Here is a 144,179-nt window from a genome sequence, read left to right as displayed (position 1 = left end):
AGCAATGATAATGGGAAGATGGTGGCAAAGGAGATAAAACATTTGGTTGAAGACAAAAATGGCAAGAGTACAGACTGGCCATAAAAGAGCCATGATTTCAGGAAAACAAAATAAGAAGATAATGAGAAAATTTCTCCTAAATGTGTCTTTATTTCTCCATTAAGGAAAGTGGTCTCACAGCAGATGCTCTATCCTCTTTTACCTGAACACATGTTCATTTCTCCCAAACCAGTGAGGTTACCATACACGATCCTTGAGGTAGCAGGCATTAGAAGAACAGGTTGTAAAATCATTGACCAGAGTTCAATAATTGAGGAAAAGAGAGGAGCATTCCTACTGATACACTGAAAATTTTTACTGTAATTAATAAAGTACAGAGGAATAGAGAAAGACCATAATAACTGAAAGAGGTTCAAATCTACCAGTAAAACTATCTATTGGTTGGAACAGAACTCTATCAAGCCACACACACACACACACACACACACACACACACACACACCACATGCACACACACATACACACATGCACACAAGCATGCACACCACAAAGTTTTCAATAAAAGGGAAACACTAAACTTGAAACTATAATGTCAGAGTTCTCTCTACTTTCTCAAGCTGTCTGATAATAGAGTACCCCAAGGCTCCTTCCTGCCTCTGCTTCTCTTCTGGATTTATATTCCTGCCCTAGATGAGCTTATCCAGTCTCCTGGCTTTAAATTCATTTCCTCAATGTATATCTCATTCAGAATTCTCTCCCAAACTCCACACTTGTATACATAAGTGTATAAAATAGATATCTCCAATTTAGGATATCCACAACTGAATTCATCTCCTCTAAAATCTGCTCTATATGCAGCCTTTTTCATCCCAGCTAATGGAAATGCTATCGTTTTTCTTTTCATTTAAAGTAATTTTAGGCTCAAAGAGAATTTGCAAAAATAGTGTAGAGTTCCTGAGAACCCTTTCCCAGCTTGCCCCCAAAATAACATCTTACATAACCATAGTATAATTACAACAACCAGGGAATTACGATCAGTGTGATACTATTAAATACAAGTAAGTACAGACTTAGTTGTATTTCACCAGTTTTAACATGCATGCTTCTTCCTCTTTGGTACATTGTTCTGTGAGATGTTATCACATGTTTAGATTTTTGTAATCAGCAGTAGATACAATCAGTATTTACAGCTGTTCCATTACCCCAAAGAAATTCCCTCATGCTACCCATTTATAGCTATGCCCTCCTCATTCCATCCCTAACCCCTGGCAACCATGGATACCTTCCCCTTGCTATAATTTTATCACATCAAGAATATTATATAAATGGAATCCTATCTTGTGTAACCTTTTGAGATTGGCTGTCTCACTTAGCATAATAGAACACCCTTGACATCATCCCTCCAAGTTGTCACATGCATCTTCCTCTTTTCCTTTTTTCTGCAGAGCAACACTCACTTATATAGAAATGCTACAGCTTGTTTACTCATTCACTTATTGAAGGACAAGACATTTGGATTATTTGCAATTTTTTCTCATTACAAATAAATTGCTGTGGATATCCATGTACAGGTTTCAATCAAGGTTAAGTTTTCATTTCTCTAGGACAAACATCTAGATGTGGGATTACTAGGTTACATGATAAGTGGATACTTAACTTCAGAAGAAACTAAACTGTTCTCCACAGGGCCATGCCATCTTGTACTCCTGCGAATGACGTGTGAGACCCAGCTGCTTCACATCCTCACCAGCATGTGCCATTGTCTGTATTTTTTATTTTAGGCATTCTAAGAGATGCATTGGTGGCTTTAAGGTACATTTCCCTAGTGGTTAATGATGTTAAGCATCTTACCATGTGCTTATTTGCCATTTTTATGGGAGTATCTGTTCACATCTTTTTCTCATTTTCAAACTTGTTTTCCTATTGTTAACTTTAAATTGTGTGTGTGTGTGTGTGTGTGTATACACATAAATATATATCCCATGGGATATGTAATTTACAAATAATTTCCCCATACTGTCACTTTATTTTTATTCTCTAGATGGTGTCTTTCACAGAGCAAAATTTTTAATTTTGATGAAGTCCAATATATTTAAATTTTATATTACGAATCATGCCTTTGGTGTCATGAACTCTCTGCCTACCCATAGGTCATGAAGATTTTCTCCTATGTTTTCTTCTAAAAGTTTATCATTTTATACTTAGATCCATGGTAAATTTTGAGTTAATTTCCATATATGAGATACATTATCTTTACAGTTACTCAGACCAAACATTTTGAAGTTCCCTTTGACTTCTCTCTCTGACACTCCATATCAGAACCAAGTTCCGTGGATTCCCTCTTCTCGCCAGTTCCACATCTGGCCCAACCGTCTGTTATCTTTCATCAGATTACTGCACAAGTCTCTTAATTAATTTCCATTTTCTTTCCTTGTCCTGTATAGTCTATCCTCAATACAGCAACAAAAATGACCTTTTTAAAGCATAAGAGAAGTCAAGTCCCTCTTCTGCTAAAACTCCTCCAGCAGTTACTATTTCTCTACATGATCTGTTCCCTCCCTTCCTTCACTGACCACATATCCCAAAACTTCACCATTCGATACCTCCACTCCTTTCTCATTGGCTTCCTTATGCTATTTTGACCGTGTCACGCATACTCCCATATTTATACGGCCGTTCCCTTGTTTGAAATGCTCCATTATTAGCTAGCCACAAGCTTGCTTGGGATTCTCGCTCCCCTCTCTCTCTGCCCCTCCTCTGTGCTCTTTCTCTCTCAAAATAAATAAATAAACATTAAAAAAAGAAGATGTGGTATATACATACAATGGAATAATATTCAGCCATAAAAAAGAATGAAATCTTGCCATTTGCAATGACATGGATGGAGCTAAAGAATATTAAGCTAAGTGAAGCAAGTCAGTCAGAGAAAGACAAATACCATATTATTTCACTCTTTGTGGAATTTAAGAAACAAATGAGCAAAGGGAGGGGCAGGGGGGAAGGGAGAGAAAAAGACACCAACCAAGAAAAAGACTCTTAACAAAAAGAACAAACTGATGGTTACCAGAGGGGAGATGGGTGAGGAATGGGTGAAATAGGTGAAGGGAATTAAGGAGTGTACTCGTAATGTACACTGAGTGATATAGGATTGGTGAATCACTATATTGTACACCTGAAACCAATATATCACTGTATGTTAACTATATTGGGATTCAAATTTAAAAAAAAAAAAAAAACTTTATCAATATCACCTTTGCAATGAGGTCTATCCTGACCAGTCTAAAATTTCCACCTGCTACTGGACACCTCGAGCACTCCCAATCGCCCTTACCTTGCTGTACTTCTGTACATTTCCACAGCACTTATCATCTCCTAATGTATCTCCTAACTTACCTATTTATAATATCTATTGTCTGATTGTCTATCACTACCCTGCTAGAAAACAGCCTCTGTGCAGACAGAGCTCCTTGTTTTGTTCAGACACACCCCATACACTTAGAACTGCCTAGCAATAATATGCACTCAAGAAGGCTTTCTGTTTTTAAGTGATAGAATAATAGCATTTCTTAAATCAGTGATTCTCAAAGTATGGTCTGCTATCCCTTGGCGGTTCCCAATTCCTTTCAAGGAATCCACAAGGTCAAATTATTTTCATAATAATATTAAGATGATAAGTGCATTTTCCACTGGATTGACCTTTGTGTTGGTGGCACAAAAGCAATGTGGGTCAAACTGCTGGCACCTTAGCACCAATCAAAGCAGTGGCACCAAACTATTCTTTTAGTCATTGAATTCTTCACTGCCATGTGCTTGCAGTTAAAAAATAAGCCAGTGTCACATAAAGAACGCCCTGATAAAGCACTAAAAATTGTTAGTTCTCAACTCCTGAGTACACTCCTTTTTAGTGTACTTTTTAACGTTTTTAACATTTATTCATTTTTGAGAGAGAGAGAGAGAGCGTGTGAGTGAGTGGGGGAGGGGCAGAGAAAGGGAAACACACAATCTGAAGCAGACTCCAGGCTCTGAGCTGTCAGCAGAGAGATTGACATGGGACTCGAACTCATGGACTGTGAGATCACGACCTGAGCCGAAGTCGGACGCTCAGCTGACTGAGGAACCCAGGCGCCCCTGGACTAGACACTTTTCTGAGAGAACACCATGCGGTCTTAAAAAAAACACTGGCAAAATATGGTTATTCATATTTGGGTATTAATGGACATCGTCACTTCACATTCTAGTTACTTTAGGAAAAGAACACAGTAATTGTTGCCAATTACAAACTCTAACCTTTCAATATAAATTAGAATACTGGAAACTCATAACCTGCACCATGTGAATGTAAGCTTCCCAATACTTAGATTTTCCTGATCTAACTTCTAATATGGTGAATGTAAAGAGATATAACCCAAATAAACAAAAGCTTTTTTAATTTTTCAATAATTTTTAAGAGTTTGAGTGGTCCTGAAAACAAATTTTGAGAAGAGATGATTTGTCTCAATCACTGCGTGACCCTCCTTGCTTTTCACAACCCTAGCTGCTTCCATGAATATGTTACATGGCAGAACTCACACAGCTCTGAACTTCTGAATGAAGAAGCCTCATAAGAATTATAAATTATTCATTTTTGCTGTACAGCTATGGGTCGCTTTTTTGGCAAGCCACCTATAGCTAAGATCATTGCTTGGTGGCAATGAGAAATCTTGGTGACTAGGAGAGAACAAGGATTTGCCACAAGACTCCCCATCCCATAATGAACCTTTGAGGTTTCCAAGGCCAGACATCAACTGAAATCTCATGGTTTTCCTACAAATTCTCAAAGGAATTACAAGTACTATTTGATTTACTGGATAGTGTAAATATTGCACACGAAGAAATGCTTTTTGTGTTTGGGATTCACTTCACAATATAATCACCTAACCCTGGAAATAAAGTTGGACATAGGAACTGAATTATAAAAGAATAGATACATTTACTCACCAGCTTTCACAAACTTATTGGAACTGGTTGCTAGGAGAACAAAATATTCAGGAGAAATTTTCTCTTCTGCAAGTGAACATAAATATTAGCTATTTTTTTTTTCCTGAGGGGTGTTGTAATCCAAGAGCCATTGAAAACTTCTGTCATAATTTCACACAAATTCTGGTTTCAAAAAACATTTTGCTAATTGATATTATATCAGTTTGTATTGTATTTTAGGAGATTTTTCATCATCAAGCTAATTTCTCAAAAATTTTTCCTGATGCATTTTCTCATTTTCATTTTCTTGCCAGTTCTGAGTCAGTGTTTTAGTCAGAACTCCTTCTACAGCACGTGCTAGAAACCTATGTCAAACTAAACTGAAGAGGAAGAGAGAGAAGAGGAAAAGGAATTAGCTCACAGAAAAACAGAAGGCCCAGAGTTAAGATCGCTGAGAAGAAGGGGGATCCTGGGCTTTCCTCATCTCTCAAACACAGCTGTACTGAGTTCAGATTACTTGGAACCCCCAGGAAATAGATCTGTGGAGAGACAGAAGGATCTCCACAGATGGAGGGAGATAGCTTGGCAGGTGGGAAGTGCATGGATGTGAATTGGGGGAGAGAAAAATGGCCAAGCCACAGAGGGGAAGGGAATCCTTCCTGTGGAGAGACAACAGGGAGAGAAAGAGAAGAGCTGAGAAGGTGCAGCATCAAGTTAGCACAAGAGGAAAACCTCTCTGGACCACGGATTGGGGCGTGAGAAGTACTGAATGTCCCAGTTATTTTTTGCAAACAGCTTCTGGAGCTCAAACTCTGAGGTTTTGGAAGTGTGTGACTTTCTCTGGAGTGGAGTTGTTGCCTATGCTCCTGGGGAGGAGAGAGCTGGCCCAGAGTGCAGAGCATGATGTAGAGATCTCCAGGGTGCACTGGTCCCCTTCCTGGAATACTTTTGGGAGAGTGCTTATTGCCTCCCCAGGGACAAAAGACGCTGCAGGTACCAGTCAAAGGCCTTTCATCACCAGGGTAGAGAGGCTCTACTCCAGAGGAGGGGAGCAGGTCTGTGCCATGCAGCGTCCTTTAATACTTTGCGTTTTGAATCCCAGCTGTGTGCGCAAGATGGTTGTGGTGCAGGATAAGCTGACTGCCCTCACTATACCGTGAGGGCTGCTTGTGAATAACGGGGATTGGGATCCCCAGCCAGGACAAGAGATTGGAGTGGCGCCATTTTCCCCCCAACACCAACAAGGTGTTCAGAGAGCAACACAGGACTTCATAGAGCAACACAGAAGCCCCCAGTGGAGGTGGGACCCACTTAGACCAAATCCCACCACTCTGTGCCCAGCAACTGCTTATTTACTGAGGCAAGAATGAGTCAGTGCCAATGCAGCTGGCCTTTCTCCAGACTAGCACAGCCACTACCCGCCAAGCAACCAACAGACAACTTTTTTTTTCCTGCTTCTTCTTTTTTAATTTCGAAATGAGGCTCATAGTTTCTGATTTGTTTTTTGTCATTTCCATATAAACATATATATATATATATATATGCATATATACACCTATATATATACATACATATGCATTTTATTCTTTTCTTTTTCCTTCTTTTTTCTTCTGCTTTTTGTATCCTTTTTCTTTTCTTTTTCTTTGGAATCGGCCTTATAGTTTTTTTGATTCTCTGTGTGTTTGCTTTTTGTTCCCTTTCCTTTTCTGTTTTTACAGGATCAGGCTTCCTCCACCCCCACTTTTTTTTTTCTCAGAGTTACTTCAACAAACAAATCAAAGCATACCTAGTTAAAGGTCCAAACATTCCACCACTGTAAGCAAGGGGAAGCTCCGCAGAGGACTGACAAATGGGAAAGAGCAACCAAAACGCAACAGCAGAGTGCACACAGCATACCCCAGAAACAATTCCTGGAGTCCCAGGCCCTGGACAGTGTATGACCCCTTTTTAATATAGTAGTACTCTCAGGCACAGGACACATAACAAGCTTTTAAAACACACAAAAGACAGAAACTTAGCCAAAAAAGACATGATGGAGGAATTCTCTCCAAAGGAAAGGTCAAGAAGAAATTACATCCAGGGATTATACCTGCTCAAAACAGATATAAGCAATATATCTGAAAAAGAATTTAGAACAACAGTCATAAGATTACTAGTTGGAATTGAAGAAAGCATAGAAGACACCAGAGAAACCCTTGTTGCAGGGATTAAAGACCTAAGAACCAGTCAGAATGAATTTAAAAATGCTACCATTGAGATGCAAAATAAACTAGATACAGTGACAATGAGGACTGAAGAAGCAGAGCAGAGAATAGGTGAAATAGAAGACAAAATCATGGAGAATAATGAAGCTGAAAAAGAGAGGGAAAGGAAGTTACTAGATCATGAAGGGAGACTTAGAGAACTAAGCGATTCCATGAAACTAAACAATACCCATATGATAGAAGTCCCAGCAGAAGAGCAAGAAAAATGGGTGGAAGGTTTATTTGAACCAATTATAGCTAAGAACTTCCCTAATCGGAGGGAGGAAACAGACATCCAAGTCCAAGAGGCACAGGGAACTCTCTTCAAAATCAACAAAAACAGGTCAACACCATGACATATCACAGTGAAACTTGTGAAATACAAAGATAAAGAGAGAATTCTGAAAGCAACTAGACCAGAGGTCTTTAACCTACAACGGTAGACACATATGGGTAGTAGCAGACCTGTCCACTGAAACTTGGCAGGCCAGAAGGGAGTGGCAGGAAATATTCAATGTGTTGAAGAGGAAAAATATGCAGTCAAGAATCCTTTATCCAGCAAGGCTGCCATTCAGAATAGAAGGAGAGCTAAGGACTTTCCCAGACAAACAAAAACTAAAGGAGTTTGTGACCACTAAACCAGCCCTGCAAACAATTTTAAGGGGGACTCTCTGAGTGGAGGGGAAAAAAAAAAGACCAAAGACTTCAAAGACTACAAAGGACCAGAAAACATCACCATAAACACCAAATCTACAACTAACACAATGGCAGTAAAGTCATATCTTTTGATAATTGCTCTGAATGTAAATAGACTAAATGCCCCAAGCAAAGGACATAGGATATCAGAATGGATTAAAAAAAAACAACAACAAGATTCATCTATAGGCTGCCTACAAGAGACTCATTTTAGGCCTCAGGACACCTGCAGATTGAAAGTGAGGGGATGGAGAACCATCTATCATGCTAACGAAGGTCAAAAGAAAGAGAGAGTACCATACTTACATTAAACAAACTAGATTTTAAAATAAGAGCGTAATAAGAGATAAAGAAGGGCATTATATCCTATCCACTAAGAAGATCTAACAATTGTAAATATTTATGCACCCAACTTGAAAGAACTCAAATATACAAAGCAATTGATCACAAACATAAAGAAACTCATTGATAATAATACCATAATAGTAGGAGACTTTAGTACTCCACTTACAACAATGGACACATCATCTAAACATAAAATCAACAAGGAAACAATGGCTTTGAGTGACACATTGGACCATATAGACTTAACAGCTATATTTAGAACACTTCATCTTAAAACAGCAGAATACACATTCTCCTCAAGTGCACATGAAACATTCTCCAGAATAGATCACATACTGGGTCACAAATCAGCCTTCAACAGGTCAAGATCATACCATGCATATATTCAGATCACAATACTATAAAACTTGAAATCAACCACCAGAAAAAATTTGGAAAGCCTTCAAATACATGTAAGTTAAATAACATCCTACTAAAGAATGAATGGGTTAGCCAGAAAATTAAAGAAGAAATTAAAAAATACATGAAAGTAAATGAATAGAAAACACGACAGTCCAAACCCTTTGGGATGCAGCAGAAAATCCCAAGAGGAAAGTACATTGCAATTCAGGCCTATCTCAAGAAGCAAGAAAGGCCCCAATACACAACCTAAACTTACTCCTAAGAGAGTGAAAAAAGGAGAAGCAAATAAAGCCTAAAACCAAGCAAAAGAAGAGAAATAATAAAGATTAGAGCAGAAATACACAATATAGAAAAAAACAGTGGAAAAGATCAATGAAACTAAAAGCTACTTTTTGAGAGAATAAAAAAAAATTGACAAATACCTAACCAGACTCCTCAAAAAGACAAGAGAGAGGACCCGAATAGATAAAATCAGGAATGAAAGAGGAGAGATCACAATCAACACCACAGAAATACAAACAATTACTAGAGAATACTATGAAAAATTATATGCCAACAAACTGGACAATCTAGAAGAAATGGACAAATTCCTAGATACACACTATCAAAACTCAAACAGAACGAAATAGAAAATTTGAACAGGCCCATAACCAGCAAAGAAATTGAATCAGTTATCAAAAATCTCCCAACGAACAAGAGTCCTGAGCCAATTGGCTTCCCAGGGGAATTATACCAGACACTTAAAGAACAGTTAATACCTATTCTTCTCAAATGGTTCCAAAAAACAGAAGCGGAAGGAAAGCTTCCAAACTCATTCTATGAAGCCAGCATTACCTTGATTCCAAAATCAGACAAATATCCCACCAGAAAAGAGAATTAAAGGCCAATATCCTTGATGCAACTGGATGCAAAAATTCTCAACAAAACACTAGCAAATCGAATTCAACAGGACATTGAAAGAATTATTCACCATGATCAAGTGAGATTTACTCCTGGGCTGCAGAGTTGGTTCAATATTCACAAATCAGTCAATATGATACACCACATTAATAAAATAAAGGATAAGAACCATATGATCCTTTCAATATACACAGAAAAGCATTTGACAAAATACAGCATCCTTTCTTGATAAAAACCCTCAAGAAAGTAGGGATGAGAAAGAACATATCTCAACATGATAAAAGTCATATATGAAAGGCCCACAGCTAATAACATCCTCAATGGGGAAAAACTGAGAGCTATCCCCTTTAAGGTCAGTAACACAACAGAGATGTGCATTCTCACCACTGTTGTTCAACATAGTGTTGGAAGTCCTAGCTCAGAAATCAAACAACAAAACGAAATAAAACCCATCCAAATTGGCAAAGAAGAAGTCAAACTTTCACTCTTTGCAGATGACATGATACTCAACATGGAAAACCTGAAAGACTCCACCAAAAAACTGCTAGAACTAATACATGAATTCAGCAAAGTCATGGGATATAAAATCACTATACAGAAATAGGTTGCATTTCTATACACCAATAATGAAGCAACAGAAAGAGAAATCAAGGAATCGATCCCATTTATAATTGCACCAAAACCCATAAAATATCTAGGAATAAACCTAACCAAAAAGGTAAAAGATCTCTATGCTGAAAACTATGGAAAGCTTATGAAAGAAATTGAAGAAGACACAAAGAGATGGAAAAACATTCCATGCTCATTGATTGGAAGAACAAATATTATTAAAATGTTGATACAACCCAAAGCAATTTACGTATTCCATGCAATTCCTAAGAAAACAACACCAGCATTCCTCACAGAGCTAGAACAAACAATCCTAAAATTTGTATGGAACCAGAAAAGACCTGGAATAACCAAAGTAATTTTGAAAAAAGAAAATCAAAGCTGAAGGCATCACAATTCCAGACTTCAAGCTGCATTACAAAGCATAATCATTGAGACAATCTGGTACTAACACAAAAATAGACACATAGATCCATGAAATAGAATAGCAAACCCAGAAATGGACCCACAAACGTATGGCCAACTGATCTTCAACAAAGCAGGAAAGAGTATCCAATGGAAAAAAGACAGTCTTTTCAGCAAATGGTGCTGGGGAATCTGAACAGCAACATGCAGAAAAATGAACCTGGATCACTTTCTCACACCATACACAAAAATAAATTCAAAATGGATAAAAGACCTAAATGTGGGACAGGAAACCATCAAAATCCTAGAGGAGAACACAGGCAACAACCTCTTTAACCTTGGCTGCAGCAGTTTCTTATTAAACATGTCTCAGAAGGCAAGGGAAACAAAAGCAAAAATGAACAATTGGGGCATCATCAAAATAAAAAGCTTTTGCACGGCAAAGGAAACAATCAACAAAACTAAAAGTCAACTATCAGAATGGGAAAAGATATTTGCAAATGACATATCGGATAAAGGTTTAGTACTGAAAATCTATAAAGAACTTCTCAAACTCAACACCGAAAAAACAAATAATCCAGTGAAGAAATGAGCAAAAGACATGACTACGCTTTTCCAAAGAAGACATCCAGATGGTTAACAGACACATGAAAAGATGCTTAGCATCACTCATCATCAGGGAAATACAAATCAAAACCACAATGAGATATTACTTCACACCTGTAAGAATGGCTAAGATTAACAACACAAGAAACTACAGATGTTGAGGAAGATGTAGAGAAAGGGGAACCCTACTGCACTGTTGATGGGAATGTAAACTGGTGCAGCCACTCCTCAAAAAGTTAAAAACAGAACTACCCTATAACCCAGCAATTGTACTACTAGGTATTTACTCCAAGGATACAAAAGCGCTAATTTGAAGGGGCACATGCACTCCAATGTTTACAGCAGCCCTATTGACAATAGCCAAAGTATGGAAAGAGCCCAAATGTCCATTGGCTGATGAATAAATAAATAAGATGTGGTGTATATATATATGTATATATATATATATATACACATATATATACATATATATATACATATATATATATAGGAATACTACTTAGTGATAAAAAAAATCATGAAATTTTGCCATTTACAATAACATGGATGGAGCTAGAGTGTATGATGATAAGTGAAATAATTTGCCAGATAAATAATTTGTCAGAGATAATAAAACAATTTGTCAGAAAAAGACAAATATCATATGATTTCACCCATATGTGGAATTTAAGAAACACAACAGATGAACATAGGGGAAGGGAAGGAAAAATAAGAGAAAAACAGACAGGGAGGCAAACCCTAAGAGACTCTTAAATATACAGAACAAACTGAGCGTGGCTGGAGGGAAAGTGGATGGAAGGATGGGCTAAATGGGCAATGGGCATTAAGGACGGCACTTGTTGGATTGAGCACTGGGTGTTATATGTTAAGTGATGAATAACTGGGTTCTACTCCTGAAGCCAAGACTACACCGTATGTTAACTAATGTGAATTTAAAAAAAAAAAAAAAAACAAACAAACCCAGAAGGCCCTGATGCTGAGCTCAAGAACAGCCAGATGTAGGGACTAAAGTCTCCGGAACTTTTTGTCCCCACTACTTGCCTCTACTTGGCTGCATTCTGCATGGAATCTCTCTCTACCTAAGGGAGCCAAGATAGTGACTTACAACCATGCATAGTCTTATGCTATCAGATTAGCAAATGAGGCAGAAAGAGAATTTCATTCTCCCAGCATCCATAATATCTATGTCCCCACACAACACATACATAGGTTGGCCATGATTGGATCATGTTTCCACTCTGTGTGCTCAATCAAATACTGTACTAAGATTGGCCCAGCCCTAGCCACATGGTGCCTTAATCAGGGTTCTCCAGAGAAAGAGAACCACTAGAATATGATATATATTATGGAATATATATGTGGAGATTCACTTTGAGGAATTACTTCACATGTCTACAGAGGCTGAGAAGTCCCATGACCTACTGTCTACAAGATGGACACCCAAGAAAGCTGATGGTGTTGTTCCAGCCTCAGCTCACAGACCTAAGAACCATGGGAGTTGATTTCTCACCCAGAAATACCCTCAGAGACATACCTAGAAGTAGTGTTTAATCTGCGCACCTCTTGGCTCAGTCAAGTAGACACATAACATCGACACATATGCCAACCCTGTAAGAGTATGTGGATGTGTGAGACCCCATTACAGACACACCCCCAGGGCCAAACGGAGGTGGAGAGAAATGGATCCACACACAAAAATGATACTGGCCAATAAAAGGAGCTCTCTGCTACAACATACAGAATCCCTATTTATTTGTACTCACTGCTCCCACAGCTGAGCATCTTACAAAGAGAGTATAAAGTTTTCATAAATAAGCAGTGCTTGACATAATATTTTCCAGAATCATTACTCTGTAATTTTAAAAGCTGTCTGATTTGAGGAAGTGGAGTAAACTGACACTAGAAAATCAATCACCTCTCAGTCATCTCACTACAGCTGACTGTTCAAGACAGAAGAAATTCAAATTGGCAGTAGTTAGATAATTATAAAAGCAGGGGGCTGAGTTAGACAATTTGCTGGGTAACTTATTCAGGAAATCAAGCAGAAAAGACAGGCAGTGTGGACCTACTTAATAGGAATTGAGTTTTTCTTCCAGAAACATTATAGATCAATGTCTCCAGATGCTAGTATGTTTAAAGGAAACTCACAACTATCTTTTAGTTTTGTGAAAGGACTTCAATCTAAGATGGAACCACAGGAAGTGAAACAGAGACTCTCATGTATGTGTCTTTGGAAAAATGAAACTTGAAGAACTGAGAGACTGATTTCCCATAAATGCCTAATTTATACAAGACTGAAATGTATCTCATAAGCAATGAATATCCATCAAGAACCTCCCTGTCTTCAGGCTAGTGAGCTTACTGGCCAGACTCCTCCTTCCATGCACACCTTGCCCCTGCAAATCCTCAAGGGACTCACCTGTAGCTTGCTACAAGTGTGTGCTTCTCAAATTGCTCAGTTTCTGGTCATTTGAGATTCCCTCAATTTACCTCTTTATTTAGGTTGCTAATTTGTTCTCAAAATGCAAGTCTACAAATCATGGGGGTCATTCTCATGTCAACGTCTACAGCTACAGTGGACACTACTGATGCCACACCTGTAGCCCCCCAGCCCCCTCCATGGTCACTTTAGGGCAAGCAGCCTGTTAAATTAATTAAACAAGGGGGCCATGAGATTGAGGTGGCTTCAATGTTGTGGTGGCCTTCCTAAGCAAACCAAAATCTAAGTTTGTAAATGCCCGAAGGTGACAAAATGGAAACCTAAGGACAACCAATCACAAACAGCCAACTGGGCTTGAAGCTATAGCCCATCAACAGTTTCCTTACCTTGCTCCCACCTTTTCTCTATAAAAGTCTCTCCCCGGCTCCTGACTACTTGTGGGTTGGCACTGCCCAATTCCTATTGATTTATGCTCAAATGAACTCTTAAACTGTCCAGTGTGTGTCAGTTTATCTTTTACCATGCCTCACGTCCATCTCAACCGACCCTGTATCTCTTCACCTGAGGGCCCTCTTTGGTGTCAGACACACCCCTGCCCATGCCTGCTGCGCTGGGCATGGACACATGCAGGACGACGACACGTGAACACCCTTTGTGGACTGGCTGGATGCGGAGGGTGGGCTCAGTGACTGCGCAGCGCGCCCTCTGCTGTCTGCCCAGTGCACAGTCCGTGAAACTCCAGTTGCCCACAGGGGTACCTGGCTGCATCATACACTCTTTGTGCTGCCTTCACTGCCTTCTCTCAAACCCCTACCACCTGTGTTTCCTTCACCCGTCAAATGAACTACTCTTACTTGAATCTGTGTCCCAAGACCTGCTTCTAAGGAAAGACACAAACAGAAAAAAATTTAAAAAGCTATGTCTGGGTGGGCCATCCATGCTTTTCTTATACTTTAAAAGTACACAGGACTTGGATGGCACTTGGGTTAAGCGTCCAACTTGGGCTCAGGGCATATCTCACGGTTCGTGAGTTGGAGCCCCTAATCAGGCTCTGTGCTGACAGCTCAGAGCCTGGAGCCTGCTTCAGATTCTGCGTCTCCCTCTCTCTGTCCCTCCCCCACTTGTTCTCTATCTCTCTGTCTCTGAAACATTTAAAAAAGTTTTTTTTTAAATAAATAAAGTACACAGGACTTTCCGCACTCCCAGCAGCTCTACTGAGATATAATTGACAAAGAAGAATTGTATATATTTGATGTGTACAACGTGATGATTTAATATATGTGTACATTGTGAAATGATTACCACAATCAAAATGGTTATACATCCATCACCTCACATAGTTACCATGTGTGTGTGTGGGGGGGGGGGGGCTATCTACTCTTGTAGCAAATTTCAAATATATAAAACAGTAGTATTAACTATAGTCACCATGCTGTGCATTAGATCCCCAGAACACATTAGATCCCCAGAAGCTTGTAACTGAACGCTTGTAAAGTACACAAACCTTAGTCCAGTCATGTGTCATGTCTCCAGCACTCTTTGGCTAACTTCACTAAACAGGAAGGCCTGCGGCATGAAAATGAGAGGAAAAGGCCTATGAACGTATGCACTTGACACCTGCATGAAAGCGTTGAGAGTCACCCTTGGGTCCCCTCTAAAACAACAGTGTAAAAGAATATAAAATAAAGATCGTGCAAGAATAACCAAGGTGATCTGGTTCCCTCAATCTTCCTGAGTTTCAATGAATAGATTGGAAGCCAATGGATATGGGGGAGGGGAACAGGAAGAGAGAGGAGGCACATTTAACAGATGGCCCCATCATTTACTCTATGGCCCTAGACTGCTGTGCTGCTTTAGTTTCTGACCCCCTCCTTTGGTCTAAGCACTTAAATAAACCTCAAGGGCAACACCCCATAGTGAACTAACATGCATAATTATCATCTGTAGAAGGGGTAGACTACATTATATTTGTTCTGCTTAAGATGGGAGGAAATCAAGCCATGCATTTTGAAAGAATATTATTTAATTGGTTAAAAGAAAAAAAGACAGCTCTTGAAGGTATAAGTTTTAGGTGTTCAGAAAAATTACTCTAAAAGATAATTCCCCACAAAGTCATATAAGCTATTTATATTGTGCTCCTAGATGCTTTCCCCTTCATTTCTTAATTAAATATTTTAAAGCTAAGTCATAAAGCACTTGAGTTTCACATCTAATAAGTATTCATTCAAGTGATGTGTGGCAAGCACTATACAAATGAGCAATTTAAAAACAGAAGGTATTTTACTCACAGTTGTTCATAGATATTCAGTATAAATACAAATATACAAACAAAAGCCTACAAGTATTGTACTCCTGTCACAAATAATCATAGACTTTAAAATATCAATTTTCTTTAATAGTCCAAGCAGCTCATAAAAATTCATTGTCAGGGAGGAACCAATATGAGTCAAGAGAACAATGTGTTCTTTGTGTTTTACCTCAATCATCTTTACATAATTTCTAATTTTGTGATGATACATTCTGGAATATTGATTGCTTTCTTAAAAATCTACTGATTGCCTTCAGTACATGCCAAAGATTCAGTCAGGTGTTTAAGAAGTATGCAGGAAAGAGAAGTTGCAGTGAATTCACTATAAATCTTAACTTGCAAATAAAATTATTTACTCTGGAATGAGTAACCTTTACTTTTGGGGAATCTGACAGATATCAAAGCAGTAACACTCACAGGCTACTTCACACTTATGAAAGAGGACATTGAATGGGGCGCCTGGGTGGCTCAGTTGGTTAAGTGACCGACTTCAGCTCAGGTCATGATATTGCAGTTTGTGGGTTCGAGCCCCACATCAGACTCTGTGCTGACATCTCAGAGCCTGGGGCCTGCTTCTGTGTCCCCCTGTCTCTTTCTGCCTCTCCCCTGCTTGTACTCTATCTCTCTCTCAAAAATAAACATTTAAAACTTTTTTAAAAAACAAGAAAGAAAGAGGACATTTGATCCAGAGTCAATATCTGTAAGTCCATGGATTCAGAGTGACTGTACCTTCTCTGAGCCCACCTTCGGATGCAGGGGTACACTGGCTAGACTGCCACAGCTGAAAACGATCTGCCTCATGATGACAGTTCAAATTATACCAATGGCCTCCCAAAAATGTACAGTTTCTCTCTAGGGAATCTCTGATGGTCTTTCCATCAGAAGATCATCAGTTTATGGATTAGTTGCCTAAGAATATAGAGGCACATAGGGTACATATATGTCCCTCAAAAACAGAGATTGGGAAGAATATAGAGCAAGTTTACTTAGTTATGAAGTTGGAGACTTGTGGCCTCTGAATTTCCACATTGCTTTCATTGCTATGGCCCTATTATGCATTTTTTAAGCCTTTCTTTCCATGGTGGTGGATGATTCCATCTGGTTTGTATGTATTCTGGTTCCAATGACCATTGCTTAGGATTAAGGGACTGTTGCTATGATGGCTTCAACACAGGTAAAGAGCCAAAGGGTTAGTTTTGCCTCAACCATCCAGAAAAGGACCAAATGTTTACCTCTTTGAAAGGTAGTTACTGTAACTTCCCTTGGCCTTATGAATACAGAGACAAAAGCCCTAAAAAAAGTCAGCAAATTAAATCCAACAATATGTAAAAACAGTTAATGCACAGCAGCAAATACAGTCTTAGGTATTTACCGAAGAGAATGAAAATATATGCCCATAAAAATGCATATAGGAATGTCAATAACAGCCCAAACTGGAAACAGCCCAAATGTCTACCCACGGTTGCATAAACACATCATTGGACACTTATATGATGGAACAGCACTTAGCAATAAAAAGGAACAAGTTATACTGATAATCACAATAACATGGATGAATTTCACAAACATTACACTGGGTAAGAGTGGCCAGGGGGAAGGTGCATACTCTATGATTCCACTTACTTGACCTTCAAGAATAAGTCAAAATTCATCTCCAATGATTTTTAAAAAATCAGACCTGTGTTTCATTGAGGTGAGGTGAGGGCTGGGGGAATGTTTAGTCCATTAGGGCTACTATAACAAAAACACAATAGACTGGTGACTTCAACAGTAAACATTTATTTTTCACACGTCTGGAGGCGGGAAGCCCAAGATCAAGGTGCTGGCAGATTCAGTATCTGGTAAGAGCCTGGTTCCTGGTTCATAAATTTGGGGATAAGTTGTAAAAATTTTATCATGTTATAACCTGCTGCTCCACTCTTGTCAATAATTATTTCTTATCCTCTCAAGGGTTCCCAAGAATAAAGAGAGATTCTGTAACTAGAAGGGAAACAGGGTTCTAACCAGACAAAAACAACAGTTTTCTATTCAGCTTTTCTAAAGATTGTACTTTGCTAAATGACTCTTTGATATCAAATTTGTTTTCTGGTATGAAATTCAAATTCCTAGTTCTGAACATTAAAATTACTCTCCCTTATTTATAGAAAGCATGCCACTTATAAATATTAAAATGACTTTATTTTTATTCATTTGTGGTTGCTTTAACTCATTTATTGGCTCTTTAATCAGGTCCAGATTACAAGTATTATATTGTATTCTTTCTTTCTTCTTTTCTTGTTTTCATTAAAAAAAAAATCCCTAGATTCATAACACGATATAATCTGTACAAGTTATCCCAAAATGTATGTCTAAAAAACAAGGAGTATGTCCTCCCATTCCTTGTTTCTATCAGAGTTTAAGTGGCAAACAACAAAATCTACCTTGGCTGGCCTAAGTGGAAAAAGAATTAATTAAAGGCTAATAAGTAGTTCACAGAAGCTGAGAGGGCTTGAGACCAGGCTTGGATGTTGAGCAGCAGGGACAACGTCCAATGCTCTGCAGGAGCCACTATAGCTCAAACACCCTTGCTGTCACTGGTTGGCCCCTCCACCGTCGCTTGCATGGACGCTGCCCAGCTCATGCTGCGTGATGCTCAGGAGTGGACGCCAGAAACTCTGGTGGCAACGCCCCTAAAGAGCCCAACACGTTTGTTGCTGTGCTTGCCAAATAACAAAATCTGCACACCTCCTTTCTCCCCTTGCTCACTTCCCAATCAAAGTCATATGCAAGTGCATCTGATTGATGGAATCCAGGCCTCACACCTGTACCCTTGCTGCAAGGGAATCTGGGAAAGCCAGTTTTCAGCTTCAACCTGGGGAAGAGGGGGACTCATAAGACAGGATGTTTTGCAAACACTGGAAGAGTGTTCAAAGGGTGCTGGGCAATCAGAAGTGCCCACAATGACAAATGTCCACGAAAAGCCCTAAAGGATAGATTTCTCTCTATTAGTAAGTGCTTTCCCTATCTTACAGTTCCAATAAGTACTCAGCAACTGAAATGTGGACGTGATGATACAAGTACCACACAGTGTGCTACTTCGTAGAGAAGTAAGGTACTGATACCAGAATAATGCAATTGTCCCTTGTTGCACCATATTTCAAATTCAGTGGGACTTCACTGAAATCCCAACTTTGAGGCAATAATGATATTTATATGCATGGAAATGAAATTGCACAAATCATTCACTTGCTCCCAAATTCAACCATTTTGTAACTCCCAAAATACTGTACATTGAGAATCAGATTAACCTCTTAATTGATAGGTAAGATGTTCTGACCATTTGAATTCCAAATAATAATTGTGACTTTTGTAGCTAGTCTCATCTTTACAAAAGAGTATAACAACATGAACTTTAACATGATCACTCCTAGGGGTGCCTGGCTGGCTCAGTCTGTTAAGTGTCTGACTCTTGGTCTCAGCTCAGGTCATGATCTCACAGTTTGTGAGTTTGAGCCCCGAGTCATGCTCTTCACTGACAGTGGGGAGCCTGCTCGGGGGATTCTCTCTCTCTCTTTCTCTCTGTCCCTCCCCCCCCCCCCACTCTCTCTCTCTCTCTCTCTCTCTCTCAAAATAAATTAAAAAACTTAAAAAAATTTTTTAATATGATCACTTCTAGTCCTTTATATAAATGCAAAGATCAACTCTTGTCTGCCCAAATACGTATCTCTTTCTGTGTTCGTGTTGACAGCAGAAATAATAAAACTATTTTTTACTTTTCCCTGTTAGCAGCAGTATATATAAATCATTCCAGTCTTGGGATGTCTGATTAAGCTACAGAAAATTAAGTTCATTTATCCTTTTTGTGCTAAACTATTTTCCAAATGTTTTCTTTGCAGAATCACTGCGTTGTTTTTCCCCGCTTACCTGCCTTGATGGCCATGCAGACGTGTGTCACACTGCCCCCTGGTGTGGCTGAAACAAACTTCCTTCCATCCTGTAGAAGCTACCAGAGCCAGGAATGCACGCAGACCCTGTATTGCTGAGTCATGCCGCAGGCTGAGCTTTGTTCTGGAGGGATTTTGCAGGCCTTCGAAAGTGAGCAAAGAGGTTTGGATCAACAGCAGACACAAATTATTGTATAAAGGACTGGGAAAACCAGAAATACTTAACATTTTTAATTCAGCAAATGTTTATTTAGGGCCCACTGCATATAGGTCTGTGCTTGGTCCCACAGGTGACACTGAAAGGAAAAAGGCACAGTCCCTGTCCCAGAGGACCTAGCCATATGCAGCATACACATAGCACAATACAATGTGAGTTAAGCATATACAGTGTATGAGGTGAGAAGAGATCACAAGAAATAATATTAAAACAAAAAACAAAACCAGGCTTCTTAGGAGGAAGACTATTTGAGATAGGCCTTGAATAAGATTTGGGATTTTATGGGCAGCAGTGGGGAACTGAGGAGGAAGGGGAAAAATAAATGCCAAAAAGAATAAAATAATAAATTAAAGACTCTAATTTCAAAAAGAGTCTTACTTTATTTTTATCTTATTATTTTTCATCAGCAAATTTACAAGAGAAAGTTTACAGTTTCCACAGTCACCTATCAGTAGAATTTTATTATTAGAAGGGTAAAAGATACTTAGTTAGCAATACAATTAAATTTATTTTCCTTGAAAAATAATTTCTAAATGATAGTGTCAGAGAGCAATGGTTCCATTAAGTTTCTTCAAATCCCTTTTGTCTCAAAAACAACAACAACAACAACAACAAAACACTCCCATATAGATTTTCCATAATTTTATTAAGGTAGGATTATTTATAATTTAAAATAATTTAGACTACATATTTATATTATCATGTTCATATCATATTAATATATATTATATATTCACTGGCCATAAGTGAATTAACATCTGTTCACTTTTAAAGCTCTTTTTAAAGAAATGTGAGGGGCGCCTGGGTGGCACAGTCAGTTAAGCATCCGACTTCAGCCAGGTCACGATCTCGCGGTCCGGGAGTTCGAGCCCCGCATCGGGCTCTGGGCTGATGGCTCAGAGCCTAGAGCCTGTTTCCGATTCTGTGTCTCCCTCTCTCTCTGCCCCTCCCCTGTTCATGCTCTGTCTCTCTCTGTCCCAAAAATAAATAAACGTTGAAAAAAAAAATGTGAGTAATCTATGTGACTTGATTCTTAGAATTCAGCAAATCAACTACATCCTCTCATTGATTCTCATGGTAAACTTAGTGCTCTTATGCTATGCATGTGACTGTCAACATCTTCAATTGTAATTTCAATTATTTGAATTGTAGGCAATTGAGGGTTATCATGGTATTTCGTGAGCTTATTTTAAATTTAGATTTTACAAAAGAGCATGTTTTGGCATATGTTTTTCTTAGAATTCTGGGTCTTTACATACATTTGCTGAGTGTACAATGTAATAGAAAATAAACCAATGCCTTTTAAATTTTTATTAAAATGGTTTCAAATATATGCCCACTCATCTTGGGAATATAATGATCCATGTATGTTGAATGATAACCAACACAACATTCTTTTTAAATATAAAATTGTATCAACCCATAACTTTAAAAAGGACCTTTCATTTTTTCATATTAACAGAATCGATATATATTTTACAAGGTATACGATAGAGCTTGCTTCACATAGTATCAGGATTATGTATCTTCTATATCTTAGTGGGTAAAGATGACACTCAAAATCTCCCTTTGTAAAGTCATTCCCTTCTGGTGTTTCTAGAATATAAATAACTTTTAGTTGACCCAGTTTTATATATTTGCCTTTTTCTTATTAATAAAAACTCTAAAATTCTAAAAGATAACTCTAACGCTATGGAGGTAAATATATAATACAGTATTGTATTTATAATAATGGTTAATATTATATCAAAATTTCCCATATATTACCCAGGTAGAATTTATTGTGAATGTATTTCTGGTCTCCTGATTTAATTATGTAGATTTCCATAATAACTAATAGCAAAATATATGTGAAATGGCCTAGGATGTTGCTTGATCATCAAGTACTTTTGTACTCAAGTACTCAAGTACTTTTGGAGTTGAGCTGCTCAAAATGTATGGATATGCCTTTTCTCCCAGACTGCAAATCACTTCCGTTATTAATATGGCATTTTACTATTTTGTAGGAAGAAGCTCAGCTCAAATTTAAATTGTTTACCCAAGATTCACCCATCTGTGACTAGAGGGGCTGTGAGGTACACTATCAACAGTGTAACAGTGATGTGTACTTTAGGCAGTGTAGATGTGTACTCTACATCTTATGACTCATTGAATCCTCACAGGAACTTCTGGAGGGAAGTAATATTATTGTCCCATTTTGCAGTTAAGACAATTGATACACACAGAGGCTAAGTAACTTGCCCAACCTTCCATAGCTCATGAAGGGCAGAGGTGAGGTTAAAACTCAGGAAACCTGTCTTTGGGGGTCTGTGAACTTAACCACTACTCTATAATAATGAGACTCTGTTTCTAAAAAGGTCTTTTTTTTTTTTAAGTTTATTTATTGATTGATTGATTGATTGATTGAGAGAAAGAGAGAGTGTGTACAAGTGGGGGAAAGGGGGCGGATGCAGGGGTTAGACAGAAAGGGAGAGAATCCCAAGCATGCTGTCAGCACAGAGCCTGACATGGGGCTTGAATTCATGAGCCATGACATCATGACCTAAGCTGAAACCAAGAGTTGGATGAGCCACCCAGGTGCCCCACTAGAAAGGTCTTTAAAGGAGTATTAAGGGTGGCACAAAAACAGACACTCAGCTCAATGGAACAGAATAGAGAACCCAGAAATGGATCTACAAACATATGGCCAACTAATCTTTGACAAAGCAGGAAAGAATATCCAGTGGAATAAAGACAGTCTCTTCAGCAAGTGGTGCTGGGAAAACTGGACAGCGACATGCAGAAGAATGAACCTTGACTACTTTGTTACACCATACACAAAAATAAACTCAAAATAGATGAAAGACCTAAATGTAAGACAGGAAGCCATCAAAATCCTTGAGCAGAAAGCAGGCAAAAACCTCTTTGACCTTGGCCGTAGCAACTTCTTACTCAATACGTCTCCAGAGGCAAGGGAAACAAAAGCAAAAATGAACTATTGGGACCTCATCGAAGTAAAAAGCTTCTACACAGCAAAGGAAGCAATCAGCAAAACTAAAAGGCAACCGATAGAATGGGAGAAGATATTTGCAAACGACATATCAGATGAAGGGTTAGTATCCAAAATCTATAAAGAATTTCTCAAACTCAACAACCGAAAAACAAATAATCCAGTGAAGAAATGGGCAAAAGACATGAATAGACACTTCTCCAAAGAAGACATCCAGATGGCCAACCGACACATGAAAAAATGCTCAATATCACTCATCATTAGGGGAATACAAACCAAAACCACAATGAGGTATCACCTCACACCTGTCACAATGGCTAACATTAACAACTCAGGCAACAACAGATGTTGGCAAGGATGCAGAGAAAGAGGATCCCTTTTGCATTGTTTGTGGGAATGCAAGCTGGTGCAGTCACTCTAGAAAACAGTACAGAGGTTCCTGAAAAAATTAAAAATAGAACTAACCTATGACCCAGCAATTGCACTATTAGGTATTTATCCAAGGGATACAGGTATGCTGTTTCGAAGGGGCACATGCACCGCCATGTTTATAGAAGCACTATCAACAACAGCCAAAGTATGGAAGGAGCCCAAATGTCCATCAGTGGATGAATGGATAAACAAGATGTGGTATATCGATGGAGTATTACTCGGCAAGCAAAAAGAATGAGACATCATTTGCACCTACGTGGATGGAACTGAAGGGTATTATGCTACGCTAAATTAGTCAGAGAAAGACAAATATCATATGACTTCACTCATATGAGGACTTTAAGACACAGAACAGATGAACACAAGGGAAGGGAAACAAAAATAATAAAAAAATAGGGAGGGGGACAAAACATAAGAGATTCTTAAATATGGAGAACAAAAAGAGGGTTACTGTAGGGGTTGTGAGAGGGGGGATGAGCTAAATGGGTAAGGGGCATTAAGGAATCTACTGAAATCATTGTTGCACCATATGCTAACTAATTTGGATGTAAATTAAAAAAATAAAATTAAAAAAAAAAAAGTATTAAGGGAGTCCAGGTACAGAAAGACTTGCCAACAACAAAGGGCCAATGTGAAAAGAGAAAAGGGATTTTGAGTGTTGCTTCTACTGCACTCTGTGTGTGACCTGAAACAAGGTTCCAGGACAAGGAACCCTAAATGAGAACAAATTTAAGAAGATGTGAATTAATTAGGGTAACGTTAAGATGCTGTACAAAAAAACCTCAAACTTTTAGGAACTAAGAATATTAGATGTATTTTTTTTAGTTGCGGTAGATTATACTTAAGAGTTGAATTATTTTTAAGTGAGCAGAAAATGTTATTTTTTTGCTTATAGAACAAACAGTCCACGTTGTCCTGGTTCCTTCCATCCTATATGTGGATGTTCCCTGAGGTCTTAGAGCCAGCTGAAGGGAAAAGAAAGGAAAAAGGAGGTACATCTACTTCCTTTTTTTTTTTAAGTTCATTTATTATTGAGAGACAGAGAGACACAGAGTGTGAGCAGGGGAGGGGTAGAGAGAGGGAGACACAGAATCTAAAGAAGGCTCCAGGGTCTGAGCTGTCAGCACAGAGCCTGATGCAGGGCTCAAACTCACAAACTGCGAAATCATGACCTGAGCCGAAGTCAGTCGCCCAACCAACTGAGCCACCCAGGCGCCCCTAGGTACTTCTACTTCTTAAACTCCTTGGTCTGGAAATGATACATATCAACTCTGTGAAATTGTGAATGTGAAATTGTAGTGAACTAGTCCCATAAATCCACTGAATGCAAAGGGTGCAGGTGGGGGGAGGGAAGGTGGGCTCAGAAATTTTTTTAACTGCTTGGGCAGATACTTCTTGGTACTAATACTACATTTTAGAATTCTGGTAAACAGCTGGCCATCTTTGCCAAAGGCTCTATCACTAGATTGTCTCTAGTCACTGGTAACACCAGGAGCACTACTTTGGAACTCAGGAAAAAACACATACAATAAAGGCAAAAGGATCCTTCCCACACTAGAAAAGAACCTACTGGTGCCATGAAGTCTTGATCAGATCAGGACCACTATCAGGGTCTGTATCAACAGGGCAGAACATTAGCAACCTTGCCAACAACAGGTGCCTGTCTCAGTAGAAACATTAAGCATACTTGACAGAGCAGGATGGCCAGCTATAGTGCCTCTGGCAGATGACTGAGAGAGCAGAGCCACCTTTGGTGGCTGTGGGAGATGAAGGCACCTTAGGCAGGCACCAACGAAGTCTCTGGGGGTATTTGAGGTCCCAGCAGCAGGTGACTTGGGGAAGGAAGACATTCCTGGGTGATAGAGGAAGAAAATGGCAAGCACATCATGGTACCTGAGAAGATCCTCTTTGCGATTGTGTGTGAGCTGGCCCCTCACAATGATTTCTAGAAACCAACCAAGAGGAAGGCTTTGTTGTAAGGTTGTTGGTAGGGACCAAACAAAAGAAATGTTACAGAGACTTTGGCTTTATTCCAAGGCTACTGTGGGCTTGAAACTGCAATTCTGAAAAATCATCACAATTTCCTGTGTATTATCAAACCAGATTTTATTATGAATGTAGCCCTGGTCCTATGGCTTAATTATCTAGAATATTGTAACAACTAATAGCAAACTATGTTTCCCTAGGAGAAAGGTCAACATCTGAGTTAGTACCTGGGAAGAATCCAAACTCACAGATCAGGTGGCCAAATCTTTGGGAATGGATCTGAGGAAGCCACTTTGAGTTTTGAGGTGGGGAACAGAATTCTGCTAAAAGCTATTGGATGCGACACAAATTGGCTTTCAGGATCAGACACCCACGGCAAAGACGATGAATGAGGACCTGGTGCTACTCAGAGGAGGAGGGGAAAAGCTGAGCTTCAGGGAGTGGATCTGCTGGGGGGGGGGGGGATTATGTTGCAGCCAACTGAAAAGAACAGAGGGAAATTGGGTGAAGAGAGAAGGAGACTGCCAAGCCCCAGAATCCCAGAGGTCTCCAAGGTGGACAGCTGTCAGAACGAGTTTCCATAGTCTTTAGTCTTGAAAAGTATCTTTGGGGCTTAGGAAGAAAATGGACTTCAATCTCCAGAGCACCAGATAGGAGCTTGGAGTGTCCTGGGAAGAGCCTTAGAGATGTCTGATTGTGACAGGGTAGAGAAGGCTAAAGCTTAGAGCCAGAGTCACTGCTCACAATCAGGAGGAGGACCCGGATTGACACAGGGTGAAGTGTGGCCCCAGGACCAGAGCATCAATATCACCTGGGAACTTGCTTGCAACGTAAATTCTTGGGCCCCACCCCAAGTGTCCTTAATCAGAAACCTTAAGGGTAGAGCCCAGAAACCTGTGTTTCAGTAAACCATTCAGGTTGATTTTGATGCAGGCTAGGGGGGCCCAGAAGACTCGAAGGATTGGATGAGGCGGTATATAATGGGGATTAATATTTGACTGAAGTTAGACCCCAAGTAGTAAGCAACACAATGGAGGCTATGATCTGTGCATCCCAATCTCCTTTTATCTATCTTCCAACAGATTTGGAAATGGGAGCTCCATTAAGACACAGACATAAAGTAAGACCAACATTTCAACTCACAGGGGAAACTTGTGTGAGATCAGCAGGCACAGATGCTCACAAGGGGCTGATATCTTAAAATAGTAAACAGAGATGTGTCTCACACTAACCTTGCATATCTACTCATCTCCTGCCATCAGCCCATCACTTCCCCGGGCATTCAGTACACTTTGACTACCTCCTCTGTGCGCACAGCATAACTCTCCTCCCATAAGCATGTTACCCTTTGTCTTTTTCATCAGCACTCAAGATATAAACACACACTAAAATTTTTCTATTCACTGTTATTTCTCCTCTTTACCAAACCCACTAATGTTGCAAGAGTATTATTTTCTACTTTATTTTTATTGCTTTTATTTCAACCCCAGTATAGAATCACAACTGAGCTGACCTTGGGGTTACAACATTTTCATTTTTCTGTAGAAAAATGCATTTCCACAATACATTTACAACTGAACTTTGGAACGTGTTCATAGATGGGAGGCGGACTGATCGGCATGACTCCTCATACACAAACTGGAACAGAAAAAAAATCTAAACAAATGGTGCTACCAAGGAGAAGAAACAAGTTCTACCACAACATTCCACATCTGCTTTCAAATGATGGATTTAGCTTCTCTGGCCTTCCCTCCACTAAAAAAAGAGGGAAGACGGGGCGCCTGGGTGGCGCAGTCGGTTAAGCGTCCGACTTCAGCCAGGTCACGATCTCGCGGTCCGTGAGTTCGAGCCCCGCGTCGGGCTCTGGGCTGATGGCTCAGAGCCTGGAGCCTGTTTCCGATTCTGTGTCTCCCTCTCTCTCTTCCCCTCCCCCGTTCATGCTCTGTCTCTCTCTGTCCCAAAAATAAATAAACGTTGAAAAAAAAATTTAAAAAAGAGGGAAGAAAAAAAGAAAGGAAAGAAGGAATGGTGGGAGGGGAGAGCAATAATTTAGAAATGCGTAACTTCTTTTTCTCTTTGATACATGGATAAACTTTTATTTTACCTACCAAAGGGAAAAATAATATTCACTAAAAGCTGCCTAACCTATATTTCCAATAGTGAAGGTGTTTAATTTACTATCTATCTTTAAAAGGCTTCAAATAAAATATAGCTAGGAAAGTACATAAAGAATTCACATTATAAAATTCTCCACATAATTAATGTTCATGATAATGTTAGGACTATAGCTAAAAAAAGTAATTTTCCGTAGTTTAGTCGGAAGTACAGATAATCAGCACCAAATGTAGACATTAGGTTGTAATAGGCAATTGTAAGCAAACAGTATCAAACTGTATAACTTTTTTTTTTTTAAGTTTACTTATTTTGAGAGAGAGCATGAGCAGGGGCAGGGTAGAACGAGAGGGAGAGAGAGAATCCAAAGCAGGCTCTGTGCTGACAGTGCAGAGCCCAATGTGGGGCTCAATCTAACAGACCATGAGATCATGACCTCAGCTGAAATCGGGTCAGACACCTAACCAACTAAGCACCCAGGTGCCCCTAAACTGTATAACTTTTAAAAAATATTTTTTTAATGTTTATTCATTTTTGAGAGAGAGAGATAGAGTGTGTGTGTGAGTGTGTGAGTGGGGGAAGAGCAGAGAGAAAGGGAGACACAGAATCCGAAGCAGGCTCCAGGCTCTGAGCTGTCAGCACAGAGCCGGATGCAGGGCTCAAACTCAGGAAATGCAAGATCATGACCCAAGCCAAAGTTGGATGCTTAACCAACTGAATCACCCAGAGGCCCCTAAACTGTATAGCTAACTGTAAAGTAACTGTAAACTAATTAAAATAACTGTAAATTAACCAGAAGTTGTTACAAACTGTATAAAAATTGATATTATTTTCCCAGTTCTCCCAAAAGCTCTATAAAATCAGTGATGTACTATTCCGTGTTGTCTTTTACTTGTTGTCTGATCACATTTCCTCTAAATCCAATGAAAAACATCAGCAGGACAATAGGCTTCCATGTCTGTGGCTCCAACTCTAATCATGACTATTTTCTTAAAATGAAATTTTTCCTTTAAAAGTTTAGTAACTTTTCCTTCCCCCCCCCCCCCCACAGATTGGGCTGTTGGTTGCATCTCATCAAAACCTGCACATTCACCATTAAACTAGAATTTCAGCCTATTAGCAAATACAATGGTTAATGGGATATTGAGCCTTGAAGCAACATGGTCTACAATGCTCCTAAAGCTACCATATATTAAGAAAAGCTGAACATTTCACTCTTGCGGGTGACTTACTAGCTCCTTTATGCCAGGGGTCAGGTGTGGGGGGTGCTCTACCATGAGCCTTTGCACCTGTTCCCTGGAGGGCTGGACCAGAGCTAAGCGCTCTGTGAGGTCAGCCTTGAAAGGCACTGCCCCACCCACGGCTCCCCAGATCATTTCTGACACAGCATCCTCACCTCCACAGAATCTGGCTAGCTCATCAATTCCTTCTTCTCTGATGACTGTGGCATCAACATCAAAGCATACTGCATCAGCTGAACAGAAAAGCTTTCTCAACTCTGAATGGGAGACCCTCCTTGGAAGAATTTTCCTCATTTCTCCAGATTCCTAGGAAATGACACTCTTCTCTTCCTGCTTCTTTCCTGAATAAAAATGCAGCATGAAGTTCTGACTACTAACTTCTTTATGAGAGATTTCATGAGTTTTGCAAGATCAAGAGCCCGCTCTCTGCTGCTCTTTCCTGGGCTGCCATCCCCATCTCCTGGGCGTCTGCAGTTGTATCCTCCTGACTGTAGGTGGGGGCTGGGGGGGTGCTGGCTCTGATGGAGTTTGGAGAGGGGGGGTGACCTGTACAGACCCACAGAGCTTTTACTGAACAATCATACGAAACCTGCTGATAAATGCGGTGGCTTCTGGTAGGTTTTGCATGTGCTTTTTTAAACTTGAATTGCATAGGTTTTATCCCTGGGTGGAATTATCCTAATGTGCAAACCCATATCAGGTGCTCTGAAGACCCAAAAATACAGCATCTGTATAGTACTCAAAACATCAGTGGGACTCAGTAACGTTGTTCTCTGAAAAACTAATTAATCTTGCCTCTCGCAGTTAGACCTAGATAGTTTTATCCAGAGAAAGAAATGCTAAGGGTAAGGAAATTTTTACATGGCTAGAGGATGCTAATGGAGAGGGTCCATGATGAGTCTTTATAATTAGGAAGAACAGAAGGCTGATGAAGCGAGGAAATGAACTCCTTCTGCCAATAAAAGGACAAATCTAACTGTGGAATCTGGGGAATCAAAATATCCTGAACAAGCTCTTACTCGGCAGCAAATACTTGTCTCTGCACAGCACTGGCATGGTGCCATATCTGTAGACTACAGTGCCCAGGATGCTCCTCACCACTGTGTGTCCTCGCTTAGTGACAGTCTTTCTCCCTCTGTTATGCCTCAGTTAAATATGTTCTAAGAGTCCATGTTTTTGGCTCTCAGTGTGTGGAGAAATTCTACATAGACTGTGTGGTCCAGCTACAGAAGTTCTATTTGAGGACATGCACGCTGAGCCACTTGCCCAAAATCTGCCATGTTCTGTGCACACCTTCCTGCAGAAATTCATATTCCACCATCAAGTCATTTTTCTGATTTAGAAAAACCAGAACATTGTTTCTGGAAGGCTGGTGTTCATATCTCACAGGGAGAGGAGCACTCTGGAGGCTCGTGCCTCTCTCACTGCGGAGATTCAATTATTATGTCAGCCCCTTGTGACCAGGAGAAACAAAGTCCAGCCTTAGGGGCTGTGGCAAAGGCAGGTACACTTGAAATGAGAAGGAGATGGGATGAAAAGGGAGGGAAGACAATCTGTGAGCCTGGCAGTCTGGTGGAAAAACAGCCATAGGATGAGCCATAATGAAGCAAGTCCTTTGGGGAGATCATGGCAGCCTCTTCACGGATAGAGGCCCTGGCAAGCGCTCTGACTCTGAAATCTCCCCATCTGCACCCCTATTCCTTTCCTTTCCTCTGGACTTGCCTTTCTTTCTCTCGTTCGCTCGCTCACTCTTGCTCTCTCCAGATTTGCAACTCAAGAAAAGTAAATCTATTTCTCTCTAGATGTAATTTATTCCTCCATAATATCAAAGTGATGGACTAACTTCTGGTTTCTCTTCTATGGCAAAGTCATCACTGTTAAAGATTCCCAGGTTGAGGAATCTTCCCTGAAAGTCCCAGCTAAACAAGTAATAGGGTGAGGAGACAGAAGGCTCTTCAGATGAGTCAGGGATGACCTGAAAAAGAAACAGGTTTCAGATCAGTCCCCTAGCCCAGGACTAGCAAAAATAACATGGTTGTCAACTCTTGCCACCAATAATGGTAATTGTTCCCAACAGGTACCGAGAGCCTTGTTAGCTTCATGCCTACTTCTTGGAAAAGCTTAAGCACCAGATCTTATGAATCCAAACCCTATGTTCATTTTCTTTGCTTTTAAAAAATTTCAAAATACTTCCACAGGCATTGCCTTCCAAAAACATCATAGATACATCTATATACACCCTGAAGTGATATTAGAGTGATGGCTGCAACAGATTGACCCCAAATATACCATGACTTAAAGGGAAGGAACAATTTGTGGGTTTTGGTTTTGTTTTTTTGTTTTTTGCTTTATATGTTACAGAACTGGCAAAGGAGTTCTATTCCACTTCATCATTCAACACAGTGGGGAAGAAGAAGGCTTGGAAAAAAACACACCTACAGTCTTAAATCCCAGTTCAGGGAGTGGTACATTTCACTTCCACATGTACTCTCTTGCCTCATTTAACTGCAAAGTAGACTAGGACGTGTAATCTAACTAGGCAGGCATCTCCCCAGTTTTAAGAGGGAATAGATTTTCATATGTAGATAGGTTGATTTAGGTTCAGGTTCAGGTTCAGATTTAAATTTAAATTTGGTAGGTTCTATTATTTTCTCAACTTTAAAAAGATGAGGCTTAGGGGCTCTTGGGTGGCTCAGTCGGTTAAATGTCCTGCTTCAGCTCAGGTCATGATTCACAGTTTGTGGGTTCAAGCCCCACATCAGGCTCTGTGAGGACAGCTCAGTATCTGGAGCCTGCTTTGGATTCTGTGTCTCCCTCTCTCTCTGTCCCTCCCTAACTAGCACTCTGTGTCTCTCTCTCTCAAAATTAAATAAACAGTAAAAAAAAATTAAAAAACAATAAATAAATATTAATTTTTTTTTTAAAGATGAGGCTTAGGCTCAGAAAAGAGAACACAGCTTCCCTAAAAGTGGTACACCTAGTACAAGGAAAATATAATGAATCCAGCCTAGATCTTCTGGGTTTAGGAGGGCTTTGAATGCCATGTACCACCAAGGAAGGTGTTTGAGGAAGAAGTTAGGCAATGCAATGTTATTTTAAGAATAATTTATCAGCAATGCGAAGGGTGGGACTTCAGCAAGAAGAAATGAAGACACAGGACTACGAAAACAATACAAGCCAATTTCAACAACTGCCTAATCTAAAACAGCGGTGATTAAAAGAAGACGAAAGATTATTAGAGCAGAGGTTCCGAATTTAGAGCCTGTGGAAAGGCCTCCATATTGTCAGACTCTACTTCCCTGGCATTTCACTGAGGCCTCTCCAGTTCTCCTCCTACTTCTCAGGCCCATCCTTCTCAGTCTTGGCTGCCCCTCCACCAACGCCCAATCCCTAAACATTCTCAACTCAGCTCACTCCCTTCCCCCTTCTCCCAACCGCGCCCCACCCCCCCCCAGGCAGTTTCACCTAGTTCCTCAGCTTTAAATTGCATCTAATTAGTTATCTCTTACATAGTAAATCTACATAACAAACCACCCAAAACATAGTGGCTTTATTGTTTAATTTATTTAAAAAAAATTTTTTTAAGTTTTTATTTATTTAAATTAAGTTGGTTAGTATATACTGTCATATCAGTTTCAGGGGAACTTAGTGATTCATCAATTACATACAGCACCCAGTGCTCATCACAAGTGCCTTCCTTAATATCCATCACCCATTTAACACATCCCCGTCCTCCCTCCATCTCCCCTTCAGCAACCCTGTTTGCTCTCTACAGTTAAGACTCTGTTTTATGGTTTTCCTTCTCTCTTTTTTTCCCCATGTCCATCTGTTTTGTTTCTTAAATTCCTCATATGAGTGAAAGCATATGAAGTCTTTACCCATTCATCAGTTGATGGACATTTGGGCTCTTTCCATAATTTGGCTATTGTTGATAATGCTCTACAGACATTAGAGTGCAAGTGTCCCCTTGAATCAGTATTTTTGTATCTTTCGGGTAAATACCTAGTAGTGCAATTGCTGGATCGTAGGGTAGTTCTATTTTTAACTTTTTGAGGAAGCTCCATACTGTCTTCCACAGTGGCTACACCAGTCTGCATTCCTACCAACAGTATAAGAGGGCTCCCCTACGCAGTGGCTTTAAGCAACCGACATTCACTGAGCTCATGACTCTGCAGGTTGGCCTGGTGGTCTTGCCATCTTTGATTGGACTTACACACCAATCTGGGTGTCAGCCGGCTACAGACTGACCTAGGATGGCCTCTGCTGGGATGACCCAGGCACCTTGTCTAATAGACATGTTTTTTATCTTTCAGCTGGCTACTCCCGGCATGTTCCCATGATCATAAAAGAGGGTTAGAGCAAGCCAGGCCAATCACACAAGTGCCTTTAAAGCCTCTGCTTCCATCATGTTTGTTAACATCCCATTGGCCATTAATGAGAGCGTGTGACAAAGGACACTGATACAGGGAGAGATGAAGAATTGCAGCCATTTCTGGAGTCCTCCACATATCTATACACAAAGCCTCCTCAACTTATTTATCTGGGTCCTGACCTCTTTTCTGAGCTCTAGACATGTATGTCAAATGGCCTAATGGACACGCACTTGGGTATCTCCAGGCATTTCAAACAGCATATTTAAAATTGAACTTTTGATCCTCTGTCAAAACCTGCTCCTCTTTCCACCATTCATTCTGCTTCTTAGTATATGAGGTTGCCATCTACCCAGTGCTCAGTCCACACACCTTTTCTCCTTCATCTCGAATACAATCCATGAAATCCTATCATTTCTACTTCTAAAATACATCTAGTATCTGTCGTCTTCTCTCCTCCCTTGTCATCCCTTTAGTGCATGTTGTTTCCACCTCTTTCCTGAACATGTAAAAAGATCCCAATGAACTTTAAAATCTCAAAACTCCATCTGCAGCCCCATGCTGTAGCCACTCTGTCCTCACTAAGATCACTGGCTTTTATTCATTATCCAGACACAGTAAGCACTTTTTAATCTCAAGGCCTTAGCCATTTTATCATTTTCCCAGGACTGCCATAACAAAACACCACAAACTGTGTGGCTTGAAACAACTGAAATTTACTCATTCACAGTTCTCGAGGCAGAGGTCCAAAATCAAAGGAATGACACAGACATGCTCTCTCCGGAAGCTTTAGAGAAAGCTCCTTCCTCTCCTCTTCTAGCTTGTGGCAGTGCCAGGAATCCTCAGTGTTTCTTAGCTTATAAATGCATAGTTTAATCTGTGCCACTGTTAGGCAGGAAGGTAGGCATGAGCGACAAGAGGATGGACCTTACTCGTCCTGATGGAGATCCCAACCAAGGACCGCCCAGGAACCACCCCTTTCCACTCATCCAGCAGCTAGTTTGTGATTACAGCATCCCAGCAGAAGAAGACTTAAGTCTGTTGTGCTTGTTACCGTTGTGCAGAAAGCAGTTAGTTTTCCTCACCTTCCCTATGCCTCTAGAATGGAAATAATGTTGCAGTTTCCTACCACCCAGGCAGGCATTTCCAAGGCATCATGGGAAAGGACTTGTGTAGTTGGCTAATTATTATATAATCCAGGCCTCTCACTCAAATGTTGTGACCCTAGGACCCACCGAAAATAAAAAAATGGATATGAGACCACACGTCCTGGTTTCCCTCTGGGTTTCCCAGGCCATTGTCCCTTGACTGGCCAGCCAGCTCCTCCCTTGGAATGTACTTTAATAAAACTTTTCTCTGCTTTACTTTAGTTTTGCTGTCCTGGATGTAATTCTTTACTGTGACACCAAAAAGAACTGAGGCTTCTTTCTTTTTCCATTTAACTCTCAGTAACCCTTCCATCTTCTCTTCTGTATCACTAGTATCACTTCTCTCCTGTATCACTAGTTATAGGATAGGGCCTACCCCCATCCAGAATGACCTCTTTTAAACTTGATTACATTTGCAAAGACCCTATTTCCAAGTAAGATCATATTCACAAGTACTAGGGGTTAGGACTTGACTATTTTTCTTGGAGGACACCATCCAATTCATAACTGCCATGCTGTTCCCAACAGAAATACTGAGTGATGAGAACATGGACTTTGGACTATGGACTGCTTCAATTTTTAAAGTTTTTTTTAAGTTTATTTATTTATTTGGAGAGAGGCTGAGAGTGTGTGTGTTCACACATGCACGTGAGTAGCAGAGGGGCAGAGAGAGAGAGCGAAAGAGAGATAATCCCAAGCAGGCTCCACACTCTCAGTGCAGAACCCGATGCGGGGCTCAAACCCACACACTGTGAGATCATGACCTGAGCCTAAGTCAAGAGTCAGACACTTAACCGATCAAGCCACCCAGGTGTCTCAAGGACTGCTTCAATTTGAACACCAATTCTGTTCTTATTAGCTGTGTGATCCTAGGCAAGCTACATAAACCCTCTGAGCTTCAGTTTTCATACCTGTAAAGTGAGGATGGTTGTATAGCATCTACATCACTGAGATAATCTGAGAATTTAATAAGTTAATGAGTACAGTGCCCAGAATATAGTAAGCACTACATGTGTGTTTATTAGATAAAGTAAATTCTTCACTGTGCATACTCAGATCTTAGCTGAGATGTACTTTCTCAGACAGGCATTTCCTAATTTCCCCTCACTTCAAACATAAGCCACACAGGTGTGGGATTTTTGTTGCTGTTTGATGTCTGCTTTTTCCAATTGAACTCTAAGTTCCATGAGAGCAGGTTGTGTCTATTTTGTTCACCACTCTATTCCTAGCATGAACAGAATGTTTTGCATATGATGAATATTAGATAAATATTTACGAATGAGTAATTATGAAGGGTTAGAGATGGCAATTTCATTATCATGAGTTTGCAGGTGTTTTATTCTCTATCTCTTCCCCTCTCCCCTTCTCTAGGAATCTTGTAAGAATAAGTTTTAAATTCATAACATCCAGATTATGTTTGGCCTCTTTCTTTCTGCAGCTTCACAGAAGAATGGAGATGTCTTACCCAATTGTTTTCTATGAAAATCTATGCCTCAAAAGAGAGAAAACCAAGAAGAGCAACATGGACCCAGGTGGCAGGAGGGCAAAGGGACAGCGCAGCAGTTACAATTACAGTGTATGGGGTCACTAGGTGGCAATTCAATTCAAAAACAGATACCTGAACCACGTATGAATTCATACGCATTAGTAGGAACTTGTTGTTTATAACAGCCATGGGAAAGGGGAGTTTGGGGGGAGGGACACAAGCATAGCTTGTGGCAAAGAAGCTGCTGGCTCTTCTTACTTCATTGTATAAGTAGAAGTCTGGCTCTGCCAACAGGTAGGTAGATGAAACCCAGCTTATGCCATTTCTATCTACAGAAGAACAAAAACAACCTTCCTACCTCATCCTCCCAGTAACAAAAGGAATCTGAAAACTCACCCAGACCTCATTACTCGGTCTCCAAATTGGGGTGCTCCCTTTGCAACCTGGATCCTAATGCACCTTTAAACATACGTGTTGCCAATACAAATCAAAAGACTAGCATTTTTGATGTTATGTGATAGGTATTTTAGATATATTAACTCATTTAATCTCCCTACAACCCTATTATGTGGGTAGCATTATCCAAGCGGACAGGAAATAGGTGAAAGAACCAGGGTATAATTATTCTAAGGTTCATAGTCATTTCACCAGAAGGGCATGACTTGCAGTCTGACACCTTTGAAGTCATTAGTAAAACCTAGTCCAGCAGTTTCTTAAAGCGAAGTCCGCTGGCCCCTCCGTCAGAATCATTGGTGGTCTTTGTTGAAAATTCAGATTCCCTGGCTCTGCCCAACACTGAAGGAATCAAGTAGAGGGTTGTCCGGAAACTGAACTTTTAAAAAGCACCTCCAAGTGGCTCTGCTGGAGGGCACTATGGACGCAGATGATTCTTATGCATTAGGACCACACGCACAGACTTCGGGCATTATCGAAAGATGGCAACATACCGCCCTGGGTGACTTCAGCCCGGCTCAGCATCCTCTAACCAAATCCGGTCCCTGAACCGCCTCAGGATGCAGCCGCACAACGAAACTAAGCACGCGCGGTACTTACTTCCCAAGCTGGGCGGGGCTCGCTAAGACCCCGCCCCCTCGGTACCGGCCGGAATCAGGGGCCGGACTCTCCCTAAGTAACCTAATTCCGGCTTCTCCCCGCAGCGGCCCAGAGCTCCGCCCCTGGCTCTTCGACCAATCATATGGAAGGTTGCTGAAGCTCCGGGCCAATGCACAGGGCCGTCCTTTATTCTTCTGTGCAGTTTGAAACTGTCAGGCTGCTGCCAAGGTAGCGGCGGTACCACTGTTATTTTAGCGGCGACGCGGCGAGGAGACGCGGAGGGAGGCGTCCGGGTTTGTGAAGAGTCGCAACGGTGAGTAGCGGCGCCCCGGCGAGTTCCGCGCCCCGGTCGGAGGCAGTGGAGTGGGGTTTAAAGTGTCTTAGCTCGAGTTTCCGCCCCGGGGGCTCCTATACCACGCCCCGAGGCGTGGGCTGTGTGCTGTTCTGCGGGGCAACGAGGTACTGAAGTTTTCCTTCCAAGGCGTCCGGGAAGAGAGGGCAGGAGTGGGGGATACTTGAAGTATAACGATTACTGTCGCCGTGGGTTCTGATCATTTAAAACGAGAAAGTAACCATGTCTAACGTGTTTTTCTTTTGTTGTTTGTTTTTAAGAGTTCGATTCAAACAAGGGTGGGTAAGAAGGTGAATGAAGAGAACCTCTACCCTTTGCTTACTCACAACTGCTGTCCCCTTAGGCTGCTAGTCCCTTATGAGGGGAGGAGCTGGCGCGCCCCTTCTCCTTTCCTGCAGCTAAGTTGTGTGAAGAGCACAGGGACGTCACCCAGCTGCCAGCTCGCACATTAATTCCCTCTTCCTCTGTCTCTTGGGGTTGCATTTGAATTCCCAGACCCCTTTTTCCTTATCAGCCAGGTATTTACCAAGAGGTAATTTGATTTCTTTGGCTATCAAAAAGCACCCAGAACTTTTCTCTTGGTTTCTGGTATCTTGGGTTAGAGAGTACTGGTAATTTAGTGAACTGATTCACATCCGCCACCCATTAAAGCAAGCTTCATTTTTCTTCTTTGTTTCTGAACCTAGAAACAGTAAGAAAATGCTAGTGTGGTAGGGTTTCAAAGAAATTGTCCTACCTTGCTGGCCTCATAGCAGCGCTGATGGCAGATTTATAGCGTATTTTCCAAAAATACAGTAGTTGCTTTATGGCTGCAGTATCTCTATTCAGAAACTCTTTTTGAAGTCTCACCTTACTTTTCAGCTTACTTGTTTTTTGAATAGTCAGCACCAGCCCACCTCCACTCCTCTATTATCTACGCAGTATGCAAATACAGCCTAAAAGAAGTAAATGAAAACAGAAATGAACCAGGTTACCACAGTGGTGGATTTGAAGTCCATGAAGCAGTCCTTCCTTGCTGGGGATGTGTGTGCTTATTTTATCCTCCCTAATTGGCTTAACTAAAGACAGTCATGCTGAGATTTAGTTTACTTATGTGTATAGCCGGTAATACTCATCGAATAAAGCTAAGTTTCCATCAACAAGTCCCAACCTATGTTTCCATTCTAATATTGTACTTTTCTCTGTGTTGGCCCTGTATACTTCAGTTTCCTTATTTCTCATTTATTTTTCAGGCCAGTGTGACTGAGACCTGTTGCACCTTCCACTGAAATTGTTTAGGTAAATGTCAGCAACTTCCTTACTGCCATGTTCAAGCGACCCCAACTTTCATCTTTCTTTGGCATCTGACTCTACACTCTGTTCCTCAAGTTTTTATGATGCTTTTTTCCCTGATAGTTCTCCCATTCTGACTTTCCTGTTTTTGCTCGCTCTTCTCTTCCCCTTTAAACGTTAGTGTTTCTACTTTTAACCCTCTTCTCACTACAGTAGCAGGCCTTTAACTTTATTAGAGGTATAGTCCCCTCTGAACACATATTAGAAGCTAGGGATCCTCTTACTAGAAAAATACACATGTATTTACACTAAAAATGTTGCATATAATTTGGGTGTATGGACCTCAGAATAAGAACTCTAACACTCGTTTTCATAGGTCATCTGACCCTCTCCCTTTTTCAGCATTTCCCATTATGCTGATGATTCCTCAAACTATCTCTAGCCTGTACCTCCAGTGCTCATTGCTTAACTTCAGGAAGCACCATTTTCATTGTAGCCATTGTGAACGGCAATCCTTGCTGTGCAGTATAATGGATGTGGCCATATCCTGCATACATGCAGCTTCACTGCAGTGCCTCATAGGTACCTCACACCCAACTCATCTGATATTGAACCCACTCTCCTTCTTCCCGACCTGCTTACCTTACTACATTTCTTGTCTTGGTTAGTGGCACTATATTATCCATCTAATTACCCAAGTCAGAAATTGGAAAGCCATCAACATTCCAAGACCAGCCTGATCGTGTTATCACTTGTTTAAATACTATAATAATATATCTAGAATAAAGACTACATTTTTTTTGACATAACGTAATCACGATCTTCCATGTTCTGGCTGCTTCCTACCTTGCCTGTTCCATCCTTAGCCAAGCCTTGCTTTGCACCCTTTGCTTCAGTGTTACGAACTACTTACATTCCTGGCATACATGCCCATGCCTCTGTGTCTTTGCTTCTGCTCTAATGCCTAGCATAGCCTTACATCTTTTATCTGCCTTTGTCTTTCAGGTCTCAATACCATTTTATCTTCTCAATTAACACGTACTCTGGCTCCGTTCCCGCTTTGTCAGTCTCATGATCCTACCCCATGAAAAATAGCTACTCCTGGCCTCCCTGCTTTGTACCTCTTTTGTTTTAGGGCCTACTAGCATATATACATCTGGCTGTCTCTACAGATTGTAAAGTCCATAAGGACCAGGACTTCGTCATCTTACGTTCCTCGCCACTGTTTTCCATGCAGCTGGTGTTCAGATACTTTGAATAGTCCCTACTTGTCCTTTAAATAACTTATTTACTTGTTACTAAAAATACTTTTATTTTTTGGGACAAGACTTTTGACAGGTTTTCTATGGTATATAAGAATCTCTTGTTCTGTATAGGCTTGCTTTTCTTAAAATAATATTCCCAAAACATATGTTTCTTGGGCAAAGAATGTGCACAAATTGTTTATTCTCTCTTGGCTCAGTAAAATGCACAGCACGCAGGTTGCCACCCATTGTGGAAGAACAGTGATCACACTCTATTAATCTCAACAGGTCCATTGTGGATTTGTCCAAGGAGTTTCCATTTCTCTTTAACCTTTCATACATTTGTGTCATCTCCTTGACTGCATGAAAAACTCACTAATGTTGGGAACGAGCCTCCTGCTATTCTTTTCTTGCCTAGTTATTTTATCTGTGGGTGCTCATTGTGTTGAATATTTAAACATACCACATGATTATTGTTTACAGGTTAGGATGTATATACATAGAAAACATGTTATGTTAGTTTAAATATCACCGGAAAAAAACTAGTTTCCATTGCTTGTAGTATTTGTACAGAATGTCATCAGATGAGGAGAAATGCTCACTGCCAGTTATGAAGAATGACTCTGACCGAGGCAGTTCTGTCTCTTCAGATCTTCAGGTAGGAAGACGTGCCTAAATTTATTGTGACTTTTATTTTAAACAAGTGACAATATGAGGGAAAACTAGGAATACATTTTTCATGTATTCATGCCATTTACATTTATAATTATGTATATGGTGTATGATGTATATACATACTGTATATATATGTATATTGTATATATATGTGTATATGTATATGGTGTATAATGTATATCAAGTCATAATAATATGATTGAGCATTGAGAATTATTTCACAGACTTTGGGACATACCTTACATTGTTTGAACCTTTCAGAAAATATTCATGAACTCTTCAAACCCTCTGTGCAAAGGCTTCAAACAGCACAATGAGAGAAGCTGGAAATATCAAGAAACATTTTTTTCTTGAGATTTTCTCAACTATCTCTTCTGAATGCTGCTTTCACTTTAATGCAAATTAATACACTATCAAACCACCCACAGTTCTGCGACCTTAGATGCCCTGGTGTTCTACTCCAGGTTCTAGTCCCTGTTGCTACAACGTTCAACACATTCTGCTGCCCAGGACCTGGACAGTGACAGATAAATTAACTACAGAAGGTGTGGTTTTTACGTGAACTGTTTTAAATTTCTTTTATTTATAAAAAAATTTTTTTCACGTTTATTTATTTTTGAGTGACACACAGACAGAGCACGAGCAGGGGAAGGGCAGAGAGAGAAGGAAACACAGAATCCGAACCAGGCTCCTGGCTCTGAGCCGTCTGCACAGAGCCCGACGTGGGGCTCAAACTCACAGACTGTGAGATCATGACCTGAGCTGAAGTTGGACACTTAACCAACTGAGCCACCCAGGCACCCCTGTTTTATTTCTAAATGTTTTATTATCAGAAATATGGACTCTGACTTCTAGAGTAGATTTTATTTTTTATTTTTTTATTTTTTTTAATGTTTATTTCTGAGACAGAGCATGAGCAGGGGAGGGGCAGAGAGAGAGGGAGACAGAATCCAAAGCAGGCTCCAGGCTCTGAGCTGTCAGCACAGAGCCCGACCCGGGGCTCGAACTCACAAACTGTGAGATCATGACCTGAGTGAAAGTTGGTCGCTCAACCGACTGAGCCACCCAGGCACCCCGAGAGTAGATTTTAAATGAGAGATCACTGATACGGTACATCTTGAGTCTTATAGTCCTCTGAAGTATCACTTAAGAGGGGGAAAAGCTGGACATTATATTTATGCCTAAATAGAGTTAAGTTGTTACTGACACTGTGTAATAGGAGAAAAGTTTTAGGAAGATATTTTATGAAACATATATGATTCTTTAATTGAAATTACTGATTTAGAAGTTGGAAAGCTATTGGAAAAATATCTGTGAATATTTACTAGGATAAAAGTAGTCTGGAGTTGTGACATTGATATTTCATCCTTGTCTTCCCTTTGGATGTACTTTTACCTAGTGCTGTCTTTTAAGGTGACAGTGCTTTCCTGCACTCTTTATCCCTGCCTTTTTCAGACTTCCTTCAGGAGAGTACTGATTAACTCATTTATACTTGTGATATTGTGATTTATAATAAGAAATATATTTTGGTCTTTATCCCGTGTTTTGCACATTTTCAGAAAACTTTGAAATTTCCTAAATGATAGTGATAAATGTGTTTGTTATGCTAATGAGGTGACTTTTGGACCCCGCTTAAGGATTGGGGCTGGTTGCAGGGAGCGGACCACATGCTTACAGATTTGGAACTTTTAGTAGTGCCACCCACCGTGAACTCCAGGAAGCAGGGAGAGGCTGCAGGTTGAGTTCGGTCACCAGTGGCCAATGATTTCATCAATCATACCTGTGTGATGAATCCTCCATAAAATCCCAATGGGAGAGGGTTCAGAGAGCTTTCAGCTCGGTGAATGTCTGGAGGCTCTGGATGACTGCCATTCTAGGAAGGTGCGGAAGCTTTGCCCCCCTTCCCCATACCTTGTGCTTTGTCTCTTCCATCTGGCTGTTTCTGAGTTCTGTCCATCTATAATAAACTGATAATCTAATGAGTAAAATGTTTCTCTGAGTTCAGGAAATGTAAGTTTAAATCTCAGACATGTGTTGTTGTTTTGTTTTGTTTTTGTTTTTAATGTTTATTATTTACTTTTTGAGAGAGAGAGAGAGAGACAGAGCATAAGTGAGGGAGGGGCAGGGAGAGAGGGAGACACAGAATCCAAAGCAGGCTCCAGCCTCTGAGCTGTCAGCACAGAGCCTGATTCAGTTCTCAAATTTCACGAACTACAGGATCATGACTTGAGCTGAAGTCGGATGCTGAACTGACTGAGCCACCCAGGCACCCCCAAAACTAGACGTGTTTATTGTCATGAAGGGGACATCTCCAACAAAGGAGTTGACTATAGCAACATGAAGATCATTCTGATGATTGACATTTCTTTTCATGATTCTCTCTTTGGAGTGTCTCTGTTTCTCTTTTGCCATTAGCCTTAACATGTAAAAATCTGTATTTGCTATAACTTTTACTGCATATGGGTAATCCATGTTAACTATGCAAAACAAGGCTGAAACTGACACCACCTCACTTCTTTACATTTAATTACCCTAAAGACTTGTAATTTTTAAACATCTACCAGCATAAACCCTTTTTTCAAACAATTTTACTTCAAATTCCGATATAAAAAGGTTAAAGTAGAAGTATAATTGCATAGATTTATATTATGAATTCAAATCTGTGACATTTCCATCTCACAAAGTCAGTAAAAACAATGAAGCTGCCTTAAATGTACATTTGACATTGGTGGATAATAGAAGACCTAGTGTAGTTTGATAAGCCTAAGTGACCATTTTGCTTCTATATTTTATTTGGGCTATAAAATATCAAGAAAATTCTGATTCTTAACATAAGTAGTTGAGAATGATGGCTTGTTTGTTTTAATATAGTTGACACACACTGTTAGATGAGTTTCACATGTACAGCATAGCAATTCGACTTCTCTATGCATTATGAAAAAATGGTAGCTGTTTAAAAACCTATCTCATCTGCAAGTAAACTGACCCAAAACATAAAAAAAGGATTGATAGAAAAGTTTTGATTCATTGTTGAATCACCAACAAAGTCTGTCACTTCTTCAAACTTTTTATAATCTACAAATCACCCAAGAAGCACCCAGGAGACTCAAATTTGGAATACGTGCTAAAACCCTTTTTATTATGATAAGCATGTAACAAAGGTATGAAGTCATTTGCTACCCTGCACAGCTCATCACTCTCCTGAGGAGGGACTGGCACCAGCAGATGTGCTTGAGCTTGAGTTTGTAATTGATGGGCCCCCATGTGTTAGAGTTGTGTGTTCACCTGCACAGGTGTGATTCCTAAAACAAAAATCAAACCTGTGCAGAGCCACAACCTGACATGTTTACAGCAGCTTGACATGTACATCGATGGCACGAACAGCTTTATTCCAACCAACAAAAAAAAAAAAAATTGAGAATTTATAGTTTGGGGCCAGTTAAAATTTAGCACATGTGGTGTATTTGATAGTGCTTGCTCCTTTTACTACTGTTTGTAAAAGAGTTAAATAGCTTAAAAAATGAAATTTGAATAAAACAGCGTGGATCCCCTGAAACACCTTCTTGGAAACTAGCTAGAAATGCAGTGATATTGACTACCGACTCAGGATACAAGGTAGTTCTGACTGCAAAAGTCTGAAGGCAATTATGTCTGTTCCCTTGGAAAGCACCAAGATACTTACTTCGGTCATCTGTGATGTAACGATGGCTGGAAACTTGGGTGTGGTGGGCAGTTAAATATTCTTACTCAAAGAAAACCATAGGGAAAGAGTAAGGATTGCTGATTTTCACATACCTACTGAAAATCGTTCTTTCTTTGATTTAGACAGAATTTTTCTGAATTCACTTGAGCACATACTGTGCCACTTCACAGAGGCAGTTTCAAGCATCAGTTATCTTCATACTGAAGATGAATCCAAATAACAAGACAGTTATGACTAATGAAATGATGACAGTTCTACATTGGAACTAAACTACTTATGGGGAAAAATTAACACAAAAGAATCCTTTAGAATAATAACATTTAATGTTCTTGAAAACCTTCCCCCCAGTTTTTTTTAATGCAAAGACATTCTCTGAGTCCGTGAATACGACTCTTAGAAATTACTCTTTTTTTTTTTTTTAATGTTTTAATTTATTTTCGAGAGACAGCAGGGGAGGGGCAAAGAGAGAGGGAAACAGTAGATCCACAGCAGGCTCTGTGCTGACAGCAGAGAGCCCAAGGTGGGACACAAACTCACAAACCATGAGATCATAGACTGAGCTGAAGTCAGATGGTTAACTGAGGCATCAGGTGTCCCATGAAATGACTTCTTGTAGGACTATTTGGTACATCATGACCAATCGCTTGTGAATGTCAACTAAATTCCAGTATATTTTTTTACTTCGCAGATACCATTTTTTGATATGGCTAAAGAAATAACTGTCTATGTGAGGAAATTCCAATTTTGTTTTAAACTTGAGGAATATTACTGTAAGGTCTACACTTTGTGACCTGTATTTTTTATCGCTTCTCAGGTGCCTTGCAGTTGCCACTAGGTAGAATAGAACAAACAGGCTGCATTTGTGTTCTCTTTTTATCGTCAGTATTTCTTTTTCTCTTCCAATATTTCCCTTACGCTCTTTCCATGCTATGAAAAGACCCTCCAGGTTGTTGCTGCGTTGGATGGTAGCTGTCAGTAAAAAGAGCCAAAACCACTTTTCATCGCTAGACCACCCTATTGTGGAGTCTTTGGAAGCAATACCTTCAAACTAAATTTCAGAAAAGCAGAGAAATGTCTATGTCTATGCCCACCTGCAGGGTGGGCATTTCTGCTTTGTAGATGTTAACTGGTCTCAGGCAACTACACTAGGTAATCTTTGTGTCACGATTGCTAAATTGGCATCTGAAGGAATCTATCTGGCTAGAAGAAATTTGGGTAGGTCTATTTGTTGGGTTTCTGTTTTTAAGAAATTACACCTTCCTTACTACATCGAAGTACTGTTTTGAGAACTGAAGTAAAGAGTAGCTTCGACTATGCCTTTATCGTTCTTTGCCTGAATGTCCATTGTGACCGTTTATGATACATTATTTGTTTTTGGCTTCTCATAGGAAGAGTATGAAGAACTGCTTCGTTATGCTATTGTGACTCCAAACGTTGAGTCAAGAGCTTCACAGCCGTGTCATTCTAAAGGAGAAGTGGTGCCAGATGTTAGGATTCCTACTGTAGTAGATGATATTCTTCATAATCAAGGTTATGTATATTTTGAAAGATATTTCTTAATTTGTTATTGAGCTTATTAATGCCGTTGACTTAGAGTTCCAGAAATGCTTCTCCAGTGATTCTTCTCAATCACTCATGTGTATCACTATCATCTGGGAAGTGTTTTCCATTTTAATATGTTACTCTTGGCTCTTGTGCGACAGCTGGATATTTATATGAACTTTGTTTAAACTATTACATGAAAAATAAAATAAAACCAAAAAAAATAAAATAAAATGAAAGCAACACTATAGCCATAGCATGCCTGTCAGTGGAGTAAATTGCATCTAATTGTTCTAGTAATTATATACTAGGATTATCTTGGAAACTAAATGCCCAAGGCCCCAAATTAAAGATGCTCCATAGGTAGCCCTCAGAACCACTTAAGTTTGTGAACCATGTCCTAGGACTTTGTCGGCAGCATTTCTGTTAACGTGGAAGACTGTTTAAATTATCACCACAAGGGTGAACCCATTTTGGACTACGTCATTGACAGAATTGAGAGTTAATACAAGACAGGATGTATGTTGATAGGTGAATGAAAGGTGGAGAAAGGAAGATAAAGCTCCTTTCACCTATCCATTCTTTATTCGGTAAAGTACAGGATCCCAAACAACTCGCTGTAAAAAAGTATTCCTTCAAAGGGCACAGAAAACCCTCCAAAGATAGGCCTGGTGATGGGTAGTTATCAACAGTAGGCGTAACTCCAGGGATGTCTCCTTGAAGGCACATGAAACAGCCTACTCAGAATCAACAGGCTCCTGGGGTTCCAATAAGTTACAGCCCTAGTATTTTGTTCCTGTCTCTTGGTAGACATGGACTGTCCATTGCTAGACTTCAGCATACTGCACTCGATCATCAAATAGAGCCAGAACCATAAAATGCATATATTTACTTTACCACCACAATATTTTACCCCGAAACATTTTCTGCCCAAATTTTAATTGATATTCAAGAGGCAGGGCCCCAGGGTTCATACATTGTACATCAGTGATCTTGACCATGTCTTTATTACCCTGGGTACCTGAGCCTGTAGTTCCTGTTGAACACACCCAAAGGGCTGCATACTCTCTTAGAAAATATGTAACTAGTCAATCCATGTGTTCACCCTGTATGTCCCTCCCTTAAGGGGGTCACCAGACACTTGCTTCCTTGCTGTACTGTTGTTCCCAGTGACACAACATTGGAGTCCTCTCCTTGCCGTGGCTCTCCAACCTTTTAAGGTCATCACTTGGGATTTAAGACCCCTGTTCTTCTCTAGCATGGAAGATAGTATTTATTTGTTTATACTCTGCCTTTTCGAAAAAGGATTTGAGATCTAAGTATACAACATGCAGTGAATTTAGATATCTTGATTCACATGAAGATTGATAAGAATATGTAAGTTCATCATCCCATTCTTTCCTCTTGGTATTGCTGTTGCTTGATGTAAGTGAGGTATTGAAGTTGCCAAAGTATATATAAGCCTTCCACACAGCCATTCTTGTGAGGTTTTCCCCCATTTTATTTCCACCGTGTATTGACCAGTGGTTCCTGAGCTGCAAGTGAGGGAACCAGTGTCACTTTAGCTTGATGGCAGCAGGCCCCTGGAAATACCCAATGTAAGATTGCATAGCTTCTAAGTTCTAATGTCATTCATCCACTCAATCTCTTAGTGTGAACTGAATGCTACAGTAGGCTGAATTCTCTTCCATCTATATTTGGTGGGTAAAATTGAGCTTTTTAATGATATAGTTAAGACTTTGTTCTCTCAGTTTTGTCCTTCTCTTTGTTCTTTGGCTTAGTGTTCCTCTATCCCCGGCATGTTGTATTTTGCTGTTCTAAAATCCTATGTACTGCTACCCTCTTAAATTAAGTATGTGTGATTAGGCATTTGATATGAGTGGTTTGGTTTAATAAAAAAATTATTTTATTTTATTTTCAGCAGGAAATAGCCCTGTAGTAAAAGAAACAAGGATGGAAGTTGGAAAAGGATGTGATTTGAATATTTCAAGTCATTCAAAGACAGATGGTATGACTTTTCCTCCGTTTGTTTTTATTAACATACAACATTTTGTGGTTTGATGAATTTTATTTGTGTAGTAAGAGGAATTATTTCAGCATATTACTCATTGGCATGATTTTAAAATGCTGCTGTTGCTGATTTATTAACTAATACTATTTAAAATAATTTCCCAAAATTCTAAAATAGTACAATTAAGACAGGTTAATGTATTACAGTGTGTGGCATCCTTTCTTAAAACTGCTAGATTAGAGGGCAGTACTTTAAAAGATTTCATGGGAGTCTGCTAATTTGGCCAATTTCAATGTTTTCATGAACCAGTGCATTCTTTCCCAACATTCAGGCATTTGTGTACCAACTTAGTGATTTTTGTCCTATCTTTATACCCCTTGTTCTGTCATTTTTTTCTTTAGATATATTCATTTTTAGCTTAAATTCATTAGAAGAAAAATTTGTGTCATTACTGATTATAGAATAAAACTCATATACCCTTTATAAATAGAAAGCAATGGTAAAAATAAATGCAACTAACAATTAGTAAGTTTTGATTGAATACTGCTGGTGATGTGTTCAGCCTGAAATCTGCTTTTCCTTGGTTGAAAGGAGAGATGAGCAAGTGTTACAGAGGTTATAAAAGCACACTAGCACCAGATTGAAGTGATTAAATAATTAAAATAGAACAGTCTTCTTGCTCTGTGATATAATGTTATTTAATGTACGGGCCATGTAAGCCACCCTACAAGAAATGCCTCTAACCTTTGGTTTGCTCACTTGTACATAAAAGGCTTGGGCGGTATAATACTTGGGGACCTTTCAAGTTCTTCAGTTATGTGATTCTCTTTTTCAAAAGGTGGATATATGTTTAAAAATTAAAAGTCAGAGGAGTGCCTGGGTGGCTTAGTCGGTTAAGTGTCCAACTTTGGCTCAGGTCATGATCTCACGGTTCATGAGTTCGAGCCCCATGTCACGCTCTGTGCTGACAGCTCAGAGCCTTGAGCCTGCTTTGGATTCTGTGTCTCCCTCTCTCTCTCTCTGCCCCTCCCCTGCTCACATTCTGTCTGTCTCAAAAATAAATAAATATTAAAACAATTTTTTTTTAATAAGTAAAAATAAAAAATCAGAGCCTATTGCTTTTCCCGTGGGTACAGATATTGTTGGTGAAATCTAGTGAAAGAGAACATTCATGTACTTTGTCCCTCTGCTTTATTCTCTGGGTTTATTCTTCAGAGTATAGAGGCAGTGTTTCATAGTTGACTAGCCTGAACCATTTACTGAATAAATTTTTTATGTAAAACATATATATTAGAGTGTGATTTTCCCTTTTGCAAAGAGTTCTTGACTTAACTTTCAGGTAACAAGTTCTACAGTAGATTTATCTGTTTGACTCATCTCATTGACCAAGGAAAAGAAGAAGGCCTTTCAGTCTTGGTTATTAGGACCCTTGTAACAAAAGTGAGATATGTGAGAAATGATAAACCGTCTCTAATTCCAGCATACATGTGTGATAAAATAGTAATCTTTTCTGTTTTGTGCTTTTGAAAGGTAGATGCCTGTTCTGGCACTGGCTTTCACCCCTACATCTATCCTCCACCCCAGCCCACTACCCTCTACCATGTATATGGGCAGAGGATGGAAATTATATACATATATGTGTATACATATATAGACGTGTATGTTTTCACCTGTATGTTGAAGGCTAACAGTGTGCCTTACAATTGAGTATCTGTTAAAACTAAACTACTCTTTGTACTTACAGTGTTGAATTTTACTGGTGTTAAAACCCTCACCAGTGTGTTACATAAAGTAATAATGACCTATAGACAACCACTGGGACCTTGGTCCATTACTTAACCCTTTCTCTCTCTCTCTCTCTCTCTCTCTCTCTCTCTCTCTCTCTCTTTTTCTGAGAGAGAAAGAGAAGGGGATGGGTTGGAGAGGGGCAAAGGGAGAGAGAGAGAGAATCCCAAAAGGCTCCATGCTCAGTGCAGAGCCTAACATGGGACTTGATCCCACACCTCAGGATCATGACCTGAGCCAAAATCAAAAGTCAGGTGCTCAACTTGTAAAGTTGACAAGAGTCATGTGCTCTCTTTCTCTCAAAATAAATAAATAAACACTAAAAAAAAAAAAAGTAAATTGAAAGGTTATTTCTCTGCATTTTCCTCTACTTTTGAAGGTCACTGACGTCTCCCCTTCCACTGGAATTTCTTACCATTTGGGTTATTCTCAATCTGGCCTGACCACAACAACTTTCCTCTATTCCAGGGTCATCACCAGTGTTGTCGCCGAGGAAGCCTTCTCACCCAGTCATGGACTTTTTCAGTTCCAACCTCTTAGGTGACTCTTCCTCACCAGCATCTGTTTCTAGTCATGCAGATGCCCATGAAATCGTTGTGAGCGATTTTCTTATTTCTGATGAAAACCTTCAGAAGATGGAAAATGTACTTGATCTTTGGAGTTCAGGACTTAAGGTATTACAGTTGTTCAGTTACAGTTGTTTCATATGTAGTATAACAGTTTTGCTCTTGATTCCACTATTTCCTGTTCTTTTCTTTGAATCAAAAGATTTTGTGAAAAAAATCTTTAGTTTCCTTAGAAGATTAGTCCAGTGTTTTAAGTCTGTACTTCTCAGTCTTTAATATCTGTACGCATCATCTGGGAATCCTGTTAAACCAGCTTGTCAGTTGGTCTTGACCAGGGCCCAAGATTATGCACTTCTAACAAGCTCCCAGGTGATGCTACTAGATCAGAAACCATGTTTTGAATTAGCAAGGTTTTCAGTAGTTGCTGAACAGCTCTGTAGGTTCCACTGAACTTCTCGGGTGTTTTTAAAGACTCAGTCTACGTGTGACAAAGATACCTATTGAATCCTTACCATCTCATAGCTGCGACGAATGAAGATGTCTCCTTTTTTTCTTTTTTTTTTCTAACGTTTATTTATTTTTGGGACAGAGAGAGACAGAGCATGAACGGGGGAGGGGCAGAGAGAGAGGGAGACACAGAATCGGAAACAGGCTCCAGGCTCCGAGCCATCAGCCCAGAGCCCGACGCAGGGCTCGAACTCACGGACCGCGAGATGGTGACCTGGCTGAAGTCGGACGCTTAACTGACTGCGCCACCCAGGCGCCCCAAGATGTCTCCTTTTATATGTAACACAGCATCCAGTTTTAGCAACGTATATTCATTTTGTAGCTGCTTACAGCAACCACCTTGTGTAACTGTAAGTCTATAAAAGCTGACTATTTTAGTGGTGGTATTGGCTTCTAAATAAAATAAGGTATTACAGAAATGGCAAATTTTTTTCTATTTAAAATATACTGGAAGGGTGCCAGGGTGGCTCAGTGTTAAGCCTCTGACTCTCGGTTTTGGCTCAGGTCATGATCTTGTGTTTTGTGAGTTCAAGCCCCGCATTGGGCTCTGCGCTGGTAGTGTGGAGCCTGCCTTGGTTCTCTCTCTCTCTCTCTCTCTCTCTCTCTCTCTCTCTCTCTCTCTCCCCCCCTCCCTCCCTCCCCCTTTCTCTCTGCCCCTCCCCTGCTCATGCTCTCTCTCTCTCTCAAAAGAAATAAACTTTAAAAAATATATATACATATATATAATGGAGAAAATGACAGGTTTTCTGAAACATGGTTTGAGAAAACTGAATATTCACATATGTGGTGAAATTACAGTCCTGAGGGTTTTATGGCATTTTTATCTCTATTATTGGGAACCATAAATTCTAGAAATAATCTTTTAGTATAGTTTTTACCATTTTCCCCCTTGGAACAGGTTTCATATCTGTATGTAATGCTACATATCTGATGTAAGTGCTACCGCTAATCCTGTAATTTGTTCTCTGTTCAGTTAAGCATATTGTTAGGCAGTTGTTTTGATAACATGATTATTTGGTATTTTTACTTATGCCATTCAGTAGGGGGAAAAGGGATCAGACTTAGCAATTTGTGGTAAGATGGCCTCTGTGATAAACGATTTGGGGAAAGAAAGCATCAACCCCCCTGGTTTCTGTTATCCACCTCTATCTAAATAACTTCCCAGTCCCGTGGCTGAGCCAAGGCCATACTCTGACTTTTGCCCTCCTTGATCTATCTTAATATGGACATTAAAGTCCTTGAATAAATCACGGAAGGACCAGAATTTTTTTCAAAGGACAACAAGGTTTCATACAAAGTGACTTAAAGTAGGAAAAAAAAATCCATTTCCTTAGTATGGTGAATGAGACCTGAGAAGAGCCACAACTGTTGAACTTGCAAACGTTTTCATTAGTGGTTTTTATAAATAGCTCTTATGTTGATTGCTTGTACCGATTAGTTTTAATGTTTCTTAATTTCAGTGTAATTTTAAGAAGCAGTACTAAACACACTGCGTAATTGCTGGCATATTTATTTTTCAGACAAACATCATATCTGAACTAAGTAAATGGAGACTTAATTTTATTGACTGGCACCGAATGGAAATGAAAAAAGAGAAAGAAAAACACGAAGCACATTTAAAACAACTGTGCAACCAGATCAACAGTTTGAAGGAGCTGCAAAAAGCCTATGAAATCTCTATTGGGAGAAAAGATGAGGTCTTCACTTTTGTATTTCTTTTTAAGTGAGATGCGGTAAAAATCTTGCTAGGCAATAAATGCCAGGAACTGATTATTTAGGTCATACAAGATACAAAGGGAAGATTGCTTCAGAAACTGAAAAAATAGATACATAGGAATAAGATATATTCTTTCTCTTAAACATGCCAGCGTCTTGTCATTTAATCTTTGTCATCAGCTTCAGTGTGCTCGAAGTTTTAGAAGTGTGTGCTGAATGTGGGAACACTAATTTCTTTTCCCCGGTCTTTTTTTCCTAACTGCTCTTAAGAGAACATTGGGGAACCAGCATTACCCACATTTTAGACCATCTTTTTAGGGGTCATTTTAAGTATCTCACATTTTATCGATGCTATATCTTTCTTCATTGATGATGTCTTTTTCGTTTTATTGATAGACATAGAGAACACTTTTTTTAAAGCTTTTTTTTTTTTTTTAATTTTTTTTTCAATGTTTATTTATTTTTGGGACAGAGAGAGACAGAGCATGAACGGGGGAGGGGCAGAGAGAGAGGGAGACACAGAATTGGAGGTAGGCTCCAGGCTCTGAGCCATCAGCCCAGAGCCTGACGCGGGGCTCGAACTCACGGACCGCAAGATCGTAACCTGGCTGAAGTCGGACGCTTAACCAACTGCGCCACCCAGGCGCCCCTAAAGCTTTTTTTTTTGATCTGTGATTTTGTTTTTAATTATCTTAAGCCTTATCACATAATTTACAAATTGGTGCTGATGATATTTCTCCTCTACTTTAACCCTTCTAACAAGTTGGCAAAAGCACCAATCATACATATATGGTAATTCCACAGTTGTATTTCTGAATAGCTGTTTAGAAGACATTCCTGAATTATAACTTAGTAAAGAATTCACAAGCCAAATCTGCTACTATACCTTATCACACTCAATTTTAAAAGCATCTGACCTTACAGCTCATCTATAAAATGTGAGAACTGTTAATAATTTTTAATACTATACATAAACCACACTAAAATGCCTTTCATTAAGCAAAAGGCAACATTTTAAATGGAGGGAATTTTAATTAAATCGGCATAGTTAAGACTAAAAAGATAAAGTGGACATTGCCAGCTTATCTTCAGCCCTTGCCTTTAACAGGCTAATAAACACAACTTGAATCACAGCTGAGTCTTGCTGTTCTGATACAGTGAAGGGATTTCCTCAGTATTTAAATATATTGATAAAATCAGCCATATAAATCTAAATAAGTTTAAGTTTAGAGATGGCATTTACCATCTCTGTGAAAAGCTGAACATGTAATCAATTCCAATCATATTTTTGAAAGGGGAAAACAATGACAGCACTTGCTGAACCAGAATTACTATCAAAGTTCAAAAAGCAAATCGTACTCATTTAACCACAAGCTAATCTTATTTAATTTTTTTTTTTTTACTGTTTATTTTTGAGAGAGACAGAGACATAATGCAAGTGGTTAGGGGCAGAGGGAGAGGGAGACACAGAATCCAAAGCGGGCTCCAGGCTCCGAGTTGTCAGCGCAGAGCCTGACGCGGGGCTCGAACTCACAAGCTGTGAGATCATGACCTGAGCTGAAGTCGGACGCTCAGCTGACTGAGCCACCCAGGCGCCCCACAAGCTAATCTTATTTAAATCAGGACTGTCCAAAAGAAATATTCTATCAGCCACTCATGATCTGAATTCTGGTGTATAAGATTTATTTAAATACGGGACACATAAAAAAAGTCATGAGACATTTTTGTTTTGTAATAAATAAGGCAACGGCCAACTATTGTTCCTTAGTAGCTTTTTAGAGATAAGCTGTCAAGTCTGCTCTTTCCCCTGGCTTCTTAATGCCAGCGAAGGTCATTTTTGTTCCAGGGATGTACTTCCTGGGATTCTCCAAATAGTCCATCAGTGTCTCCTCTCCCCAGGTGATGTCTTTGTTCTTGTTGGCATCCCTATAAGAAAATCCAGGGGCTTGACCTTTCCCCCAAATAAACCATGGCGATTTGGCCCAGTCTTGTGCTTGCCTCCCTTTTCCATGGTATGGCACTGGGTGCACTTCTGAACAAAATCTTCTTGCTCTTCTCAATATCACCCATTTTTAAATCGCTCTTAGGTCGCACGTGAAATGAAGGTACCCACTCACAAGCCGGATGTCCAACCCTCTCTAAAGCTTATTTATTTATTTTGAGAGGGGCGGGGCGGGCAGAGAGAGAATCCCAAGCAGTCTCCTTGCTGTCAATGCGGAGCCCTGCTCTGGGCTTGAACTCATGAACTGTGAGATCATGACCTGAGCAGAAACTTAAGAGTCAGACACTTAACTGACTGAGCCACCCAAGTGCCCTGAGAATACTTTTTATTTCACTTTACATTAGCCTCTTAAGAACGAGAGAGTAAGGTTCACGTCTGTGCTAATTCCACACAGCAGACTGTGCAGTAAATCCATGGTCAGCTCCTGGTCTGCAGATGCAGCACTGTTTTAATGAACTAGATAAAGACTATATATTTTTTTAAATATACATTTCTTTTGATGTTTGGGGTATGATATAAAAGCAAACATTTTATATAGTTTACTTTTTTGAAACCCTAGATACTAATGTCACTCATTTTCTCTCTTGCCCTCAAAACTCTATCCTGAGGTTTTAAAATATTTGAAACTTATTTTTTTTTAATTTCAAAGTATCACACATAAAAGAGTATACATATGTGTCCAGTTTTTGAAAATGAATAAGATGAACGGTCTGTGCCTTTTAACAGAAATGTGTGCCCTTTTCCACTTTTGAAAATTATTTAAAGAAGGACCAGAATAAATGCCTCTCAATAAATATGCCTAATTTACTAAATCTCACTTTAATGTGGCCAATTTAAAATATATATTTCAATCACTCATTTCTTTATAAGAAAGAGTAACATCTTAGGTTTTAAAAGTGTTCGTAGATTTATTTAAAAAAGAACGAGAATAGCATCACTGAAGAAGTACATTATGGTATAACTCTTGTTTGCTTTTACGAGTTTGTTGAATCCAGAAAATCCTTAAACAGTTAGTGAGCAACTTCTAACCCAAGGTATTAAAGGTACTTAGGGGACCAGAAAGATGTTTAAAACCTGGTCCCTACCCTCAAGTGTAGTGCACAAAGCCTTTCTGTGTATGTGGCAATATTTTCAAATGTGTAGTCATCTTTCTTGAATTAAATGTCAGTGACTATTAATTTTATATACATAAACTTTTTTTGTGATTATCCAGATACAAATAATAAAGACTTTTCTTTCTTTCCTCTTTTGCTCTCCTTCGTTCATTGATATGTAGTGCATTCAGGTGGACAAGCTTTTTGGTGTTTTTAAAGATAATAATGAGGTTAATTAGATGAATGTAGTAGTGCTCCACAGGTATTCTTTTGAGCACTTTTTGATATATGTGAAAGTCACTTTACCAATTATTGTTATTGTAACATTACAATAATTGTGTTAATTGCTATTTACAGGTGATTTCTAGCTTGTCTCATGCCATAGGCAAGCAAAAGGAAAGGATAGAGCTGATGAGAACATTCTTCCACTGGCGAATTGGCCATGTTAAATCCAGACAGGATGTAAGTATAAAAACAAAACAATAACTGACAGATACTAGACTTCTGAACTCAAAAGGGTTTAGGATCACATTTTGGAGCTCCTGTTAAAGTCAAAGAAAGATTTGTTTTCTAATAAATCAAAATGAATTTACAATTTAATGTTGCCTAGATTTTAAAGGAATTTGATTTTGGTGTATTTTGGAAAAAAATACCTCATATTTTATAGACCTATTGATCTATCATCTCCTACTTCATAGTAAGTAAGGATCATAACAGACTTACAAATGCCCTTGTCACAGAACCCTTTTAACAAATTTAAACTCAGATGTAATTGTGTGGAGAAGGAATTGATAATGTCTAACATATCATATGCTTCTTATATTGTTTCTGCTTCACACATGCCTGAATGTATCCATATAGTCTCTTCATAAAGAGGGAGTACTGTATTGATACATTATAAAATTGTGTGATCATTTGTTTTGTAGACTTGACTTAGAGTGAGAATCAAAGAAAGCCATATCTGTGTAGCTTTTGAAAAATTATCTTTAGTTTGTTTACAATTTAACTGTGATTGTCTTTATTTTAATTAAGTAAGAGTTGAATCAGTATAGCAGAGTAAATATAAACTGAGAGAGAGTAATAAATTATTGTATCAGAAGTGGAAAAGATGAGAGGATATGTATATCCCACAAGAAGACAGTATAGAGACTCAAGAGTATAGGGGATAGATGTGTTGTGTGTGTGTGTGTGTGTGTGTGTGTGTGTGTGTGTGTGTGTGTATTTGATGTTTATGTGAGCCATGAAATGATCTCTCTGCATTTAGTTCTGAATACTTTAAGAAAAGGCTATTACAATGGTGGAACAGGATTTCTCCTTGAAGAATAATTCCTAGTGCTTTCATTTTTTTATGAATCCCAATAGATTGAATCTACATTAATCATAGAGAAAAGAGCTATTTAATGAGTATGCCGTATTTTGAAAGTTATTTACCAACTGACATAATCAGAATATATTATGTTTAAATGTTAGTGGACATAGTGGAGGCTGCCGTCAGTTTTTTTTTTTTTTTTTTTATATATGAAATTTATTGTCAGATTGGTTTCCATACAACACCCAGTGCTCATCCCAAAAGATGCCCTCTTCAATACCCATCAGCTACCCTCCCCTCCCTCCCATCCCCCATCAACCCTCAGTTTGTTCTCAGTTTTTAAGAGTCTCCTATGCTTTGGCTCTCTCCCACTCTAACCTCTTTTTTTTTTTTTTTTCCTTCCCCTCCTCCATGGGTTTCTGTTAAGTTTCTCAGGATCCACATAAGAGTGAAAACATGTGGTATCTGTCTTTCTCTGTATGGCTTATTTCACTTAGCATCACACTCTCCAGTTCCATCCACGTTGCTACAAAGGGCCATATTTCATTCTTTCTCATGGCCACGTAGTACTCCATTGTGTATATAAACCACAATTTCTTTATCCATTCATCAGTTGATGGACATTTAGGCTCTTTCCATAATTTGGCTATTGTTGAGAGTGCTGCTATGAACATTGGGGTACAAGTGGCCCTATGGATCAATGCTCCTGTATCCCTTGGATAAATTCCTAGCAGTGCTATTGCTGGGTCATAGGGTAGGTCTATTTTTAATTTTCTGAGGAACCTCCACACTGCTTTCCAGAGCAGCTGCGCCAGTTTGCATTCCCACCAACAGTGCAAGAGGGTTCCCATTTCCCCACATCCTCTCCAGCATCTATCGTCTCCTGATTTGTTCATTTTGGCCACTCTGACTGGCGTGAGGTGATACCTGAGTGTGGTTTTGATTTGTATTTCCCTGATGAGGAGCGAGGTTGAGCGTCTTTTCATGTGCCTGTTGGCCATCTGGATGTCTTCTTTAGAGAAGTGTCTATTCATGTTTTCTGCCCATTTCTTCACTGGGTTATTTGTTTTTTGGGTGTGGAGTTTGGTGAGCTCTTTATAGATTTTGGATACTAGCCCTTTGTCCGATATGTCATTTGCAAATATTTTTTCCCATTCCGTTGGTTGCCTTTTAGTTTCATTGGTTGTTTCCTTTGCTGTGCAGAAGCTTTTTATCTTCATGAGGCCCCAATAGTTCATTTTTGCTTTTAATCCCCTTGCCTTTGGGGATGTGTCAAGTAAGAAATTGCTACGGCTGAGGTCAGAGAGGTCTTTTCCTGCTTTCTCCTCTAGGGTTTTGATGGTTTCCTGTCTCACATTCAGGTCCTTTATCCATTTTGAGTTTATTTTTGTGAATGGTGTATGAAAGTGGTCTAGTTTCATCCTTCTGCATGTTGCTGTCCAGTTCTCCCAGCACCATTTGTTAAAGAGACTGTCTTTTTTCCATTGGATGTTCTTTCCTGCTTTGTCAAAGATGAGTTGGCCATACTTTTGTGGGTCTAGTTCTGGGGTTTCTATTCTATTCCATTGGTCTATGTGTCTGTTTCTGTGCCAATACCATGCTGTCTTGATGATGACAGCTTTGTAGTAGAGGCTAAAGTCTGGGATTGTGATGCCTCCTGCTTTGGTCGTCTTCTTCAAAATTACTTTGGCTATTCGGGGTCTTTTGTGGTTCCATATGAATTTTAGGATTGCTTGTTGTAGCTTCGAGAAGAATGCTGGTGCAATTTTGATTAGGATTGCATTGAATGTGTAGATAGCTTTGGGTAGTATTGACATTTTAACAATATTTATTTTTCCAACCCATGAGCATGGAATGTTTTTCCATTTCTTTATATCTTCTTCAATTTCCTTCATAAGCTTTCTATAGTTTTCAGCATACAGATCTTTTATATCTTTGGTTAGATTTATTCCTAGGTATTTTATGCTTCTTGGTGCAATTGTGAATGGGATCAGTTTCTTTATTTGTCTTTGTGTTGCTTCATTATTAGTGTATAAGAATGCAACTGATTTCTGTACATTGATTTTGTATCCTACAACTTTGCTGAAGTCATGTATCAGTTCTAGCAGACTTTTGGTGGAGTCTATCGGATTTTCCATGTATAAGATCATGTCATCTGCAAAAAGTGAAAGCTTGACTTCATCTTTGCCAATTTTGATGCCTTTGATTTCCGTTTTTTGTCTGATTGCTGATGCTAGCACTTCCAACACTATGTTAAACAACAGCAGTGAGAGTGGACATCCTTGTCATGTTCCTGATCTCAGGGGGAAAGCTCTCAGTTTTTTCCCATTGAGGATGATATTAGCTGTGGGCTTTTCATAAATGGCTTTTATGATGTTTAAGTATGTTCCTTCTATCCCGCCTTTCTCGAGGGTTTTTATTAAGAAAGGATGCTGAATTTTGTCAAATGCTTTTTCTGCATCGATTGACAGGATCATATGGTTCTTATCTTTTCTTTTATTAATGTGATGTATCACGTTGATTGATTTGCGAATGTTGAACCCGCCCTGCATCCCAGGAATGAATCCCACTTGATCATGGTGAATAATTCTTTTTATAAGCTGTTGAATTCGATTTGCTAGTATCTTATTGAGAATTTTTGCATCCATATTCATCAGGGATATTGGCCTGTAGTTCTCTTTTTTTGCTGGGTCTCTGTCTGGTTTGGGAATCAAAGTAATACTGGCTTCATGGAATGAGTCTGGAAGTTTTCCTTCCTTTTCTATTTTTTGGGATAGCTTGAGAAGGATAGGTATCATCTCTGCTTTAAATGTCTGGTAGAATTCCCCAGGGAAGCCATCTGGTCCTGGACTCTTATTTGTTGGGAGATTTTTGATGACTGATTCAATTTCTTCGCTGGCTATGGGTCTGTTCAAGCTTTCTGTTTCCTCCTGATTGAGTTTTGGAAGTGTGTGGGTGTTTAGGAATTTGTCCATTTCTTCCAGGTTGTCCAGTTTGTTGGCATATAATTTTTCATAGTATTCCCTGATAATTGTTTGTATTTCTGAGGGATTGGTTGTAATAATTCCATTTTCATTCATGATTTTATCTATTTGGGTCTCTCCCTTTTCTTTTGAGAAGCCTGGTTAGAGGTTTATCAATTTTGTTTATGTTTTCAAAAAACCAACTCTTGGTTCCATTGATCTGCTCTACGGTTTTTTTAGATTCTATATTGTTTATTTCTGCTCTGATCTTTATTATTTCTCTTCTTCTGCTGGGTTTGGGGTGTCTTTGCTGCTTTGCTTCTGTTTCCTTTAGGTGTGCTGTTAGATTTTGTATTTCGTATTTTTCTTGTTTCTTGAGATAGGCCTGGATTGTCATGTATTTTCCTCTCAGGACTGCCTTCGCTGCATCCCAAAGCGTTTGGATTGTTGTATTTTCATTTTCGTTTGTTTCCATTTATTTTCTGCCGTCAGTTTTTGAGCAGCTTTTTCAATTTAAGAAAATTGAAAATTGGAACTATTTCTTCAAAAGAATTTAAATTAGTTGATGCAGGAAGAATGGTATATGTTTCTATTTAGATCTGCTTGGCCCTGTGTATGATGGCAAAGGGTGTAAATTAAATTAGTCTTGCTTCTGGTAGTGGCCACCAGGCTAAAGAGAGAGCAGTGGCACCTGAAATCACAGCCATCACCCTTTCTGTCTTGCAGCCACTCTCTGTTCTTCTCTTAGGCCTACTTTCCGCTAAATGGTCCTGCAGATTCATAACTCTGATAATGGCAGATTATTCCTTTTCTTTCATTTGCGCTTTATTTATTTATTTTTTTCCTCCTAACTTGATTAGTTGTATAAAGCATTGATACAAGGGTTGGAGGTTAGGTTCTGAAATGAGGCGAGGCTGGTTTTTCCCTTTCTATGAAAGCTGTGTGACATGGGCCGGTTCCTTAACCTCTCTCAGCCTGTTCTCCTGCCTGCAGATGAGAAAAATATGATTACACAGGATTAAATGATAACATGTACACTGCTTACCACTGTGTTACATTATGTTTTTAATATCATCGCCTATATATTTACCAGCCTACCGTGTTTTTGAGGTTGTATATTACTTTCATTTAGGTCTATGAAGGCAAACTAGCTGACCAATACTTCCAGAGAACTTTACTGAAGAAAGTCTGGAAAGGTTGGCGATCCATAGTACAGAAGCAATGGAAAGATGTGGTGGAACGAGCTTGTCAAGCAAGAGCAGAAGAAGTTTGCGTCCAGATTTCCAACGATTATGAAACCAGAGTTGCTGCGGTAAACTTTTTTGTGTATACCTTCACTTTCTTTCAGTAAAAATAAAAAAGATGGATAGCATCACTCACTATTAGTTTATAGTTAGGCAGAGTGACCCGTTTCTCCAGTTCCATTTAGTGTCACTCAAATGGACTCAAATGGGCTCAAATGACACTCCTGGGAAAGAACAACACTATTAAGTCAGACCTACAGATTTATTTACTCTGATCTAGGAACTCCTGTTTGATCTCATGTATGTACATTTCCCTTGGAAACGTAAATCACCCATAGACCCTTACATTTCTAAGAACGCATACTTTCTTAGGCTTCTTCATTTGGCCTTTTTGAGCTGAAAATAAAGACTCAAAACAAAAATGTTTATCCTTGTGCTAATTTAAGCAAATTGTGTTCCTATAAGGTTGATATAAAGCTGTTGTATATAAACTAAAGTTATTTTCCCATTGACTTTTATTTATAAAATAAACATCATTTCCAAGGGAAAATATTTGAGACCCAAAATGAAGTTAATCCATAGTGAAGAATGCAGTAGACCTCTTGAAATCACATAGTCACAGAAAAACCTTTTTTCATCATCATAGTACTAAGTTCTTAACGTTAAAAATAAGTATCATTGTACCAATAATTTTCTGCAATTCAAAATGACATACAAAAAAAAAAATGCAGTCCCTTCAGATTTGGTCGATGGGAAAGAGTGTTTTACCTAATGTCACTTTGCACTTTAAGTTCTCTAAGTGACATTTAGAGAAAGGAAGGAAGGAAGGGTGGAAATTCTGTTAATACTGCATTTAGGTATTTTTTTCTGAAGAGGTGAGAGCTTATGGCTCTTCATGTATTTTGGGTATTATTCTGCATGAATGTTTTATGGTAAGAAATGACATATCTTTATAAGTAAAACACGTCAGCACCCTTTGGTGGGACTGGTATGAAATTTTCCTTGTTTGAACCTCCATCTTACAGTTAGGAATGAGGTAAGATGCACCTTTTAAAATAAATTGAGATGCATAGCGGAAGAGGTGTGCGGTAAAGTGTTTTTAGTGTTTGACACAAAAGTGACTTCACAGCTCAACAAGATGGCCACACCGGCAGCGCCAGCCCCAGCCCCCGCCCCCACCCCCACCCCAGCCCCACAGCCTCAGCGCCACTTCTGGCTCCAACACCAGCTCTAGCCTCCTCCTCATACCTGGCAGCTGCATTGGCTAGAACCACAGGCTCTGGGCCACACCACAGCACAGACCCAGTGTGGTCACTGCCTGGTCCTGCCCTCTCAGGCCCCCGCCCCAGCAGCCGTGCGGTCAGGCTCCACCTGGTCATTTGGCCTCTGTTGCGGACAGCCACAAGACACTCAGTGAAGGTGCTGCCCAAGTTTTTGGGACCCTGCTGAGACCTGTTGACTAGCATTCAGTGGAAGTCACAAACTGCCTTTTAGTGCTGCACAGTGAGTCAGAAGATGAGGTGGCTGTTGACATGGCATTCACTAAGCACGTGTGTGAATTACCAAGAAAGTCACTCCAGATGAGCTCATCCTGGGCTGGTATGCCACAGGCCGTGACTTCATAGAGAATTCTGTGCCGATTCAGGAATACTACAGCCCTGAAGCCCCCAACCCCATTCACCTCAGGAACGGCTACCTATGTCGGCACTTTAATGGGTGTCCCTGGGGGGATGTCCACACCTCTGACAGTGCACTATGCATATTCTGACACCGAACACATCGCAGTTGACCAGATCACGAAGACCTGTTTTAGCCCCAACCCAGTGATCAGACTGTCAAGCAACTTGCAGCAAGTAGGAGGGGCATCGGCTGGCATCTAGGATGCCCTGAGCACAGTGTTGTGGCATGCAGAGGACGTGCTGTGTGGAAAGCCGTCAGCTGACGATACTGTGGGCCGCTTCTTAATGAATCTGGTTAACCAAGTACCCAAGATAGTTCCTGATAACTTTGAGACCATGCTCAACAGCAACATCAGTGACCTGCTAATGGTGACCTGCCTGGCCAATCTCACACAGTCACAGATTGCCGTCAGTGAGAAACCTTTAAACCTGTCAGCGGGCCCCAAGCAGCACTCCTGCCAGTCTGGGCCTCCCTAGGACTCAGAATGGAATGAAGTAGAATGGTTTCCTTGTAGTCTGAGTCATACGGAGTCCGTCAACTGCTTGTGACTTTAAATAAACATAGCTTACTCTTTTGTAAAAAAAAACCAAACAAACAAACAAACAAAAAAACACTTCACAGTATAAGGCTGTTTTTTGAACAGTAAATAATATCCTTCCTTGTATCTCAAATCTTTTTCTTCTTTTTAAAAATTCCCCTTAATTAGTTATCTGGAGCTTTGGAAAATGCAAAAGTTGAGATCCAAAGAATGCAGCATGAAAAAGAGCATTTTGAAGATTCCATGAAGAAAGCTTTCATGAGGGGGGTGTGTGCATTAAATCTCGAAGCTATGACTATATTTCAAAACAAAGGCGATACAGGTTAGTATTTAAGGTTCTCTGTCTACTTTGAAAAGGATTTGAGGATATTTCAGTGATTGGTGTGGTCTGTAATACTAATTTTCTGCAAAGAATAGGCCTTGACCAGGTACTGGTATTTTTTTTAATTGTTTTTATTTTTTAGATTTTTTAAATAAATTTTTTAAAGTTTATTTATTTTGAGAGAGAGAGTGAGCATGAGTGGGGTAGGGGCAGAGAGAGAGAGAATCCCAAGCAGGCTCTGCACGGTCAGCGTGGAGCCCCATGTGGGGCTCGAACTCATGAACTTTGACATTATGACCTGAGCCGAAATCAAGAGTTGGACACTTAACCGACTGAGCCACCCAGGTGCCCCCAGGTATGGGTAGTTTTAACTTCATGGTATCATAATCTGCCATAAAAAATCACTTAGTCTTGGCTACTTATGGTATCTTAGATATGATCAAGTAAACAGTCAACTCTTAAGTGTTTAGGGTCAATATTAAAATGATGTTTTGAATGTATAACATTCAAATGTAATGAATGTAACATTATTTTAAGGCTCTTTTAACTAATAATTGCAGTACCTTTAAGTACAAAATTTGTATTTGTTGATCAAATAGCCAAATTCTTTGGACTATTTTGTTGATGAAATATTTATCTAGTCATGGTGTCCCATTTTAAATATTGCTTGTCTTTGGGGTGCCTGAGTGGCTTAGGAGGTTGAGTGTCTGACTTCAGCTCAGGTCACGATCTCATGGCTTGTGAGTTCGAGCCCCCATCGGACTTTGTGCTGACTGCTCAGAGCCTGGAGCCTGCTTTGGATTCTGTGTCTCTGTCTCTGCCCCTTCCCTGCTCATGCTCTGTCTCTGTCTCTGTCTGTCTGTCTCTCTCTGTCTCTCAAAAATAAACATTAAAAAAAATTTTTTTTAAATGCTTGTCTTCAATTTAAGAGATGCCTCAACTGAAACTGAAATATAAATATAGGCCTATCTACAGAAGTCAAGTAAAATAATTTTATTTTAAGAAAAGTCCATGTGTTGGCTGGAATCTGTGTGGATCGTGTCATTGTTTTTCAGCATGGCTTAGAAAAGCAATCACACGAATCCTTTGTCACCAATTTGCACTGAGGCCTATTTTCCTTATTGGGTTTTAGTTTTCTTCTCTGAACAAAGAAGATAATATAAATCTTCCCTACCTGTTCACAAAGGATTCTTGAGGAAATGCAGTGAAATATAATTGAAAGCTCTTTAAAAGACAAAAAATACTTTGACATGTAAGATGATAAGTAATGGCATAATTATTGCAGTCTGAAGTCAGCCTGTTTTATGTAAGTACATGAACATTTTTTGCAGTATTTCCTCACATTAAATCCTATTTGAGACTCACACTTTATGAGACAGTTTCATTTTGTAACACCATTAATATTCCAGTCCATTGAATAACTTTTCTATGGCTGTCATAACCATAACCTTTTAAGGCATCATCAGACATTTATTATTCAACTTGTTCATGTTGTGGATGCTAGGAAGTTAAGGCAGATAACTTTTTTCTGAAGCAGTCCTGGTGTGTGTGGCCCACATGCAGGTTCAAAACTTACAATTCTAGAATCTCAAGGCTGACTAGTTTATCTTGCTAATATCCAAAGGAATTCTTGATTTTTCCAGTATGGTCTTTCAATTCAGTGTCAACACTAAAAACAAACTCACCACCACCACCAGTTGTCATTATTAGTAAGTTGTATGTATTAAATTGAAGAACTTAATTACCTACTTATAACAGATCCTAGGTTTCACAAGTGACAGATTTTATCATTAGAACTTCCTACATTCAGGGGCACCTGGGTGGCTCAGTCGGTGAAGCGTCCAACTTCAATGCATGTCATGATCTCACGGTTTATGAGTTCAAGCCCCACATCAGGCTCTGTGCTGACAGCTCAGAGCCTGGAGCCCACTTCGGATTCTGTGTCTCCTCTCTCTGCCCCTCCCCCACTCATGCTCTGTCTCTCTTTGTCTCTGAAAATAATAAACATTTTTAAAAAATGAAAAAAAAATAAGAACTTCCTACATTCAATTATAAGAGACCTCTTTCTCATAACCTATGTAAGCAGGTTATGAATTGACTAGGACAGTGTTTTACCACCTTTAATAAATTTACCATCTTAAATTTTAAATTCAAATATAGCTATGTCTCCTATAGGCAAATATCCACAACAGGATTTGGAGAAAATGTATTCTGATAATTACAGAACATGATTTGTTTTGCCCCTGTTGCTTTTAAATCTCCTTTTATCCACAACTAATGCCAAGTTCTGGGATCTCAACTGTTTTGAGTGGCCTGGTGCTTTGTTGATCATCACAATGGGGGATAAAATTGACAGGAATAGTGAGATATACACTAGCAATAGTGTTGGTGGAGCTCCCAAAGGCAGAAGTAACCTCATGCTGGATTTGCTCTGTGATGTGTAATTTTCTGGCATTTTATTAACAGGTTTAAAAAATTTTTAATTCTCACTAGGGAAAAAAATACTTTTGGCCCCATTTCTTCCCCTAAAACAACTGTTGTTTATAATGCATTGTTCCTGAGGCATCTGGGTCGCTCAGTCAGTTGAGTATACAACTCTTGATTTCAGCTCAGGTCATGATCCCACAGGCCTGGGATCGATTCCCGCATCAGCTCCACGCTGAGCATGGAGCCTGCTTGGGATCCTCTCTCTTCTCCACTCTCTCTGCCCCTACCCCGCCCGTGTGCACCCTCTGTCTCTCAAAATAAGTAGACATTAAAGAAAATAATGCAATATTCCTGACGTACCTATCTTGTCATAGCAAAATACTGTTTTTTTTTTTTTTATGTCTCTTGACTCTGCTGTCCATGATCTAAGTGCATCTCATGCTGTGCAGTATCCTATATCTTAAAGGTTGGAAATTAGAAGTTTTATGAAGAAGGCAAAATATGACAGCAAAAATGACCTTTAAAATGATACCGGCCAAATATTAAAGCAATTTTGGGAACAGGAAAAAAATCCTTTACAGATGAAAAAACTTACCCCAGTTAAAGCGACAATAATTATTAAACTTACAGCGATTGACCAAAATGGAACTGCATAAATCAGCCCACATTAACAAGTTAGTCAGCTACCTCTATTCCAGGGAATCTCATTGTGAGACCTGACCTTTGTACTGGTTCCACAGATGAGAAGTCTTCCACCCACCTAAAAAGACACAGTGTGAATTACTGTCAAAAACATGTTAAAACTATGTTTTGTTTTTAAAACAAAATGGTGCTTTTACACTGAGTTAGTCTCTCTCATCAGAGGATTTCAAAGGACATGTCCCTTAGAATCCTAATTAAACTTCGTTAATGAGGTGCTATTACTCTGTTTTATATAAAGATAGCCTAAGAGAAGGACTTACACAGAGAAGTCTCTGGATGGAAAGTGGACATCGAAAACCGTTTAAACATAGGGGTCTAGAGGTTTAGAGTCTGAGTGGCTCATTCTGAGTGGCTCGGACGCCTGAGTGGCTAGGCGTCCGACTTCAGCTCGGGTCATGGTCTCACAGTTTGTGAGTTGGAACCCCACATCGGGCGCTTGGGTGGCTCAGTCAGTTATTTGGCTCATGTCATGATTTCATGGTTCGTGGGTTCAAGCCCTGTGTAGGGCTCTGTGCTGACAGTGCAGAGCCTCCTTGGGATTCTCTCTCCCTCTCTCTGTCCCTCCCTCTCTCTCTCTTTCAAAAAAAAAAAAAAAAAAAAAGCGGGCACCTTGATGGCTCAGTCAGTTGAGTGTACAGATTTGGTTCAGGTCATGATCTCATGGTTCCTGGGTTCAAGCCCCACGTCTGACTCTGTGGTGACAGCTCAGAGCCTGGAGCCTGCTTCTGATTCTGTCTCCTTCTCTCTCTGCCCTCCCCGGCTCAAGCTCTGTCTCTCTCTCTCTAAAACATTAAAAAACAAACAAACAAACAAAAAACACATGGGCGTCTATAATGCCCTGTGTTCACACATTCTCAATTGTCTCAGTGAATGAATTTCCAAACCCTCAACCCTGGTGTTAGATGCCACATACATACAGTCTTTACTGGAAATGTTAACTAAATTCTAATACTGGGGAGAAAAATATAAAATTTGAAGAAACCCTTTGCCCTAGCTTCTGGAAGCTGATGTTACTCACTCCTTTGATTTAAGGGTAAGGTTCATTTTTGAGAAATCATTATGTAGAATATCAGTAAAATTAGTTAAGTGTACAAATATATTTTTAACTCATGATTTATATAAATCTCTTTGGAAGAATCAATTTTGTTTACAATGTTAAAAGTAAAAATTTTAGTGTTGCTTATTGATTATTTTTTGCTGAAAAATCAAATTTAAAGCATTGAATTTTAGGGTACTTGGGTAGCTCTGGTTGAGCGACTGACTCTTGATTTCGGCTCAGGTCATGATCTCACAGTCTGTGAGTTTGAGCCCCACATGGGGCTCCACACTGACCGTGCAGAGCCTGCTTGGGATTCTCTCTCTCCAAATAAATAAATAAACTTAAAAAAAAAAAAAAACACATTGATTTTGTTTGGATAGTAGCAATAAATGGAAATAAAAGGGTATAGTGTTATCAGAAAACAATTCTGAAGATCTAAATAGGAGGCCATTTATCAGGACAGTTGTATGAAATAATGCAGAAGGACATAAATAATATGGTCACATACTATTATGATGGCTGTTTTGGCAATATACTTTACTCAGCTGACATCATAGCAGAGTACATATTTTTATCTTTGACATAAGAGCAAATCTTTAGCTTTCACATATTGAAGGAAATGGTCTGAAGTCTTTAGTGGTTAATGCTGACACGAACCAGTTAATAATGATAAACTGTGTTAGTTAAACATTGTATGCAATACATGACAAATTTCTACATCTTCTCTAGAACTAAGTTTTAGCTACTATGTATTTTCATTGTTGGGGGCATAAAGGTCATCTTAACTTGTAAGAAGTTTAATGGAATTAATTTGTGATTGATAGGGACAGACTTCACAAATAAAAAAGAAGAGTATGGTCCTGGCGTTCAAGGAAAAGAACATTCTGCTCATTTGGATCCTTTGGCCCCTCCGATGCCCTCACTGATTGTGCCGCCACCATCCCCACCAGCAGCCGCCGTGGGAGCAGCCTGTGCTGCCACATTTCCCTCTGCTGCTTCCATCACTTCTGTCGGGGCTGCTTCTGCTTCTTCTGCTCACCTTCCTGTTACCTCAACTCTGGGTACTGGATCTGCAGCCACTGCTGGACCAGAAGAAATGGTTAGTACAGTTAATGCAGGTGCCCGAGTGAGAAAAGAGCTGAAAACCTGACTGTATATTGGATATTTTTAACTTAGAACATGTTTTCCCATGGAGGAAGAGTCTGTATGGTATTTAGGCCAAGCCACAGAAAATATTTAATATACTAAGTGGCTAAAACAATTTATAATGAAGGGGCCCCTGGGTGGCTCAGTTAGTTGAGCATCCAGCTTCGGCTCAGGTCATGATCTCACAGTTCATGAGTTTGAACCCCACGTTGGTCTCTGTGCTGACAGCCCAGAGCCTGGAGGCTGCCTCCTATTCTGTGTCTCCCTCTCTCTTTGTCCCTCCTCCACTCGCATTCTGTCTCTCTCTTTCTCTCAAAATAAACATTAAAAAAGTTTTTTTAAACAATTTATAATGAAAATAATAGCTGAAACTTCTATTATAGTAGTGATAATTAAAAATAACTTTGTCATTTCACGTTTTTTCAAGAACTGTTCAGGAAAAATAGATTTGAAAAAGAGAAGATGACAGGCTTTTTCATCTATTTTGAAGGGAACTCTCCTGGGTATTTTTCAAGGGCTTAGAGATTACTGGCTCTTTTGTATATTTTGTATTCAGCTATACCTTTCCCTTTTCCTCGATGCACATATATCATTAACACTACTCTGTAGTTACTCCATCTTGATTGGATTAGGTTCTCATTTTTAATTCAAGTCTCCTTGAATAATTTCTCCTAGTCACTTAGCTACTTTTAAGAGAAGTACATACAGTGTGGAACTACTGAATGGGGATGGGATATTTGTGTGAGAACTTGCCTGAAGGGGAATTGATCAAGCTAATTAATATAGAAGAGTTAACACAAAGTACATCAGGGTTCTGACTCCTCACCTTCTTCTTATTAAACCTGTGTTATTCAAAGAGTGATTCTCCATAGTGAGGGGAGTAGGGATACAACTGGACTTACTTCTATAGGGCTTTTTAAAAACACTATGTCCTTCTTCCCTACTCTGGCTTGGCTTAGGCACAAAGGCATGTCTAGTATGATAAAGTTCCTGAGAGGATTCTGATTTGCTTGTGTCCTCCTCCTCCCTGGCCCTTACTGTTTTCCTGAGAGGACAGAAGATTGCAGAATAGGTTTTATGTTGTATAGTTCCCCATCCGAAGGTGCCATTACCCTGGACAGCGCTCTGTAGCTAAGGGAGGCATTCAGTCAGCCAGACAATTGGTCATCTTGAATATTGCAGCTGACTTGAATTTCTGCCTTGTGGAAGCTACTGACTGTGGGGAAAAATATGTTGAGATCTGCTATTATGTCTGCTCTTGATTCAAAGAGGTGAAAAAAATATAGTTGTTAAGAAAATTTTGAATGTGTGAGGGAGTTTTGACTTAGAAATAAGACACTAAAATTCAACTCTGACTTATGTTCAGCTGTGTTTATTTTTCATGATTACACATTTTGAAGTGTGATCCTATACAGATGATCTCATTTAAGTAAACACAGTGAGTGTCTATTTAAATTTCTGGTTTGTCATTCATGTTGCATATTCAGATAACCCACAGAGCTAGATTTTTCAAAATTCCCTTCAAATATGACTACACCATTTGTATATTTGCATTTATATATAAACCTGGATATATATGGGAAGAACTGAATGAATGAGTATGCTTACCACCTTTTTTGTTACTTTGTGAAACAGTGTGGTCACCTGAGATAATTTTGAAGTCTTTGCAACCTGAAAACACAATATAGTGTAGACAGCCCTTGCAACTACATCCTCCTTGATAAACAGATACACATTCAATTTTGTTCACATAAATATAGCCTTTAGGGTTGGAGGAGAGGAAAATCAGAAGCAAATCAGTCTGTAAGTATACTGCTAGTTTTCTTCCTTGCTTATGTAATTATAATACTCAGATTCAGATTCCCCTCAAATGTGTCCTCTTGTTTTTGAAAAGAACCATAATAAACAAAACTAGGAACAAGTATATTAGTTGGGTAACTTATCTAATGCGAACCCATCATTGTTGGGACTGGGAAAGGAGAGACCTATGATCCAGGCCTGGTTATCTTTCTTTTCATTTTAATCACAGAGGCTTCCTATGAACATTCAAAACTTTTTCCCAATCTTCTTGGTATTTCCAGTAGCTAAAAGGAGGTGTGTAACAGAGAACAAACTGCAGAGAACTGGGAAACAGACAACTGGAAAAAGAAAGATTATCATCCTACTAAAATAACACCTTCATCTGTAAAATTCTTTCCTTTCTGCAGACATCCTCAGTATGTTAAATAAAATACCAGAATTTCCTGCTGGTAAGCACTTTTCAAGAAATAACAATTAGGCAGTTATATGAGCACGTATATTGCAGTTCACGAGTTTGAACAATAGGTGACCCTTTTTTCTTTTTCTGACTCACCGTTGGAATAGTTGAGGGGTTTTAGTTGGATTTTTAAACTCTTTAGTAAATGTTCTCTTTTAACTTTCCTCTTCATCTGAATGGAAAGTGAAAGGATATCATTAGACACTTGGCACTGCCCTCGTCATTCTATAAATGAGGAAACTGAGGTTTGGAGGGTGAGTGAGTTGCCTGTGGACACAATCAGTGACAGAATTCAGACTTTGGCCACAGAGCCTTGTTTCTTAACCAACCATTGTCTCCATGTCAAATATTAAGATACAAATATTAAGTTTTAAAAATAGGTCATTTCTCTTTTCTTTCTTAATCCTTTTGATTTTGTTGCTTTTATTGATAGGGCACAAAATGCTAGCATTTCCATTTTTATAGCATTTTTTAAGTCAGCTAAGCTCTTAGATAGATTTAATGAGATCCATCCTGACTGGGACCAGTAAGTTTGGTCATGGAGTCAAAAAGTCAGTTAAAAAAAGGTGTGTGTGGTGGGTGGGGGGGAGACACCTGGGTGGCTCAGTCAGTTGAGCGTCCGACTTTGGCCTCAGGTCATCATGATTTAGTGGTTTGTGAATTCAGGCCCCACATTGTGCTCACTGCTGTCAGACTGTCAGTGCAGAGCCCGCTTTGGATCCTCTGTGCCCGTCCCCAGCTTGCGCTGTCCCCCAAATAAATAAATATATATATATTTTAAAGTCAGTTGGGGCGCCTGGGTGGCTCAGTCGGATAAGCATATGACTCTTGGTTTTAGCTCAGATCATGATCTCACGGTTTGTGGGTTCAAGCCCCATGTTGGGCTCTGCTGACAGTGTGTGGGGCCTTCCTGAGATTCTTTCTCTCCCTCTCTCTTTGCCCCTCCCCTACTCATGCACACACTCTGGCTCTCAAAATAAATAAACATTAAAAAAATTATTTTAATTAAAAAGAAAAGTCATTTAAAGCAGGAAATTTTGAGAAGTTATATATACATATCTTAGGTGTTATTTTATGCTAAAACATGTGTATTAATTTGCTAATTTTTTTTTTTTAATTTTTTTTTTTCAACGTTTATTTATTTTAGGACAGAGAGAGACAGAGCCTGAACGGGGGAGGGGCAGAGAGAGAGGGAGACACAGAATCTGAAACAGGCTCCAGGCTCTGAGCCATCAGCCCAGAGCCTGACGCGGGGCTCGAACTCACGGACCGCGAGATCGTGACCTGGCTGAAGTCGGACGCTTAACCGGCTGCGCCACCCAGGCGCCCCTAATTTGCTAATTTTTAACACGGGACCAAACTGACTATGGGTTCCTAGATTGTAATTAAGCCATCTCTTTTATATAAGCTACATTCAGTGGATTATTTTTTATGTAATTTCCAATTTCAGTTTTTGTAAAGTAAAGCAAGAATCTATCAAAACTTGTAAGGCAATCTGATTACAGAACAAACCATTTGAAAACAAAGAGCTAAAAAATAAAACCAAAAGCTGATTTGGTAAACATGCAAGTCAGTTAAGACAATTATTAATTTAAGTAAATGCATAGAGGTTTCTTTTTAAAGTCTTTATTTGCTTACTGGAGTATATGTTTTCATCTTACTGACGATATTTTAAAGCAGTTCTCAACTGGTTGGGTGAAGGTTATCAGCTGTGGGCATTCTTCCAACTACCGTAGTTTTCTCATTCCAAACGTCTCCCAGTCAAAACGTGTCCAGTTTCTTTTACATTCCTTCCCCCTCCGAGTGGGAACAGGTGTTATGGATGGGAGTGCTTACACCCTTCAAATGTGACTAGGCACAAATAAGGTTACCAGCTCAATTGTACTTCAGGTTGCAATTTTTCATAAAGTATGTTCTTACCAGCAATTAAATTTATATTTTACATTTTAAAATAGTTTTTAATATTAAGATACAGCACTTTATAGAATATATTTTATACCTTATTTTAATAAGAAATAGGATGAGGTTTCCTTAAGGTCAGAAGCATGAATTTAGTCCACAAAAACATGCCTATAAATATTTTAGTATCTGAGTTTTAGTTTTTTAAATTCATAAGACCCGTAAAAGTTTAGATTAACTAGCCAAATAGTTTCTACAAGTATTATAGTGAGAAACAGTCCTCTAAATACCTCTCCCTAAATTCTATTAGCTCTTTCTCCTACTTACCTTTTAATTTCTTAAGTAGTATGCTCATATCTTTATTTCCACATGCATCAATTATCCAGTATTTATCTGTTGACTGATTATTATGGATGAAAGAATTGGCCTTTTTAAATACCATCCTAACCCTGTCCTTTTTCTGTATTTAAATGTAGATATTCCAAACTTTGCATTAAGTTAATATTTATGATGACTATTTAAATATAGCTAAGCTACGAATGTATACTATGCCTACATTTCCTTTCTGGTACAATTTTTTGTTCCTGGAATGGATTCCTTTGTTTTTGCCTTTGCTTGGTTTTCTGTGCAACTGTAATTAAGTCTTTCCAAACTCTCCAAAGACTCTCCAAACCTCATTGAATGCTATTTTCCTAGAGTTCTCCAGACACATCAATATTCTACCATTTTAATTTTCCCAGAGACATTTCTCATGGAACCCACTATCATCTGTTTCAATATACAGCCGTGACCATCTGCAGCTAGATGCAGATAATATGAAGAACTCAATGAACGATACCTCAGATGGACTATAACAGTGAGGAAAGATCACTATTTAATAATATGGTTTGGGGAAAAATGGTTAGAGGGAAAATTAGATTAATAATTCACACTGAAATTTCAAATGTTTTAATAAGTTAAACCAAAATAAGTAAATGTTAGAAGAGTATAATGACCTCAGCTGCCTAAAGAAGGTTTGTTGATTACCTTATGGAAGAAATTAACAACAAAATTAGCAATAATTTTTTAAATTTATGTGCACTGAAAAATAAAACTGAAGGATGCCTGGGTGGCTCAGTCGGTTAAGCATCCGACTTTGGTTCAGGTCATGATCTCACGGTTTGTGGGTATGAGCCCTGCATCGGGCTCTGTGCTGACAGTTCAGAGCCTGGAGCCTGCTTGGGATTCTGTGTCTCCCTGTCTATCTCTGCCCCTCCCTGCTCACACTGTGTGTGTGTGTGTGTGTGTGTGTGTGTGTGTGTGTGTCTCAAAAATAAACATTAAAAAAAAATTTTTTTAAAGAAAAAGCTAAGTGAGATAACATTAAGTGGATAAAATATTTACACTATTAGATAAGTATCTGTAATTATTAGATGAGCTTAATATTCATCAGGATTAATTAAACATTAATTGAGAGAAATACCCATTCCTGGCAAGTAATTAAAGAATTTGGGTAGTTGACAAAATGAATCGCAAATATGAAACATTAATAAGGAACCACAAATTGAATCAAATACTAGGTTTCACCTCAGACTTAGAGGAGCAGCTAATATAATTAACTGATAATGAAAAACAGTGAGTACATGTATATGTTATTCGTGTTACAAATATCTTTCTGGAGTATCGTCAGCAGTAAGTAACAAAAGCTGTAAAAGCTGACATTACCTTTTGATACGATCATCCCATTTTCTGCAGAAAAAAGGAAGAACACAAAAGCATATGTGTAATGAAAAGCGTATGTGTAATGTTAATTATGCGTAAGGATCAAAAGCATTCATAAAACAGAATAATGGTTGACAAGGGTTAGGGCAGTTGAGGAAGGGAAATGGATAGGACTCTAAAAGTGTCACAGGAGGGAGACTGCTGTGGTGCTAGAATGGTTTTGTGTCTTGACTGCAGTGATAGTTACAGAAATGGAGACATGTAATAAAATGACACGGATCTCTACCAAGGCATTATACCCATGTTACCTTCCTGGCTTTGACATCATAATTATACTATATTTATGTAAGATGTAATCACTGCAGGAAATGGTGAGGAATACACAGGACCTCTCTATTACTATCTCTGCAACTTCCTATGAGTCTATAATTGTTTCAGAATAAAGAGTTTTTTTAAAGTTTACAAAAGTTTATAAAATGGTTGGCATACCAGAGTCATAAAGAGATGTTTTGGGGTGCGTGGTTCTGTATCTTGCCTTTTGTCTCATTGTTTTATTTTTTCCATGTTAAAGTTGGTTAAATATACAGTTATTTTTTAAGTGCCTTTGTATTTTCTTCATCAGTTATACAAGCAAAAAGTACTATATATTTTGCCATGATTTTGTACCACCTGGATGTTTCTTTGTTTTTTTAGTATGTGCCCAGAATTGTGACATCTGCACAACAGAAAGCTGGAAAAACAATTACAGCCCGGATCACAGGGAGATGTGATTTTGCCTCAAAAAACCGAATTAGTAGCAGCTTAGCTATAATGGGAGTTTCTCCTCCCATGAGCTCAGTTGTTGTGGAAAAGCATCATCCAGTCACAGTGGTGAGTACACATATTTGATGATCTTAATCAAAAAATCTTTTTTCCTGAGAGTTTATAGACTAATAAACACTTAAATTATGTGTTGAGAAGATCAGAATTCATGATGACTGTTATTTGTTCTACCTTTTATTATTACAGTCTTTATGTACTTAGAATCATCAAACCTGGTCTAAATCTGCCTTTCCTCTTTTAGGAAATTAATTTCAGAAACATTGTTTCTTCTCAACAGTGTAAAAATTATCAATACAAAAAATAATGCACTGTGTTGGTGGCCAAAAGAAATATATAAATGATTTCTCATTAATTTAAAACAAGAGACAAAAACTATTTACTTACTCATTACCTCCTGTTCATGTAGCAGGTATTTAATTATAAGAAACACTTCCATTTTTATAGTCTTTAATTTTTGTTCCTTTTTTTTTTTTTTTAAGTCTTCTTCCCTTTTTCAGTACAACTGTCAGCATATTTGTAGTGTGGAAAGAAATTCAGATTACACTAGATTCATGTAATATAAAGGAAAATGCCTAGAATTTAAACAAAAATAAACAAAAAGCCTGAATTAGTGCCTCACTTTTGCTACCTACTGCCTTTGTGATCATACACAAATCAAGTAAAATATTTGAGCCTCTACTTCCTCTTGTGTAAAATAGGAGTGTTAAGGGTACTTAGCTCCTAAAGTTATTTTCTGGTTTCAGGATTAACTGAGACAATGTGAAAATTGAATGAGATATATAAAGGCACTTTATAAACTGTAAAACCAAAAGCGAATTTAACATAATAAAAATTACTAGAGAAAGGTACGTGGGATACATATAAATCGACAATTGTCTCAAAAAATTTAAATTTTGAAAGTTAAAAGTTCACATCCTTAAATAGGAACAATTGATTTTAAAAGAGAAAGTCACCTAACATAAATTTTCAGTGTTAGACAACACTGTCTACTTAATGTATCAAAGTTTTAGCAAAAATATATACGGAATGATGTTACATCCTTTATTTTCTGGGCAGCAGATGGCTGCCATATGATTAAATCAAGGGAAGCTTGATTCATTAAATTTAGCCTCGGGTAGAGAATGATGGTAATGAAGTGGAAGACTGAGGCGGAGGCATTAAGTCCAAATAAGGATATGGAGGGTGGATAGGGGTCTTAGCCTTCACAGGCTGCAAAGACTCTGAAAGTCCTTAGGCGACCTCCCAATATAGTTTTGAATATATGAGGATCAGTTATCAGAAACGAAAAGAGAAAACTCATTTCTGTTTTTCTCAGCACATATGTGCATAGAGAGGGAGAGGGACTGTCCATTTGTATGGTAAAGAAGGTGTAAAGAAATCACATATATGCTTACTTTTAATTTAGGCAGCCTTTTGTCTTTGTACTGACAGGAATTCATATTCTACAGAAAAAAAAAAAAAAAACCAAAACAAGGAAATAGGCTTAAAACCCGTTTCTGAGATTTACCTCCCCAGCTGCCCTTTGCTGATTCACTATGTATAGTACTTCTCCAGTAATTGCTCATGAAGGAAACAGCCATAAACTGCTTCCATTATTACCTAAGTAGGATTATGTAATAGACCTGTGGCAGTCCTCTGTACTGTTTTTCCTTTTATCCCCCAATCAAGACCTGTAACTACTAGAAACAGTTATTACTAATAAAAAACTAGTCAGATTTCTGACACTTTAGCCCCACCTGCTGGATAATTGCTTGTTCCTAGTGCTACTTCATTCTCTGCCATTTTTATAGATCATGAAACCAGTGGTAAGGTGAATCTGTTTCTACATTCCCTTTTTCCCATCCTCCCCAAGGAAAAATCGTTCTTTTAACAGGGTCAGATTAGGTGGTTAGCAACTAAATTTTCATACTAGTTGGAAGAATCTCCCCCATCTGTAAAATGACTATCCACTTAAGTACAAAGAAACATTTATATAAAATACCTTTAAGATGGGAAATTTCTCTAGAGGAGCTCTTAGAATCTGTCATGAAGACCTTTAAGAGTTTTCACTCATTTTCTTTTTAGGTAAAAGCTGCATCATAGGGTTTTTAAAATACATAATGAATGTTTTGATCAAATATATATAATTTTACTTTAAGGATTTTAAGATGACTTTTCTAAGTAGAAGACCCTACTAGGAATCTCCATGTACTGTTCAGCGATGTGGACCAAGAACTGGATAACAAGTCTACTGAGAAGCTCTATCCAGTATAATATAGAAAATCCTTGTACATTTTACACATGTGTATACACGTAATGTGTACTTACATACATATTATGTACCAGTACGTATTCTATGCCTAGATGAAGTCAGTTGTGCACTGACTCTGTTACATCAGTGCTTAGGTCCAAGATGTTTTCTTGAGTTCTGAGATAGTGTGGGTATCCTCTCAATGTGTGTCCTCAGCATCTAGTTATTTCTTTGTATAGAAAGTTGTAATCCACATTAAGGAGCACCAGGCCTCTGGAAAGAGCTCCTCTTGTATGATCATAAAGGTTTAGTCAGCTCCCAGGTGAACCGGGTTGAAATAGGAGAGATCTGCTTTACTGTGATTTGAAACAAGGACCAGACAGGATTCCTCAGAGCTTTCCCCATGTTCCCTTATTGAACTCCACATGTTAACAGGTACAGGAAGGAGAACACTGCTTGGAATAAAAGGAGGGCTTGGGGCTGCCTCTTCTTCCAAACACCATACAGTCCCTTTCTACAGTTGGCCTGTGTACACATTGTAAGATTCCACTTGAGTCCTCTTTGAGGAATGACTCCCATGGCTCCTTTGTGATCCTATGGAATACCAGCTGATCAGAGGGTATTGAGCACATCAGTGTAACTTATGGATTAAGGACCAGTGTTTGGTCCTTAATTGTTTGTTTTAATGGCTGCTTCACCAGCTTATTGCATGTATCTACCGGGTGCTTAACAAATGTTTGTTTGGTTAAATTATATGTAATGAAATGGTATTTAATGTGTGTCATTTTGTGGGATTGTTAAAGCAGGTTTTTACCTTTTCAGCAAACCATTCCTCAAGCTGCTGCTGCAAAATATCCCCGGACGATTCATCCTGAAAGTAGTACCTCAGCTTCTAGATCCCTCGGAACCAGGTCAACTCACACCCAGTCTCTCACAAGCATTCATTCCATAAAAGTGGTTGACTAAAATGAATATGCACATATTGAGACCTTTTAATTCATCTGGTTATACCAAGGATTAGAAGTCTCTAGTGTTTAAAATTTCATCTTAGAACATCATGGATACATCCTGTTCATCTTTTCAGAATTCCAAGAGGCTTTTCCAAAGCCACACCATCCTTTGTAACTATATGTAGGATTATTTTAATGTTATTTTTTAATTTAAACAATTAAGTAAAATTTTTTAACTTAAAAATGACTTGATTTTTTAATAGGTTCAGCCTGTCACTGATTACATCATAAAAGTATATAAATCTTGTTTTATTAATGTTATTTACCAAAGACTAAATCATTTCTAGTGTTACCAAGAAAACTTTGAGAACTTTACTAAAAAATTGTTAAGGAGCATATGGGTGGCTCAGTCGGTTAAGTGTCTGACTTGGGTTAGGTTGTGATCTTGCAGTTTGTGAGTTCAAGCTCCATGTTCATGGGCCTGTGCTGACAGCTCGGAGCCTGGAGCCTGCTTCAGATTCTGTGTCTCCCTCTCTCTCTCTGCCCTCCCCCACTCACATTCTGTCTCTCTCTCAAAAGTAAACATAAAAATTATTTTTAAAAGTAATAGAAACTAAGGTATTTTTATTTTAAAATTAAAGAGCTAAAGACCAAGATTAATAATGATACTTTATCACAAAGTTTTTTGTGTGATTTTAATGTATTAGTCTTCATTTTCTTAAGACTCTGACAATTAAAAATGGGAAATGATGAGACCTATCAATAATTCTTAATGATAAAAGGAAAGATTTTTTTTACTAGTACAGAAACAGAGTCATCAAAAAGAAATTTCCTATTAGAATGGTCCTATTTCTGATGGTCTTTCTTGTTTTTTGAAACTCTGCAGTGTTGAACCTTTTTTCTCTCTGAATATCCAAACATCACCCTGTGACGGTAATAGCACTGGGCAACTCAGCAAACCTTCTAGGCCAGGGGAAAGACTTTTCACTAGCTGCCAGTGCGAAGAATCTGGGTGAAAATGATCAAGCAAAACAAGACCAGGTTCCATTGGTGTTATTGCTGGCTGACTGGGTGATCTTGGGCTGGATATTTAATTTCATGAATCTTAGGATCCCATCTGTGAAACAGTGAGATCTACCTATCCCACCTCTTTCACAAAGTACTTTGGGTTACACAAAAACAAGTATAAATTCTAAAGAATTGGTCCAGAGCCTCAATTTTCATATCTTTAACAGAAGTGGATGGACTTAATTAGAAGCCTCTTTCACTCTGAACATGATCTAGCTCTATGCTCTAATGTTATTACAGGAAATAGTTTTTCTTATTGCTTCACATTGTAATAGGACATGAGAACAAATGTGAGATAGGGCAATATCCCATTTTCTAAAGGGCACACCCAGGCTTTTCTGAACTACAGAATTAAAGAATTTGAGTATTGTGTCTTAGAGTGTTAGATTGTTCTTATGTAACAGTGTCCTGAGTTCTGGCCCGGCTAGCGCTGTGGCAAATAGCTCCTCGTGGGTTTCAACAAACACAAACCAGTAGCACCTCATCTTTTGCTACCTGTACCATGGCCATGCTTTTCTCTGGGCTTCCCCAGGCACTCTGAGAGGATCACAAGTGACCACAGGCTCCACTTGAAGGCTACTCCTATGTGGCCCAGAATTAACACCCCATTGTGTTAACAGATCAGTTCTTTCTTTCTCCCCCATACAAACTGTCGTGAGGGGTACTAGTCCAGCCCATCTCTCAGAAGAGAGTGCCCTCAAAGTCAGATAAGCAGTTATGCTTGACACCAGGTGGTGGCCAGTTTGGTATTTCACCCTGGTCTGGGCTCTCCTTCCTTCCCCATCTCACTCCTCTTTTCCCTCATTGTTGCTTCCCTGGATTTCCACTCCTAAAAAAAGCAGCGACTCATAAACTTTGGTTTCAGGGTCTGCTTTCTGAGGAATCTAGATGACAACTAGGAATGGTTTTCAGTATCCAAGCCATAACCATGTGGACTAACTAAAGTGAATGTTATGAATATTGTAACTGAGAATATCATAAGCATCTTTTTTTTTTTTTTTAATTTTTTTTTTCAACATTTATTTATTTTTGGGACAGAGAGAGACAGAGCACGAACGGGGGAGGGGCAGAGAGAGAGGGAGACACAGGATCAGAAACAGGCTCCAGGCTCTGAGCCATCAGCCCTGAGCCCGACGCGGGGCTCGAACTCACAGACCGTGAGATCGTGACCTGGCTGAAGTCGGACGCCTAACCGACTGCGCCACCCAGGCGCCCCCATAAGCATCTTTTTAAAAAGTGTTTAAGCTCTAGAAAGTATATATTGTCCAAAGCAGAACCAAATAGTGTTACTCTAATTAACTTAAATTTAACAGTTAAGACACTTATAGAATAAGAGTATGTATTCTGTTTATTTCTGCATAAAGAGGTTACCCAGATTTTGGAAGGGGGAGTAAGTAGCATGGTCACTGGAAACCAGCCATGTTGAAGAACAGATGGGGACAAGACTTTCCACTGAATCCCTTTTTAAAAAACTTTTTGGACTCCTGTGAACATGTTCCCTATTTTAAACATTTATGGAAGTAAGTGGGCCATTTACAATCAGGATGAGACCAAAATGTAAAACTATCAATTCAGGATAATTGGACTGACATTACTCATGATATTATCTCTGGTGCCTTATGGAATTAGAGTCAGAGTTTGAGAATGGAGAGCCTTAAATTATGATGAATAGGTGCATGTAAACTGATATGAGTTGATACTTGATTTCATATTTATTTCTCTCAGATTATAAAAATAATGCATGCTTATTGTCAAAAAAAAAAATTGGAAAGTACCAAAAAGTACAAAGAAAATAAAAACAACCTGTAATTATACCACCAAGAGATTTAAAAAAATACATTGGTATACATACTTCCGGTCTTTTCTAAGCACTATTATTACACATATGTGTTATTTAAAGCCAAAAGTAACTATAAATTTTCAAAGCTAGTTTCTCTCACTGAAGAGAAATAACTCACAGGGGATGATTTCAATACTGTGGGCATGAGACTAGGGATTTCACAGGCATTCAACCTTCATCTTCAATACTGTGGCAGAGAGAGACATTCCCCCATTTTATGGAGAAGGAAACTGAAGATCTGAGATCTTGGATATTTAGTATGCCCAAAGGTTCACAGTTAATAAGTAGTAAAACCAGGATTAAAACCATGTCTGTCTATTCTAAATCCCTATACCAGGATGCTGTTCCTACCATCATTTTTTTTTTAAAAACATGATGAACAAAAACCTAGATTATGCTATCACATATGTTGCATCATATGTCAGAAATGCAAAAATCATATACAATTTTCTTTAAGCAAAAACCAAAAAAAAATTTGACCTTTCATTTCAGTAGGTGGAAAGTACTAATACCATTTTTTCATCTGTCACCACCATCTTCATAGTTGAAAGGACAGTCAATACTGCTAGAATTTTATGGCATTAAAGAACTGAATGTAAAGGCAATGCTGAGTGGAAAACCAATTAAATACAATTTCTTTAGGCATTTACGAAACTGCACATTTCTTGGACCTCACATCAGTTTCATTTTTGAATTGACGAATCTTTTCTGTAAGAAAAGGATAACATTCATTATTAATAGCTAACATTTATTAAGCACTTGCTATGTGCCAGGCACTGTGACTCAATCCCACAACAACCCTTTGACATTAGAACTTTTCTAGTTAGTAAAGGAGAACACCGGCACAGTGAGGCTATAGAACATGTTCAAGATCACACAACCTGTTCGCACTGGAGTTCAGATACAGGCCCACAGGGTCTTGCTCCTGAGCACATGCCCTGCACTGCTTCAGTGGACTGCCTCTTAGTCTCCCCCGAGAATTCTTATGGCTACTCTTTTCTAGAAACAAATAAATTTAAAGGTGAGTGAACAATCCCAGTGCTGTGAGGATAATGTCACGGGAGGAGACATCATCCACGCATGATTCCTTTACCCACCACTGCTTGAAACTTAACATTAGCTGAGTGGTGTGATTCACGCACTCATGCTCTCAGCTTCAGGTAATACTGCATCGGTCAAAGTAATGGCAGATGTGCCTACCTTTTGCTTGAATGGTTATTACATGAGAGTTTAACACCGCCTCATTATTGGTAAGTTTTGAAACCATCTTCCCTGACAATATAGTCTTTGGGCAAGTGATTTTTAGCAATAACCTCCGTTGCCAAGGTAACAGGTTGTCTGCTCTTTTCTTTTAACCTAGAAATAACACTTTTGAATACACCAACTTGTAAATTTCCCCAACAGGGGCAAGATGGCATTTTGAGCAAGACAGTGCTTAGTTATGGAAATGATACTAGAATCTCCTAAGATGGTTTAGCATTCCTGCCTTCTCCCAGCTCCCCGCACCCCACACACCTCCATACCCTGCTGTACATCAACAGAAATACTCCTCCACTTCTTCAAATGCCCAGTAGGGGGTACGCTGAGAACCGCCAGGCTAAACCAGTATCAGTCAGTGCTGACTGAGTCAATCACCAGAGGAGCTGCATATTTATGAGCCACAGCTCTCCCCAAACTGAGACTGCTGCTGTTTATGGACAGTATTGTTTTGGGGGACTGTCCCCCACCATTTTAAGGGAGAAGGAGCTTCTATCTCAAAAACTCACCAGCTAGTTCTGGGAAACCTGCGCGTACCAGCTCTTCATACAGATGCTTGACTGGAGTGGCCTGTGTCATCAGGGTCCCATGCAGCCAGATGAGCAAAGCCCGGTGGCCGTGTTCACGGAAACTTCCCTTTCCTGTGCCAAGCACATAGAGTCAGAGGCGAAACACCACGTGCCGAGGTCTCTTTTTGTTGTGATCTCCATTCTAACTGAATTTTCTGTGGTTGCAACTCATTCTTCTGATGGCTGCTAGAGAAGCAGCCCAGTGGATGAAAGCCCTTCCAGTTCCCCTCGCTGGAATTCCTGTAGGGTGACCAGAGTGTGGATTCACTCTAGCACTTGTCGTGCACCTAAAATGTGCTTGACACAGACCAAAGGAGCAGATACGAGATTCAACAGCTGAGTCCCTGCCCAACGGTAAGGGACAACCTTCCTGAGATGTGGAGCTCTCCCACATTCAGAGAGCTGCTACGCACCCCCATTTCTCCGACTCAAAGTGCATATTTCACCTGGGGATCCTGTTACAACGGAGAGTCTCATTCAGTCGGTCTGGGGTTAGAATCTGCACTTCTAATAAGCTCCCAGCTGCTGCCCTTGCTGTCCATTAACCATACTCGAAGCAGCAGGCGTGCGCCATCATGCTACTCCAGTGTCTGATGGAAGTGTGCGTGCCCTGGGCCGGGATTACTCGCTGGGCAAATACGCACTGGATACCTAACCCCCGAGAGATGTTAGGGAAAGAGATGAGACCCGTGTCTCCAAGGAGGTCGCGGTTACAAACACAGGACAGGCAGGCTCCTGGTTCTAGCAGAGTGTGTGTGGGAGCAAGCAGATGCCAGAAGAGGAGGGCCCGAGCTCTGGGGAGGAAGCATGCCAGAAAAATGTCAGAGAAGCAGGGAGGGCCAACTGTACGCATGAACAATGTACTCCTGGGCGAATCCTGTTTGTTTCTTCATCTTGCATTTGCCAAACTAATTCTTAAATACCACTGTCAACATGTTGCTCCTTTGCCTAAAAGCCCACAAACTCCTTAGTGGCAGTAGCATTACCCTGGATTGTATTTGGATTGTGTATGTTGCTGTTGTCACGCCAACTAGATTATAAATCCCACCAAACATGCACCCTGGCTTACGTTAAAAGCTGATGCAGCCCTCGCCAGGTCGAACTGAACACATTCTAGGCACTCCTTACTGTTCCACTAAAACATGTTAAGTCCCCTCCCCTTTATCCTGCTGGCAGGTACTCTGAAGATACACTGTATTTTCAAATCATTTCTTTAGGTCAAAAAGAGATTTCAAGAAGGCAACTAAATTTTCCTAAAAACTTCACAGAATGAGGGGCGCCTGGGTGGCGCAGTCGGTTGGGCGTCCGACTTCAGCCAGGTCACGATCTCGCGGTCCGTGGGTTCGAGCCCCGTGTCGGGCTCTGGGCTGATGGCTCGGAGCCTGGAGCCTGTTTCCGATTCTGTGTCTCCCTCTCTCTGCCCCTCCCCCATTCATGCTCTGTCTCTCTCTGTCCCAAAAATGAATAAACGTTGAAAAAAAAAAAATTAAAAACAAAACAAAACAAAAAAAAAAACTTCACAGAATGCTATATGCCTAATTAGTGACAAAGGAAAAATCTTAATAGTAAAAAAGGAACCTTTTCAGAAACCATAGTCAATATTCAACATTTTCAATGCATTATCTTCCAATTTTCACATGACAATGTAGCCTTAGAATTAGTAATATAAAGTACCATAATTTACTTATAGGTGGTGTAAGAAGCATGTATTCAGGGGCTGTGGTTTTGCCATCTACGATCCCAGCAATCAGTAATGCAGATCGACTCCTGAGCATGGGACTTGTTCACATCTCATAATATCCATGTACAGAAAGTGCTCTGAATAGAATGTTTTGTCAAGAAAAGTATCTGCTTTCCTGTTTTTAAAGCTACTTAGCTGATTAATGCCAAACAAACTTTCTGTTTCCTAGGTTTTGGTCAAATCATAAAAAAAGCAAAGCTAGTGACTCCAACTGACCTGACCTCACTAATTCTGACAGCTGGAATCTGGCTGAATTGATTCCATGGCTTGGAATCTTCTACTCAAGGAGAGGCCTGAGTCTGTATCCCAAGTTTCTATAGGACAGCTCGTCTCATCCAAGGCCTCATCCTATAAGAACTCTGTACCCCAGGGGCGCCTGGGTGGCTCAGTCAGTTAAGCGTCCAACTTCGGCTCAGGTCATGATCTTGTGGCTCATGAGTTTGAGCCCCATGTCAGCCCCTGTGCTGACAGCTCAGAGCCTGGAGCCTGCTTTGGATTCTGTCTCCCTCTCTCTCTGCTCTCCCCTACACTCTCTCTCAAAAATAAATAAACATTAAAAAAAAATTAAAAAAAAAAAAAAAGAAAAGAACTCTGTACCCCAGACTTGGCTTAAGGGATTCCTCCTGGAGTGGAAGCCCTAAACAGTGAGCCTTTTGTTAGGGAATGAACCTTTTACCCCAAGACAATCCCAAGGAATACTAGAAACAGGTTGGTTTCCCAGGGATAAGCCCACCATTAAATCCTTGCTTCCTTAGTGCATATTCAGTTGGGAACCTTAATTTCCTTAAAGGCTAAATAACACCTTTTCAATATGGCTCAGTAAAAGTAATTATCCTTTGCAAACTTCAGTTTACTGCAGACTGTTCATGGTTTGCAAAGTTGCCGATCTTTGTGGTCCTACGGTGAATGTCACCATTCCTGAGCCCTTGTAGTCTGTTGCTTGTTGTGAGCACCAACTACTTACTTGGAAGATCTCCCACCAGGAAGGACTGCTGTTCCTATCTCCCCTCGCAACATCTGGGTCATGCTCACCTGACCACTGCTCCTCGATGGCTCTGATCTGGTCATCTGTAAAGTTCCAGGAACGGGCAAGCTTCTGCCACTCATTGGCCTTTAGCTGATGGTAAGCCAGGTTCCAGAGGAGACTGCGAATATGCCTGGTCTCCAGACTGTGATCTTGCTTGAATGTCAAAGAAAAGCTGGTTGATGAGTCCTTGATGCTCTCACCATGCTCCTAAATTAAAGGTAACTGCATCAGATGATTTCAGACATTTTGTGCTTATTGCCTTATTTCATGGGATGTAGACAGTTTTTCAGATAGAACTGGTAAGGTGGTAACTGAGACTTATGTTTTCAATATTACCTGTAACTGGATAACTTTTTGTCATCCAATATGGAGACAAATGTCTGAAGTAAAAAGCTTGAGTACTGTCTAACACAGGAAATGTGAGGGGGTTTGCTGTGTTGTATCCCATGCTTCTATCCCAATTTGCTGACTGATATTTATTCACCCCAAAAGAAAACAGAGGGGATGTCTTGGCTTAGGAAATGTCACAACAAAGGCATCTTTGAAGGCCTTACTTTCAACGAATATCTCTCTTTCTTCTTTTGCATGTTTGATTGTCTCATATCAAAGTTTCAATGAGGCCTGGATTGGATATACTCTCTTAACATGGCCCCAGAGCTGGTCCCTCCATTCATCCTACTCTGGTGCGAGGAGAGTAAAGTAGAAGCCTAACTTGGGGGGCCAAAGGAGTGGAGAGTACAGGGGTCGATATCATTTTGTGTTAAGCCACCGCAGCCAGTCTTAATCCACATGGTTCTCTGCCTGCATTTCTGTTCTCCGTTCTGTTCTCTGTCTGGTTTTCTGGGTTTTCAAAGGTTCCTTTTGTCCCTTCTACAGAACCCAACAAAAGAAACTGGAGAAAAAATCTCCAAGTGAAAGCAGGTGTCATGGTTTCATAGAGCTGCACCTGTCATGCATATGCCATCAGAGCTCCAGATAATCCTCCTTCCGGAGGCTGCAGAACAGTTAAGGACATGCAGAACACAGAGCACTAGAGGTTTGGGACTTCCTATTCTCCTTGTGTACATATGGCAGCTCCTATTTTTGTCTTTCACTTAAATAAAAGTGAATCTAAATGAAAGATAATCTGAACAGCAAGACAGGAGTCAAGGCTGGGGCAGAATATCGACTAAAAGGATAGGGGCACCTGGTTCTCAAAACTTCTGAGAAGAAAGTGGTGGGGCTTGTGCCTCAGCCCCCATCACAGATCAGCCTGTGCCTTTCACAGCATCTGCAGTCTCCTCTGGGAGGTCTACAAAGCCCTGGGAAGCATGCCCAAGGAGATGAGCTGGTCTTTTCTCTAGTAACTGGACCTTGTGAACAGAAGGTGGAATAGGAATGTCAAGTGTGAATTACCCATAAGTGCTTCAGAGATTGTAAAATGCAGGGTCCTCTCTACCCCAACTCTAGCTTTACTCTTACACTGCCTAACTCCCGGGAAATCCTGAAAAAGGAAAGGTTGAGGGTGGGGCATCCAACAAACTTGGGAGCCGAGGGCACTTCACTTTTTCCTTTACTCTTCATTCCCTCTCCTGAAACAATGAGGAATCCAACAAGATCAAAACCCAAAACATCACAAGGTAGAGGGAAGAACTTGCAAAATGCATTAACCTTTGTATCACAGCATTTTTATTTCTTTGAGAAGTACACATGCTCTGTGCATTCTGGAATTGGGCTGGGTAGTCCTTCAAGTTTCTGTAGGAAAGGGTCAGGGATTTGGAAAGCCTAGCTCTTTTTCTTTTTCTTTTAAGTTTATTTCTTTGAGAGAGAGAGAGAGCACAACGAGGGAGGAGCAGAGACACAGAGAGAGGAAGAGAGAGAATCCCAAGCAGGTTCCGTGCTGTCAGTATAGAGCCCGACGCCGGGCTTGATCCCACAAACTGTGAGATCCAGAAGTGAGATGAAACCAAGAGTCAGACACTCAACCAACTGAGCCACCCAGGTGCCCCGCCACAGGTCTCTTTAAACAGTCCTTGGAAGCAATAATAGTTTGTCTGCCAAAGCATTGAACTATTTGCAGAGTATCACATGCTTAAACTGGTGGAAATTAAAATAGTATGAGCCAGATTTTAGGAAGCTCCCATCTGCCTCTGAACCACTGGATTTAATGATTTATATTAGGCCAGGATCTATATTAGGCCAGTATATAAATCTGTTTAATAAAGAGAATTTAAAATAATAATAAATGGATTTGGTAAAAAAAACAAAATAATAAGCATATATTTGTTTAATGAACAAAGTGAATTTAAAATAAATAATAAATACATTTGGTTAAAAAAGATTTTAAGGATACATATTAAAAAACAAGCCTTCCTCCTACTCTAGATCTTTGTCCCCAGTTGTCACCAAGGTGAACAACTCTTACATTTCAGAGGGTCTCCTTCATACATTTGTGCATTGTATATGACTCTCAAAGTTCATCTGATTCTCACATCTTAAAGATTTGTTAGGAAGAAGGGCTTATTCAGTTGGTAGAAGAGTAATTAATTCTCATCTAGGAAGAAGAATCTAAAAATGCTAGCAGGCATTAAAAATAGAACTAATGAATATGTCTAATTTTAAAGAAAATGTGAAAACAATCATTTAAAAGCAAGAGAAAAGGCGAAAGTTGAGGAAGTTACTGTCACTCAAATACAGTGATGATCTAAGAAAGAATGAAGCTAAGGCAAAGAGGAAGAGAACAAAAGAGCAGGAGGAATAGAAATCAAGGGTACCTGGGTGGCTCAGTTGGTTAAGCCTCTGACTCTTGATTTCAGCTCAGGTCATGATCTCACAATTCGTGAGTTCGAGCCCCACGTTGGGCACTGTGCTGAGAGTGCAGAGCCTGCTTCAGATTTCTTTCTATCTCTCTGCCCCTTCCCTGGTCATGCTCTCCCCCTCTCAAAATAAATAAACATTTGGGGGAAAAAAAAGCAAATGACTAGGAGGGGGAGAGAGATAAAACAATTCTAATGGTTACGAAAAAGTCATTTTGCTTTACGGGCAAGTGAGAAAGGTTTGAGTAGAATGATGTGGCCTTTAAATGATACATATGTCATACCATCCAGATAATATATCAGGACCACTGAGCCCATTAAACAGGATTGTGAGAAGAAGAGGCAAATCAATGCATTTTGCCTTAAGGATTGAAGGAAAATTTCTCAGGATTAGCCACTAGACAGCAAATCAGGCCTGATGCTCCTCAGGGGTAAACACCTGAAGGGTAGGAGCTGAATTCTGGTACCAACCTACTGGACCAGGGTGGGGCATTCAGCCTAGCATGGTAACAACACAAAGTACAAATTGAGGGTGGTGCCTGGTAACTAATTCCTGCCTGAAGGTATAGACTCCAATCTTGGAGAGAAAGGCATTCTGTTGAGAAGCTGTGGGAGTGGCAGCTAGCAGAGGATGTAATAATGAAAGAAGGCAGAGAGAATGTCTTGGAGACAAGTGTTTTGTGTTCTCAAGATGAATAAGGTTTTTGTGACTATCACAGGATACTTGAGTGCTAGAGAGCCAGCACCAGCTTGTGTTAAAAGCTGCAGAGCGGTGAATGTCAACTTCTTTATCACTCATTAGAATGTAGGTTTGAGGGGCGCCTGGGTGGCTCAGATGGTTAAGCGTCCGACTTTGGCTCAGGTCACGATCTCACGGTCCGTGAGTTCGAGCCCCGCGTCAGGCTCTGGGCTGATGGCTCAGAGCCTGGAGCCTGCTTCCGATTCTGTGTCTCCCTCTCTCTCTGCCCCTCCCCATTCATGCTCTGTCTCTCTCTGTCTCAAAAATAAATAAACGTTAAAAAAAAAAAAATGTAGGTTTGAGAACTTCCAGAAGGTACCACAGCCCAAGACTTTGTGGCAGAGGGCCAACCATGTGGGGCAAGCATGCTAAGTCTGTTCGAGCCGACATGGATGGGGCCACTTAGCCCTATGAGCTCTGACTACTGATGCTGGCAAAGTAAAGAGAGGGACAGGCAGCTGTTCATTTCCTGAATGGGGCAGCACAGGCCAAAGGGACCATTATAACTGCACTGACCAGGACCCTGCCCATGAGAGCAGAAGAAAGAATGACACCGACCCCACACTGCCCCATCAGAAGACGGGGTTGCAGAAGAGCTGGTTGTGAAGCTGGAATCCTGTTCCTTACCTCTCTCCAGGCGTAGTATCTCTCTGCTTTAATGATCATGTCCACTACAAGGCTGTGGTTGCTTCTGGAGGCCATGGCCAGGGCAGTCTTCCCTTGCTAAAATTAAAAATGAAAGTGTCAGGCAGGATGGCCTAGTATTTAAGAGCTCCAGCTTTGGAACAGGGAGGGAGGGGCCTGAGTTCAAATCCTGATCTTGCTGCCTCCCTCCAGGGTGAACTTGGGTCAGTCCTTAGCTTCTCTAGGGCTCAAAGGCTACCCCATGGTATAGTGGTGAGGGGTAAATGCGGTAGTACATATCAAGCCCTTAGGACTGTGCATGACACATGGTAATTATTCAAGAGATGCTAGATATTGATGGTGTCAGGTGCTGTGTCCACAGGGCAGGGGGAAAGATTTAGACTTAGGGACTGACCATCAACAGATGATGTTTTACACATCCTCTATCGATGAGAACCCAAACATCTCTCCGAGACCTCCAGAGGTCTCCCTGGCTCACTGTACTGGGAAGTCCTCAGCAAACAAGTAATATGAGGACTGACTCCATCTGTGGTTGAGACTTTAGTCAGTGTGCCACACCTCCTTCCCCCAATAGCCTTTTCCTTCTGCTATAAAAAGAGACCTCCTGATTTTAGCGGGGCAACTGACCACCCCAAACATTTCCCAGCCTCCCTTGCACTTAGATATGTGACCTAAGTTCTGTTATATAAATGGAAGTGGCACATGCAACTTCTAGAAAGTATTTTTAAAGACAGGAAGGACGCCATTCTCTTTCTCCTTCCTCCTGACTAGAATGCTTGCATGATGGCAAGAGCCTGAACAGCCCTCTTAGACCAAGAAGTTGAAGCCATGTGTTAATGAGGGCGAAAAGTGCTGGATCTTATTAAGAATAATAGTATCCTTGGGGCGCCAAGAGTATGGACCTCTTGATCTCAGGGTCGTGAGTTTGAACCCCACGTTGGGTGTAGAAATTAAATAAATAAAACTTAAAAAAAAAAAAAAAAGAAGAAGAAGAGTAGCATCCATGACAAAACTACTAATTCATAGTATAGAATTCAGCCCGCAGGACTTCTATCTAGAATTTTTTTCTGTTCTACGCTTCCAACCAAGGGGCTACGGATTGGAAACTTAACCAAATGGAATATGCAATAAGTGATATTCTGGACATAATTTGGGGCATGAGTGGCCTGGGAACCCATATGGTACCTTGTCCAAATAACAAAAGGTGTCCCCTAGATTTTAGGCCATGCACAATCCACACACATCTATACAGTTTCCTGAGAAAAAGATGGTGGTTTTTATTTATTTTTAAAATGGCGCAGGAAAAATTTGCTCAGGAATCCTGAAGATAATCAAAACGAATGGTCAGAAATAATCCCAGAAGAAGAAGTTCCAATTTTAGGAACCCATGTTTCCATGCTTAGGGATCCAGCAATTTATCCCAATAATTCTCTCACATGGCTGAGCATTTGCAACAAGTGCAACTCCCACCAAGCCACATGATCTGGCTGTGAGTGGAGGTGCTAAGACCCAGGTGGGCTGGAAGATTAGGACTGACAGTAATCAGTTTCTCATCAAGAGAGGACAGTAATGAAATTAGGAAGAATAGCACTTTGCAGGCAGTTAGCAAGTCTTCCATTGCATGCTGCCTAGATTCTGGCTCGTGAGGCCATTTGAATCCAGATGATCAGCCTGCTGTGGGAAGGCAGCATTCTGAGAGCCAGCGTTCTCAAGTTCGCAGGAAAACCTTCCCAGGGAGTGCGCCCTGGAGTGGAAATACAGCACTCCTGCCACTGAGGGTGGGAAGCCCTCCAGGAGCTTTGTGACACCTCTGACCGAGGGAGCAGGTTTCTGGGAAAGTCCTATTTACACAAAACCCTGGCTCCTTTTTTCCATCCACACTTTCATTTACTCTTAGAGTCACTTATCCTTGGTAAATACTGTGGGAGTTAGTGGAAAAGGTGCTTTTTATTAATGAAATGGGTGTTGGGTGCCAACTATGTGCCCAGAGAAAAAAGAGGAAGAGGAGAAGGGAATATGGGAAAATCAAATTGTGAGTCAAATTGTAGCACTGAGGCTACTATTTCCCAGGACATCCAGTCCACAGGCACTGGGGGCCAAGCATGAATTCCCTTCCCAGTGCTATGGAATCTCCACCCACAAGACTGTCCCAGAGGTGTTAAGTGTTAATGAAAAAGTGGAATACAGTATGAAAGGAAAGCATGGAAAATACGATGCGACGTGTGAATACTAATGCTAAATGTTAAGGGAAGGTAATGAGCACAGGAGTGCAAGTGGGGCACTTCCACCCAAGTGACGGAGTTATGGGTGGATGCTTGTTTCTTCCTTATGCTTTTCTGTGTTTTCCAGATTGTCCAGAGTGGGTTTGTGTTGCCTTTTTGTTAAGTAGGCTCACACCCAGTGTGGAGCCCAAGCAGGGTAAAACTAATGACCCTGATGAGATCAAGACCTGAGCTGAGATCAAGAGTCAGGCTTTTAACTGACTGAGCCACCCCGGTGCCCCAAGGCTTATGTGACTTTTTATGATAATTTTAAAAACTGACATATACAGAAAAGTAAAATAAGACATCGCTACTTCAAGTCCCACAGATGTAAAATGTGTGATTCTGCAATAGTAACTGGGGTGAACTCAGCTCATGCTGGGAATTAGGGATGTGCTGAGCTGATGAACAGTGTGGGTAAAGACAAGGAAGGAAAAGACAGCAAGCTGCAGAAGCAGTCACCTCTGCTCACAGCTGTGGAAAAGCACTATACAATCAAGCAGCTTTGGCTTTGAAGCCTGGCTCTGTGTCTTACTGTGTGTGTGACGTTGACATTGCTGAAATCTCTTGAAAACGGGTCATTTTGTCCACCTCACAGAGGAGGTGTGAGGATTGACATAAGGTACATGTGTGTGAGCACCTAACAGGGCTGCCACACCTCGGTCTTCCTGCGTTTACACTTTTCAGTAAGCTAGAACCTAATGCACGGCTGCCCCACAACCCTCCTATGACTGAGTCTGCTTTACTGCATCAATATACAAAGTTGTCTTTCTTTACAAACACGTCTACACAATGACCAAAAGGTAGAAGCAACCCAAATCTCCATCCACAGATGAAAGGATAAACAAAATGTGGTATGGACATACAACAGAGTATCATTCAGCCTTAAAAAGGAAGGAAATTCTGACACGTGCTACAACATGGATAAACCTTCAGGACATTATGCTAAATGAAATAAGCCAGTGACAAACTGACCAACGCTGTATGATTCTATTTATATGAGGTACCCAGAATAGTCAAATTCACAGAAACAGAAAATAAGAGTGATGGTCGCCAGGGGCTGGGGAAGGACGAGGAAATGTGTAGTTGTTGTTCATAGAGTTTCAGTTTTGCAAGATGAAAAAGTTCTGGAGATTGGTTACATAATAGTGTGAATCGACTTAACACTACTGAACTGTCCACTTAAAAATAGGTAAGATGATGGGGCACCTGGGTGGCTTGGTCGGTTGAGCATCCGACTTTAACCCAGGTCATGATCTTATAGTTTGTGGGTTTGAGCCCCGTGTCGGGCTCTGTGCTGACAGCTCAGAGCCTGGAGCCTGCTTCAGATTCTGTGTCTCCCTCTCTCTGCCTCTCCCCTACTCATACTCTGTCTCTCTCTGTCTCAAAAATAAACATTAAAAAAATTTTTTTTAATGGTTAAGATGATAAATTTTGTTGTATTTATTTTACAATTAAAAATTTTTTTTAAGTAAAAAAATTTTAGACATGTATGTTTATTCACTGCATCTCTGTTTATAAAAGCTAAAGCTTAGGAACAATTTAAATGCCCATCAACTGATAACTAAACAAATTATGATATGTCCATACCACAGCTACCTAAAAAAGAATGGAGAAACTCTCCTTGTACTAATATGGAACAGTTTCCACTCTATATTTTTAAAGGAAAAAAGCTAGATGCAGGACAATACGTACAAGTATATCACCACTGTGTAAAAAGGACAGAGGAATGTAGTAAGAGTATTATATATTTATGTTTGCTTGTTTATGCATAAAAAGAAACTGGAAAAAACAGAAATTTATGATACTAGATCCACTAGCAAGGGTAGTATGGGAACCAGACAAACGGGGTCAAGGGCGGGTGGGACACTTTTATTGTAAAACCCTTACTGATTATATTTTTAAATTTTTGGACCACCTGAATCTTTAATCTTTTCCAAAGATTAATACAAAATTTTATTTTTTTATTAAAAAAATTTTTTTAATGTTTGTTTATTTTTCAGAGACAGATCATGAGCACGGGAGGGGCAGAGACAGAGGGAGACACAGAATCCAAAGCAGGCTCCAGGCTCCAAGCTGTCAGCACAGAGCGTGACACGGGGCTCAAACCCACGAACCATGAGATCATGACCTGAGCCAAAGTCAGATGCTTAACCGACTGAGCCACCCAGGCGCCCCTAATACATAGTTTTAATTTAAAAAATAAATGCTTTAGGGACGCCTGGCTGGCTGAGTTGGTAGAGCAGGCGGCTCTCAATCTTGGGGTTGTAAATTCAAGACCCACGTTGGGTGTAGAGATTACTTATAAAAAAAAAAAAACTTAAAAAAATACAGATTTTATTATTCAGAGTAAAATTTCTTACCTACATATCTCAATCACAATCAGGATGTTTTGCTGACGACCACGTTACAATGTTTGTGTAAGCTTTATCCAGTCTTTTCAAAAGGGTATGCTATGGTTGCTGTCAAGGCTTACAGCCTGCAGACAGCTCTTCACAACCACCTTGGCTGAACAGGGTGAAGTCCATGAGCTTACCTTATCAACGACCTTCAGGTCACAGCCTGCCTTCAGCAAAGTGTCCACCAGTTCCACATGGCCAAGATCAGCAGCTAGGTGCAAAGGAGTCTGCTGCCTCTGCCATGAGAAATTTCAAAAATGTAATCTAAACACATTAAGGAGGGGGAAAAAACTTGCATAATGAAAAGACAAAGGGAAAGTAGAGGTGCCCTATATAGGCATATGGGAAAATAGATTAAGATCACATTTTTAAATAGGTACAGGGGACATTCACTGTAGGATTGTTGGTAACAGTGAAAAACTGAAAGAAAGTTACATGTTTGACAAAGAGACTCGCTGGACAAAGTGAGGTATATCCACATGTCGGATTAGCAGGCAACCATTAAAAATGATTTCTGAAACATTACTTCATTATGACAGACTAGAATAGTCAAGTTCATAGAGACAGAAAGCAGAGTGGTGGTTGCCAGGAACTTCGGGGAAGGAAGAATGGGGAGTTAGAGTCATGAGCAGAGTTTCAGTTTGGGAACATGGAAGGAGCTGTGGAACTGGGTGGTGGGGGTGGAGGCAGAGCAACGTGACTGTGCTTCAGGTCACTGAAGTGTACCTTCAACAACGGTTAAAATCGTAAATGTTACGTTATGTGTACTTAACTAAAAATTAAACAGTGGTTTCCAAGATTAATTTTTAAAATGGAAAAAGTACTCATTTAACACTGACAGACTTTGGACACAACACTGTATCTAGAGAAGGAAACACATCAACAATATTAACGATAATGTCTAGATGGCAGGATTAGGGAGTTATTTTTATTGCCTTATTGATGCTTTTCTGTATCTTGTAAATTTCTAAGTTATAATGTATAAGAGAGTACAAGACTTCTAATTTCTCTCTGGGGTAATCGTTTTCTTACCAAGAGGGTAACAGTGTTTCCAAGAAATACGAAATCACAAGAAAATAACACACTTTAACCTCTCACTGAAAGGAATGCTGATGTGCAGACAGACATTTCTAAAATATTAGTACTGAAAGGAACGTTGTTTATGGTCTAGCCCAACCCTTAAACCAGAGACAGGAAGCAACTTCCCCAGGGTCACAGAGCTGGACAATAGCATCTAGCTCAGTACTCTGCCAACCCGAGCACAGGATCAACCTGCTTGGAGCGTTAACATAATTAATATTAGAAAGCATTTATTAAAGACTCACTTTTGGGTGGCAATCAGCCCCTCTGGGGGCTCATCCAAAACATCACACTTACACTAACAAACTATCAAAGGTCTCTATCAACATGGAACAGAGACACAGGGTCATACCTCAAACACCAATATCATCTCAATTTGACGATACTGCTGTAAGTCTAGAGGACAGGAAATGAACCAATACATTAACAAGAGTTCTCTTTATTGGGGGGGGGATGATAATTATAAATTTTTACCTTATTTATATTTTCTTATTGTTATACATTGAGTATATTCCCAATCTAACAGAGAATTGAAATGGTCAAGTCTAGTTCTATACCTGGCGGGCAGACTAACAAACCCTCCTTTCTAGAGTGAATCTGGCCAATTCTGGTGAAACCAAAATCACACACAAGTTCTGTGTATAGAGCAAATATTCTGCACGTAAGCAAATATTTGGGGCATTAACATACTTGGACACCTAAGTATGTATAATAACATTCCTTCCCTCCCTACAAACATTTGGGATGGTAAAACATAGGGAGGAGCAAGGTCGCTGGAGGAAGGAAGGGATGGAAGGGTAGGTAAGTCTCTATTCCCATCTGGCACAAAGGAACTCCTAGGTTGGAGATGGAGGAGACTGGAGAGATCTGTGACACTGCTCTGGTTCCAAAGACATGGAAACAGGGGCTCCCAGTGTGGGGGGTGGGGGGTGGTTAGGACAGGTATGTCCACCATATCTGGCTGCTCCCTCCCCTCAGGGTCCAGCTGAGGCTTCTCTAGGTAGAGGCAGTCAGAAAGCCAAGAGGAGTCCAGAGTTCTTACCTGTCTCCAGGGCTCCTAAAGAGCTCCTCTCCCAGGAGTTTCTCTTCCTACTTCCCACAGCTCTTGGGAGAGGCAGCTCAGCCCCGGAGGAGGCCCTGATTCAGACAGTACCCACCCCCATTAACCTTCCAACTCAGCATTTCCACAACCAGCTAGTAATGGATTCCTTTTATGGAGCATTTGACTCTGCTCCAGTAGATTTAATTTATGGTGATCTTTTTTATTCCAAGAGGTCTCTTTTGCCTTTGGGTAAAAGACACATTTACAGTCTCTAATATAGAAACAAAGCTTCTTCCTTGTGGCAAAGGGCTACTGGCCAATTATATTTCATACTGAAGGAGTGGGCTTTGATTTAAAGAGCATCTGGCAATTTAATTCTGAGCTACTGTTTATCTACCAGAAGTGCTGGGCCTGTTAAATGTGAGCACTAACTGAACCCCAGTTGTGTGTTTGAAAAAAGTATGTGTGTTCAAGTAGGAGTGGGGGTTACAGCAGAAAATGGATAAAAAGAATATGTATATTCCTCCTGGAAAATTTTTAGGGCAACTTGAACTTGCTCAAAATTACCCGTAATCACACACTACATTGAATCATAAGAAAACAGACTCTCTGGGTTCGGATTGCCTGGCTTACCTGATTTAAGATGTTAATGTCATGCTGTGCACTTAATAAGCTCTTTACAACTGTGATATGGTTGTGGATAACAGCTAAATGAAGAGGGGACTCCTTCGGCTGCAGAAAGAAAGAAATTTTCAAATCCAAGAGGTTTTGGCTTCACCATTCACACCAAAAAGCAATTCATTTCGACAGACGTTTCCTAATAATCTCTGAGTACTGGAATTGCCTTGCACAGCAACGGGCCAATAGCGAGTGTTCAGCATCATTTCCACCCCATGGCTGTGCAGCAAACCAGCTTACCAGCAATCAGCTCTGCCCCCTCATTCATTCCAGGACTAGACACTGAGCACCTACTATGGGAGGCTAGGGATTCAGTGGCGAACCTGGCATTCTCAGGATTCTTCCAATCCAGTGGGGCAAGAATATATTGTTGTTGTTGTTGTTATTGTTTTAATCACAAAATAAATGCACAAATTGTGATAAATGCTTTGGACGAAAAGTAGAGAGTGGTATAAGAGCATATATGGGATGGCCAGAGGGCTGACCTTTCTGGAGATGAGAAAAAGCTTTCCTGAAGAACTGACATTTGTGCTTTGAAAAGAAGGATAAGAAATATGAAACAGGCTTAATGCAGGACTTCTCAGAGCCTTCAAAAAGCTAAAGTATGGGGGGAATAACTACAAGGAGGAAAAAGCATGCACATTCAGCATTTCCTGAAATGATCTGATCTAGAGTTTTTTCTCCCTAGATCATTCCATGGGACTAATGACCCATTCACCCAGGGGCACCATGCTCATGTTTAGCCTTCTCCTGTATATATACAGCCCCAGTATGTTTACCAAACCTCTCCAGCATGCCCCTCTGTCCTCATTTGCAGTTAAATGAAGGTGCAGCCATCCTGCAGCCACACCTTCACCTGAAGTGTCCCAGCCCCTCTCAGCCATCTCCACGGGTGGGCTTCTTTGCCAGCCCTGCCAGGCTGTCATGTCACGATCAGCTCTAGAATCACACACTTAGCTCCTGTTGCCTCACTGACACACAGGTGCCACTGGCCCATGATGACAAGAGAGAAATGTCTCCAGGAGTAGAGAAGGTAGCCGCAAAGAAAAAAAGGTGGGGAAAAAGAGGGAAGGCGTGAGAGACAGCTCAGGGGCAGTCAGGGTGGAGGGAAGGTCCTAGGAGGTTAGAGGCAGGGAGGAGGGGGATGGGTACAGGTATAAAAAGCAGGTGCAGGCAGAAGATCCGGCAAGGCTGTGAACAATAGTAGAGCTGAGAGCCAAGGCAGCCGACAGGGAACACAGGTGTGTGCGAGGGTGCATGATGAGGATAGAGCACAGTGTTACTCAAGAAAAAGAGATATTAATAATAAGCATCAGTAAGGTACATTTAACATCTTATAATGCTACTTACTGTACACTCACTTCCCCCATAGTTTATATTCTAAACTCTGGGCTAATAGTTTTCATTTACAATAATCCTAGCAGTTACATCTATTCCCCACTGTATTTATTTTTAAAATTTTTTAATGTTTGTTTGTTTGTTTGTTTATTTATTTATTTATTTATTTTGAGAGAGAGAAAGAGAGAGAGAGAGAGAGAGAGCACGAGCGAGGAATGGGCAGAGAGAGGGAGACTCAGAATCTGAAGCAGGCTCCAGGTTCCACGCTGTCAGCACACAGCCCAATCAGGGCTTGAACCCACAAACCATGAGATCATGATCTGAGCCAAAGTCAAACTAATTGAGCCACCCAGGCGCTCCTATTCCCCACTTTATACATAAGGAACAGGGCAGTTAAATAATTTCCCCAAGGCCTTGGAGGCAAGAAATGGATTTGACAGGATTTGATTCCCTGATCTGCCTGACTTCAATACTGGCACCAGGCTCCTTCCCAGGAAACCTACTATGAAAGAAACCTATGAAAAAGAGATGTACAGAGTTGACAAGAGCATCACTAGCCCACAGAGGAAGAGGAGAGAAGGGGGGGCAGGTAGGACACCATGGCTGCAGAAGTCAGACTGCCATGGGGGTGAGCAAGGACATGGAGATGATCGGGCAGGTCAGGGCAGTGTGGGAGGGAGGCTTTCCGTGCAGGCCTCTTCTTCTCTGGAAGGATGTTCTTTCTTGAGGCACCAAGCATGAAAAAAGAGGAAGCATCCCTCAGGCCAGGGAAGTAGGCAGTGTCCTTCCAGCCAGGGCTACCGGCCTTGCTGGGACCCAGCCTTTCCTGAGAAATGGGAAGCATCCCTGGACAGACCCGGGGCGTTCAGAGCCAATTCCTCTAACGCCATTCTCCAAAAACTACCAGACATGGTCAAATCACATCTCTTCTCTCTAGTTAATATAATAAATAGTAATGGCTAACCAAGATCAGAGGAAATAATATTCTCACAGGAGAAGTGAAAAACAGAGGAATGCTTCCCATCTACTGCTGGCACAGAGGGCCTTCCTCAATCCTACCAAAGCCAACTCAAACTTCAGAAAACCTCAATCAGTATAAAGGATGGACTTTCAAAAGAAAAACAAGATCACTCAGTGAAGGGGGGAAAAAAGATCATCCCCCTTCCCATTTATAGCAGTGTCCTTTTTTCCCACAGACTGATAAATTTAATACAAGAATAATGGCATCTCTGGACACCTGAGAAAGTTTTATTGCAGCAAGTATCAATATTTAAAGCACAAAGATTTCATTTTGTTCAGGAACTTCAAAGACTTTATAAAATTCATCCCTTGCATTTTATTTCTCAAGATTAAGACTCAGCCTCCAAAAGGAGTCAGTCTGCTTCCCCAGAAAGAATTCCTCCTTTGTGAACATCTCGTTCCCCTCCTCCCCACCCCCCAAGTATCTGCAAGGAGCATCTCTGCACACAGCCAGCCTCACAGCACCAGGATCAAAGCCCATGTTATTGAAATAGACTCACTTCCACTTTCTGGTACAGGTCAACATGCTTACTGAGAAGACAGCTCACAAGGGATGTGTGGCCGTTCTGGGTTGCTATCTGCAAAGCACTGATGTTGAGCTGCAAAACACAGGTGGAAAAGGCAAGGAAGATCCCCATTAGAATCCAGCCTGCTTTCTGATATTCATCACATGGTAATTAATTAATACAAAGAAATATACAACTATTTAAAAAAGAAAATCCAATGTGTTTTTGATTATTTTGAGGGCCTCTTTGTTATTTCTAAGTGTTTCCTATAAAAAGAGAGTCTGAGGTGACACATGCCTCAAGCAAATATGAGTTAAATCCCTGTTTCCCCTCTCTAAGTACAAAGTGGACTAGGGCTGAGTCTTCTCTCCATGCACTCTGCAAACACCCTCCTTGAGCTAAAAAGGCTGACTTGGTGTTGGTCCCAGGAAATGCCTCAACACCTGCTGCCTCCCTGACTGCTTACCTGCAGCTCTCCTTTCTGCCAGGTCTGGCTTCAAAGCTCAGCATGATTGCTACCCATGTGCAGTGTTCCCTCGTGGCCCCTTACTCAACTCCTTCACCAATGCCTCTCCTTCCCTGGTACCAGCTGCCTCCTACCTTCCCTGTGCTCAAGTGACTTCACTTACTGTGAACACTGGATGAGAAAACTGTTCTTGATTTATCCTGCTATCCTCCAAAAAGTCTTAGCATGGTGCTTTGCAATAGTATAAGGACAATGGATAGTGGTTGATGGATTAATTTTAAGATTGTTACAAAGTATTTCTAGGCCCACCAACCAAATAAGGTTCTACAGGATGTTATGTTTTCCAAAAAGTGGCTGCATAAGTAAGCACCATCTCACATGCTGGCCTGAGACTGCCCACTGCCCCATCAAGAGGTCTCCCCTTGAATCTGAGTGGACCCAATAACTGCTTGGACCAATCAGCAGAGTATGGCAGAAATGACAGTGTGCCAGACCCAGGTGCAGCCGCTACCCAGCTTGGCAGCTTCACCTCCCTGCTGGTAAAACCAGCTGCCATGCTGTGAAGAAGAGAGACCACACGTCCATGCCATTCAAGAGCCCCAGCTGAGCTCCCAGCTGACAGATGGCACCAACTGCCAGTCATGTGAGTGAGTCACACGAACGGCCAGCTCACTTAAGCTTTCAAATAACCTAAGTCCTGGCTGACATCTGACTACAACCACATAACAGACCCAAAGTAAGAATTTCTCAGTCCAAGAGCCATGAAAGATAATAAGGTGTTGTTGGTTTAAGCCATTGCACTCTGGGTTGGTTTGTTATGAAGCCAATAGATAAGATGATACTAAAAAGAACAGTACACATGCTGACCAACTGGACTCTAGCTTGAGCTCCTACTATATGACCTTGAATAACTGGCCTCTCAAGTACGGGCCTATTTGTCTTCATCTGTAAAAAAGAACATAACTATTAGTTTTTATCACTGCTAATAACCAATTGCCACAAACTCAGTGGCTTAAAAAATACAAATGTACTATGTTACAATTCTGGAGGTCTGAAGTCTGAAATGGGTCTCACTGGGCTAAATTACAGGCCTTTCTGGAGGCCCTTGGGAAGATCCACATCTTTGACTTTGCCAGTTTGTGGACATTGCCGCCCACATCCTGTGGCTCATGGCCTCTCTCTTCATCTTCAGGCGCACCAGCAATGGTCCACCAAGTCTTCACCCTGTATCATTTTGGCCTCCTCACTTGCCTTCCTCTTCTACTTTAAAAGACCTGTGTGATTACATTGGGCCCAACCTGGATAAATGAGGATAATCTCATTTTAAGGTCAGCGGATTAGCAACCTTAATTCCATGTGCAACCTGAATCCCACTTTGCCTTGTAATATAACATATTCACAGGTTCCAAGGATTAGGATATGGATAATGTTGGGCGGGGGGCGGGGGAGCATTATTTTGTGTACCTATCACACCATCCTACCTCTTTGTCTCAAACCATAGTAATATTGAGAGGATAAATGAGCTAGTAAATATGTACAGTAATCATAACCGTCATCATATTCATTCCACAAAAAAATAATTGAGCGTTTATTATCTGCCAGCACCATGTTGGATAGTGGGGAGATATGACAGTACACAAGATTCCATTATCACATTCCAGTAGAGGTGGACAATCAACTGATCTATAGATTGGCAGACTGGTAGATCAGTGAATCCGTAGATAGGAGAATAAATCCATTTACTAAATCTAGATGTTATTAGAATAATATCAGCTAATAATAATAAGTGCAAGAAAACAAAGTAAAACAGCAGGGCTGGATGGCTACTTTCTGGTGAGTGATCAAGAAAATCCTCCCAGGTGGGGTGAAATTTGGACCGAGATCAGAATGGTAAGAAGCGCCCGAATGAAAAGATCTAAATCAGAAACAAGTTTGTGAAGAACCTGAAGCCAGAACATAGTAGGAAGAGCTGTGGCACTCCAGCACTTTACCCCAGAGGCACTATAGGCACTGTGTACAGGGCTTACAGACTTTTTAGGAGCCAAAGAAATGTTTAAAATCTTTAGCAAAAAAATTATTGATTCCAAGATACCGAAAGAAAACCAGGAACTTGAAGTGAATAAATATTTAATTGACATAGTCATACCTCATTAACTGTTAAATGTAACAGTCATAAAATATTCATTACATTTGTTAACAATTTGTAGGTTAATTTTTTTCACCTCCTCTAATTCCCAAGTATGTAGAGAGTTCTAAGAAACCAGCGTCAGTCATAAATTAGGGGAGTTTATCACAGTCAATAAAAAAGTCTTTGAAAATAATTTACAGCAAAAAAAATTAATGTGGAATGTTGGGGCATTTAAATATGTTTGATAGGATATGAGGGTGGGGTCTCCAGAAATGAGTTGTTAAGGTCTACAAAAGTCTTCACTGGACCAGAGGCATTTAGTATGACCCTGAAGAGCATCTATTGACCAAACTCTGGGCAGTATTACATCCAGCACAAATGGAGGAAGTCTCTGCTCATAGCTAAATCAATTCTCTCCAATCACCTTCTCAGAAATGACCCAGGGGCACCTGGGTGGCTTAGTTGGTTAAGCATTCAACTTCGATTCAGGTCATGATCTCACGGTTCATGAGTTTGAACCCCACATCAGGCTGTCTGCTATCCGTGTGGAGCCTGCTTCAGATCCTCTCTCTGCCCCTCCCCCATTTGTGCATTCTCTCTTTCTCTCTCTCTCTCTCTTTCCCCCCTCCCCCCTCAAAAATAAATAAAGAAGAAGGAAGGAAGGAAGGAAGGAAGGAAGGAAGGAAGGAAGGAAGGAACAGATGGATGGATGGATAGACCTTGCTCCTGGAGGGCAAGACTAATCAATGTTAACAGGTGAAGCATTTCCAAGATCAAACACAGTAATCACCTACAGATGGAAGAGCAAAATAGTCTAACTTGTCCCCGTAGTAATGTGTCCGTGCTGCATGCTTCCTGGTGCACACAGTTTATTCCCCCAGGGTCTTTGCTGGGTTAGGCTGTTCATCTAGGAAGTGTGCTAATGAACTCAGGGGAAAACTCAAGAAAATGTAAAAGCTCAAAAATGGACTCAGAACAATTTCTGGGCTGCCTTGATGAGGCCAAGACTATAAGGATATGGACAATGTGGGGCCTGTACTCCTAGGCGAGGTCGGGGTGGGTGGGAGTGGGAATGTGAGCATGTGAAAACCATTACAAAGCAAAACCTCTCTGGGGGCCAAACAAAATTAAGTACAGAAGGGAGGGAGGGTATAGAATGATGGAGACAGCCAAAACGAATGAGCTCAAAGGACCCTGATAATGAGGGAGGCCTTCCCAGGGACTCCAGGGTGGCTGTAGATAGTAGGGGGGGTAGGCAGGGAAGTACTTAGGAATGCCTGAACAACAGCACAGCTCTCTACATTCTGAGGATTTCGTGGGCCCCATGAATTATTAATGTGAGGTTCATTTACTGCATAGATAAGCCTGCAACATCAGTGGGAATCAACTCATAGTATCTTCATTTTCCATTCTCTCCCGCAATCTTGTCCATGGAAATGTAAATTTTAGACAGTGAAAATGTATGTATAAACACATATTGTTTTTCTCTTAGGGTTCTATCATAAACATTTTTCAGTATTGCAATATATTTAGTGGGGGAGAGATAGAGAATAAGACACAGAATCCAAAGCAGGCCCCAGGCTCCGAGCTGTCAGCACAGAGCCAGACGTGGGCCTCAAACCTGATCACTGTTGGAGCTGAAGTCGGATGCTTAACTGACTGAGCCACCCAGGTACCCCAATCATTAATATTTTTTTTTAATTTTTTTTTAACGTTTATTTTTGAGACAGAGAGAGACAGAGCATGAATGGGGGAGGGTCAGAGAGAGGAAGACACAGAATCTGAAACAGGCTCCAGGCTCTGAGCCGTCAGCACAGAGCCCGACGAGGGGCTCGAACTCACGGACCGCGAGATCATGACCTGAGCCGAAGTCGGCCGCTTAACTGACTGAGCCACCCAGGTGCCCCTAATATTTTTTAATAGCAACATGATATTCCAAGAAAAAGGTGCAGCAAACTTTTATGTGGCTTTCCCATAGACTTCATTGCATATATAGATTGTATCTAATTCTCAGCCACTGGAAGTAACTTTATTATCTATCTTAATGCATGTAGCTTTTTCCAAGGTTATTCCCTTAACAGAATTTCTCAAGCCTGGGTGAAGGGAAAGTGACAGAATGCTTTTTTCCAAAAGCATTGTACAAAAGTACACTTCCACCCGCAGAATACAAGAATATAAAACATTACTGGTTTGGGACTTTATTCTTGATTCTAGTGTTTAACTTTGTACCATTTGAAAAGGAATTGTCTCTATAGGCATACCTTCAGTGGGCATACCATCAGCAAAAAGATTATGACTCACTGAAAATGTAGAGGATAGTTATTAGCATTCTTTAGCAATAAAATATTTTTTTTATTTTTATTATTATTTTTTTTTTTTGAGAGACAGAGGGCAGGGGAAGGGTAGAGAGACAGGGAGAGAGAGAGAGAATCCCAACCAGGCTCCATGCAGTCAGGGCAGAGCCCGATGTGGGGCTCCATTTCATGAACCACGAGATCATGACCTGAATCAAAATCAAGAGTCAGATGCCTAACCGACTGAGCCACCCAAGCACCCCAGCAATAAAGCAGTTTGTAATAAAGGTGTGTACACTGTTTTGGGGGGTCATAATGCTATTGCACACTTAACAGACTATAGTGTAATGTGAACCTAACTCTTACATGAACTGGGAAACCAATAAATTCATTTCACTCACTCTATTATGATACACAGTGGCCTGGAACCAAACCTGCAATATCTTTAAGGTGTGCCTATACACTGCTCTGCTATGGAGAGAGCTCCAACATTTTTGGCACTTAAAAAATAAACAAGGTGCAGAGCAGCAGATACATGCAGTGTGCTATCATCTATGTGGTGCCAGTACTTACACACGTATACATTTTCCATGTAAATGCATGGAAAATTCCTGCAAGATAAGCTATTAATTACATTAATTCTAGGGAGGAGAAATTGAGATGTATAGTTGTAATATGACACTTGTCATCATATACCCTTTGGTACTATTCTGATTTTTTGTTATTTTAATTGCAATTTAAAATTATTTAGAAAAATAGAATAAGAAAGTAAAACCATCGGGAAGGCAAGGCCATCACCGTGGTTAGAATCCTCCCCACTGCCACCAACTGGTCAGATAATCCTGAATGAGTTCCTTAATTTTTCTAAATTCTAATTTCCTCACCAAAAAAGAAGATATGTGACAAAGGATCTTAACACCATGAATACAAAAGCATTCTGTATTTACAAGAAGGCTCCATCCTACCCTCTTCAGGTTCCAGGCGGACCACGTGGGCTTCCACACAATAGTTTTTTTTGTACTTACTGTGTATAAGCCAGGCATGTATAGTTGTTAGGGAGAAATCAAGGTACAGTGAGAATGTCTCTGGACTTGAGAACAACAACTATCTGTTCCGCTCGCCCCTGTTTTCCAAAATTATAAATATTAGTTCTACAAAGGCCTAGTGAGTGGATCAATGCAGGACCAGATTACTCAAAGAACATTTTGAGTCCCCCTCCACTGTGTGAGCGAACATGGCATGGAGCACATACCTTATTTGGAATGTTGATATCACTTCCTGCTGTCAGGAGCACTTTGCTGCATTCTTCATGACCTCCTTTAACAGCCAGAAAGAATGGTGTTTCTCCATTCTTAAAAAAAAAAAAAAAAAAAAAAAAAAAAAGGAAAAAAGTTAAAATTAATTGCCCCTTGACATGAAATAAAATTACTTGAGGAACAGCATGCTTTCTCTATACCTTTTGTGCATTACTCTTAATGGATAGCATTTACTGAGCATCTATATGACAACTTATATTGCCAAGACTATATGCCTTGGCAGAGTTAAATGCACAACGCTGTGAGGTCAGGATTAATATCCCCATTGTACAGATAAAGAAATTAAGCCTTAGCTGAAAAGTGACAAAGCTAGGCTGCAAATCCGGATGTTTGGCTCCAAAGCCTGCACCCATACGGATCCTGTTATTCTGCCTCCTTACAGGGTTTTCATCCACCATTATACTCTTAATCTTTACTATTTTATCTCCAAAACATTTATTGGACACTTACTGCCTGTTGGGCAAAGGCTTTGGGATTGAAATGACAAACACACACAAATCCTGCCCACAAGAAGGTAACAGCCTATTAAGCAAGATAATCATGGAAATATGAATTATAATTCAGTGTGAAACACACAAAAACAGAAGCACATTTGTACCAAGTATAGCTTTAACGTTTAAAACTGATTTAAACGATTGTGTGTCATTAAAAAACAACAACAACACAGTAATACTCTTTCTCAGTAATTAAGTTTCCTGAAACTCATTATGATAAATGCTAGTAGGGTAAAGTGAGAGCTTAGTTTAGGCCAAAACACAGAAAAAAAGGAAAGAACTGGTATCACACAAAAGCCACTTGGATATTACCCCTTTCTCATGCCGATTCTTTCCTGAAAATTTTGGGAAAAAATGCAGAATCCCTTCTCATTCCCTAAACATTTCCCCCCCATGGGCATTATTCTGCTTAAAAATGCATTAGGATAAGTTCAAATGGTTTTACTTATAGCTAATTAGATATGAACAATCATGTCAAGAGGGATGCAGGGGCATGGAACCAATGTTCCCATCCCAATGAGATGGAAAAACTATATCCAGCTTGCTTTACATGAGTGTCTGGGACAGCCATCTGTTACAGAGGAATTTCTCCTCATAATATGCCTTCTCATTTTCCTGGAAAAGAGATGCCAAATGGCAAACCACAGTGGGAAAAGCATTAGTGAAAAATGTGAAGGAAAGAATTCACACATCATTTAAAATTTTTTTTTTAATTTTTATTTGAGAGAGAGATCATGTGTGCACACACTCCAAGAGGGGCAGAGGGGAGGAGAGAGAGACAGACAAACAGATAGACAGAGAAAGAGAACCCCAAGCAGGCTCTGTGCTGCCAGCACTGAGCCAGATGCAGGACTCTATCCCATGAACCTGGGATCATGACCTGAGCTGAAATCAAGAATCCAATGCTCAACCGAATGAGCTACCTAGGCGCCCCAAGAATTCACATCTTTAACATATCAGGAGCCTAATAAACATTTGTATCTGTGACCCAACAATCCTCCCTTTAAGAATATACCTAAAGGAAATAGTGAGGAATTCAGACTATGGTTTTTATACAAAGAGGCTCATGACAGCCTAATTTTCAAGAAAAGAAAAAAGGATATAAATAAAATGTCCAAGACTCTTAAAAACTGAGAACAAACTTAGGGCTGATGGGGGGCAGGAGGGGGGGGCGGTGGGTGATGGGTATTGAGGAAGGCACCTGCTGTGATGAGCACTGGGTGTTGTATGGAAACCAATTTGACAATAAATTTCATATATTTAAAAAAATAAATAAATAAAATAAAATGAAATGAAATAAAATAAAATAAAATAAAATAAAATAAAATAAAATAAAATAAAATAAAATATCCAAGAGCTAAAGAATAGTCATATGAACTCTGGACAACCAATAAGAATATATATGCACAAGAACACAAAAAAAATGGAAGGAAAATATATCTGGTATCTCTAAAATAATCATTTCAGTGTGGAGAAAATACAAAACTACTATTTATTTTTATCTTAAATTTTTAAAATGTATATTTCTGGCATATATTTTGTAATGTATTAGTTTAATTATAAATGTGCATATGACAGGTACATGCCCGTATTTCCTTACTGATAGGAGAGTTTGCTTCCAAGACTATTTAGAGACAGCCCCGCTAGAGTATATTCACATGGATCACTCCAACTGGTCTGGCAACAGCTTACATTAGGAAACGTAGGCAGCCCATGACTGTATAAAGATTATGGGCCTTATTCAAAGGGCTGATATTATCACTAGACACTTCATTCTCTGCAGATGAAACCTATCATAATCTGCAATTACAGTGTGTTGGACTTTATGAGCTCTCTCTAATGTGCCCTAACTCAAAAATAGCTAAATGGTGGATAAAATCCAAGTGCACACATTCCAGTGGTAAAGTATTAAAACACAGCTGGGCAAGCATGACCAAGACTTTAAATTAAATCCTGTGACTACAGGACTTGATCTCTATATTGATTTGTGAAGGCTAATCACACCTAAGATTTATTCTAGGTGATTCACATTTTTTTTTCCTCACGTTTCTCACACATCATTCGTAACTTGTATTTAAGAAGACCAAATTCCTGAGATCTTTAAATAAGTTAAACCAATTAAACCTGATCATTATTATGCCAGACGGTCAGAAAAGACTGAATGCACACCAAAGTAAACAAATGAAGGCTCTGTTTTTGTCCATGATCCTCAAGTGAAAACTTGGCTTGGGCGCCTGGGTGGCTCAGTCAGTTAAGTGTCTGACTCTCAATTTTGGCTCAGGTCATGATGTCATGGTTCATGGGATGGAGCTTTCAGTGCAGAGCTTGCTTGGGATTCTCTCTCTCCCTCCTCTGTCGCCCCTCCCCTGTGTGCACTCGTGCTCTCTCTCTTTCTCTCTCTCTCTCAATAAATAAATCAACTTACGAAAATACAAAAAAAGAAAGCTTGGCTTAAATTCTCCCAAGAACTTGAAAAGAAAAAATGAGGATAATAATATACCACTGATACAAATGATAACCATGAGGCCGCCTGTATGGTTCATCAGTTAAGTGTCCGACTTCAGCTCAGGTCATGATCTCACGGTTCGTGAGTTTGAGCCCCACATTGTGTTCTGTGCTGGCAGCATACAGCCTGCTTGGGATTCTTTCTCTCTCTCTCTCTCTCTCTGCCCCTCCCCTGACTGTGCTCGCTCTCTCTCTCTCTCTCTCTCTCTCTCTCTCTCTCTCTCTCTCAAAATAAACAAACTTAAAGAACAACAACAACAAATGATAACTATGATCCCATTTATTGCACCAAGATAACACCAATGATAACAGATGCCACTTATTATATGCCTACCGTGTGCCAGGCACTATTCCAGGTGCTAAGTGTGTGCCACAGCCTTCACATTTAAACTTCACTATGGCCTTATGAGGTTATTTGACAGATGAGTAAACTGAGGCTAAGAGGGGCTATGTGCTGAGCCCAAGATCACTTACCTAGAAGAGTGACGGAGCCAGGACCTGACCCACACAGTCAGAGCCCTGCTTTCAATCTCTGGGTGCCCAGATCCGGGGATGCATGGGACTAGCCTGGTGGGCTTCTCTGGTCCAAAGGGAATACAGACTTGGCCCAGGCATCACATATACTCCCTTTCATAGCCTTCCCTTTCCATTAGGTTGCTAGTTTTATGGTCAAAAGCCACCAATACTAAGTCCCATCTTGTTTTAACTGAGATCAGGATGCATCTCACAATCTTAGTCAACCAGATAGTATATGTGATGCTGTCACTGCTTGTCATGTGTATGAAATCAGAATGGGTGTTGGCTTAAATCTCAGAAACCATATAGGGTAACCTTAAAGAAATGTTGCATTGCAAGCACCTTTGAAGGCACAGAGGACTGTATTTTGTTTCAAAAAGCAAGGACATCAAGACTGAGTAAGAATCAAGCTCAGTGTGAAGTTTACGAACCAACTTATTTGTTCCTTTACATGTGTATAATAAAAAATCTAAGTAAACATCTAAGAAACTCTTTCCATAAGTATAAACTATTCTAAAGGACAAAAAAGCTGCTTGTCTGTGTCACTGTTTAATTGGCAGCATTATTTTTTTCTTAGTGTTACATAAAATAATGATATACCTCACAGTCATCGATGTCTTCAATGATTATATTACCTCTTAGAGTATTGCTCAGAGAGGTATTAAGTTTAGAATTTATCAGAACGTTAAACTATGAAGTCCAAGAGGACTCCATTCACCTGAGTTTCCAAAGAGCCAGTCCAAAAATCATTGACTCAAAGGTTTAAAGTGACCACCTAGAGCAGATCTGCCTCCCTGGCACAACTTCTCCACGTAAGCCTTATGCCCAGTTTCTATCTCCCTACCCTCCACTGAACCCCAGATAGTTTCTATCTCCCCACTGCTCCCCACCTGAATGTCTGCCCCCCTCCCAGGTGCCTCATCACAAACCCATTCAAAACCCTTGTTAATGATCTCACCCACATACTCTGCCCTGTGCTCACAGCTTAGGGGGGGCACCCCACCCTCCCAGTAGTCCAAACCAGTGAGTCAGGTATCAGAAAGTCTTCTCTCTCCCTAATTCTGGTCACAAATCCTGTGGCCTCTGCCTCCTCCTATTGCTTCATCCTATTTGCTCCTTGTAAGTGCCCTGGTGACAGGTTTTCCATAGTTCTTGCTTCAGCAATTTCCACTGTCACCTGACTGGGGTCCCCACCTCCAGCCTCTGCAGGCACCAAGCCCCCACTTCAAACCACTGGGACAGTCACAGGCCTGTAACCAACACAGAGCTCATTCCTCTCTGCTGCTTAACACCCTTCAAGGTCTCCACTATCTTCAAGTCAAAGCCAAGGTCTCCTGGTGAGCACAGCCTTTCTGTATCTCTATGCCTTGGCCCTCTCAGCTCCCACCTTTTTGAATGCCCTTCTTGCCCTTAGACTTCTAGAATAAGAATACATACTCTCTCCAGAAGAGAGTACATATTCAACAAATATTTTTTTTGTCAATGGGTAAATAAATGAATGGACTAACAAATGACTTGCTGGGATACTTTAGAGAAAAAAGAAGGAATCTTGTAACATCACATTTTACACTCTGTGGCACTAACATCTTTGTTTTCCTCCCATGAAAGCCATTCCTCCCACCCTTCCACTTTTGAGTCTTGTGCCCACCCCTAACGAGCACCTTCACATACCTCATTGATCTCATTTATTTCTTGCTGCTGGGTTAGCAGCACATGGACCGCAGGACTGTGACCATGCTTTGCTGCAAGGTGCAGGGCAGTATTTCCCTCCTGCAACAGAGACAAACTCACCATAGAGTCCGCTGCACTGAGCAACATGACCCTCCAATGGTCAGGACTGTAATGAGGTTTCTGAGGGGTTTCATTTAGGTTAAAGCTGTGGTCCAGAGTGTGGGCCACATTATCCACAGTTTCAAGTGAAATTTATAATTTTTTACAGTTTCAAATGAAAAGACATAGTTGATCCAACAAGTGGGAAAACACCATCCATGCCCCTCATCCTACCTTTGCTGCTAAATTGCTAGCAAAAGGTGAAACAATAAAAGCAATTCACATAACCTATGTGAAGATAAACTGGTGAAAAATTTCTGGGAGATAGTTTTAGCAATGTATACCAAACAATTTAATGTGTAGAACTTTTGAGCCCACAATTCTATGTATACATATGCATTTCTCCTAAGAAAATAATCAAAGATGTGAATATAGATATGGGTGTCTATCAGGGTTTCCCTCCCCAGTCAGGTAAGACTGACTCTTCAGCAGACCTCAAGGGACAAAGAGCACTGGAATTGACAGTGGAAAAAATCCCTGTAATCTATTGAGTTCACGAACATTTATTGGGTGAAAACTGGCAATCTGGATGATCCACTGCCAAAGTGGGTTCATTTCATCTGGATATTCCATTATTCTGACTGTAGTAACAAGTGAACAAGTCTATTCCTGACCAAAATGCCATCACCAAATCTATATACCAGCTGTCACCACCCCCTTTCTCTCATTCTCAGCAAAGAAATAAAAGTCCAACTCACCTTGTCTTTTTCTGAAGTATGTAGATTAAGGAAGATAAGTTTTTCTATCATTTCAATGTGGCCCCTCTCAGCTGCCCAAAGAAATGGTTTTCTTCCTTTCTGAAAATAAATCACAAACCTCCAGTGTTTATTATACATTTATTGAATAAGCAAGACAACAGAGAGAGGCAGAGCACAAGCAGGGAAGAGGGAGAGAGGGAGACACAGAATCCGAAGCAGGCTCCAGACTCCGAGCCGTCAGCACAGAGCTCAACATAAGGCTTGAACCCATGAATCATGAGACCATGACCTGAGCTGAAGTTGGACACTTAACCAACTGAGCCACCCATCAGATGGTGCCCTATCTAACTCCAGATATTTTAAAGGAGGAAGAAAAGATAGTTGTGGGGGGGGGGGGAGGGGAATGGAGACAGAAGTATTTTCTTCATTTAAAGAAAACACTCATGAGGGTGCCTGGGTAGTTCAGTCGGTTAAATAACCTACTCTTGATTTCCACTCGGATCATGATCTCATGGTTCATGGGATCAAGTCCCCTATCAGGCTCTGTGCTGACAGCACAAAGCCTGTTTGGGATTCTCTCTCTTTCCCTCTCTCTCTGCCCCTCCCCTGGTCACACGTGTTCCCTCTCTCTCAAAATAAATAAATAAACTTTAAAAAAATAAAGAAAACACAAATTGGCTTGCTGTGTTATTAACCTAAGGCTTAGAAAAATGTCTGAAATGTGAAAAACAAGATACAAGCCTCTTTATAAGAAGGTTCCTCAATCTGAATCTGAGATTTGTTATCTGATCTGCTAATGCAGGGTAATCAAAAGATCATGGAGACTGTTAACTTGAGATAACAGCACATGACCCCCCCATAACTGGGAAAAAAGGAAAAATGTTGAAATAATAAATGGCAAAACAAAATGTCCACGAGGATCAGCCCTATGGAGCTCTCCATTCACACATATATGGAAGTTGGAGAAAGAAAATGGTGCCAAAAAGTTCACCTAATTCATTATTCTTGAGCCAGACCTGTTTGCCAGTGAGGCCTACATCCCCAAGCTTCTATGCTGGAAGGCCTGACTCTCATTGTCATTCTCATAAAGTCACTAAGGAAGGGCAAAGAGAAGGAACAGAGACTGCTACGACCCCCAGTCTTCTGTTAGCAAGTTAGACCCCTAATTGAAGAGAATTTAGTCTTGAGCCATGAACAACATTTTGGAAATGATAGACCAAAAATTATTGAATCTAGGTTATTCAAATATATGCAAATGGAGACAAAAGAGAAAGGTTCATATAAAAAAATGACAAAAAGAGATGTGAGAGACATGATTATACACTACATGAAAACATTTAGTCACATACCTTTATAAATTATTCATTAATTTATTCCACAATTACTGAGCATCTATGAATATGCCAGATATTGTGCTCAGCCATAGAGTGGCTGGGATGAAAGATACACTGCCCCATCCTCAAGAAGCTCAGAGTGCAACAGGGAAAATGGACACATGAACAAGCAATGATAATGAAATACAGGAATTGAACCCTGGTGACACGCGGGAGTACTTAACTCAGCATGAATGTGTGCTTGTGGGTGGGGAGACAGGTGACAAGAAATGAAGAAGGCAGCCTTTTAAGTTCATGAATGCACTGGGATGGGAGAAAAGAGCACTGGTGATGTTTCCTGCCCATCATCTTTTCCTCTAGAGGGCCTGTTTTTTTTTGTGGAGCTGTTAATTACAGGCTCCTGCCTCTTCCACAATATATCCCTTGGTCACACTGTTTGGTTCAGGTATGGTTACATGCCACGCCAGGCCAATCAGGGTCAACCGTGGGATTATTTTTCTGCGCATTCTATTTGTAGTCTAGAATCAGCAGCAGCTAAGCCATCAGCAGTCCTCCCTGTTACCTGATGAGGACAATTTGCCTAAGAATAAAGCCAGCACAGTGGAGAGCAGAGCTGGAAATGGAAAAAGAGACAAGAGCCCTGTTGACATCATTTGCGCTGCTGGATTCAGACATAACTAAAATTGCCTGTGCCTAAAGTGTCTAACTGAATGAGTCAATAAATTCCTTTTTTTTTTTCCCCCTTTAAGTAGTTGGAGTTGAGCTGCTGTCACCCCTCACTAGCAGGGCTTCCTTAAAGCAACTGCCCTATCTCAAAGATTTATGAGAATGACTTCAATGCCCACCAGAGGGTCTTTTTGGCTTCAATTAAAGATTTCAGAATAACGGAATTATCACCGGCCACATCTGACACCACTTTACTCTGAAGATATAGGACACAAACCACAGCTGGCCAAGGTCAGCAGTTCCTCTTCATACCATGTCCCTACAGAGTTGTCCAGGAGCTGCTGCCTTTGGCCCCCCAGGTGATAGCTCAGTTGCAAGGTGACAAATCTATAGTGGACAGGCAATGGAGCCACCCTGTCTAGAAGGATGGTGCCCCACAGGAATAAATACCCCAAGCATAGCTTCCAGATCCCTACAAGGGATGTGCTCCATTAGTTATAAGTCATTACAGTCAGGGAAGCCCAAACCCAAAATATGGCTTCCCCCCGGTGATGATAGTGCATCTGTAGTTCCTCCAAGTCCAGATGCAATTTGCCAATTAGGGGTCATTTTTATCATAAACAACGCTAATCTTGTTTGCAGTAACACAGAGCTGGAAAGTTAACTAACGTTTAAATTCTAAGGCAGAAGGGGCGCCTGGGTGGCTCAGTCGGTTAAGTGGCTGACTTCGGCTCAGGTCATGATCTCGCACTCTGTGAGTTCGAGCCCCGCTTCGGGCTCTGTGCTGACCGCTCAGAGCCTGGAGCCTGTTTCAGATTCTGTGTCTCCCTCTCTCTGACCCTCCCCCATTCATGCTCTGTCTCTCTCTGTCTCAAAAATAAATAAACGTTAAAAAAAATTTAAATTCTCAGGCAGAAGCAAAAGGGGTCTTATTAGCCCTTTACCCACAGAAACCATAAATGATACATGAGGGTGTTGTGTCCCAGAGTAGACATTTACTGCTTTTATGTCTATGTTTCTTCTAGTAACAGCAGGTTCATTTTCCTTTTGAGAACTTCCCCACTTATACAGACACCATTTATCCATTTAGTGCTGTCAACTGCCAGGTTTCACCCGCCACATGAAGTGATCACTTTAACCCACGCTGGTCACAGTGATTGGTCCAGGATTAGGCAGATGATTCAAGCAGGGCCGAAGAGAGTTGTTTCTCAGATTTATATATGCAAATTTATTTTTTTCCTAAAGTTTATTTATTTTGAGAGAGTATGTACACATGCATGCACAAGCAGGAGAGGGGCAAAGAGAGAGAGGGAATGAGAGAATTCGAAGCAGGCTTTGTGCTGTCAGCACTGAGCTTGACATGGGCCTTGAACTCACGAACTGTGAGATCATAACTTGAGCTGAAATCAAGAGTTGGACGCTTAAATGACTGAGCCGTCCAGGCACCCTATATATGATCATTTAATGAGAGAAATTTTCTTTCTTATGAATAAAAATCCATAAGAATATCCCCAAGAATATCTTGAAACTGCTAGCAGCCATCTTTCCCACCTTGTGGAGAGTACCAATAATGCCAACAGAGACAATCGAGAGTTGGAGAGGGAGAAAAAAAAAGGGGGGGGGCCTGGATCCAGCCGTGTCTGAAGCCATTCAGATACACCCTCCAACTTTTTAGTTAGGAATAAATAAATAAATTGCTTAATCTAGATTAAACTGGATTTTTATCACTCATCGCAGAAAGAAGTCTCACAGATACATATTTAGTAGTATGGGAACGAATACTACTAGAAGTACCAGGGGTCAGTTGAACTTTAAAAAGGCCTTACTCTTACCCTTGGCTAATACAAAGGCTTGCATTTCTGCATGGCCAAACAAAGTGACAGAGGACCCACCCACAAAGAAAGCCTAGTCTGGGAAGAAATGGGAGGTTATCAGAGTTGAAACATTTTTCCTCACCAAGAAAACAGCTATTACTTTCAACTTTGGATGCCCTTTAAAAATATGATTATCAAAGGGGAAAAAATGTGAACGTGAAATTACACAAAATAAGGGCATTTAAAGTAATCTATATTTTAGAAATGTATCAAAAGGCAGCATAAATAAGGACGAAGTGACAGTAAAATGAGATATAAATCTTTTCTCTCATCTTAGTACATGTTATTAGGAAAAATAAGAACTTTAAAAATACTTGTCTTTTTCCTGTTTAAATACTGTTTCTTACCATGTCTCATTTCATTTTTTACCCATCCAATCCTTTTAAAATGATGTTCAAGTCGACCTCTATGCAGTGCAGCCTCACAGGACTCCTGCCCACTTGCAAGGCAGGGAGATTTTTCAGTCAGGGCAATGGAATAGTGGTGTCAGAGCCCCAAGCTGAAGACAAATCACAATGCCTCCCAGCTCAGGATGCTGATTGCCTTCCTTAATTAATGAGCATAAGAAGGGGCTAGAATTCCTTTTTCCTTTATTAACACAATGTATATTTAACCTAACATGTTTTAATTCAACGCATTTAAATTGTTTGCATGTGAACAAATATAAGGGGTTAAAATTGTTAATTTGAGATTATTTTGGGGGCACCTGGGTGGCTGTCAGTTAAGCTTCCGACTTGGGCTCAGGTCATGATCTCATGGTCCATGAGTTCAAGCCCCGTGTCAGGCTCTGCACTAACAGCTCAGAGCCTGGAGCCTGCTTTGGATTTCATGGCTCCCTCTCTCTCTCCAACCCCCATCCCCACCTTCTCATGCTCTGTCTCTCTCTTTCTCAACAAATAAATAAACATTAAAAATGTTTTTGAAATTATTTTTCATTTTGAAGTTTACTACCAGGATTATCAAATTTGACAAGTTACCAAATTAAACAAAGATTTCATAAACAGCCATCCAATAGGCACCTGAAGTCCAAACTGACTCTTCTTGCCCATAGAGATCCCGGAGGTGGTGCCCTGGAGAGCCTCTGAGAGGAGGCCAGGGAGGACCCAGCACAAAGTCCTCCAGTGCCTTGCGTGTAGGTCTACACCCCATGGCAACTCTCCTTATCCTGGGACCCTCACAACAGAACCCCAACATAAGGAAAACACCAGGAGATTCCTTAATAACTAGAGATTGGATAGGGAAAAATAAGTTGCCATGAAGTAAAAACTACTGAAGGAGCAGTGTGTTAAATATGCAGTCATGGACCTAGGGTGGGTAGGATGAGCTCTCCCCTTGCACACTGGAACCCTTAAATATTGGCCTCAGGTCCATACAAGAAAATCTATCTTTTCAAATCCTCTCATGCTCATTATTCCCAACACTCCAAAATGGGACGCTTCTTTGCATTTTGACCTCTAAAGACTTCCTATATTCATTTGAACCAATGGAAGTTCCCATTAAGTATGCAGCTGAAACCAACCTTACATTGTACCACCAAACTCTTAGATTCAACAACTATGCATATACTCTAAACCCATTCCTTTCTGTGTCCCTGCTCCACTCCAAACATTTTGAGTGCTTATTTTTGACCACTAGATGGAAGTTTACACGTAGATTCAGAACATCTACGCTACTTCACCCAAAACTTCTCCCGGCTGCTCTACTCTCTCTCCCCTGGAGAGGACACATGATTTCCCAAGCTATGGACCTGAAAGAAACCTCAAAGTATTTTCCATGTCTTCCATCTCTCCCATCCCCACCCACACTTTCCTGGGCCTAGTGACATCCCTTTTATTAATAAAGACCGCCTCCCTATAAGGCTTTCCTTGTTAGCTTTTGGAGTTCCCTCTGGGCTAGAGAAAACAATCTTACTAATACTGGTCAGGTAAATAGGCTCTCAATCACATTCTGCCGATAAGAAAGTAGGCAAGAGGGCCAGCTATGAGGGTGAAGCAGTTTTTTCTATCAAATGCATTCAATGAGTTCCACAATACTTTTAAGTAAACACAGATGGAAAATCCAAACATGAATTAATAGATCCTGAGCTCCTGATCCCAGTTCATACTGGATTTTGCCAACATCCTTGAACCCCACTCACAGATCTCAGAAAAAGAGTAGACTTTGTCTTTTGCATTGATCCACTTAGGTTTCTTTAAAACTAAAATTGGATTCAGAGATTCCTTTCTCCCAAATGAGCCAGTGGAGTATTTATTTGTTCATTCCTCATATGTCTCTGAATCCATCTTAATTTTAAGATCTCTCGGGGGGGGGGCACCTAGATGGCTCAGTCAATTGAGTGTCAGACTTCAGCTCAGGTCATGATCTTGCAGCTCGTGGGTTCTGTGCTGACAGCTTAGAGCCTGGAGCCTGATATGGATTCTGTCTCCCTCTCTCTCTACCCCATCCCCACTCACGCTCTTTCTCTCTCTCAAAAATAAACATTTAAAAAATTTTTTAAAAAGATCTCTCAGTTGGACATGTGGTTCTGCACAGTCTACTGCCAGGGCTCCCCAGTCTTTTTCCCACCAGACAGAGGAGGAGGAAGAGGGGTGGGACAGGACAACCCCAGAGCCAGCTACAGAGACGGTGGGCAAGAGGGCTGCTGGCCAGCAGAAGTTCCAGATGTGAAGGCTCCCCACAAACCTGCTTTGGTCTTTGAGTCCCTTCAGCCTATTGATCCTCCCATACACAGCTGTCTCCTGTCAAAGCAGCTGGAGCCCACTGAAAAGGAAGACCGTCATGTGTCTCATAGATACCAAATATCTGCTGAATGGAATTGAGTGGAATTCATTCACAGGTCACATCCCTACCTAGCATCAATCAAACCAGAATGATCTAATGTCCGCACTGTGACACTAGATGCTATCTATCTATCTGATTTTGAGGAAATCAGACAATGCATTTTGCCCTATGATTACTGTTATAACAACTACATTTAGTGAGCACTTACCAGGTACCAGACTCTTTGCTAAGTGTTTTATAGTCATTAACTCATTTAAACATCTCAACAGTGGCTGTTCCAATACTGCTACATAAGAATGGCTTAGGGGTGGTATCTGATTAGAAAAGGGTGGTAGAATGGCTTACAGTGAAGTTCAATGGCATAGGCATTTTTTACATAAAATTGAGGAAATGTCAATACTCTATATCAAACCATAGAGGTATTGCCTCCCCAATTATCCCTTGTAGATACCAAGGCTTTCAGCAGTCAGAGAACTTGCTTAAAACCGTATAACTAATACATGCTCAGACCACAGCCCATGTCTGTCTGCCTCCAAGCTGTAAATGTACAGATGCTCAGTCATACTCAGAGGAAGTAAAAGGAACTTATAGACTTCATTTGAACAAATTACCGTTGTTGTTGTTGTTTTTAAGACTGGAGTCAGACAAGAATGTGAACGTTTTTTTACAAGAGGTGAAATGAGGTATTACTGATTAATTTATGGAGAGACTTTTATGGAGACTATTGTAGGCACAGTGAAAAAGAGGTCCCATTTGAAATCAAAACTTCAATCTCACAGGGTATACTCCTGTATGAAAAAGGCCTAGAAGAAGATATTCCAGGGAAAAGACAGTTCATGACACAGGAGGAATGTCCACAGTCATCTGAGAAGAGAGACAGGACAGCATGGTGACTGAGGTCAGCAAGACCTGAATTAAAATTCTGGCTCTCACTGTCCAACTCTGGGATTTGGATGAGGTACTCAGCCTTTCTGAGCCTCAAATTCATCACCTTTAAAAATAAGCAAAATTCGCGGCACCTGGCTCGTTCAGTTGGTTAAGCATCTGACTTTGGCTCAGGTCATGATCTCAGAGTTTGTGAGTTCAAGCCCCACATACAGCTTTGTGCTGACAGCTCAGAGTCTTGAGCCAGTTTCAGATTCTGTGTCTCCCTCTCTCTCCCTCTCTCTGTCCCACCCCCCCCCCCAGCTCTGTCTCTGTCTCCTGCAAAAATAAACAAACATTAAAAAAAAAAAACAAGCAAAATCCAGGGCACCTGGGCAGCTCAGCCAGTTAAGTGTCCGACTTCAGCTCAGGTCATCATCTCACAGTTTGTGAGTTTGAGCCCCATGTCAAGTTCTGTGCTGACAGCACGGAGGCTGGAGCCTGCTTCAGATTCTGTGTCTCCCTCTCTCTCTGCCCCTCCCCCATTTGCATTCTCTCTCAAAAATAAATAAACATTAAAAAAATTAAAAATAAGCAAAATCCTGCAGTATAGGATTATTATGGGAATTAACAGGAGAATCCATTCATTTAGCAAAGATTTGTTAAACCATATACACCAGGCCCTCAACTTCTCAATGAAATAATGTAAGTAAATAGCTTTCCTTTGTACCTAGCACACCAATAAATACTCAACAGGTGGTAGCTGTTATTATTATATATCTACACATGAAAAGAAAAGGAATGTAGACAAGTACAGTAAAATTGCATTATATTCCATGGCTCATTACTACATACACTTGGGCCAAATACACTCCAAAAAGGCCAAGCATAATGTAGTAAAATGAAAGCATACATTCTAAATACAAAATAGGGTGAATACTGTCTACCCAACCAGGATTAGAGAGTAAAGGGGGAAAAAAGAACTTAGCGGCTTCCTCAATACTCCTCATCCTCCCCACGTGCAGATGCCAGGGTCACCAACAACACCAACACTTCTCATCTGTTCTGCCGTCTGCCAGAGTGATAGAGGAGCTGGGTACAGGGCCAGGTCTGTCTGTGCTGGCTGCTTTGGCAGCTCTAGGAGGAGTAGGAAGAAAGAGGAAGGTAGGTGGACGTGTACACGGGACCTATCCTACCAGAGCAAACATACCTCATCGGGCTGGTTCAGGTCCTTCAAGTGCAGATCTTGAATGAGGTACTCCACAATGCGTACATTATTGTTCTGAGCTGCAAAGTGGAGGGCATTCATTCCATCCTGAAGAGAGCCAAGGTAAGGGACATAATTACACAACAATCTTAAGACTTCCCCAACACACATTGGTACAGTGAGGACTATTTTCAGGAGTGACCCACATCCCACCTGATTCTTGGCTCTCTGGTCTGCTCCAGCTCTAACCAGCATGAGCATGATCTCAAGACTTCCAGACCAGGCTGCAAGGTGAATTACTGTCAAGCCGTGCTTCCCCAAGAAGAGAAAAGAGAAGTATCACTTGGATGAGCCACAACACATTATTTCAGTCAACAAAGACCAAGTTAATACTGAAATGTTGAAAATGAAGAAATAGGGAGGAAATTTAATATTCAGTAAATGTAGTATTTCAATTCTATGGGGGAGAGGAATACATTTTAAATGGTGCAAGGACAAGTGGTTCTCCATAGGGAAGAAAATAAAATCAAATCCTGTATCATACATGTAAAAAAGCACACAAAAAGTACATATATTAGAAGAAAATCTAGACTGTAAGACACAGTGTCTTGATCTACAAGTTACAAAAGGAAAGACTGACGAAGTCAATAAATAGATTTTTCAAAATGTATCGTAATAAACATAAGTGGTTACTTTCTCTAATACATGAAGCCTCTTACAAATCAACAAGAAGAAGGCAATTAAACCAATTGAAAAAGTGTACCCCCAAAAAGGTGTTCTCTTAAGGTATAGTGGAAATGAACCACTTTGGTTTCAGCAATTTGGCAACATCTACCGAAATTTTAAATTCAACAAGCAATTCTACTACTGGGAATCTATCCCTTGAAAATGAGTTTTAGGACCTAATGTTATATAAACAAGGATATTAACTGTAACCCTTAAAAATGAGAGCAAAGGTAAATGTCCATTAATAATAGGAATGCTGAACACATTAGGGAACCGTGACACCACATCAGGCAGCCATAAAAAATAATGAGTTGGAGGGGCACCGGGGTGGCTGAGTGGGTTAAGCATTTGACTCTCAATTTTAGCTCAGGTCATGATCTCAGGTTCATGAGAGTGAGCCCCACATTGGGCTCTGTGTTGACAGTGTGGAGCCTGCTTGGTATTCTCTCTCTCCCTCTCTCCCTCCCTCTCTCTCTCTCTCTCTCTCTCTCTCTCTCTCTCTCTCTCTCCTTCCCTCCCTCCTCTTTCTCTCAAAAATAAATAAATAAACATTTTTAAAAGGTGGGTACATAGGTAGATAGATGCTCAATACCTAGATGGATATGGTTATGAGTATGAGGAAAAGTACAGATATAAACACACATACTCTGCATTGTTAAATGTAGTCACTGGAGAAGGAGTATGTACACAAAAAAGAAAAAAAAACAGAGAAGACTGAAGTTATAAAAAGAATCCCAATATATATACCTTATTTGAAATATTTTCTCCATATAAAATAATATAGGTGCATATGTGCATTAAACAGACTATCAGAGACTTTATCAGGAACCTTTAGGGATGCTATAGGCAGTTAGACTCATATACTCAATGCGTAGGAGAAAAGTGTGAAAGGAAATAGCTGACAGTTAACATTGGCTATCTCAGTCGGATAAAGGGTTAGTATCCAAAATCTATAAAGAACTTATCAAACTCAACACCCGAAAACCAAATAATCCAGTAAGAAATCGGCAAAAGGCATGAACAGACATTTTTCCAAAGAAGACATCCAGATGGCTAAGAGACACATGAAAAGATGCTCAACATCCCTCATCATCAGGGAAATATAAATCAAACCACAGTGAGATACCACCTCATACCTCTCAGAATGCTAAAATTAACTCAGAAACAACAGATGTTGGCGAGGATGTGGAAAAAAGAGGAACACTTTTCACTGCTGGTGCAAATTAAACTGGTACAGCCGCTCTGGAAAACAGTATGAAGTTTCCTCAAAAAATTAAAAATAGAGCTACCCTATGACCCAACAATTGTACTACTAGGTATTTATCCAAAGGATACAAAAATGCTGATTCAAAGGGCACACACATCCCAATGTTTATAACAGCACTATCAACAATATCCAAATTATGGAAAGAGCCCAAATGTCCATCAACTGATGAATGTATGAGGAAGATGTGGTCTCTGTGCGTGTCTGTGTGTGTGAATGTGTATATAAATACACACCACGCATGTATATCTATAGACACATGCGCGCGCGCACACATGCACACACACACACACACACACACACACACACACACACACACGGAATATTACACAGCAAGCAAAAAGAATGAAATCTTGCCATGTGCAACAAAGTGGATGGAACTAGAATCTATTATGCTAAGCAAAATAAGTAAGAAAAAGAGAAATAGCCTATGGTTTCACTCACATGTGGAATTTAAAAAACACAATTGTAACCTAAGGATAAGATGCATGGCCCCGATGCTAAGAGCTCCAGGTTCGAAGTGGGTGGCATCCCCAAATCTTGGGAACAGGCACACTCGATGAATGGAGGATCTAGATGTAAACAAAGAATCCCAGGTGGAGGTGGTACTTTGGGGATAATGATAGGCATCAGCTCTCCGAGCTTATCATTGGGAAGCTCTTCCTGTGCAAATATTCCCCAGGGGAAGTTATTGACCTTCTTGCTTACGACCAGACTGGTGCTAAGGCCAGATTGTCACTGACTCTGGGCCTTTTACACTTTACAGAGCATCTGTGCAACTGTGAGTGTAATCCGTGACACATGCTCACAAACTGCCCTAGGCATGTCAGTTTCATGTCATAAGACATGGTATTATGAACTTTTCTATGGGGAAATTTACATCTGTGAGTAGTGATTCTTTGCCTGTGAGGAATGATGACTCCACTTGGAATTTATGGCTTCAGAAGTTCCTGTTGTTGGCAGTTTGAATTCCTGACTCTTGGATTTTATGATTAGTGCTTGAAATCTCTGAGTGTTGCCTGCTTTGAAATTAAGCATGACCTCTTAGGAAAAAAAGAGCTCCTATCAAAATGTGATTCATCTTCTATAAAAAATATTTCTGACCTCTTTTTTGGTCATGTAGAAAATGGATTTAGTATTAATGAATATAGACCATTCATGTGTAGAGAAAGGTAACTGAGGAGTGGAATTGTATTCAGGGCACATTTTTTGAAGAACCTCAACTAGTTATTGTACATCATTGTTCCTTGGGAAAAAGAGTGCAGAAATTGGTAAGCATTTTTTTCATAATGGAATTACAAATATTTAAATAGACTAACTCACCGCGTAGTGTGACAGCTGAAATGTAAATTTTATAAAGTACGTACATTTAAAACAAGGCTTATCAACAGTGGCACTATGATATTTTGGCCAGGTGATTTTTTGTTGTGGAGGGCTGTCTGAGATTATAGGATGTTTTGCAGTTATCTCTGGCTTCTACCCATTAAATGCCAATATCTCCCCTCAGCCACGGCAATTAAAAGTATCTCCAAACATCTCCAAGTATTTCCTGGGAACAGGACAACGCCCCCCCCCCCCAAGTTGAGAACCACTAATTTAGAGTTACACTTCAATAATATGGGACTTCCTTTTTCATTTCTCCACACCTGTACTTTCCTGAGAAGAAGAGAAGACATTAACGTAATTTCTGGGGCAGCCAAAACAAACGCCAAAAGGCTTACGCTCTTTACAAATGGAGGTGCCCCCGCAGACCCTCATTCCTTGTTTATTTACTCATATTGTACACATCTAGCAACCTGGTTTCCTAGGTTACAAACACAGTTGATTACAAGATCCAAATAAGATGTGTGAGAAGACTTACTTTTATTTTTTTTTAATTTTTTTTTTTACATTGATTTATTTTTGAGAAACAGAGTGAGACAAAGCGTGAGCAGGGAAGGGGCAGAGAGAGAAGGAGACACAGAATCTGAAGCAGGCTCCAGGCTCTGAGCAAGCAGTTAGCACAGAGCCTGATGTGGGGCTCGAACTCACAAACTGTGAGATCATGACCTGAGCCGAAGTCGGACGCTCAACCGACTGAGCCACCCAGGCACTCCATGAGAAAACTTAGTTTTAGAAGGCACTTTAACAGAGTAATAGATGATTTTTTGCCAGGGATAAAAGGAAACAGAAAAGCAGACACATTAACTTATAGATAACGAACCTGAAAGTGAGCATTAACTAGATCACAGCACTTGAAAGTACCAGAACCAGAATTGGAGGTCAGTTTGTTCTGATTTTACATATCATACTCATAACGTTTGCTCTATATTACTTGTCTAACTTGGGGCCTAGAATGCAGATCTCAGTTTTCCTAGTTCAGCACCCTCCATTCCACCTTCCTGAGACAGCCAATTTTTAATTTTTTTAGTTTTTTTAAAAAAATTGTTAATATCTATTTATTTTTGAGAGAGAGAGACAGAGCATGAGTGGGGGAGGGGCAGAGAGAGGGAGACACAGAATCCAAAGCAGGCTGCAGGCTCTGAGCTGTCAGCACAGAGCTGGATGCAGGGCTCAAACCCACAAACCATGAGATCATGACCTGAGCCGAAGTTGGATGCTTAACCAACTGAGCCACTGGGATGCCCCTATTTTTTTGGTTTTAAATGAAACTTTTATTTTTATTTTTCCTCCTGTATTTATTTATTTTTAATTTTTAATTTTTTAAACTTTATTTAAATCCAAGTTAGTTAACAGTCAAAAGACTGTACACCCCTCAAAGCAGGGACTGTATGTCTTGCCAATGCTTCCTGAAACAATTACCTGGGAATCTTGTTAAATCACAGATTCTGATTCAGGAGGTCGGGGGTGGGTCTGATTCTGCATTTCAAGCTCCCAGGAAATACAAGTGTTTCCGTCCCAGGACTACACTTAGGAGTAATAAGAACTTAAATGGTGTTGAATTCCCAGCAGTTGGCATTGAGAGTTACCCACAGCAGGCAATGAATAAATACTGATGGGGAAGGGGTTTGATTTTTGGCTCTTTGCAAACAGGTGTTAGAGCTTAGAAGACACAGCTGCCAAACCAAACTCACGGGTCATCACCCAAATAAACAGACGGCCAGGTTTGACCAAACACAGCACTGCTTGAATTATAAAAGAATTTTATTGGTTATGTACTAATGCCACTGTGAATAATTTAGTTACAGAAATATTAAACTTAGTGAAACTTTCAAGGTGGACTACAGAGATACATCAGAAATACATACACACACACTCGCACAAGGCCAAGTTACAAAAAGCTGATGTTAGCTTCCAAATGTACATTTGGAAAAGCCTCAAAGAGAATAACTTGGTAAAATACCTCTTCAACATTTCAGGAACAAGTGACTTATACTCTGACAGAAACCAGCAGTGTATTTAATATATTGGAAACACGGCAATCCTCAGACATGCTTTTTAAAGGAAAAGATGCTGTCAACCTGGGCAATGGATGCATAAATGTTTATTGTACAATTCTTTCCCCTTTTATAGTACATTAAAGATTTGGGGTTATGGTCCTGGGTAGAATGGAGTAAGTATACTGCTCCTGGTCTCTCTCACCAAATGTGACCAAAATCTCCAGAAAGAGTGCATGGCACAGCTATTTGAGGACTCTGGGAAGCAAATAATAGCAAGTGGATTGGGGAAGTAAACCAAAACTCAAAATATAAACAATGAGGGTTTTCTGATTTGTTTTGTTTTTGTTTTCCTTCCATACCTTCCAGGTTGAACTCAAGGCAGGGCAAGTCACAGAAATGTGTCCTGGGCACAGACACAAAGAGCTCAAAAAAAAAAAACCACACAAAAAAAAAAACAAAACAAAAACAAAAACAAAAAAACCCTCTTTCTGGTCTACGGAGCACAAGGGGGATCCTGCAAGAAAGAGAAAGTAGGGGAAATACTGTTTCTTTTTTCTGTTCTGGCTCTGCTGTACACAAGCCTCCTTCCCAAAGCTGGAACCCTGTGGTAGAAGAGGTAGCAGTAGCAGGGACTGGGAAAGCACCTAAAACTGACCGAGAAACTGTGGTCAGAAGAGCAGGTAGGGTGGTGACTCATGTTGCTTGTTTTCCTCCCTTAGTTGCAGAGGTAGACCTAATTGTGGGAAGCACATAGCAGAGCTGAGAGACTACATACACCCTCAACTTTCTAGTCAGCACACCAAGAAAAGGGGGAGAGGGGCCCTGGAGCTGGGAAAAGTGGGGGTGATGACTCCAGAGAGGGGGAAGCTCAAGGAAGTGAGCCCATAAAGATGTGTGTGTGGCCGCACCCTGACCCTTACATGGACCTGACCCTAAGCAGCATGCCAAAGGCCTGGAATGGTGAACTATGGGGCAGACCACTGCACAGGTCTCAGAATGGGCCCTGGATGGTACATATGCAGGAAAGGTCCAAAGTACTGAAAAGTGAAGTGACACTGGTGTCAAATGATGAGGAAATGAGTCCTCCATATGCAAGAAAAAAACAAGAATCTTGACCTATTCCTCATACCTTATAATTAACTCAAAATGGACAATAGATCAATTTTGTTTTTAGTTTTTAATTTTTATTTTTTTAAAGATTTTATTCCTAAGTCATCTCTTCACCCAGTGTGGAGCTCGAACTGACAAACCCAAGATCAAGAGTCCAATGCTCCACCAACTGAACCAGCCAGGTGCCCAAAAATGGACAACAGATCTAAATGTAAAACACACAGCTATAAAAATTTTAGAAGAAAAAATATGAGAAAATCTTCATGACCTTAAGTTAGGCAAGTCATTCTTGGTGGTTTTTTAATTATAGGTAAACTGTACTTCATCAAAATTAAAAACTTTCGCTCTGCAAAAAATGTGGGAAAATATTTGTAGATCACATATCAAACAAAGGACTTGTATCCAGAATATATAAATAACTCTCAAAACTTAACAATAAGAAAGCAAAAAACCCAATTTAAAAAATATATTCAAAATATTTGAATAGACACATAATCAAAGAAAATATACAAATAGTAAATAACACAAGAAAGATGCTCACTATCATTAGTCATTAAAACCACAATGTGATGCCAATACATATTTATTAGAAAGGCTAATTAAGAAGGGGTGCTTGGGTGCTCAGTCGGTTAAGCGTCTGACTCTATTTTGGCTCAGGTCTTGATCTCACAGTTCTTTAGTTGGAGGCCTGCAGTGAGCTCTGTGCTGACAGTGCAGAGCCTGCTTGAGATTCTCTCTCTCCCTCTCTCTCTTCCCCTTCCCTGCATGCTCTGTCTCTCTCTCTCTCAAATATAAATAAATAAACATAAAAAAAGGAATTCTAACATTAAGGGGAAAAAAAAGAAAATGCCAAGTGCTGATGAGGTTGTGGAACAAATGGAATTCTGCTACACTGCTGGTGGGAATGAAAGGTACAGACACTATAAAACAGTCTGGCAGCTTCTTGTATACAGCTTACTATACGACCCAGTAACCTCACTCCCAGAGATTTATAATGGATAAATGAATACTTTTGCCTACATAAAACCTGCACACGAATGTTGATAGCAGTTTTACTCGTTTTGTTGTTGTTGTTGTTTGTGAAAACATTTATATTTAGATTCAGCCAGCTGGACTCAATTTAGATGATTCCAATTTTGTTGGCAACATCCAAAGCATCATAGTTAGAAGCCAGTCGAACATATGCCCTCTTCTCTCCAACAGGCCTGATCAGCGTGTTGATCTCGGCCATGACAATGTCGTACTTTCTTCACGTCCTGTTTGATCTGGTGCTTGTTGGCCTTGAATCCACAATGAACACAAGTGTGTTGTTGTCTTCTGTTTTCTTCATGGCTGACTCAGTCAGGGGGAACTTGATGACGGCACAACGGTCAAGCTTGTTTCTCCTGGGGACAGTGTTTCAAGGATATTTGTGGGGCCTTCAGAGATGCAGTGTCTTGGGCCGTCAGAAGGTAGGTGATGTGTGGAAATTCTTTTTTGTGTGTGACTGTGGATGCCTTTCCGCATCACATTTTTTTTGGTTTTCAAAGCCTTTGCTTCGGCTGCAGCTTTGGGAAGGGCAAGAGCTTCCTTCTTTGCCTTTGGTGCCATCCTCATGAAAACAATAGCAGCTTTATTTGTAATAGTCAAAAACTGGTAAAAACTCCTTCAATAGATGAATGCATGAATAAACTGTGGTATGTCCATACACTGGAATACTAGTCAGAATAAAAAAGGAGGAACTATTGACATATACAACATGAATGAATCGAAGATTTTGCTGAGTGAAAGAAGCCAGTGTCAGAATGTTATATACTACATGATATAATTTATATGACGTTCTCAAAAAGGCAAAATTATAGAGATGGAGAAGATATCAGTGGTTGCCAGGGTAAGGGAGGGTTTGACTACAGAAAGGCATCATGAGAAATTTTCTGGGTGAGGCAACTGTTCTGTATTTTGATTATGGTAGTGATTACATGAATCTATACATGCATTAAAATTCATAGAACTTTACACAAAAAAGAAAGTAATTGCATAGTCAATTTAAAAATTAAAATAAAAATTTATTGTATCAAGGTTTCAATGTCAAAATAAGAATAGACGCTTGGCAATTAGGTCTATTACCAAATCATCTTTTGCAGACTAACTAACACTATAAAATAATCAACAATTTCCAGATCCTAACAACACGTTCCTCAAGTATCATAACCATAATCTAACTTACTACCCTCACATAATTGGAGTGCTTTCAGCGCCAATTTTTAGTAAGAGGTACTTCTTCACTGTGATTCTGTTACATATCAATCAACTTGCCCACCAATATCAGACTAATAAAATACAGAAGGATGTGCCTCACTGGTAAAACAAACAGAAACTTTTATCATTATCAAGTCTAGGCCATGTCTATGCCAACAAGACCAACAAGACGATATGACTTCATTCATTCATCTTCCAAAGATTTACCAAGCTCATACGAGACCCAGGCCCTGTGAGAATAAAAGTAAGTGCTGAGTCTACCCTCCAAGGAGTCAATCAACACAGAAAATAGAACGGCTCTATGAAAACCTTCTCAACAGTTGAAGAACCACAGAGCATTTGATTAACTAAGAACCAAGAACTATGATCCATTGGATTCTACTAACCAAGGCTATCATCTTTCTCTGCAACCTGGAGATGATAAACATGATGTTGGGTATATCCAGCCCAGGTGGTTTTCCTCGTGCCATGGTAAAGTATTAAGTGAAGTTGGGAAAAGTAGGTGGAAATCCTCAGGGTGGATTTTGATATCTAGGCAGACAAATAGTTAAGCTAATTTGTGGCTAACATCATGGTCTCTGGAACCAAGTAAACCAAGTTCAAATCCTGCCTCTACACCTTCTTAGACGTTAATTCTTTGGGCAAGATATTTAACCTCTCTGTGTCTTACGCTCTTCATATGAAAACTGTGTATTATAGTAACACTTTTTCACAAGGTTGGAGGCACTAAATATCAAAGTCCTAAGACGGATGCCTAGCATATAGTACCTATTTAATAAGCTTTGCTTATCAGAGTTCACAGAGCACAGTCAAGATTTGAAGTCTCTGAGGCTAGTTAGCTTCTGTCTTCTACATCCCAAATTATACTCTGGTCAACTTATCTTATTCTTAAAAATGCATATTACTGGCCATAAGGTCAATATGGGAAAATAAGTAAAACGTAAGTCCTACAGGTAATGGGTAAGCAATTTAGTTACCAAATACAAAGAGTACACAATGTGTATATTCTCTACAGAGATCTTTCCAAAGTGAAAACTGCATTTGGAAATATTCTGGACGTATGTGAAGAAAAGATAACTGAAGTGACCAGATTTTCCCCATACACTGGTCATGCTCCAATCCATTCTACCAAAGGAAGATGAACTTACCTTATCAGCAACATCCACCCTGGCCTTGCGATTAAGCAAGAAATCCACCGAGGATAAATGATTCGCCCCCACCGCAAAATGCAGGGCTGTGCGGTTCATCTGAGGAAACGTAATTTGTGTTTTCAGTCATCTGATTGTTATTTGTCCTCTTTATGATTCCTGTTTTTCAAACAGCCATAATTTTGTATCTTATGTTTATATTTGCATTGCATAACTCATCATTGATTTTAACAGTATAATGGATTTCAATAAAAAAGTAAAACTTGTGGGGGGCCTGAGTGGCTCAGTTGGTTGAGCACTGGTTAAGGTCATGATCTCACAGTCTGTGAGTTCAAGACCCACATTGGGCTCTCTGCTGTCAGCACAGGGCCTGCCTCAGATCCTCTGTCCCCCTCTCTCTCTGTCCCTCCCCTACTCTCAAAAATAATAAACATTTTTTTAAAAAAGCAAAAGTATTTTTCCCTGTATTCGATTATTAAAAAAAATTTTTTAATGTTTATTTATTTTTGACAGAGAGACAGAACATGAGCAGGGGAGGGGTAGAGAGAGAGGGAGACACAGAATCCGAAGCAGGCTCCAGTCTCTGAGCTGCCAGCACAGAGCCTGATGCAGGGCTTGAACTCACATTCATGAGATCATGACCTGAGCCGAAGTCGGATGCTCAACCGACTGTGCCACCCAGGCGCCCCTCCCTATATGCAATTATTAACAACAGTAATTTTTTTCTGGTTAGAATATATTGATAATGCAAAACAAAAATTTTCCTAGGTGTTCAATCGTATATGCTCTTTCTTCTGAAATTTTTTGATCTATAAATTTTACTGAAACAAACTGCTTCAGAATAAAAGAAAGAAGAGAATGAATGAATGAATCAATGAAAGATGCAGACACAGAAAAAGAAAGCTATTAACTATCTTTTGTCTCAAAGAAAAGCCAAGAAGGCAATCCTGGGATTTTCATAGTTGATTGTGTTTCAGACAATGGATGTTTAGCATGCATGTAAAACACAGATCTTATTTCCTATACTCTAGGCACTGTTTTTGCATCCAAAGAAGGTGCCTGCGCATGGATTTACTCCTTTGTTTCAAATAAATAATTTATTGTAAAAATTAAGTATCTGATATCCTTGGTAGCTAAGCTGATGATAAATTAAGTTTGACAAAACAGGAGTTATCGTGACATTGTCTGCAATCTAGAGCTGTGTTCTAGTATGTCAAGCCAAAACAGCATCCAAGATAATTCAATAAAACCACTTACATGTATTTCTTCATCTCTATCGTCACAGATTTTAAGCAACTCTACAAACAACCATATCAACAATTTGCTGTAAATGGGACTAAAAGAGATGTCATTAGAAAGTATAATACAGGGCACCTGGGTGGCTCAGTTGGTTAAGTGTCCGACTCTTGGTTTTTTTCAACGTTTATTTTATTTTGGGGACAGAGAGAGACAGAGCATGAACGAGGGAGGGGCAGAGAGAGAGGGAGACACAGAATCGGAAACAGGCTCCAGGCTCTGAGCCATCAGCCCAGAGCCTGACGCGGGACTTGAACTCCCGGACCGCGAGATCGTGACCTGGCTGAAGTCGGACGCTTAACTGACTGCGCCACCCAGGCGCCCCCAACTCTTGGTTTTGGCTAAAGTCATGATCTCACAGTTGGTGAGACTGAGCCCCGCGTCAGACTCTGTGCTGATAGTGCGGAGTCTGCTTGGGATTCTCTCACTCATTCTCTCCCTGCGTCTCCCCTGCTTGTGCACATGCGCAGGTATATACTCTCTCACTCTCAAAATAAATAAATAAACTTTAAAAAAAGTAATACAATTCATCAAGAGGTCATGATAATTTGCTATGCTGACTGTAAGTTAAGGTGCTCTAGGTTGTGCCCTAAATGATGCTTCATTTAGCATTAAATCTCTCTAAATACTTTAATATAAAAATATGGTTTAAAATATCATAAAGTCTTAGGTGAAAAAAATTTTAATTATTATGAAAGTACATTAAAGAATCTATTCCCTGCTACTTGGAAAAATTATTATTGCTTTACTTACTCAACAATTTATGTAGATATTACTTTCAAAGGCCCTTGCTTTTCTTTTCACTCCCTTCCCTTCCTTCTTTCCTGATTCCTTTCTTTTTTTTTTTTTTTTTTTTTTTTTTTGGTTTTTGTTTTTGTTTGGTTCTTGTTTTTGTTTGGTTCCTAAAATTGTTACGCTGCAAAACTCTATTTTTCTACTCTTTCTAGGATGTCTATGGACAATAAATACTAAATACAACCATAACACATCAGACACACACATGCACACAGTATATACACAGACATATGAATTTCCATATACAAGCAAACATATACCTCTCACAGACACACATGCACAACTGGTAAACATCCTTCCACTGCGTATGATACATGACTTCAATTCTTATGATCTCACTGCCTGGGACAGATCCAGGTTTTGGGGAACCTAAACTCTACACTCTTCAGGGAGCCCTCTTTAAAGCCAGTCAGAGAGCTGAATTGATGGCAGTTAAAGTTTCTTACTTTTTCAGATTAAAAAAAAAAAAAAACATATAACCATGAGAACACATTGCCAGAGCCCTCCCCAGTACCTTGGAAGGGGTCTGTACAAGAAGGGACCCTAAAGCTTATGCTTCATTTAGCATTAAATCCACCTCTGCTATCCCCTTGAACCACTTGCACTAATTGTCCTAAGTAATTAACACAGCCCCCACTTTGATAAACCTTGCCTTGAAAAGCTGTCAGGAAATCTCTACAAAACCAAGCAGTAGGAAATCCAGTATTTCTGGCAGTGGACTTCTCTCCTAAACCCAAGTACTTGAAGAACAATTAAGAGCCAGGTTTTAGAAAAGGCTCCAGTGCCCAACATGCAAATGCACTGTACTTCTAAAGCAATAAAATACAAAGCCATGCTCTCCCTTAGATTTTAAATTTGCAGGACTGAACAACAAAGGGAATCTCTGGAGAAAAACCAATGATGAACTGTGTAGCAAAAGATGTTCTGCCTTTCCAGAATGTATGAGGCCAGTGATACAGAGGCTACAATCCAGGACCAAGTCCAGGCCCATAACCCTGACAACTGGCTTTACTGCCCACCCACAGATTTTGCACAGATGCACACAAAGACTCTGTGTATTTCCCCTCTGATAAGATATATTAAAAGACTCAGAACCTATCCCACGGCTTGATTCCACCTTTAGCTTAAACATTCTGGAATTACCACCGAAGGAGCTAGCCCACACCTCATCCGCCACAATCATTTCAATTGTTATTATTATTTAAATTGCACTGTATAAATCCAAGCCACCCTTAGAGTAGTCACTTGTCACATCTGTGACTTGTACTCACATTGTTCACAGCATTAATGTTAACCTTCTTTTCAAACAGCTTCTCCATAAGATCCAAATTATTGCTTTTTGCAGCATTCTGAAAGCTTCTCTCATTTGGCAGTACTGAAAGCAAGCAAGCAAAGCATGACTGAAGAATTTAAGGGGGACAAAGGAAAAAAGCAAACCTCACGCAAACCTGGTAACTTTAAATAAAAACAGACTTCACCCTTTCACATTCTACTATTCTGGACATGAGAACTTTGTATCAATATTTTGCAAAGCTGTATTATCAAGACTCCACTTTGTGCTCACAATGCAAGTATTTTCACGCCCTTAAAAATATTTCCTGGTCCCAAACAAAACATCATTCCCAAGGACCACCCTGAAGTCAGCAATGTGGTCTCTGCCTCTAGGAGATCGGAGTGTGGCCACAGACTTTGTTTTGTTTTGTTTTGTTTTAATAAAATGTTTGTAAAAGATGAGACAGGCAGGAGCCCAAATGCTCCATACAAGCTTACAGAGATAAAATTGTCTGCAGAAGCCTGTGCAGATGCCAGGCCGGCAGAAAAAAATCCTTAAAATGTAGCACATCACATAAATATACACAAAGTCTAAAAGGGATGAACATGTTTCATTTATATAAAAAGAGATTCACACCTACTATAAACACTACATATCACACACATAATACACATTCAGGTGGCAGGTTTTATTAACTAGCCTAGGGAAGATTTCAGAATGTATTAAGTTTTTTTTTTTATGCTCTCTCATTGTTTCTTTTTTTTTTTATGTTTATTTTTGAAAGAGAGAGAGAGGGAGAGGGAGAGGGAGAGGGAGAGGGAGAGGGAGAGGGAGAGAGAGAGAATAAGGGGGAGAGGGGCAGAATGATGGGGACACAGGATCCAAAGCAGGCTCTGCGCTGATGGAAGTGAGCCCTATGCAGGGCTCAAACTTACAAACCGCAAGATCATGACCTGAGAGGAAGTCAGAGGCTCAATCGACTGAGCCACCCAGGCACCCCAGTTTTTTTAATGTAGGGGAACTGGAGGGCTCTCAGGGGACAACCCCAATACTGGGGGATAAAGACACAATTAATAATATGAAAAATGGTATCAAGAATGAGTGATATGAAATCAGCAATAGACCATCTCTAAAAAAAGAGAACTCTGGAGGAGGTTTTGTGGATGTGTTGCCAAGTAGTTTCATAATAACAACAACAACAACAACACAATTTGACAAAGACTTAAAAAAAAATTTTTTTTAAGTATTATTTATTTTTGAGAGACAGAGACAGAGAGCAAGTGGGAGAGGGGCAGAGAGAGAGGGAGACAAAGAATCTGAAGCAGGCTCCAGGCTCCGAGCTGTCAACACAGAGCCCAATGCAGGACTCAAACCCATGAACCACAAGCTCATGATCTGAGCCGAAGTTGGATGCTCAACCAACTGAGTTACCCAGGCACCCCTGTCAAAGACTCTTTAGAGTACTACCAAATCTAATCAAAGACTAGGAGTATCTTCACGGGAGAAACACACATTCATTTTATCACCTGGATCCCCCTCTTCCTTTCTACTCTGCCTGTTGTCCCCACTCTAAGTAACTTCAACATCCACACAGATGACAAATCTGACCCTGACTCTTTCACTTACAATAATCTTTCCATCCACCTGATCTCAGTCACCCATTTTTCAGGGTCATACTCTTGACATCATCATCAGAAACCACATTACCTCTGACATCTTCAAGAAACTCATTATCTGACCACCACCTCATCCATCCACCTCACCTGCTCTACTTCTTCCAGTCCCCAAATTCTGCAACCTCATCAAGTCCTCCCATCCACTGTTCTCACCAGCTTTTCATATTATTCATCCCTTAGGTCCTTACTCTGCTCTTTACTCAGTTTAGATCTTCTAGTCCATCGCTGACATCACTTCTATACAAACACCTTTACTTCCCTTGCCACTCTCTTTTCTCATCAGACCAGCTGACAGAATCCTAATTCTGACATTAAACTCAACTGCTACCTGTTCCACCTCTGCACCTGAGCAGCTGAATAGTACTGGAGAGAAACACACCACCATGGTGCGGGAGACGTGACTAGTGCTCATCACTATCTAGTTCTCCTCTCCTTTCTGAACACATGGGTAAGTACACATCCTGGCCTGGGTGCAGTTAAGGTGAGGTCTGTCCCCTGGACTGGAAGAAGAGGGGATAGTAGGTTACTTGAAAGTGAACCTACTGTGAAAAGCTTCTGTGACACCCTCCAGGTGCTCTCTTCCCATTTTATCAACCCTCAAAGCCATGTGTTTAAACGCTGCAGTGTTGTAGCTGAACTGTATTCCCTCAAAATTTATCTACTGAAGTTCTAACACCCAGTACCTCAAAATGTGACTATGTAGGGTCCTTTTTTTTTCAAACATTTGTTTATTTATTTTGAGAGAGAGAGAGAGAGGATGAGCAAGGGAGTGGCAGAGAGAGAGGGAGAGAGACAGAACCCCAAGCAGGTCCCCCACTGTCAGCACAGAGCCAGATGTGGGGCTTGATCCCATGAACTGTGAGATCATGACCTGAGCTGAAACCAAGAGTTGGACGTTTACCCAACTGAGCCACCCAGGCACCCCTGGTGATAGAATCATTAAAGAGGTAATTAAAATGAGGTCACTCGGGTGGGCCCCAATCCAATATGACTGGTGTCCTTCTAACAGAGGAAATTTGGAACAGACATGACACAGGAAAGACCATGTGGAGATGGAGACAGTGGGAGGAGATGGCTATCTACAAGCTGAGGAGAGAGGCATCAGGGAAAATTAAGTCTGCTGACACCTTGATCTAGGATTTTTAGACTCAAAAACTCTGAGACAAATTGTTGTTGTTTAAGCCACCCTACCTGTGGTACTTTGTTACAGTATCCCTAGCAAACTAATACAAGGGGTCATAAGATGGCAGTGCCTCAATTAGTTTGGCACTGGGAGACAATTCTCCACAGGTCTCTTATGTTTCTCTATATCTGATAAGCAGAAGCACTGACTGATTTTGCTCTAGACCATCTTTCCCAGAATGTGTGCACAGTGAACTACATCAGAAAAGATAGATAAAAATGCATCTCTGGAGCATGGGGCTGGATTGCTTATGGCTTGCCTTAAAAGACAGAGAGAGAGAGAGAGAGAGAGAGAGAGAGTAAGGCATGCTTCCTGCCCATTAGAAAAGATTTGGATTCCCTAAGTGCAGGATTCTTCTGTAACACAACCCAAGGGGCTTTGCATCTCCTTGGAGATGGGGCTTGCAGAAATGACACAAACGCTGACACGCTGGCTACTGCTCCTACTGTGAGCACTACAATCCTCTGTGTCTGATCGGAAGTGTCTTCTGCTAGCATCCATGATGCCATGGTAGGCTAACTTGTTAGCTTGCAAGTAGAGTAAAATCATGGCCTCTTTACAGTTCTTGACACATAGGTTTCTGAGAAACTAGGTAGAGCATAAACCCTTCTGTTGGACATGTTGTCTGAGCAAGAGTAGATCTTTATTATATTCAGTCACTCAAGACTTAGGGGTGATTTGTTGCTGCAGGAAAATCTGGTTTATCCTGACTACACATGCTAACATACTACCCGTAAATAACATACTCCTAAATTCTTACCCATTAATCTCATGTAGTATCTTATCACAGCAATCCTACTTCATTTCCCTAGGCTTCCATTTTTCAATTCCATGACTTTTTCTTTCTTTTCAAATATTTTAATCTACTAATTTGCCTACTTTAGTATCCATGATCACCAATATGTAACTCTCAGTTAATAACACTGCATAGAGAAAACATAAGCAATTAGATAGTAATTTCCATATTTTCTCACCCCTGAGTCTACCAACCTACCTACCTACTTTTACACCCACACTTTCTGCTTTTACTACTCTTACACTCAATGAAGCAGCCCTATGGTGACCCAAGGCCAACCGCTCCCTTGGGCTCTGGATCCCACCCTTCTCGTCTTTTCAATTATTTCATGTATCAATCTCATGCAAATTACCCCATTCTCCTCTGCATTCTCCAGTGGACCATTCCCCTCAACATATACAGAGCTGCTATAAAACCTTCAGTGAAAAAAACATTCTCTTAACTTCACATCCTTTCCAACTGCCACTCCATTTCTTAATCTCCCATTGCTCCCCAAATTCTTATGTGTTCTATAACCACTCTCCTCCTCCTCACCTGTTTCATCTCACCTCCATGCTAATCAGATCTCATTCCTATCACTTCACTGAATCTGTGCTTATTAGGGTCACTCGATCTTGCCCAAAGCCAGTCATCACTTTCTTTGTGTGCATTAAACTCTTGACAGATTTCACCAAGGGCCATACCATCCTTTTAACATTCTTCTCCATGCCTCTGATAGACTACCTCCTGTTTTCCAGTCTCTTTTACTGGCTCTTCCTCCTTTGCTTGATCTCTAAATGTTGGAGCACTCTGGAGTTTTTACGAAATTAAGAACATGGTGGAGTAGACATTATCACTGCCATCTTCCAGATGAGGAAAATGAGCCTTAGAAAAGTTAAAACACTTGCTCATGTCTTAAAGACAATAAATGATAGAACTATTCCAGGTAGTCTGAATCCAAACACCAAGCTTTCAGTCACTGCAGAGGTCCAGGGTGTCCATATGAAACTGTATTACTGAAGTGGAGATTCAAACTGCTTACTCTATCAGATGTTTTAGCTAATGTATTCTGTCAGTTAAACCAGACTTTTCTCAACTCTGTCCTTGATCCCACATGGCCCTGACACTAGCTCCTTGCCCCTATGTATTAATCCAATGGGAGTGCAGTTCTAGTTCTGGGTCTTTTCCCTCTTGGGTATGTCCCAGGGGAAATAAAGACCTTGTGATGTCCTGAAATATGGCACACACATTCTATTCTGTCCATGAAGTCAAATACTTTGTCCCTTTTCTCCTACATCTATAAGAAAAATTAATTTTGAGGCAACTTCTAAGACCAATTGGAAGCACCATACAAGATTCTTAATCCATTAAATCAATGGTTCTTAACTCAGGCTTCACAATAAAATAAACAGGATCCCTTTAAACCTTTTTTTTTTTAATGTTTCATTTATTTTTGAGAGAGAGAGACACAGAGCATGAGTGGGGCAGGGGCGGAGAGAGAGAGGGAGACACAGAATCCAAAGCAGGCTCCAGGCTCTGAGCTGTCAGCACAGAGCCGGATGCAGGGCTTGAACCCACAAACCATGAGATCATGACCTGAACTGAAGTTGGATGCTTAACCAACTGTGCCACCCAGGTGCCCCTAAACAGGATCCCTTTAAAAAAAAAAAAAAAAAACCCATGCCAGATTCTTAAACCCAAGCCAACTACATGGGAATTTCTAGGGCTCAAAATTTTTGCTGACTTGCCCACAATTTACTAATTAAGTAACCTTGTAACAATTCTGAATTTTTACATTCAAATGTAAAATGGATATTATAAAACCTACCTTTAGCAGTATGAAGACGCCAGTTTGTACAGACTAATAAACTGGTTTTATCCCTTCCCAATGAAAAAACTGTAGCTTTAAATCAGTTATGGTGAAAGTATTACACAAAGAAAAGTGGAAAATACTTCAAATCAGAACTAGTCCCCCCAGAGAGCTGGTAATTAAACATTTACCAACACACCATTGTCTACCTTCCAGCTAGTAAGTGACAGAGTTGAAAAAATGATCAATACAAATCATAAACATACCAATTTTCAGCTTGGCTAAGTAATATTTAGAGTACTGTGCTATATATGTCTTTTTTTATTTTTTTGGAAATGGATAAGATCAAGGAAATGTTAAATGTTCAGCACCAAGCAACACATTACACAGAGCTGTATCATTCACTTAAACTTTTAGGGGTCAAAAACTCTAATGCCTTCAAAATTTGGGTTAAGTATGAAGCAAGAGGGCCAAAACAGGAGGAGATAATGCTGAGATAGAAAAACAAGCCTCCTGCATTTCATTCAGGTCTCTGCTCAAATGGTACCACTTCTGAAAAATCATGTCTGACCATCCAAACCCCTGTCTCCTGTCATTCTCTGCCCCTGTGCCCTACTTCACTTTTTCTTCATATCACTTGATACTACTCGACATTAATATTATATTTGTTTACTTTCTCAGTATCTGTTTCCTTCACCAGAATACAATATCCACGAGGAAGCTGAAATAACTCCAGTACCTAGTGCTAATAGGTATCAATAAATATTTGCTAGATGGGTGGATGGGAGGATTGGGAAGCCACCATCTACCTCCAGAACAATATTACCAAGGGTAGTATGCTCAGTATTGACAAAACTTCCAATTTCTCATACATACATATAAACCACATATGAAAGAGGAAAACCCAAGAGAAATTAGAAAATATTGTGAACTGAATAAAAATAAAAATAAAATATATCAAAATGTGTGGGATGCAGCTAAAGCAGTGCTAAGAGGGAAATTCATAGCATTATAAGAGGGAACTTCATAGCATTAAGTTATTAGAAAAGAAGCTTGCAAATCAGTAATGTAAATTCCTACCTTAAGAAAGTAAAAATCTAAAAGCAAAAAAACACCTAAGTCAAGCAGACAGAAGAAAAATTGCAAAGGTAAGAGCAATAATCAATAAAATTGAAAAAAGATAAACAATAGAGAAAATCAATGAAAACAAAAGCTGCTTCTCTGAATACATCAATAAAATCGATACACCTCTAGCAACACTGACCAAAAAGAGAGAAAGAGAGAGAACCCACATTACCAATGTAAGGAATGAAAGAGAGCACAGCACTACCGTTCCCACACACACGAAAGGAATAAGGGAATATTATGAACAATTCCATTCACATAAATTCAACAACTTAGATGAAATGAAATAATTTCTCAAAAATCACAAACTACCCAAATTCATTCAAGATTATATAGATAACCTGACACAAGAAGAGGAAAAACTTCCCAACTCATCTTATGAGATCAGCATTTCCTTGATTCTATAACCAAAGACATTATGAGAATAAAAAACTACAAGCCAATATCCCTCATAAACATCGATGCAAAACTCTCTGAACAAGCATTATCAAAACACATCCCGTGATACACAGAAAGTTTAACACAGCAAGTAAGGTTTATCCTGAGAATGTAAAATTCGTTCCTTATCTGGAAATCAAGCAACGTATATACAGGTAGTCTAAAGAAGAAAAATTATATGGTTAATTGATGCAGAAAAAGCATTTTAAAAAAATCATCATCCATTTATGATTAAAAACAAAAACCAAAAAACCCTCTCAGCAAACTGGTAATAGAAGGGAACTTCTTCAACCTGATAAAGAGCATTTACAAAAAACTGACAGCTAACATTCTACTTACTCATAAAAATGTCAATGCTTTCTTTACCCAGGAACAAACAGAAATGTCCAGTCTAACTCTTAAACACAGTGCTGGAAGTGTTAGCCAGGACAACAGAGCAGTAAAAGTATATTAAAATGCATACTGATTGGCAAGAAATCGAAACGTCTCTAGTCTAGTTGCAAACAATTTTATTATCTGCATATAAAATCCAAAAGAATGTATAAAGCAGCTCTAGAACTAATAAGTGGGTTTAGCAAAGTTGTAGGATACAAGGTCAACACATAAATATCAACCATCTTTCTATATACTGGCATAAACAAATGGAAACCAAAATATAAAAATAATACCATTTAAAAAATTATAATTAAAATGATCAAAAATCAAAATACTTAAAAGTATATAAATCCAACAAAAGTTCCAGTTTCTCTAATACCAAAAAAACACAAAATATTGATGAGAAAAATTAAAGAATACCTGAATAAATGAAGATACATGATGTCATGAATTGCAAGATGTAATAAAGATGTCAATTATATGAAATTGACCCATAGATTTAATGCAATTCAATCAAATGCCAAAAGGATATTTTGTAGCTACAGACAAGATGATTCTAAAACCTATATGGACAGGCAAAAGAACTAGAATAACCAAAACAATTTTGAAAAAGAAGAATAAAATTGGAAGAGTCACAATACTTATTATAAATCTACAATAATCAATACAGCATGGCATTGGCAGAGAAACATACATTTTTGACGAAGGTGTAAAGTCTGTGACAGCAGCGAAAGGATAATCATTGCAACAAATGGTATTTGAACAACTGGACGTCCAAAATGAAACAAAACAAAACAAAACAAATGAGCCTTGATGTTAAACTTCATTCTTTACACAAAAATTAACTCGAAATAGATCATAGAGGAAAACGTAAAACATAAAACTATAAAACTTTTAGAAGAAGACACAGGAGAAAAACTTCCTAAAATGGGGTTAGGCTATGTGGCCTCCGCAGTAATGATCACTGCTTTAAAATAACTTCTTATTCTGTTACTAATTTTTTCGTCTATCAACCCTCCACCAAAACCAGAAGGGCTGTCATGCTCCGACTTCATACTCATCTAAAATATGTCCAGTAAGTAGTAAGCTCTTGAAAATATTTCTAGAATGAATGAATGGACAGATGGACGAACTAAATAAACATTATTAAGGAACTGGTGCTCTGTTAACAGTCTGGAAATCATTCTCAACTTTTAAAGATTCTTGAACAATCTCAGTTTATGCTATAAATTTAATCTCAAGGCACAAAAGACCCATCCCATGCTTTCAAACACCTCAGCACAGAAAGATTAAGTGATTTAAAGTCACACAATAAATCATTGCATGAGTCAGGATATAGGAGATAACAGCATATAAAACTCTTTCCGTATTTGCATTAGGGCGTAATTATTTAAAAAACAAAACACACACAAAAAAACCCAAAAACCAAACACTCTTCCTTAAATTGAAAGAGCAACTCTTTCCTTCCATCCACAGTAGAGGCTTCACCTGAAATAAAACAGTCTGAGCCAAAACTTGGGTGGGCAAACTAGCCCACAGGGGCTGCGGGGGCGGAGGGTGGGCGCCCAGCCCCGAGTCCTGAACTCACGGATCTCGTGTCCCGCCGCCGCCTCCTCTCGGGGCCCCTCATGCTTCGGGATCCAGGGTCGGACCACCGCGCCCCTCAGATCTTCCCGAAGGCCCTTCGCGGCCGCGGCCGCCCCTCGCAGTAGCTCTCGCGCCGCCGCCCGGCGACCCGGGCTGCTTCGGGCGGGGTCCATGTGCGCCCCCGCGGGGTGTGGGGGGCGCAGCGCGCGAGCGGGAAGGCTCGGTCGGGCCGCTCTGTGGCTCTCTGTTCCGGGCGGTCTCGGGGCCGCTTGCCCCGCGTTTTCCTGCGCAGCCCAGAGCGGCCGCCTGGGCGGGTCTGCCTGTGGGTGCGGCTTGCGCCGTCTCAGGATTTGTTTCACCTGAGGTGAAGCGCTCTGCGACGACGCCCAACTCACACTTGGGTGCTTCGTACAACTTTGAGAAACGTCGAGGCTGGA

General features: G+C 40.2%; 2 protein-coding genes and 3 pseudogenes across 5 annotated transcripts; 2 read left to right on the top strand and 3 right to left on the bottom strand.

The window, feature by feature from the left end:
- Positions 1–28,303: 28,303 nt before the first annotated feature.
- On the bottom strand, positions 28,304–36,906 carry LOC122489978 (annotated as a pseudogene).
- Positions 36,907–37,006: 100 nt separating this feature from the next.
- On the top strand, positions 37,007–80,010 carry POC5 (POC5 centriolar protein). Of its 4 annotated transcripts, none has more exons than XM_043592286.1 (13): positions 37,007–37,180; positions 38,452–38,497; positions 40,298–40,393; positions 45,502–45,643; positions 47,580–47,663; positions 49,920–50,125; positions 52,045–52,221; positions 55,694–55,798; positions 60,741–60,920; positions 63,239–63,392; positions 68,385–68,659; positions 75,257–75,433; positions 78,438–80,010. In XM_043592286.1, exons 3-13 carry the CDS (start codon positions 40,310–40,312, stop codon positions 78,579–78,581), a joined length of 1,728 nt encoding a protein of 575 aa, XP_043448221.1. In that variant the 5' UTR covers positions 37,007–37,180; positions 38,452–38,497; positions 40,298–40,309; the 3' UTR covers positions 78,582–80,010. The 4 variants fall into 4 exon arrangements, with proteins under 4 accessions (XP_043448221.1, XP_043448212.1, XP_043448202.1 ...); XM_043592277.1 differs by having other exon boundaries at positions 47,577–47,663; positions 78,438–78,809; XM_043592267.1 differs by lacking the exon at positions 38,452–38,497 and having other exon boundaries at positions 47,577–47,663; positions 78,438–78,809.
- LOC122496095 lies at positions 53,995–54,310 on the bottom strand (annotated as a pseudogene).
- Positions 60,927–63,118, top strand: LOC122489972 (annotated as a pseudogene).
- Positions 80,011–80,963: 953 nt separating the features above from the next.
- ANKDD1B (ankyrin repeat and death domain containing 1B) lies at positions 80,964–143,973 on the bottom strand. Its single transcript, XM_043592256.1, has 15 exons — positions 143,744–143,973; positions 134,772–134,875; positions 131,410–131,508; positions 121,757–121,855; positions 121,547–121,651; positions 112,818–112,916; positions 111,961–112,059; positions 106,711–106,809; positions 100,565–100,663; positions 97,662–97,760; positions 95,044–95,142; positions 90,229–90,324; positions 86,073–86,274; positions 83,240–83,371; positions 80,964–82,181 (listed from the first exon to the last, which is right to left on the bottom strand). The coding sequence occupies exons 1-15, from the start codon at positions 143,913–143,915 to the stop codon at positions 82,120–82,122; spliced, it is 1,665 nt and encodes a 554-aa protein (XP_043448191.1). The 5' UTR covers positions 143,916–143,973; the 3' UTR covers positions 80,964–82,119.
- Between the last annotated feature and the right edge of the window lie 206 nt (positions 143,974–144,179).

The sequence above is a fragment of the Prionailurus bengalensis genome, chromosome A1, assembly GCF_016509475.1.
Source record: "Prionailurus bengalensis isolate Pbe53 chromosome A1, Fcat_Pben_1.1_paternal_pri, whole genome shotgun sequence".
NCBI classification, from domain to species: Eukaryota; Metazoa; Chordata; class Mammalia; order Carnivora; family Felidae; genus Prionailurus; species Prionailurus bengalensis.
Note: the sequence above shows the minus strand (reverse complement) of the source record. Positions and strands in the feature narration are given on the sequence as shown.

Excerpts from the sequence above, each read along its gene's own strand:
- POC5 (XM_043592267.1), top strand. The coding sequence starts at position 40,310 with ATGTCATCAGATGAGGAGAAATGCTCACTGCCAGTTATGAAGAATGAC. Across the intron at positions 45,644-47,576 it reads TGATATTCTTCATAATCAAG|CAGGAAATAGCCCTGTAGTA; the intron begins GTTATGTATATT and ends TTTTATTTTCAG. Across the intron at positions 50,126-52,044 it reads TTTGGAGTTCAGGACTTAAG|ACAAACATCATATCTGAACT; the intron begins GTATTACAGTTG and ends TTTATTTTTCAG.
- ANKDD1B (XM_043592256.1), bottom strand. The coding sequence starts at position 143,915 with ATGGACCCCGCCCGAAGCAGCCCGGGTCGCCGGGCGGCGGCGCGAGAG. Across the intron at positions 121,856-131,409 it reads GGGTGGATGTTGCTGATAAG|CACGGCTTGACAGTAATTCA; the intron begins GTAAGTTCATCT and ends TTCTTGGGGAAG. Across the intron at positions 106,810-111,960 it reads AAATAAATGAGATCAATGAG|AATGGAGAAACACCATTCTT; the intron begins GTATGTGAAGGT and ends TTTTTTTTTAAG.